Source organism: Cervus canadensis, chromosome 28, assembly GCF_019320065.1.
Source record: "Cervus canadensis isolate Bull #8, Minnesota chromosome 28, ASM1932006v1, whole genome shotgun sequence".
Taxonomy (NCBI): Eukaryota; Metazoa; Chordata; class Mammalia; order Artiodactyla; family Cervidae; genus Cervus; species Cervus canadensis.
This window is the reverse complement of record NC_057413.1, coordinates 9,880,760-10,024,938: the sequence shown is the minus strand read 5'-3', so window position 1 is coordinate 10,024,938 and position 144,179 is coordinate 9,880,760.

The following is a 144,179-nucleotide window of genomic DNA, read 5'->3' as shown; positions in this document are numbered from 1 at the left end:
CTCAAACTCTCCAGTGGCTTTTGGGGAAAAGGTTTGTAGGTAAAATTTGGAGTGAGGGCTGCAGGGTGTGTGACTCTGTTCTGATTGGTTGGTGGTGAGTAACAGGGCAGTGCTCCAGGAACCTTGCCCTCAGCCAGAAGTCACCATCCTTTACTTGGGTGGGGACCTCAGTTCCTTAAGAAGAACTCAAAGATATCATTATGTATATTTCTTAGGAGGAACCAGGACCCTGCCCCAAGGCTGCACTATTGTTTCTTGAGTGTTCCTCCCCTGCTTCTGCATCTCCTCCCTTCCCTGATTAGCAGTTGTTTGAATCTGCCCTTTGTCACTCTGGGAAGGTCAAGGAGGCTGAGAGAAGCCTGTTTCCTTACAAAGTTAGAAAGAGGGAACATAGAAAGAGTGTGTATTTGGGAGAGCCACACAAGGTCCTGCTCCCTTTCAACCTTACTTGGAAACCAGATTATTGCAGATTAATTAGGATGAAGTCATGCTAAAGTGGGGTGGGCTCCTAGTCCAATGTAACTAGTATCCCTATAAGAAAAGAAGAGACATAGACACACACAGAGGGAAGATGACTCGAAGACCCTCAGGGAAAATACCAGTGAAAAGAGAGGAAGGGATGGAATGATGCATTTCCAGTAAGGAAATGGCAGCTCACTCCAGTATTTTTGCCTGGACAGAGGAGCCTGGTGGGCTACAGTCCATGGGGTGGCAAAGAGTCAGACATGACTGAGCAACTAGATAACAACAACAGTTACAGCAGCAATCTACCAGCCAAGGGATGCTGAAGATCACTGGCCACACCGTAGAAGCTAGGAGAAAGACGTAGAACCCATTCTCCCCTCCAGCGTTCAGACAGACTAAGGCCCTGCCCACACAGTAACTTGAGACTTTTCCTCTTCAAGAACTTTGAGAGACTGAATTTCTGCTGCTTTGGGACTACCCTAGTGGTCCCGTGGTTAAGACTCCACACTCCTAACCCAGGGGGTCCAGGTTCAACCCCTGGTTAGGGCCCTTGAGCTGACATACTGCAACTAAAGATTCTGCATGCCACCACAAAGACCAAGGATCCTCCTGCTACAGCTAAGACCCAGTGCAGCCAAAATAAAAAATAGATAAGTACCAATTTCAAATTTCTGTTTTTAACCACCTGGTGTAGGGACTTTTTCACAGCAGCCCCAGGAAATTAATACTTTAGGGTCCAGGGGTGTTCAGATGCTCTTTCAAACTGACCACAAACACCTCGGTCGGCTTAGAAAGCCAGCCAAGCCCAGGAGGCCTCCGCTTTCTTTGTGTCTCTATTTTGGGAAGTCTGTACACATGAGTTCCTAAGTTCACTCATTGAGGACAGGCCTTCTGCTGCCAAGTTCTCACACAAAATGTTCCAAGACACAAAAGGGCTTAGAAACCCAGAGCCTGGAGCCAGTAGAAAAAAGCAAAGCTATCTTCCTGTTTAGCCAAAGGACAGACGTCTCTGAATACCAGAAATCACACATCATTATTTATCCTCATGAATCATCAGGTGACATTATATTAGCGGACACCCCACCCCATCATAGGTCAGTCCCATTAGCTACCAGGGGGAAATGGGCAGGTTTAGAATAGGTTAGTAAAACCCCAAGGCGTCTGATGATCTGGCACGTTCTGGCACTGAAACTTCTTTGCTGTGCCTGTCAGGTACCCTCTGGTCTCAAGGGGTGGACAGCAGACAGCTGCCAGGGTTCCCTTTCTCCCTCACGCCTCCGGCCCCACAGTTGTAGACCACAGGGCTTTTCAACAGCTGCCTAACCACCAGCGCCATGTTCCTGCTCCTGGGTGGGGATGGCACATGGGGTAAGCTGGGCCGCAGACACGTGGCACTATCTCGTGTTATATCACCTTTCAGAAGATGTGTAAACCTCCAGCAACCTCAAGACCAGAATTTACCTCTAGAATGCTCCTTGAGAACAGCACCCTGAGGTTTTGCCTTCGGGGAAATTGCCCCCTCACCCCCCCATACCCCCCTTACCCCACCCTACGCCCTACCCCACTCCTGCCCAATCCTTGCCTCCCTGGGAGGGGCTGATGCCATTTGTTGTTGTTCGGTCACTAACTCGTGTCCGACTCTTTGTGACCCCATGGGCTGCAGCACGCCAGGCCTCCCTGTCCTGCACCATCTCCCTGAGTTTGCTCATACTCATGTCCATCGAGTCAGTGATGCTCTCCAACCATCTCATCCTCTGTCACCCTCTTCTCCTCCTACCCTCAAACTTTCCCAGCATCAGGATCTTTTCCAATGAGTCGGCTCTTCGCAGCAGGTGGCCAAAGTATTGGAGCTTCAGCTTCACCATCAGTGCTTTCAATGAAAGCACTCAGGGTTGATTTCCTTTAGGATTGACTGGTTTGATCTCCTTACTGTCCAAGGGACTCTCAAGAGTCTTTTCCAGCACCACAATTCAAAAGCATCATTTCTTCAGCCTCCTTTATGGTCCAAGTCTCACATCCATACATGGCTACTGGAAAAAACATAGCTTTGACTAGACGGACCTTTGTTGGCAAAGTCATGTCTCTGCATTTTAATATTCTGTCTAGGTTTGTCCTAGCTTTTCTTCCAGGGAAGAAGTGTCTTTTAATTTCATGGCTGCAGTCACTATCCGAAGTGATTTGGAGCCCAAGAAATTACAGTCTGTCTCTGTTTCCGCCATTAACCCAAGAAATAAAGCCTTCTTTACTTGTGTCAGTTAAGCTGCCCAATTGACTCAAACCAAAGTTTTTCTGCCTCCAAATGTTGAAGAGCCAATATAATTTAGGTGGGAAGGAGATACAGAAACTTGTGTGGGAATGATTCATTTTTAAGTTTGGGTTGCTGAAGGCAGAATGGTCCCAGCTCATGGCTCCTGGTTATTAAAAAAATGTTCTCAAGGCCTGTGGGTGCTAGTATAAACCAGTCCCTATGTTAAAAACAAAACATAATTATTAATTAGTGCAGATAGGTTAGAATTTTATTTAGAACAGGCAGCCTGCATATGTTCTTGCATTTAGAGTGTTGATTAGAGGCACAAGTAGGGTGGAGAAATTTAAGGGTAGGCTAATTAATTGGGCAAAATAATGCATGTGGCCTGGAGGAGGGCATGGCAACCGTTCCCGGATTGTTGCCTGGAGCAGCTGAGCACGCACGGCAGCACCATGGGTGAGGCTTGTGTTAGGCACTGAGGGGGATGAATAAGAAACGGCTCTTAGGACACGGGAAAAATAATGACTTTCGTGGGTATGTCACTTAAGCACGACTTAAGCTGAAGCTCCAATGCTTTGGCGGCCTGATGCAAAGAGCTGACTTGCTGAAAAAGACCCTGATTCTGGGAAAGAGTGAAGGCAAAAGGAGAAGAGGGCGGCAGAGGACGAGATGGTTAGATAACATCATTGACTCAATGGACACGAGTGTGAGTAAACTCTGGAAGATAATGGAGGACAGAGCAGTCTGGCATGTCCATGGGGTCGCAAAGAGCAACCTAGCAACTGAACAACAAATGGAGTGATGAACTTGGCTCTAGGCTATCAGCCTGGGGACATTCTGGCTCCTCTTTCCTTGCATTATTATTTCAATTAATCCCTACAATAACTCTATCACTCGGGATCTATTTTGTATGGTTTGTAAGGTATGAGCTGGTCAACTTAGTGGGTAAGACTTCTAGGGAGACTTCCTGTCACCAGCATGACTGGGAAGCTGAAAATGCCACCCAGAGTTTCAGATGAGTTTTATTGGTAGAAATTAAGACACCTTAATCTGCCAGTGCAGATTGGGCTTCCCTCATAGCTCAGTTGGTAAATCATCTGCCTGCAATGCAGGAGACCCGGGTTCAATTCCTGGGTTGGAGAGATCCCCTAGAGAAGGAAATGGCAATCCACTTTTATTCCTGCTTGGAGAATCCCAGGGACAGAGGAGCCTGGTGGGCTACAGTCCATGGGGTCGCAAAGAGTTAGACATGACTGAGCACTCATGCAGTGTGGCATGATTTCCATCATAATCCTGTACTGTGACTGGTGACTGGGTTGACCTGCAGTTTCCCCAGAGACATATAAGAAACAGTGGAAAACAAGGGAAGGACTTCCCTGGTGGTTTCAGTGGTTGGGACTTTGTGCATTCACTGTCTAGAGTGTGGGTTCAATCCCTGGTCCAGGAACTAAGAGCCCATCATCCATGCGGGGTGGCTGGGGGAATAAAAAAAGAAACAATGGATGAGGCTGTGGAGGTGTCCTGAGTGGTCCTTTCCTAGAGCAGGTATGAGAAGAGAGAGTCGGGGAGATGGGGAGATGCCCAGCGCTAGGGTGTGTGGGGCGGGCGGGGAGGTAGGAACCCATCTCATCTGTCAAGGATCAGGGCTGAGAACAGGGAGAAAAGCTGACCCGCTTTCTGCCATCAGCTTCGTGACCAGGGCTGGCCTGTGTGGCTGTAACGTCAGTGAGCTAAGGGCACCCTTTAAGGGCTCAGCTGATGGAGGTGGCCGTGCCCCGGGAACAGCGCCTGTGTGCCCGAGGCTTCTCTGCAGGGGCAGCGGGATCAGCCTTCCTGCTCCGTGTCCTTGGGTAGCTCAGAACACTGCATGGGCTGCCTCTTTGCACAATTTTCCTGGACTAATGGAGCTCTTCAGGAGGGTGGGGGAGAGAATTCTGAAGTGGGAACCTTGGGAGGGCCCGTTACACCCAAGGGGGCCAGGTTGGGAATGCTCCCTGGGCTTTAGGCTGGGCATGTGAAGAAGGCGTAGCTCTCCATTCATCAATCACTCATCCTAATGCGAAGGGGTGGGGGCAGGGACTGCTGAATGCTTATTAAACAAACAAACCAGTTTCCTGGTTGCATAAAAAGAAACTTTGGCATGCTGTGTAAATACTTCAGTCTTTATAGGAATATGCAGTGTTGATATAACGACCCAGTTTATCTCCCCCCACCCCAGGATAACCACAAACTTATTTTGAAGTGGGAAGTGGGCACTTGGCATCTTGAGCTCCATAACTTGAAGTCACTTAGGAGGCTTCTTGTGAATGTAACAAAAATGGATGCCCGTGGCCTGGAATTGAATGTTACAATGCAGTGGAAAGGGCAGAAGAATATGTTGGTGCTTACTAGATTCTGCCACTAACAAGCTGTCTCAAAGGACCTTCCATTTAAGACCCAGCTAGGGGTTTAGCTGCTGGGAGGGATTGGGGGCAGGAGGAGGAGGGGAACGACAGAGGATGAGATGGCTGGATGGCATCACCGACTCAATGGGCATGAGTTTGAGTAAACTCTGGGAGTTGGTGATGGACAGGGAGGCCTGGTGTGCTGCAATTCATGGGGTCGCAAAGAGTCGGACACGACTGAGCGACTGAACTGAACTGAACTGAGGGATTTAGCTGAGTGGTAAAAAATCTTCTTGCCAATGCAGGAGACATAAGAGACTCAAGTTTGATCCCTAGGTCAGGAAGATCCCCTGCAGGAGGGCATGGCTACCCACTTCAGTATTCTTGCCTGGAGAAGCCCATGGACAGAAGAGCCTAGTGTGCTACAGCCCATGAGATCACACAGAATTGGACATGACTGAGCATGCATGCGTGTTATGCCTCACGAAGAGAATTGCTCCTAGAAATTCTTTTAGAGGAACTGTTGTGTAAACTCTGGGCAAATTCCCTTGTATTTTGTTGGCCTGATCTGTGTCATGTATAGTGAGTTGAGGAGGAGTGTAAAACCCTTGTGACTGGTTTAGATACATCAAGACCCACTTCCAAAGCTAGATAAGTAGTTATCTTTCCTCAAGTCACATTGGCTACATGATGAAGAACAAAATCAGGGCTCTACCAGCAAAGAGGAAGGGGGGACATGGATGTTGGGTGGGCCACCAACAGTGTCCACTAAAAGGAGGCTAACTAACTTGCTTGAGGTTGATTTTGGGCAAATTAGCCTTGTTCTTAACCACCGTACCTCTTAACCACCGTACCGTGTTCGCTTCATCTCAAACATTCCACACGTCTAAATCAATTAGAAACATTTCAGCCAGCATAAGAAGAGACTGGAAATAAATGCTGTTCTAATCCCCAGACACATTTAACTTCTTTAGATAGCCATTTTGCTAAGTACCAGTGAATGCTGAAGAATAGTTTGGCATAAGATATTTGATTGTCAGTTTATGAGTGGGATATTTCAGTTTCAAAGTTCCAGATCTCTTTCTGAGTCCAAAATATGCAAGTGTACAGGATTTCCTTCCAAACAAGTCATAAAATCAAATAGTTTATCCATAATAAAAGCTGGGGAAATGAGACATTTATCTTCCCCTGGGCTCTTATTTTTTAAGACAAACTCTCCGAGTTGACCTTGAATTGGGAAAGAGAATCAGAACCTATATATGAGTTTGGTAGTTACCACTTTCAACAACAGCACAAACTGACTAAAATAATAAATGGAATATGCTAACTTGCATCTACTGAAAAACCCAGAGCTAGGCCAGCTTCCTTTAGCTCAGTCATGTCACCAAAGATCCTGTTTATTTCTTCATCTCCTATCTATGTTCTGTGGCTATGCCCATCTCAAAGGGAGCTCATCTTGGGATCACAGGATGCCTGCCCAGAACTCGTGGATGACACGCTTCCCTCTTCCCATCCGGGGACAACTGGTACCACTGAAAGAACCTACGTCATTCTCACAAATTCCCAGCAATGTCTCCTTGAAGCTCGTTGACCTGAACCAATCTGTATGGCTAGGGGAAAGGAATGGGCTGATTCCTTTCCCCCACATCATCTACCTCACCTCTAGAGTTGATCCCAGTGGCCAACCCAGACCTGGGGCCTCTAGGAAAGGGAAGGAGAAATGGTGCTGGGAATGTCACCCACAAAGGTCAATGGCACTAGCTTACAGGAAAAAATGTTTGCCTCCATTGATCAGCTATTCCTCACGACTTCCCAGAAACTATGCACATGATGGCAAAAGGAGGAGGCAGTCAGAGATGGGGGAGAAAGAGAACAATCATCAAATTGTAGGCACAGTTTGTTGGAATTTAGCAGGAGTTCTCTGGCCAACCCAAAGTGTCCGTGGGTGAAAAGTTAAAAATTGTGTCCTGACAAGGCTTGCTGAGTCATCCCCACCCCCAAGCCTCCTCTCTCCTCCCCACTGGTTGGGCATTCTCTGTAGCCTGCCAGGCTGTTATGTCCATGGAATTTTCCAGGCCAGAATACTGGAGTGGGTAGCCGTTCCCTTCTCCAGGGGATCTTCCCAACCCAGGGATCGAACCCAGGTCTCCTGCATTGCAAGCGGATTCTTTACCAGCTGAGCCACCAGGGAAGCCCTCTGAGAGCCTCAGACTCAGTTTAATCTTTCCTGTGTTTATTTGAAGCTCTAGTCACTGGCTCATCCCTCCCCACACAGTGAGGGGTGGCTCTTCCCTAAAACACTGTCTTTGGCAGAGCCCCATCTTGAGGAGACTCGGTCCTCAGCAGTGAGGGGCCTGGCCTGCAGACAGACAGATGAATCCCTGAGGGTCCACTGCTGTTTTGTTCTTGAGTTCTTCATTCAGCTTCATCCATCCATTCATCTTGTTGCGGTTCCATCACTAAGTCATGTCCGACTCTTTGCGACCCCATGGACTGCAGCACGCTAGTGTTCCCGGTCCTTCACCATCTCCTGGGGTTTGCTCAAACTCGTGTCCATTGTCATGCTATCTAACCATCTTAGCCTCTATTGCTCTTTTCTTCTTTGGTCTTCAATCTTTCCCACCATCAGTGCCTTTTGCAATGAGTCGGCCACTCATCTTACAAGTACTTATTGAGTGCCTAACACGTACCAGGCATTGTTCTATGACTGGGTTTACAGAATTAAATAAAACTCTTAACGTCTCTTTCACATGAAGTTTTCCATGTGGAGCAGATTGGAATTAAAAAAAAATTGACAAAATTAGAAAATGATAAACATGATGTAGAAAAATAAAATAGGAGAAAGGTAAAGAATGTATGTATGGGGTTGTTACTTTGATCAGATGGTGAGAGAGGCTCTCTCTGAGGAAGGACCAACACACAGTACCTAGTGTGTTCAGGACCCTGGGAATCCTTTAATAGTTAATTAGTTAACTGGTTCGCTCAAACCAGAATTATGCATGTGCATGCTTAGTCACTTCTCCTCTGTCCATGGGATTCTCCAGGCAAGAATACAGGAGTGGATTGTCATGCCCTTCTCCAGGGGATCTTCCTGACCCAGGGATTGAACCTGCATCTCTTATGTCTTCTGCATTGGCAGGTGGGTTCTTTACCACGAGACCACCTGGGATCTTAATTCTTTCCCCAGAATTAGGACTGTTCAGTTCAATCCAGATTGAGCACAAACTCTGGTCTCCAGCAGAGGGATTAAACAAGCCATTCTACCTTAAAACTGAAAGGGCAAAACTGCAGAGGAGAAGGTATATAAATACTAATGTGCTTTGAAGTCTTTGTATATTTACAGTTGGCTTTATGACTGGGGAGGTGGTCCTTAGGGTTGACCTGACTGTTTGCCAATGAGCATTTCCCCCAAATGGGACCTTGTGGATTCTTGTCCCCTCCCGGTGGGCTAGTTAGCAGCGTCTGTGTGGATCCAGGGAATGAAAGCACCAGTTTGACCCAAGCATTCTTTGACCTACATGTTTATGTGGGGATTAAGTGTAGAATGAGTTGTCACTGAAAATATGCGCTTTGTGTATTTAGAAGATAAGTATTTTTTTATTGCTAATTAGTGTTGGACTCATACACATTTGTCATGTTGGGATGTCAGATTCATTTGTCCTTTCAAACCCACTGCCTTGATTAATCTTTTTCTAGCCAGTCTGCGTTGCAGCCTGGCTGTAACTCAGACTGCTAGGCTCTGTGGGAATGGGGCTTCTACTTAGAAACTGTTGAAATTTAAAGCAAAATCCAGAGCTTGAACCTTGTTGAAAAACACATCCTTTGGTAAATTCGAGCGCTAATCTCCCCATGATGAACCCACACGAGGAGGCTGTGGATGAGTATTGTACTGGTCAACCTTTTCTAAGTCTTGGCCTGGGTGTCATTTTTTCTGTGGTGCATTTCCTGAATCCACCCTCTCTCCCCAAGAACTGGACAACACTACTCCCTCCTTTGTGCCCAGGTAAGATTTTACACTCAGGTATCAGGGTGCCTCTGATTTTTAAAATTTTATTTTTGGCCGCGCCCTGCGGCTTGTGGGATTTTTTTAAATGCCTATTTTATTTATTTATTTTTGGCTGCACTGCGTCTTTCTTGCTGTGCCCAGGCTTTCTCTACGTGTGGTAAGCGGAGGCTGCACTCTAGTTGCGGGCCTTGGGCTTCTCATCCCCGTGTTTTCTCTTATTGCACAGCATGGGCTCCTGGGAGTGTGACCTTCAGGAGCTGTGGCATGTGGGATCTTCCTGGACCAGGGACCAAACCTGTGTCCTCTGCATGGGCAGGCAGATTCTTAACTACTGGACCACCAGGGAATTTCCTGATTTTATTTTGATTTTAATGCTAATGCTTATTCACCTATCGACCCTCATACCACCTTTCTCCCCCGGCTCAGATTCTTGAAAACAGGAATGGCACCCCATTCGTATGCGTGCCCTCGGCACTCACTGTCTTGCCTGGCAAGATGCTCTTTGTAAAATGGCACAGAAGACTAATTCTTTAAGCACAAGTTATTCTTTAAGCAGAATAATCTCATCTGACTTGTATAACTGTTAAGACAAGTAGAACTGGATCCCATTGTTTAGGAAAAACCTAATTGATGGTAAATTTAATTTTGAGAAAATTCTGTCATTAATTGAGATTTTTCTTTTCTTTTTTTCTTTCTAGAGAGTGAGAAAGACTGTCATTGTTCAATTTTAGTAGCAGAATGTCTTTTGGAACATTGATATTATCAGTGCCCCCTGATAATACATTTGAGAGGTATTGCCTTAACGAATAAGTATTCTAGTATAAATAATATTCTAACCTTAAAAATAATAATGAAAACAAAGATGACATTTGTATATCATTTCACTGGTTATAGGAGCTATCGTGTCTAGTCTGTTATTTGACCCTGAAGAGTCAGAGGCAATTATTATAATTGTCATTGTTTTTAGTTGTTCAGTCATGTCCAACTATTTTGTTGGACATGGACTGTACTTTGTTGGATATGGACTGTAGCCTGCCAGGCTCCTCTGTTCATGGGATTTCCCAGGCTAAGATACTGGAGTGGGTTGCCATTTCCTTCTCTAGGGGATCTTCCTGACCCAGGGACTGAACCTACGCCTCCTGCCTTGCGGGTGAATTCTTTACCATTGAGCCACTGGGGAAGCCCTGTTATAACCACTTAGATAATACAGCAGGTGGGAATGAGTTAAATTTTTCCAATTCACAAATCTGACTGGTAGAAGAATTGGGACATAGGCCCACATGCCTGTGCTAAAAAATCCTTCATGTGTGTGTGTGGATTCATGCGTGCACTTGTATGTGAAGGGTGGCCCCGATGGATGGAAAAGCTGACAGTCAAAGTCTGGAGGGTCTTCTCAAGTGGCTGACCTTCAGAGAGTTTCAGTCATCCTAATGAAGCCGTGAGCATATCTGCTGACCCAAGATATTCGGGGCTGTGACGTGAGACTGGGGCAGGAATTGGAGGTTCCAAGTCTTTCCACATCAAGCAGTGTAATTCAATCCACACTGGTCACAACCACTTGCTGAGCAGCCCATGGTGATAAGACAGACCTCTGAAGGAAGGGGTAGGGTTAGGCTATGTGGGGCTCTCCTCTGCAGCTGACTGGGCTTGTTTTACTTGCCCGAGGATGGCTATGTTCCCTGCCCCTGACAAAGATTTGTCAGTGACCCCAAGCAGGCCATCCCTCAAGTGAACTCTAGCTAAGAATAAGTACATCACCAGGGAACATAGTCATTAAAAACACCTGCAGCAGGATCGTAGCAACCACAGGCCCACAGTCTCACAACCAAAATCCTTGGGGCCAAATGAGATTCAGGACACAGAATATTACCTAACACCCCTGGTGGAGATCCGGCAGCATTGTGTAAGCCAGCATCTTATTAACTCTGCAGCCAAAGGCACGGACCGCACTGGGGAACAGACAGGCTATTAATAGGCTCCCATCAGTTCCCTGGACACCCAGGGAGTTAGCTAACTCGTGGTTTGGGGAGGACCTTGAATGTCAGAATTGTGGATACAGAATAACAGACCCTTCTCCTCTTTGTACCATCACCACCCCATTTTCTCTTTCATGTTCATCTCAAAGACAAAACATATTCTTTGGCTTGCTGGGGCTGACAATGGCCAACATTTGTTTCCTTAGAAAGATGCTGTGTCATCAACCCTCTGGAGGCATCTCCATACATGAAGGCCAATTTTTCTGAGCCTGAAGAATTGCCCTCAGATGTTAATAATGAAAGCTGCTTTGTATGCAAGTTTGGCCAACGGGCACGTTCTCCAAGAAGGGTTAGAATTTTGTAGAGTGGGAACTTGGGGGGGTGTCCCTCATGTGGTGATTCCAGCAGGAACCTAGGAGGGAACCTAGGAGCCTCTGGGCAGGACTGGTCACTCCACGTGAGGGAGACTGGAGACAGGAAGGCTGTGGCATGGACTTCATGCGGGGAAGAAGGGATTTGGGCTGGGTTATTGAGGGTCAGGATTCTAAAATGAAGGATTTGGATTGTATGTCTTAAATGATATAGAGTCAAGAACGGTGTGCAGCGGAGGCTGACGGATGAGAATGGGGCTTGATGATGAACAGCTCATTGTGTGTTGAATGTGTCAATCTCTTCCGGCGCCTGCCGCTCGCCTCCTGCAGTTTGCCTCCTGGTCAGTCCTTCGCCTGAAATGCCCTCCCTGGGCTCCTTCCCGCCTGGGCATACTCCCATTCATTTTTTTAGGACACGGCTCAGATGTCACCTGCTCTGTGGAAGCCTTGCCCTCACCCCGGGGATGCTAACTCCTCCCTTCGCTGTGACCCCACAAGCCTTTTTGTGCACCTGACACCACTTCTCTGGTTGTCCTGCAGTTGCCCTTGAGTCCTGTTCTCCCCCCAGGTTGAACCACAGGCTCCCCTAGGGAGGGTGCCGTGTCTCTCTTTCTTTTTTTGGACTGGCATCTGGCTCAGTGCTTGACCCGGAGTTTGAGACAGTTGTTAGTTGAATAAATGTTTTTATATCTTTTATCATTTCTAAATACTCTTCTCTTTTTTCCTGTTTCTCTTTTTTAAATTTGTCACATCAATGTAATTGGAGTGATAAGTCCTAAGTTTCGGGACGTAGGAGTTACCACCATCCTTCAATGAAGAACTGCAGGATTATGTGAAAATAAGACTCATGAAAAGGTGGAGGTGAAGGCTGTTGAATGTGTTGAGGTTGTCCCCCTAAAAGTATGTCCAAGGCCCAAACACTGCTACCTTGTTTGGCAAAAATCCCTCATGGTGGACTTCTGTGGGGGTCCAGTGATTAAGAATCTGCCTGCCAGTGCAGAGGACATAGGTTCAATCCCTGGTTCGGGAAGATCCCCCATGCCTCGGAGCAAGTAAGCCTGCGTGCTGCAACTGCTGAGCTCTGGTACCCCAGAGCCTGCGTTCCGTGACAAGAGGAGCCACGGCAATGAGAAGCCTGCACGCCACAGTTAGAGAGTAGCCTCTGCTCGCTGCAACTAGAGAAAGCCCGTGTGCAGCCGAAAATAAATAAATTTAATTAAAGGAATAAAAACCAAACTTGTTGTCTGTGATCTTGTACAGTACCAGTTCTTACCTTCACTTCCAGGTGGGTTCACTCTGTGTTCCTTCCTACACTGGCGTCTGAGGCAGGGGCTGTCATATTTGGAGCCATACACAGCTGTACATCACATGAATGAGAAATGAACTTGAAGACTGATGCTTTCTGTTATCCAGAGCCCTACAAGCAACTCATGAGGTTTCAAAGTGCCCCTCTCTCTGGCCCATCGCTACTCCGCTCACTTTTCTCTACACCATATTTTACATGATAATCTCTGGAGTGTTCAACACTATTTTTTTTTTTAAGCCTGAAGAAAAACACATTTCATTCTTCTCTTCACTGTGAGTTATCAAAGCACTGAAGCATTTGATTCAAAGGCAAAACAAAAAGCAAACACAGGAGGCCAAATTATGCCCTCTGTGGAAAGGAACTGTGTGAGTGTGGATTAAAGAAATGAGTTGAATCACAAGAAGAAAACGACATGGATTTTTTAGAACAGACAGAAGAGAAAAGTAGGTCAAATTTTTCAACCTCTCGACTGTGTCATTGTCCCTTTAAAGCTCTTACTGTCAGTGTTTGGTGAAGTCGGAGCAAAGCCATGGATACTGAAGTCACAATCTGGTAAAATAAGGAGCTTAGTGTTTGGGAAAGCGTGGGGAACCTTGGGTCTCCATGAAGATGCTGTAAGGGAGAGTCCACATTTCAAGACTACGGGTTCACCAAGTAACACCTGCCATTATGGTTTCCTTTATAATACGTGGTGGGCTTCTCAGGAGGTGCTAGTGGTAAAGAACCCACCTGCCAATGCAGGAGACATAAGAGATATGGGTTTGATCCCTGGGTCGGGAAGATCCCCTAGAGGAGGGCATGGCATCCCACTCCAGTGTTCTTACCTGGAGAATCCCATGGACAGAGGAGCCTGGTAGGTTACAGTAATGGGGTCACAAAAAGTTGGATACGACTGAGTGAGGAACACTTTCACTATAATACATGGTGGGAGGAAGAATTCAAATTTAATCAGAAGAAACGGGGGTTTAGAAAAGTATTCTAATGAGATTTTCTTTCTTTCTGAATCAAAGCTATTAGAACCCAGGACAAAGCCCTTTAAACAATTCCTTTTTTTCCTCCCACAAATGTGGACAAAATGTCTACTCTGTGTATCTTAGTTTCCTATGTGGGCTGTAACAAATCACCCAAAACTTATAAACAACAGAAATTTATTAATTTATTAAATAATAGAAATTTATTCTCTTGCCTTTCTGGAGGGCATGTGTGTGTGCTCAGTCACTTCAGTCATGGCCAAATATTTGTGACCCCATGGGCTCTAGCCCACCTGGCTCCTCTGTCCATGGGATTCTCCAGGCAAGAATACTGGAGTGGGTTGCCATGTCCTCCTCCAGGGGAATCTTCCCAACCCAGGGATCGAACCCGAGTCTCTTATGTTTCCTGCATTGGCAGGTGGGCTCTTTACCATTAGCACTACCTGGGAGGGCAGAAGTCCAAAATCAAAGTGTTAGTGGGTCTGTGCTTCCTCTGAAACCTCTAGGGGAACATCCTTGCTCGCCTCTTTGGGAGCTTCTCATGGCTCCAGGGGTCCCTTGGCTATAGCTGCCCGCGTCCAGTGTCCGTCTCCATCTATATGTGGCCTTTCCTCCTGCATCTGTGTTGTCTCCTCTCCTGTCTCTTATAAGGACATTTCTTATTGGATTTAGGGCCCACCCAGATAATCCAGGATGATCTTGTATCACTATCCTTAACTTAATTACATGTGCACAGACCCTTTTCCCAAGTAAGCTCACAGTCACAGATCCCGAGACGTGGACATATAACCTACTACCCCGTGTGCGACCCCGCGTCTGGTTCTGCAGAGGGGAAGGCAGAACCTTCCTTCTTTATTGGGTCTTTATTGGGTCTTTTCCGTCTCGCAGTGAGAGCAAGGAGACATGAGTGTGAGTGTATGCTTCCTGTGAAGACAGATATAAACACGTGCACACGCAGGAGAAGGGGGATGACGTTTCTGGATGGGCTACTGTCAGCAGAATTTATTGGAGGGATGTCACCTGATCAGGACGTTAGGCTGGATTTTTGTTTGTTTTTATTGCACTGTGTATTAGTCACTCAGTCGTGTCTGACTCTTTGTGGCCCCATGGGCTGTAGCTGCCAGGCTCCTCTGTCCATAGAATTCCCCAGTCAAGAATACAGGAGTGAGTAGCCTTGCTCTGCTCCAGGGGATCTTCCCCACCCAGGGATGGAACCTGGGTCTCCTGCATTTCAGGCAATTCTTTACTGTCTGAGCCTCCAGAGAAGCCCCATTTCATTAGAAATGTATCTTCAGTGAAGAAATTTAGATGTTACACGTAAGCAAAGAAGTACTATCAAGTTGTGTACATTCCTGCTCATAAAGATAAACTCTATAAAATCATTTCACATTTTTTTTTGTTTCTGTAAACATATTTAGAATATGTTTTCCAATCGATGAAATCAGAACATAACAGCCCATTTTGTGACTCAGTAATAATGCAAGAACATGCTTCTATGTTAAGATATTTGCGGTCCATCTTCTAATTTTCAGTCACCAGTGTTCCACTGAATGGCTATGTAATAAGTTACGTAACCAGTCTCTTATTATTAATGCATGTAAGTAGTTTTCAAACTTTTGCTGTTTCGAAGCATGCTGCAGTGAATATTCCATCATATTTTTGTGTGCTTGTCCCATATATTTTTCCACACCCAAAGTTACTAGAAGAGGAATTGCTGGCTGCAAAGTTATATTTTATGTGGCGTATGATAGTTCTTTTCTTTTTGGCCATGCCTCGCGGCTTATAAGATCTTAGTTTCCTGATCAGAGTTCGAACCTGGGCTCTTGGCAGTGAGCATGTTGAGTCCTAACCACTGGACCATCAGGGAATTTCCAGATAGTTATTTTCAGAAAAGTAATCTGAACAGTCATAACAGAGGTGAGCCAATCAAGGCGCTTTTTTTTTGAGAGGAGTGACATCGATAAGGTTTGTTTTAACTTTTAAAATTCTGGGATTCTGGGATTCTCAGATTTACGAAGTACTAAGGCAGTGCTGGAAGGAAAAACAGACTTTAAAGAGAAAATCATTGGATTTGGAAAACTCTAAGCCCTGAAGGCCTCGAAGGTCCACATGGACCTTGACATTGCCCTAGATAATTCTGGGAGCAGGGCCAGAGAAGAGAACTATGACCAAAGTGTGAAAGTCCCTAGTTAGAGACTCAGGAAGAATTAAAGAGGAGAGGTGGTTTCTGATGGCTTCTCCTGCCTCAGAGGTTCTGCTCCCCGCCTCGTCTCTGTGTTATCTTGTGTCTGTTTCTGTGGTGTCCACTGGTCCTCTCTCTATCTTGCATCCAATTCTCTAAATTGAAAAGGATCTTTGCACAAGTCAACCACAGGCTAGTATAGAGACCTCTGTTGTGCAGGTAGCTTCACTGGCTGCTCACTAGCCTACCAACAGTTGCCTTTGTATGAGATGCTCACCTGGTCCAATCAGTGGTGGTCCCCATGGGACCCATTATATTAACTTGCAAGAAGAAACTCCAGGAAGGGCTGGGATGTGGCAGACACTTGGAAACTTAGTGGGAGAATTCCTGGTGTATTCTATGAATTCCCTGCCCAGGACAGGAGACTAGTTAGGAAGAACTAACATAAACCAGCCAAGTGGTACCATGGACCTTAAATAGGGTGAGGAGGTGGGAATAGAGACAAGGGTGGTGGTAATAACGCTAGTGAACATTTATTGAGTGCTTTTGATGTGCCAGGGCCTGTTCTCAGCACTTGACATGTATAGTAAAACCAAGTGATAAATCAATATCCCATAAAAAGCAATTGGCTATTGGTAATTATCTCCTGTTCTCTGTCTGCCCCCAGTCTCCTATGAAAGCTGAATGAAATTTTATTCTTTCGGGGAGGGGAGCCCTTTACAGGCCACAGTCCTGACGTTAACCTTGACCTTAGTCCCTCCCTTTTCCTGGATCCTCGCTTTCTCCTATTTTTGTTGATTTTGAAATTCAAATTTCCTTTCCTCCTGTCCACTTTTGATGGCCACCACTGTGTCACTTCCTCCTCTTACCCTGTCCCGCTACCTAAGGCACCATTTCTGTTTAGTTATATACAGTACATATTTTATTAGCTTTACTTCTGTGCTTTTCGTGACCGCACAGACCCACTAAAAACACTGATTTTTGCTAACTTTGCCATAACAGGAACCTACATTTTGCACCACTGAATTTTGGAATCATGCTTGTCACTTGTGTGTAAAGGAGGGTTTATTAATTCATTTGATCCTTACAAAACCATATAAGGTGGGAACTACTATTTCCTTCCCATTTTATACACAAATCAACTCGAAGAGATTTTTTAATTTAATTCATTTATTTTTGGCCGCAGGTGACTTGTGGGATCTAAGTTCCCTGACCAGGATTGAACCTGGGCCCTTGGCAGTGAAAGCGCCGAGTCCTAATCTCTGGACAGCCAGAGCATTCCCACAAAAAGATCTTAATTGTTAGACCAAGGTCCCAGAGTGCATAGCGGCATAACCAGGATTCAACCCAAGCAGGCTGACTCTAGAGCTTGTAGGGTCATCTGTGGCACCATAGAGCGTAAAACCACCTCTGGTCACAACTCCCAGGGCTAAGCCCTAACCACACTCGTGCGCTTATGCCTTCTCTGTACTTTTTCTTTTCTTCCTAGCACATTTATTCTTTGACCAGGAGTGACTTCTATTTCTAGGCCCACTTACTTTTTCCCCAACCAGTTAGGGGAAACTGGTTCTTCTATTTCCTTTTCCTACACAGTCTAGATCTCTTGTTTCATCATTTTTACCATTTCTCAGGAATTAGTGTTCAAGCTAAAATTTTAAAGCCCACCATCATCTTTCCCCATATCCACATACCACCCACATTATTTGCCTGCTACTATCACCCCACCTTCCCCACCCCACTTTCCCCATCCCCCTACTTTTCCCATCCCTACCTTCCTCATCCCCTCACGTTCCCCTCATCACCCCACTTTCCTTCATAACCACATGCATATATATTAGCTGTGTGTATGTGTTTGCAAAATCGCTTCAGTGTGTCTGACTCTTCGCGATCCTATGAACTGTAGCCTGCCAGCCTCCTGTGTCCATGGGATTCTCCAGGCAAGAATACTGGAGTGGGTTGCCATGCTCTCCTCCAGGGGATCTTCCCTACCTAGGGATTGAACCAGCATCGCTTGTCTCCTGCATTGTCAGGAGGGTTCTTTACCACTAGCGCAGCCTGGAAATACAGGCATACCTATATATGCCTATATTATTATTTACTATTATTTGTCTATTTTTTTCTTTAAATCATCTCACATTTCTTTTTAATAATTTTTAAATTTTGGCTGGACTGGGTCTTTGTTGCTGAGCACCGCAGGGTTTAGGGACTGAGGGCTCAGTAGTTGTGGCTCATGGGCTTAGTTGCATGCAGCTTGTGGAATCTTTCTGGAGCAGGGATCGAACCTGTGTCATTGGCAGGCAAATTCTTAACCACTGGACTACCAGGGAAGCCCTTATTTCACATTTTAAAAGTGAACTTATTTAACAAAAAAGCAGTTCCTAATTGAAAATGGGCTAGACAACTTGGAGGGAATTATTAATTTTGTTTTGTGTGACAATGAGTATACTTTTATAGAAGAATATTTTCTGGAATTGCATGCTGAAGTATTTTAAGAGGAGAAGTGCCTCAAAGTCTGTAGTTTACTTTTACATTGTTAAATAAAAAGAACATTATAGATGAAGGAAATCTGGAAAATGTCAACAGTAGTAGAATCCTCATAGTGGGGATATGGGTGTTCATTGTGGTATTCTTTCTTTATATATATATATATTTGAAAGATTTCAAAGTAAAATATAGAAATTAAGAATACACTTTTCTCACTTATATAAATAGAAAAATTCTTTAAAAAAGAAACTATTTATTTGGCTGTACCAGGTCTGGGAGGCATGTGGGATCTAGTTCCCTGACCAGGGATCAAACTTGGGCCCTGTGCATTGGGAGCACGGAGTCTTAGCCACTGGACCACCAAGAAGTCCCCAAAACTTCTATTGCTTACCATACTCAGAAGATAGCTCTGGAAATAAACATATTGAAAATAAAACAGAGTCTTTCTATTCTAGCTAAGGACCGTCGCTTGATCAAAGGCTCTGTGCCTATTCTCTTTGCAAGTAAAGGGGATTAGTAGGTATTAGAGAGGTGTTAAAGAAATCAAGTCCCAACCTAAGAATTCTCCCTAAATGATTAAAAGAGATTTGAAAAGGGAATAACTCTTTCATTACATGTTTCAATGTTATTTAATGCCATGTCCTTGTACCTCTTAAATTACTGAAGCTATTCATGGCATAGTTTGGGAAATGCTAAATCACATCTCCCAACCCCCACTTCCCTTCCACTAAACTTGCCCTGCCAAGTACTAATCTGAGATCAGTCCAACTATTCGACCTCATGATCTTTGGCTGTTTTGGCCCTAAAAGAAGCACACATATTAATCAGGGTTTGTTGTAGGCAGTGGAAGACATTCTAGAGATTTCCAGCAGGAGTGGATTTAATGCAAGGAGTTGGGTACTCATAAAACTGTGTAGATGTGAAGGAGAGGAGATTGGGGCACCACTGAGCACCACCGGACTTTTGGATTCGCAATCATACTTGGGATTTGGTTGGAAGAAATTGCTACCTTGTTTGCCATGTGCATCACCACCTCACACTCAGCAAGCTGGTGGCCAGACAGTGGAGACACCCACATCTACCGAGTTTGCTTATCCCCTGTGCCCTCGGAGGATGGCCTCTGCCTCCCCCCACCTTCCCAGCTCCACACAGGGGCATCTCACTGGCAGAGCCTCAGCCACCTCTAGAGTCTTGATTACACGGGAGTCTGAGAAATAGGGCTGTTATTTTTCAGCCTCGTCTGGTGGGGGAGACGGAAGGAGGTGAGCATGGTGGCTGAGTGCAAACAACACATAACCCTGGGCCTCGACGCTCAGATGCGTGGGTCCTTGGTGCTGTTAGGCCATTTCCATCACGATTACACTCTACTCACTGTTCTCTCAAAGGTCCCACACTAGATTTTGTGTGCTGGGAGAATTTTTTGTTTTGTTTTAAATCCAGTCTTTTTTTTTTTTTTTAGCTATGATTTGTCATTTTTAGCATCTAATCCTACATCCAATTCAGCCATGAAAACTTGAGGATATTAAATAATAGATACAATCTAAGCCATCATTGCTTTATTCCCCAAAGCTAACATACAAGATGGATATGTAAAGATAGATTGCTGAAGAAAATTGGCAAATCCATTCAGTAAAATACCCATGGAGGACTCCTAGTTTTCCCAATGCATGGGAAATAACATCTTTTTCTTGTTGTTATTGAAGTATAGTTGATTTAAAATGTTGTGTTAGTTTATGGCATACCAAATCTGATATATAGCTGTGCTGGCATGTAGCAAAGTGATTCATTCACACACACACACACACACACACACACACACACACATATTCTTTTTCAAAATATTTTCCATTATGGTTACAGAATATTGAATACAGTTACCTGTGCTGTGCAGTAGGAACTTGTTCTTTACTCCATATATAGTAGTTTGTATTTGCTAATCCCAAAGTCCTAATTTATCCTTCTCCTATTCCCTTCCCCCTTTGGTAACCATAAGTTTATTTTCTATGTCTGTGAGTCTATTTCTATAAGATGCACAGATACAGACTTTGAGCTTATACAAATAAGTTCATTTGTATCACATTTAATATTCCATATAAAGTGATTACATATATTTGTCTTTTTCTGTCTGCCTTACTTCACTTTGTATGATGATCTTTAAGTCCATCTCTATTGCAGCTAATGGCATTATTTCATTCTTTTTTATGGATGAGTAATATTCCATTGTGTGTGTGTATATATATATGTGTGTGTGTGTGTATATATATATATATATATGTATATATATATACCACATCTCTATCAATTTATCTGTGGACGGACACTTAGGTTGCTTCCATATCTTGGCTATTGTAAATCGTGCTGCTGTGAATATTGGACTGCATGTATCTTTCTGAATTAGAGTTTTTTTCCTGGATCTATGCCCAGAAATGGGACTGCAGGATCACCTAGCAACTCCATCTTTCATTTTGTGAGGAACCTCTCTTCTGTTCTCCACAGGGGTTGTGCCAGTTTACATTCCCACCAGCAGTGTAGGAGGGCTCCCTTTCTCCACACCCTCTCTAGCATTTAACAAACCTTCTTTACATGTGAAGAACAGAATGGTGACTTCTATATAGTCAACTGCAAAAGGGCTTAAACTGGGGGCCAGTAGAGGCGCAGCAGAAATGAGACCACAGGGCTGAAAAGATGATTTTACAGAAGACCCTCCCCCAGGGATAATAGCTGTTTGCCCTACCAAGAGATTTAACATAGCGCTTCTTTTTAACTCATCCTTTTAAATAATCTCAACGTGCCCATTCCTTTGCTTTGTTCTTTTTTCTTTTTTCCTTTATGGTTTGCTATGTACTACAAGGGGGTGGATTTCCTGAGGAAGTGAGTTAAGTCCCATCTCCTTTCCTTCCTTCCATTCCTGAATCTTGCCATCTGGCAGTGAAGGGAAGTCAAATCGACAGTGTTTTAAGAGCCTTATCCACCCCTCATGTGCTCTATTTGAAGTTTCTTTTTTTTTGACTCATCAGGGGTAGGATATAAAATGTGGGTGAGTTATTACATTTTGTAAAAATAAATTCTTTTCCCTTGACATGTATTAACCCTTGATGACTGTATAGTAATATTACCTAGAATTCTCTCTTTGGTATCTCTTTATATAAGCTAACTAATCCTTGTAATTAAAATTAAGAACAATAAGAAGAAAAATTTCCCAGCAGTTCGATGACTCATTTCTTACTAAAGGTTTTGCTCTGCAAATGACAATTTTACACAGTCAAGTTCTGCCTGTAGTTCCTCTCATAGTAGTAGTTGTGTGTTAGGCCGTCAGTTGTATCTGACTCTTTGTGATGCCATGGACTGTAGCCCACCAGGCTCCTCTGTTTATGGAATTCTCCAGTCAAGAATACTGCAGTGGGTAGCCCTTCCCTTCTCCAGGGGATCTTCCCCACCCAGGGATTGAACCTGAATCTCCTGCATTGTAGGCAGATTCTTTATTATCCGAGCCACCAGTGAAGCCCCAGTTCCTCTCATGCTGAACTCCAAAAAAAGAAAACAAAATAATCGAGGTAAAGAACATCATCCTTACTTATTGTGGTTAATTGGCCGAACTAAGGTTAAGGTTAATAATTTAATAAGTTAAGCTAAAGAACCAACAGATTGTACACCTGGGAATCCAGGGGATGAAAATGTTAGCCCAGGGAAGAAAATGTTAGCTTCTGGAACGAGGCTTAGAGAATGGTTGGAAGTGGCTGTAACTCATCCTCCTCTATGATTTGGAGATAGCTTACTTATGAAATTAAAGTGCCAGGAAGCAACAACCCTAAAATGTAACTAATGTCAGATAAGATGTAATCTAGGAAATTGTAATATGCCCATCATGAGGTAATGTTGTAATGGCAGTCGCTTTTGGTGGCTGATAAGAAATATTGAAAAAGGTGCCACCGTGAGGGAACGACAGCGTCTGGTTTCTGCCGCGGTGACCCGAGGTGCCGACACCCTGACTGCTGACTTTGGTGGTGTTCTTTTCTGGTGGGTGTACGACTGCATCATGGAGAAAGCTCAGCCAGGATATGGCAGTCAGAAACGGCTCCCGAAGACCACCCCACTCTTCTTAAGCTGCACCTGGGCTCCTTCTGCAATCGAATCCTCTTAACCGGATTTCCCAGTTAGGTTAATTTTTCTACTAGGAAAGAAGGGGTGTGGGCACCCAGGAAGACAGAGGCAGGGCTGAGAAGAGTGTGGTCAGAATCGGGGGGCGGGGCGGCTCTGTCAGCACCCCCAACTCATTTCTTCTCCTGCAAAATGAAGGTGATATTCTTTTCAGTAATTTTGGGCTCTTGCGAAATGTCACCAGGTAATTGCATTCAGCAGCTCCTGCCTGCCCCAGCTCCGCACACCTGAGCGTTCCGGATGCGTGGGCACTGTTGCTTCTCTGTCGAAATGAAAGCTCCTCCTCTCTGCTTTCGGTCACTCATTCTTTTCCTCTTCCCTCAGGCGTTCATGACACAGATGTTTTGTTAAGTGAACCTGATGGGAGTTTCGGTGATGTGAATTGAACCCTCGGGGTCAACTCCTGGCAGGCAAACTCAACCCTGTTACAACATGAAGGCCTTTTGTCTCTCTGCTGGACGTCAGAAGGCACAAGGCTTCTTGGGTTGACTTTCTGCTGGAGGACTTTTCTGAGCATCTCGGCTCATCCTGTGTGGGTTCTGGGCCTGGGCTGCCTGCATTTGAATCCTTGACACTTCCCAGCAGCCACTTAGGCCTCTCTATAAAGCTGGGAAACTGACAGCACCTACCTCGTGAGGCTGCTATGAGGATGAAGCGAGTCTCTGTGTGAAAAGCTTGGAGCCTTGCCTTGGAGGTGCTATGTAAGAGTTAGCTAGATATTATGACATTAGGTTGAACCACATGAAATTTCTGGTTTTTTTTTCTTAATTTAATTTAAATATTTTTTAATATTCATTTTTATATAATTTGAAAGGTTATACTTCATTTATATTTATTAAAAATATTGCCTATATTCCCTGTGCTGTATAACATGTCCTTGTAGCCTATCGTACACCCAAGATTTTCCCGGCGAGAATACTGGAGTGGGTTGCCATTTCCTCCTCTAGAGTATCTTCCCGCTCCAGGGATCAAACCTGAGTCTCCTGCATCTCCTGCATTGCAGGCAGATGCTTTACCCCTGAGTGACCAGCGAAGCCCTTGTTTCCCATGACCTCTGGTGTAATTGCCTTCTCCCTTGGCCTGGGTCCTGGCAACGTCTGGGTACATGGCCCAGGGAACCAAAGGGTGGTTGGGTTTCACTTCATCCCAACTGATGTGTTGACATTCTCAGAGCATGCAGCGCTCAGAGAAGTGACTTCGGGTATTGTGTCTCCTCTCCTTAGGACATGGTGGCTGCTCCTGTTACAGGGGTCTCTTCTTCAACTTACAGAGAGGCAAGGAGAGCAAGAGAAGCTTCCCCCTCAACCGGCCTCCACCCCCTCAAGCCCTTCTCATGAATTTCCTCCTTGCAACCCCATGTCTACAAGCCAAAGAGCCATGCATACTTGCAACAAGCATTTGTGAAGCTCCTGGTATGTGCCAGACTCTTTAGGGAGCTGAAAAGAAATGCCTTCTGTTCTCGGCAGGCTCACAGCCTAGCATGAATGAACTTTGGATGTTGAGAAGTTAAAGGAGTCAGTGTAAAACAATGGGGGAGAAAAGCAAAGTCAAGCAATCATTATCACCGACAACCTACAGAGTAGCAACATGTGTATTAAATTCATTCCTTGTTGGTCACTCTCAACTTTAGTGTTTGTGACATGCATCTATAGATTTTAACTTCAGAAGACATTTAGATAAGCAATAGTTTTATTTGAGAACACTTGGGAGCATGTTAGGGGTTGAACTGTGTTCCCCTTCATCCTCCACCCACTCTCCACAAAATTTGTATGTTGAATGTCTAATGCTTGTGCTAAGTCGCTTCACTCATTTGGACAATTTTACACAATCAAGTTCTGCCTGTAATTCCTCTCATAGAAGTAGTAGTAGTGTGTTAGTCCCTCAGTTGTGTCTGACTCTTTGTGATCTCATGGAAGACTACCAGGCTCCTCTGTCCACGGTATTCTCCATGCAAGAATACTGGAGTGGGTAGTCATTCCCTTCTTCAGGGGATCTTCCTGACTGAGGGATCAAACTTGAGTCTCTTGCATCTCCTGCATTGGCAGGTGGATTCTTTACCACTGAGTCACCTGGGAAGCCCCTCTACTGCCCAGTCTGACTGTATTTGAAGGTAGGGCCAATGGGGAAGTAATTAAGGTCAAACAGGGTCATAAGGATGGGTCATTAATCCAATAGGACTGGTGACCTTATAACAAGAGGAGGAGAGACCAGAAATTTCTCTTTCTTCGTGGGCACATAGAACAAATACCATGTGAGGAAATAGTGTGAAGATGGCCATCTGCAAACCAGAAAGAGCATCTCACTGAAAATGAACTCAGCAGACACCTTGATTTTGGACTTCGGGGCTATTGGACTGTGAGAAAATAAATTTCTGTGACTTAAGCCACCCTGCTGTGGTCCTCTGTTCTGGCAGCTTGAGCAGGCTAGTACAGAGCAGTTTTTAATTTTTCCTTCAGTGTAGATTCAGAAAAAAATACATTCCCAGCATGTCATTTTCTCTGCCCAAGTCTTTGAGCTTAGCAAAGTATCTGCTAATATCTGAAAAGTCACTCACTCAACCTAAACGTTCACAGAACAGATGCACCTCAAGACCTTTTCTTCCTTCGTCAAAAATGCTAACCTTTCCTTCTGGTTCCCCCAGCCTCTCTAAGACACTTTCACAACAAATGTGTTTGGAAGTAAAGATGCGATTCCTGCATCTCATGAGTATTTTCTGTGGTGTGTGAGGCATGTTGATCTAATGCATGAGCACAGATAGTATCTAACCCCCGCACTGTGGGATCAGGGCGGGCACAGGGAGTGCTGGGTGAATAACCCCCCGGCAAGTGCTACAGGGACATCTGAACCCCAAAGTCAGAGGCACAGTCCCACGGCAGGAATTGAGGGGGGCTGTCGTCGGCACCCCGCCCTCACTCCCACGCTGCCTGATCCTGACCAGCTTCTCTTCATCTGGTTCTCGTATGTATTGATACATATTTATATAATACTATGTATATTCAATCAGTATTTGTTGAATTGAATTATGTAAATACACGCTCGCCCGTGGTATAAGACGCCACTGCCAGGGTAGCAGCTCTACAATCACGCGGTGGGTCTTATTTATGCACCTCATAAAGGATGCTAAGCTGAGAGGGATCTGTAGAATCACAGCTTTCATTTATTGCCGGGGGAAAATATTTACAAGCAGGGATGTGGAATTTCATTTGTTTTGACACATCGTGGGAGGTGTTCTCAGAAAGGTGTTTGGAGAACGCGCCCTGTCATCCACCGTTGATCTTGTTTGGGATCCACCAGCATGAGCTGGGAATGCCACGGGCTGTCTGGAAGGTCCCCTCTCCGCCTGGCCCCAGACTCTGTCCAGCCACACAGAACAGGCCCGGTTCTGGTCCCTCCTCTCTCATTTTCCCTCACATGCTTTCTTTTATTGCTTCTTCTCGTTCTCATTCTTCTTCTCCTCCATACCCTTTTCTACTTAAAAAAAAAAAAAACTATTTATTTTATTTATTTGACTGTGCTGGATCTTAGCTGGGGCATGTGAACACTTAGTTGCAGCATGTGGGATCCTTTCCCAACCAAGGATTGAACCTGGGCCCCCTGCACTGGGTGCTCAAAGTCTTAGCCAGTGGACCACAAGGGAAGTCCTTCCTTCTCTTCTTAAAATCTTTCTTTTTAAGGATTTTTTTTTTTTTAATGTGGACTATTGTTTTTTTAAAAGTCTTTATTGAATTTGTTACAACATTGTTTCGGTTTTATGTTTTGGTTTTTTGGCCTCAAGGGATGAGGGATCTTGGCTCCCTGACCAGGAATTGAACCTGCACTCCCTGCATTGGGAGGTGAAGTCTTAGCCACTATACCATCAGGGAAGCCCCTGAAAATCTTTATTTTCCTCTTGTAAAACAACGCCAACAGCAATTGTTGAGTTGTTGCTCAAGTTCAAGGGTGAATATACAGTCATGTCAGTGAGAGACAAGATGTGCTTAACGATAACTGGTTGGAAAACTGTTTAACCTAATACGTGGGACAGACAAACACAATTAAAGCAGGAACATACACAGCTCTGCAGGTGTGTTTCCTCTGAACTTTGAGGGAAGATTTTGTTTCTTTCTGCCAGCTTCACAGTCTGCATCTAGGTTGATAAGTAGAGGGAACCTTGACAGATTCATTGTAGAAAGAGCTACTCAAGGGGGAGAAAAAGAGTAGCTCAAAGGACAAACCCTGGGAAGGAGGGCAAAGAGGATTTAAATAGGTTTTGTTGTATTTCCCTTTAGTGTTTACCTTTTTAAAAAAGAAGCCTAACAACAAATTGCTTTTCAATTATTCAAATTGCTTTTCAATTATTTTGGGAGGTCAGATTGGTATTTGTCCTGCTGAGGATTCTGTTCAGACACTTGGCATGACTGAAGCTGTGAGAAGTGGGAAAGTTCTCTCCCCTCTCAGGCCGCCCAGCACCCCCTAGGTCAGCTGTTCCCCCCGAAAGGTCAGCTGTTGTGCCTTATGCTGGGCAACATGAGTGTAAATGGATGTGGCAGGCTGCCTCTCCATCCACAAAGCAGCACGAGGTTTCTTGAAACCTCGGTGACTGGAGGAGGAGGATGACGGTCATTGATGCTGCAATGGTCTATTTCTGGTGCAAGGAGCACAGGGGTCCCTGGTGGACTGATTCCCTTAATATTGGGCCTCTTGGTCCTGCCCAGGTAAAGCAAAGCGTACCTGGGCGTGGGGAGCTGGAGGCGTGCGTGCGACTCAACAGCTCTGCCCAGAAAGGAAGAGGACTGTCTTCTTGGTGGGCCTGGCTGCATCTCTGAGGCTAAGTGTTTGTTTGAAACGAAACAAGACAGACTTCGCTGGTGGTCCAATGGTTAAGAATCCGCCTGCCAATGCCGGGGATATGGGTTTGTTAGGTAGTTAGAATAGGGAAAAGGAGTCCAGAATGGCGTTGGCTAAAAGAACTGGAAGGGAAAAGCCCGCGAAAATAGAACAGAGGAAGGTCCGAGGACCGGAGTGAGGACTTCAGGTAGAACAGTGCTCCTGCCTAAGCCCAATTTGCATAGGACAGGCCTAGGGGGAAGAAAAAAACATATAAAAAGAAGAGCCAAAGCTCTCTTCTCTCTCTCTCTCCCTCGCGATGGGGCGCTCTTCTCTTTGCGTCTTTGGATCGATCAATGTGCCCTCACGCCTCGAAGACGGATTTTCCTGCTATTATCTAAATAAAATAGAGTTGTAACACTGATTTATTTAAGAGCTATAACACAGTCTGTCCAAGACCCGAGAGCTGTGACCCGCCAAGGGGGCTTTAATGTCCGTCACTTCAAATTTTTGTTGTGATGAGACAAAGAACCAAGGAGCATACACTCGCCTGACAGGTTCAACTCCCGGCCCGGGAAGATTCCACATGCCGTGGGGAAACTGAGCTTGAGCATCACAGCTACTGAGCCCGTACTGAGCCGAGCTCTGCAACAAGAGAAGACACGGCAAGGAGAAGCTGAGCACCGCATCTGGAGAGCAGCCCAGGCTTCCTGCAAGTAGAGAAAGCCTGCACACAGCAATGAAGACCCAGAGCAGCCAAACAAAAGAAACAAAACTGAAGAACCAGCCCTCCGCCCTTCTCCTGGGGCCTGGAGATGGCATGGTTTTTTTTAAAGTGGAACAGAAGCAGCCTTTGAAACTTAGTGGTAAGCTCAGATTCTAAGAGTTGGGCACAGGACCCTTTGGTTACCTCCGTGACTTCTGAAGTTCAAATCATAAATGTGAAGGCCCCAGAAGCACTGTGGTGAATGAGGGCAGGTCATGCCTCATTTTGGGAAGGAGGAGAAACAGCATGGTGGGTGTAAGAGGAGTCCTGTGAGAGCCTAAAGGAGCAACCCTTTGAGTCAATTGCTGTTTGGTGGCAAGTGACAGCCAAGGCAGATTCATTGAACCTCTCTGCATTCCCTGGTGTTCCCAGATGCCTGGAAATAATTGGACCTTGGGTGGCCAGGCAAGTTAAGCGGGCAGTAGACGGGAGTGTAGTCTCAACCCAATTGAAAATTATTACTGTGAGAATGATTGCAGAGTCATAATAATCCCATTTAATGAAGGCTTACTATGTCTCTGTTGCTATGTGTTGTCCGGATTAACTCATTTAATCCTCACAACGTCTTGGGAAATCTCCTGCCTGATTTATAGGTGAGGAAACTGAGGGTCAGGGTGGTTACATAACTTGCTCATGATCACACACACTGAAAATGTTGGCACCATAAATCCAGTTCCATTGGTTTGGTTCTGAAGCCCACATTCTTAGCCATAATGGCAACCGCTGGCTCTGCTGTGGCAGGACCGCCAGGAAATTAGTCATCACTGGGGCACAAATCATATCTCAGCTGCATTTTGCTTTTGATCCTTGCGCAGGTCCAAGCACATAGCAGGTGCTTAATAAACGGTTGTTGACTCAGTCCCTTTGTTCCAGGGGGTTGTATTTTTGTTGGAGGAAAAATACTATCATGCCTGAGAGAGAAAACAGTTTGGAACAAAATACCCAGTGCCAAAAATCCATGGGAGAGTCACAGGGGAAGAAAACACATAATCATTTAACAGATTGGATTCCATTAGCTCCTTCTCTTCTAGTAAGGAAACCATCAAAAATCAAATTAAGATCAGAAGATTGCTTGATGAATATAGAACCCAAGCAAGGGAAACTGGATTTCCTAGAGGGTGTATTTTCATCACATGGTGACTGCCCCAAGTGAAAAATTCGCCTTCAGCCAGGAGTATGTTTGCCCAGTGGACTGGATGTTTGTGTTGGCCAGCTGTAGTCTGTCCTGGTCAGTGTTGGAAAAACACCTCGTGTCTCACCCTCTAGTTCTTCCTAGACTCCGTGGTGACTGTTTGCACTAGTCATTACGACACCCCTTCCTCGCTTTCCACACTCTTCTCACATTGCAATTTCTCTGTCTACAGTTTATTTTACGTGGAGTATAGGTGCCTGCTCTTCAGGAGAGTGGGTGACTTGTCTCCTGGTCACATTTTAGGGGTGTCTTCTCCAGTAAATGGGTACTTTTTAACCTTAATCAAGAATCTGGCCTCTTCTGGGCTTGTATTGTTCATACTTTTTCCTAAAGCCCACATTTAAGCATATCTTTCTTTCAAACTATGGCTTTCTGAAAAGCTCAGGGTGAATTCCATATAGATATCCAGTTATTTAAATAGATGTAATATAATATAGTTTATAATTGTGAATAGTTCGTTATAATATAATAATATAATTCAAATATAGTTTTAAATGAATTTTCTATTTTGAGATCATTATGTTTTCATATGTAGTTGTAAGAAATAATACAGAGGAATTTCCTATACCTTTTACCTACTTTCCCCTGCATGGTAAGACCTCATACAACCAAGATGTGGACACTGAAAGTTAAGATAGAGTCCATTTCCATCACAAAAATCCCTCAGATTGTCCTTTTATAGCCAAACCTGTTTCTTTCCTGCCCTGAACCCTTCTTTAACCACTGGCAACCCCTCACCTTTTCTTCATTTCTATAATTTTTTCATTTCAAGAATGTTATATAAATGGAATCACATAGTTTGTAACCTTTGGGATTGGCTTTTGTCATTTAGCATAACTCACTGGTTATTCATCCAGATTGTTGACTGTATCAATAGTTTGTTGTTTTTATTGCTGAAACATAGCCATGGTATAGATGTATCCCAATTTGTTTAACCGTTTGCCCATTGAAGGACACTTGGGTTGTTTCCAGGTTTGGGCTATTGCAAATAAGGCTGTTTCACACATTTTTTTGGAGTGGTGGTGGCCAAGTCACTTCAGTTGTGTCCGACTCTGTGCGACCCCATAGATGGCAGCCCACCAGGCTCTGCCGTCCCTGGGATTCTCCAGGCAAGAACACTGGAGTGGATTGCCATTTCCTTCTCCTTTTTTTTGGAGTAGGAAGTGGCAAACCACTCCAGTATTCTTGCCTAGAAATTCCCATGGACAAAGGAGCCTGGCCATTGACAGTACACGGAGTTGAAAAGAGTTGGACAGGAATGAGTAATACACATTTGTATACTACATGCACATTTGTGTACAGGTTTTTTGTGACCATAAGTCTTCATTTCTTTGGGATGAGTGAGCAGGAGTGTAATGCTAGGTCAGAGGGTAAGTCTGTGTTTAGTTTTTTAAGGTACTGCCACACTGCCTTCTCGAGTGGCTGTACTAGTTTACATTCCCACCAACATCGTATGAGTGATAGAATTTCTCTGTATCCTGAGCAGAATTTACTCTTGTTACTATCTTTTATTTTAGCCATTTTGATGGGTGGGCTGTCTCATGGTGGTTTTAATCTGTATTTCCCTAATGGCAAAGGGTCAGACATGACTTAGCAACTAAACAAGTCCTCTGGGAGACACGTGCTTTGTGGCTAGTTTCTTACACTCTATAGCTAGTCTTTTCGTTTATTTAAGAGGGTCTTTCATAGAGCAGAAGTTTTCAAATCTGCCTGCAATGCAGGAGACCCTGGTTCGATTCCTTGGTGGGGAAGATTCCTTGGAGAAGGGATAGGCTACCCACTCCAGTATTCTCGGGATTCCCTGGTGGCTCAGATGGTAAAGAATCTGCCTGCAGTGTGGGAGACCTGGGCTTGATCCCTAGGTGGGGAAGATCCCCTGGAGGAGGGCTTTGGCAACCCACTCCACTATTCTTGCCTGGAGAATCCCATGTACAGAGGAGCCCGGCAGGCTACACTCCGTGGGGTCACAAGGAGTAGGATATGACTGACAGACTAAGCACAGCACAGAGTCTTTACTATATTGAGCCTTTCAATTCATGAATATGTCTTTCCATTGATTTAGATCTTTTTAGGTTTTATTTAAAAAATAGCATTGTTTAATCTTCAGCATACAAGTGCATGCAAAATAGATTTACACCTATTTTTTTGTGACTGTAAGTGGCATTATATTTAAAAATTTTGTTTTCACATGTTCATTGCTAATTTATAGGAATACAATTGAGTTTTGTATACTTATTTGATCACCTGCAGCCTTACTGAATTAATTTTTTTCTTTTTCTTTTAAATAGATTCCTTGGGATTTTCCCACACGGAAAATTATTATATGTCATCTGCAGATAGGTATAGTTTTTATTTGTAACTTTCTGATATGTATGCCTTTTATTTCCTTTTCTTGCCTTTTTGCACAGGCTAGAACTTCCAACACTGCATTAAGTAAGAGTGATGAGAGCAGATATCCTTGCCTTGTTTTTGATTGTAGGGAGAAAACATTCAGTCTTTTATCAATAAGCAAAATATTAATTGTAGGATTTTGTGTGTGTGTGTGTGGTTACGTTTAAAAATCAAGTTGAGGAAGTTTCCCTCTGTTCTTACTTTTCTGTTCTTCCTTATCACAAATGGATATTGAATTTTGCCAAATGCATGTTTTTGGATTGAAGGATCTAATCATTTTTAAATTAAATTTATTGACTTTCAAAATGAACGAGCTTTGTATCTCTGAAGCAGAGCCCACTTGGTCATAATAAATAATTCTTATATATTGCTGAATTCTATTTGCTAGTATTTTGCTAAGGACTTTTTACATTTGTATTCATGAGGGATATTTGTCTGTAGTTCTCCTTTTGTTGTGCTATCTTTGTCTAGTATTGGTATTAGAATTAATACTAGCTTCATAAAATGAACTGGGCAGTGTTCCCTCCTCTTCTATTTTTCTGGAAGAGATTGTGTAGAACTGATGCTAATTCTTCTTTAAACACTTGGTAGTTCTCCAGTGAAGCCATCTGGCCTGCCTCCCCTTCTCTCGCTATATTTAAAAATGCACATTTCAAAGTATTAAGAAAAATACATACATACACACACATATATTTAGTGTACTGATAACATGGTTCATTAATCTTAAAAGACCAAAAATCAAGCCTCTTGAATGAAACACACTTTTGAAGTTCTATTTACAAAACACAAAATTGCCATTCACAATTTTGGGATGAAATTTAGTGGCCAAAGCTTCATGTCTCCTTTAACACGTTCTCTGTTTGCTCAGCAGTGGGGTAGAAATGTAGGAAATATCTGTGTGTGGCAAGTCTAGGACCAAAGTGTGACTGTTAGCACCATTTCCTCCTGGCCTGACACTTCTCTGTCTCAAGTCATCCTGCGTCTATCACACTGTCTGTGTGACCCTGGCGGATTATTTACCCCTCCTGGCCTCAGTTTGGTTCCCTCATTCTTAGAAAGGGGATGATAACCGAACAGCTACTTGCCTTGTAGGGTTTTTGGGGTATGTGCTTGCATGTTCAACTGCTTCAGTCATGTCTGCCTCTGCGACCTGAACATCGCCTGCCAGGCTCCTCTGTCCATGGGATTCTCCAGGCAAGAATAGTGGAGTGGGTTGCCATTCTCTTTTTAAGGGATCTTCTCGACCTCAGGACTGAACCTGTGTCTCCTTTGTCTCCTGCATTGCAGGCAGATTCTGTACCGCTGAGCCACTGGGGTTAGGAGCAGAGTACATCCTCCCATCCAGGTTCTAACCAGGCCCCACCCCGATTAGCTTCAGGAGGTCAGGTACAGTCAAGGTCGTAAGGCTGTAGAGTAAATTATCAGTGATTTGTAGCTGTTATTATTCTGTCAACATAAACGGAATGATCTCCTTTAACTGATCCCACTTTAAACAGAGAAGAGTCACTCTGTTTCTCTTTTTAGGTGCTCCTCTGTCCATGGAGATGGGGGTTTGATCCCTGGGTCAGGAAGATCCCCTGGAGGAGGAAATGGCAACCTACTCCAGTATTCTTGCCTGGAGAATCCCATGGACAGAGGAGCCTGGCAGGCTACATACAGTCCATAGGGTTGCAAAGAGTCGGAGATGACTAAAGTGACTTAGCACGCACTGTCCATGGAATCTCTGGCCAAGAATATTGGAGTGGGTAGCCATTCTCTTCTCCAGGGGATCTTCCCAACCCAGAGATCGAATTTGTGTCTCCTGCTTTGCAAGCAGAATCTTTACTGTCTGAGCCACTGGAGAAGCCCATATGTCCCCTAGGGCTGCAAAATTGTCCCCAGTTGAGAACCCTTGTCTATATGTGACCTCTCCCTTAAAAAAGTTTTGAAATTAATACATGCTTGTCAGGAAAGTTTGGAAAAGACTTGCAGTAAAGGGGAAAATGTGACTTTCAGCCAAAGCGCAGTGGTGGCGGCTTATGCCCCTGAGACAGTGATAGAACTCCTCTCTGGAATAGGTGTCTTTTGGTTGGTAAAATACCTTGACCAGACACTTCAAGGGTGAAGTGCATGAGGGTTGGTCACTCGGGTAGCTGGAGGCAGGAAGGAGTTTACCCGCCTGGGCAGGAGAACAAGGAGGAGTTCCTGTGGGTTGGGGGTGGGAGAAGCGGAGCGGAGGGAGGGGTGTGAAGGGGGCGGGCGGGTTGAGCTCTGGTGTGATAGGGGTGGTGGCCGTGCAGATGCGGGGGGAGAGAAACTCACCAGGGTAGGGTGGCTGGAGGAAGTTTACGCGCTGTGATGAGCTGGGCACCCTTCTCGGTGTGTACACCGTCCCGCCCCCGTTCCCCACACCTCCAGTTAAGGCTGTTACACCCAAAGCAGTGCCGGGAAAAGGGGGGCCAGGATAAAAGCTGAGGGTGGTGAGATGTCCGTGGGACTAAGGGTGAAGGGGGACAGGAAACAGGAGCTGCAGATCTTAGCAGCTGAGCCCTCTGGAATTCAAGAGACCCGGGGGAGGATCCCAGACTTCCTTCTGGACCTGGGAGAGCGGGCTTGAGTGGGATTTATGTAAATCTCAGAGGATGCAATTATTTAGGATGCTGTCTATATAGGAAGAAAACCATTTGCTCCATTTCCTTCCAGTATTTTTTTCTTTGAGTTTTTAAAATGAAGTTAATCTTGTTGTATATAGTATAGGGGAGGAAAAGAATTTTCCCTTTACCCTTCTAGGTTCTTGGCTAGATCCCCCTCTAATAAGAGAGAGATTAATGGGACAAAAACAAACAAGTGTAATCACACGTACCCTTCCTGAAGACCTGGGAGAGACCCAGGAAAACTGAGTAACTGCCGGAAATGGCCCAAGTCACCACCCCAAATACCATCTCCAGCTAAAGACAAAAGAAGACGTTGGGTGGTGTGGGGAGACTGGTTCTGGGAGGTTCCCAGGAAAAGCAAAGTAAACAAGGGAAAGTTTGTTATGCAGATTTAAGTTGTTGTCTTCCCCATTGATAAGAGTTTCTAGACAGTTGGCCTCCTCCTCTTCCTGGTTCAGAGGGGAGACACCCTCACACATGGAGATTTTCCTTATAAATGTAAGCAATGTCTCTTAGGTGCCAAAGAGGCATGTTCGGAGTGGGGCATCCTGCCCTTCTTCTATGATCATTTTTCCTGATGGCTGCATCAGCCCCCAGAGGAGGTGGAAATCCGCCAAGGCCTCCACCTACTGCCACAAAGAGTTGGACTTGACTTAGCAAGTGAACAACAACAATGCCAGGCAGAGAGCGAGTGTTTTGGAAATTCAGCTGCCCAGTGCCTCTCAGGCTGTCCTGTTCCTGGAGGGTGGGGCTGTTCCGAATTATTCAAGTTACAGAGGAGGAAAAATAAATTTCCTTCTTCTCCTCTAGGTCTGTGGCTGAGACCCCCTTTAATAAAAGAAAGGTTAACAGAGACCTCCCTGGAAGTCTGGTGAGCGGCTAGGACTTTGTACTTCCATGGCAGGGGGCCTGGGTCAGATCCCTGGCTGTGAACTAAGGTTCTGAAAGCCAGGTGGCACAGCCAAAAAAAAAAAAAAAGAGAGAGAGAACAACGAACAGAGATTTAGAAGCAAGTATTACATTAGTAGAGACCCAGGAAAACTGCATAAAACTCCCCCAGATGGTATCACCTTAAATACCATCTTCAGCTAAAGACTAAAGATATTAGTGGTCAGGGGACCAGCTAGGGGAGTTGAACTCAGTAAACAGGAGTAGGTTGTTATGCAGAATTAAGTTGGGGCACTCCCCACTGATAAAAGTTTCTTGTGAATTAGAGCCACCTTTCTCTTCCTGGTAGAAGGAGGGAGACACTGACAACAAGAGGATTCCTTTGTAAATGTAAGTATCTCCCACACAAGGGTGAAGTCTGCTCTGCTTTCAGAGATGCTTAAAGAAGTGATAGTCAGTTGGCAAGACACCAGGTGAGTATGGTGGATGAGGAAAAACTTTGTAGCCCAGTTCCTTCAGCTTTTGAAGCGTTGGTTGTGAGACATGAGGTCGGGCGTTGTTGTGGGAGAAGAATTGGGCCCTTTCTGATGACCAATGCTGACTGCAGGTGTTGCGGTTTTTGGTGCATTTCATTCATCTGCTGAACATACTTCTCAGATGTAATGGTTTCGCTGGGGTTTGCTGTAGTGGATCAGACTGGCAGCAGACCACCAAAAAGTGACCATGACTTTTTTTGGGTGCAAATTTGGCTTTGGGAAGTGCTTTGGAGCTTCTTCTCAGTCTAATCACTGAGCTGGTCATCGTGGTTTGTTGTATAAAATCCACTTTTTGTTGCATGTCAAAATCCTATCAGAAATTCTCAGATTCAGAGATTCTCCTATGTCTGTAGTTTCTCAAGATCAGGTCAAAACCTTTATGCCAAAGAGGCATATTTTGGGGTGGCATACTCTACTCTCCTTCAAAGTCAGGATGAATCTTCCTCAACCTCCCCTACCACCCACTAACTCACACAGGTCAACACATGTGTCATACCCATTGTGAAAGTATTAGTTGCTCAGTCATGTCTAACTCTTTGTGACCCTAGGGACTCTGTAGCCCACTAGGGCTCCTCTGTCCATGGAATTTTCCAGCCGATAATACTGGAGTGGGTAGCCATTCTCTTTTCCAGGGGATCTTCCTGACCCAGGGATCAAACCCGAGTCTCCTGCATTGCAGGTGGATTCTTTACTATCTGAATCGCCAGGGAAGCCATACTCATTAGCCAGTAGAAAAGACAGTCCTTTTAAGACAAAAATGCAAAGCTAGTAAGGCTGAAGGTAGTGGAGACCCCAGGTATAACCCAGGGAGGAGGGCAGGCATATGCCATCTAGGTCAGAATTCATTACCTTACTCCCCTGTCACTCTCTCTTCATGGACACAGCTCTTGCCCTTGCTGGCTGTTTTTGTACTTAGGAGATATGCATGAGGGTTTTGATTTGCTGAGGAAGCCTGAAGACTGCTATGGACTGAATTGTGTCCTCCATGACCCACAACCCAGATTCATAAGTTGAAGCCTGTAGGGAAAATATTTTTCTCTACCCTCTTAAGTTCTGAAAACTGGAGGCCTATGAATTAAACTAACAAAAGACAGATTAACTGGGGAAAAAGATTATTCTTAGCACAGGGGAGTTAACAAAAGAGGTAGCTGGCTGGTTAAATGGTAAAAGCTAGAGGCTTATATACCTAACTTAGTAGGGGTAAGGGGTGGGGGAGAAAAGACTTTTATGGAAGAATGAATAGTTTCTTTAGGAAAGACAAATGGGTTTTTAGGAGAACAAAGGACAGATAAGAAAGTTTGTGATCATGTTTGTCTATATAGGTCTGAGTGATAGTTCTGTCTCCTTCACGGCAGTTAAACTCCCATGGAGGAGGGATTTAGGGTGGGTTTTATTTCCCTTCTGGGAGTAGATTCACCCTGGAGAGGGAATTATAGCAGCCTTATTTCCCAGAACTTGCTGCTTTTAGTCTGATAAGGGAAGGCTTCTTTCTGCATCTGTTGATTCCCGGTTACTTTCAGCTCAAAATAATCCTCATACCAAAGTGGTATATTTTGGAGTGGCATATTCTAAGCCCTTTTAGGCTCTAACCCCAATGGGGCTGTATTTGGAGATAGGGTCCTTAAAGAGAAAATTAAAGTTAAATGAGGTCACATGGGTGGGGCCCTAATCCAATAGTATTATTGTCCTTCTAAAAAGGAGGAAGAGATACCAGAGACCTCCCCCCACCGCATGGACTCAGTGAAGAGGTCCCCTGAACTGCAGCAAGATGGTGGCCACCTGCAATCCAAAGAGGGAGTTCTCATCAGACACCAGTCCTGCCAACACCTCTGAAACTGTGAAAAAATAGATTCTGTTGTTTAAACCACCAGGTCTGTGGTATTTTGTTATGGCAGCCCAAGCAGACCAGGACAAAGGCTAAAATATTGCCTTTAAGAGCCAAAGAGGTAGGATTTCCCTGGTGGTACACTGTATAGGACTTCGCTTGCCAGTGCAGGGGACACGGGTTCAAGCCCTGGTCTGGGAAGATCCCACATGCCTTGGAGCAACTAAGCCTGTGCACCACCACTACTGAGCTGGAGCTTTAGGGCCTGCGAGCCACAGTTGAGCCTGCAAACCTAGAGCCTTTGCTCTGCAACAAGAGAAGCCATCTCAGTGAGAAGCCTGTGCACCCCAACAAAGAGTAGCCTGCTCTCACGGTAACTAAAGAAAGCCTGAGTAGCAACCAAAAATAAAAAAAAACCAAGGGCTTCCCAGGTGGCTCAGAGGTAAAGAATCCACCTGCTGATGCAGGAGTTGTGAGTTCAATCCCTGGGTCCAGATGATCCCCTGGAGGAGGAAATGGCAACCCACTCCTGTATTCTTGCCTGGAAAATCCCATGGACAAAGGAGCCTGGCAGGCTATAGTTCATGGGTTCACAAAAGAGTTGGATGGGACTGAGTGACTAAAACAGCAAATAAGAGCCAAGGAGATAAAGTTAAAAAAATGGTAGAATTGTAGATTGAAACCGAGCAGGAGCCTCCCAGGTACAAATCATTTCTGTCCTCCCTCCCCTCCTCTTGTTTGTAGGAATCAATCTTAGGCCTCCTAGACTTTCCCTGAACTCCAGAGGGCAGATTCAAACAGTTGCTAATCAAGGACCTAAGGGAATGCATAAACAAAAGAGGAGCAATCAAGAAACTATAGTGAGGTGATTAAGACCGAGTCCTGGCTCCTCCTCAAAGGACATACATAACAGCATCTTTGGGTTCTTCTGCAGGAAGTAAAGCCCCACTCAGGTGGAGGAGGTTGATTTCAGGCTGATCACCAGACCCTTACTCCCACAGCCAGGGGCTTCCCTAGTGGCTCAGACAGTAAAGAATCTGCCTGCAATGCAGGAGGCCCGGGTTCGGACCCTGGGTTGGGAAATCCCCTGGAGAAGGGAATGGCAAACCACTCCAGTATTCTGGCCTGGAAAATCCCATGGATGAAGGAGCCTGGCGGGCTACAGTCCTTGGGGTCGCAGAGTTGAACGTGACTGAGCGGCTGTCCGTCACTCACTCACCAGACCCTTGAAGCACCACGCTGTTACCTCACCACCAACCAATGAGAAGAGAGTCACACACTTTGCAGCTCTCACACCGAAAGCCACTGGGGATTTCAGGGGGTTTTGAACACAAGCCGCTCGTTCTCCTTGCTTGGCCCTGCAATAAGCCTTTCTCTGCTCCATACTACAACATTCTGGTTGTTGGCTTCATACTGAACAGAGCCTGGACCACAAAATAAGATGATGGGGGAAAGGACGTACTTTGTGGACTTCTAGGGCCAATCCTGGTGAGGTATCTCGGTATTTATTGGGAGTTGAAATAACTTCCAACAAATCATATATGTGTTTCTAAAAAGCAGGAGTTGCATTCTTTGATGTCCTACCCTCTGTTGGACTTTCTGCCAGAAACCACGTCAACCTGGTTCAAGGTAGAGTGTAACCAGCTGATGAGTCCAAACCTTGGACTCCAGCCTCGGAACCTCCTGTTCATTCTTTTCACCGAGCCCTGATGGAGAAGTGAGCTGCCAGAGGACCCTAATCAGATGCATGCTCTCATCTGGAAGTGATTAAAGTCCTAAGGACAGATAGAAGCCATGTTGATAGCATTAATTGGTTCCTTATTTCTGAGTTGGGCCTGCTTCATTGTTTAAGATTCCACTCTAATTTGTTGGGATTTTCTCTTCGGCATTGTAAAAAGCAAACTTATTTTGCTGGATGAGAACAGACCCTTTTAAACCGGGCTTTGAAGTTTGCAGCTTTGTAACGTGTCAGCCTTCTGAAAGCTTCTGCTCTCTTGCCAGCTCGAACCGACCCACAGCCACAATTAGCATATCAAAGAGTCGAGGGGGGGTCCTGAAGGGGGCTGCGGAGGTGGGGGCGCCTGGGCCCATGTTTGGGATGTAAGGAGATATAGGGCCTCGCTAACACGTGCCCTACTGCCAGGGTGGTTACTCATTTCACCTTTAATTCCATTTCCTCTCCTCTTCTGGCTGTGCGCTTTTGACAATTACACACACACACTCCTCCCTGAAGGACAAAAGGAATCAGAAATGAAAAAAAAAAAAAAAAAGAAGAAAGATAGAAAGAAAGAAAAGCAAAGGGAGGCATTTAAAGGGAGATAAACCCTATTCTCATCCCTTTCTAAAATCCAACAACTCCCGCAGATAAACATGTTAAGTATTTGATAGTTATTTTAGTGCCTTTGTTTTGACTAATTGCTGGGTTTAAAAAATAAAAACCCTTCAGGAAGGAGGGGGAAGCACTTCAGACTACATTTTACCATTGCTCTGAGGTGTTAATCCAAAATCACTGCAACCCTTGCTGGTCAAGCTGAGCCGTGGATAGTCCCTACTCTTACCTCAGAAGGCATGCTAGAACTGCCTAGGAAATCGTCCCTGGGAGAGGACAGCCTCTGCAGTTTGAACAGAGAGGTTCCCAAACAGACATGCAGGTGTGGGTGATCTTGCAGACAGATGATGAGAGAAGAGAGAAAACTGATGGAAACTGAAGACTCCCAAGACAAGGGGTCATGGAAATAAAAGGCTATACAGAAATGACACAAGCCGATCAAAGCAAGATCCCTCTAGTGATCAAATTTCCTCCTCTAATGAACTGATTTTGAAAGAAAATGATTTGGATTCTTCTCATATTAAAAATATACACAAATGAGTGAAACGGGTGAAGAAGGTCATCAGGTAGAAACTTCCAGTTATAAGATAAATAAACCCTAGGGGGATAAGGTAGAGAGTGATGATTATAATGAATAAATCTGTACTGTATATTTATAAGTTGCTAAGAGAGGAGATCTTAAAAATTTCCATCACAAGAAAAAAATTTTGTAAGTATGTGTAGTGATGGATGTTAAAGTATTGTGGGGATCATTTTGCCACATATGCATATATATCATGCTGTGTATCTGAAACATACAATACTAGCTGTCCCTTACATCTCTGTAAGAAAAGGAAAAAAAAAAAAAAAAGAAACAGAGAGGGGGGAAATGGATATACAAGGTAAATTTGTTTTCTTGGAAACTAAATTACATGACTTAAAAGAAAATACCTAAGGAAGAGTATAGCAATATATTAATTGCTTCCCAAAGTTTCAACCTTGTTTCTTGAGTTTAAAAAAAGGAATCATCAGGAAAATTTATCAAAATATTAATAATAGATATGCTTGGAGATTATAGATTTTTATACTTAAAAAAAAAAAGTTTTCCACAGTAGGCTTGTATTAATTTTACACTAAAATGTTGTATTTTATTAGTAAATGACATGACTACATTTGGAAATTGGGAATGATTGTCTTTCCATTGCAATGTCTTTCCATTCCATGCAGCCATGAAATTAAAAGACACTTTCTCATTGGAAGAAAAGCTATGCCCAACCTAGACAACATATTAAAAAGCAGAGACTTGACTTTGCCAAAAAAAGTCTGTCTAGTCAAAGCTATGGTTTTTCCAGTAGTCATGTATGGATGTGAGAGTTGGACTATAAAGAAGGCTGAGTGCTGAAGAATTGATGCTTTTGAACTCTGGTGTTGAAGAAGACTCTTGAGAGTCCCTTGGACTGCAAGGAGATCCAGCCAGTCCATCCTCAAGGACATCAGTCCTGAATATTCATTGGAAGGACTGATGCTGAAGCTGAAACTCCAATACTTTGGCCACCTGATGGGAAGAACTGACTCATTTGCAAAGGACCCTGCTGCTGGGAAAGATTGAGGGCAGGAGGAGAAGGGGACGACAGAGCATGAGATGGTTGAATGGCATCACTGACTCAATGGACATGAGTTTGAGTAAACTCTGGGAGTTGGTGATGGACAGGGAGGCCTGGCATGCTGCAGCTCATGGGCTTGCAAAGAGTCAGACACGACTGAGTGATTGAACTGAACTGTCTTTCCATTAGTATACAAGTTATAGACACAACGGAATTTAAACTAGAAAATAGTTTTGGGGGGTCTTCCCTGGTGGCTCGGTGGTAAAGAACCTTCCTGCCAATGCAGGAGACACAGGTTCAGTCCCTGATCCTGGAGGAGGGCAACTAAGCCCATGCACCACAACTACTGAGCTTATGAGTCACAAGTAACTGAAGCCCGTGCTCCGAGAGCCTGTGCTTCACAATAAGAGATGCCACCGCAATGCGAAGCCCGTGCATGGCAGTTAGAGAGTAGCCCCCCCCGCCCCTGCAATTATAGAAAGCCTTCACAGCAACAAAGACCCAGCACAGCCAAAATAAATAAACAAATAAGAAGTCTGGGTGGCATTTGTTTCTCCCTCTCAATTTGAAAGTGAGGTTACTTAGAAGCAGGGAGGTTACATCCAAGGTCATGTAGCCAAGGTATCAGAGTCTAGAGTAAAGCTGTCCAGTCCCATAGCCACCAGACACGTGCTGGTGATGAGCACTGGATATCTGGTTAAACTGAGATGTGTTGTAAGTGTAAAACAGAGATTGGATTTTATTTACTTAATTGTGGTTGTGCTGGGTCTTTGCTGCTACACACAGGCTTCCTCTAGTTGTGGTGAGCAGGGGCTGCTCTTTGTTTTGGTTCATGGTCTTCTCACTGCAGGGGCTTCTCTTGTTATGGAGCACGAGCGCTAGGTGCTTGGGCTTCAGTCGTTGCTGCTCACCCGCTGTAGTGCACGAACTAAGTCGTTGGGGCACGGGCTTAGTTGCTCTGTGGCATGTGGAATCTTCTTGGACCAGGGATCAAACCCGTGTCTCCTGCACTGGCAGGCGCATTCTTATCTACTCTGCCACCAGCAAAGTCCCAGGTGTTGGATTTGAGAGAATCTTTTTCCAGGTGTGAAAAAATGTAAAAGATCTCAGTAATTATATTGGTGATATGTGGAAATGATGAATTTTAGATATATTGGGCTAAAGTTCGCTTAGTCTGCTTCTTCCTGTCTTTTAGTGTGGCTGTTGGAGAATTTAAAATGACGTCTATGGCTCCCTTAATGTTCCTGCTGGACAACACTTGATGTGGAATACAAGTCTTGAGCATTAGTGTACAGAGAGAACACAGGATTGAGAATCAAGCATTATTATCAATTTGATAATTCTGTGTTTTATTGAAGACATGTAGTTTGTGTCTTCCATAGCTAACTGAGCATTGGTTATTGCATAATCACACACAGATATTTATGTCTGCAGTGTTTCCTTGGAGTTCCTTTTTTACTGTTATGCATCATGACCACTATGGGTCATGCTGTCCTTCTTGCCTCCTCAAAAAGACCCACAACAACAGCAACACAAAGATTCCAGTTCTAAATTCAAACTTCAAGAATTGAGGGAAGTTGGTTGTAAATAATGCTTTACAACTCTCCATGCAGTTTTCAAATATTTCCTAAATCTTCTGACAATCCTGTTGTCTTGCTTAACGTTTCCTCTTCTCACTGCCAGGCCACCACCTCACTGGCTGTTTATGTGAGAAGGGAATTAAAGCATGCCTACCCCACAATATGGGGCCTCCCTTGTAGCTCAGTCAGTAAAGAATCTGTCTGCAATGCAGGAGACCTGGGTTTGATTTCTGGGTCAGGAAGATCCCGTGGAGAAGGAAATGGCAACCCTCTCCAGTATTCTTGCCTGGGAAATCCCATGGACAGAGGAGCCTGGCGGGCTATAGTCCATAGGGTCACAAGAGCCACCACCCCACAATATGCCACTTTGACATCAGGATTGTTTTGAGTTGAAGGCAATAAACAACTCTCTGCCCTCTCTCTTTCTGTCCAAAAGCAGGAGGTAAATTTCCTTTTGAAAAAGGTAACAGAAATTTCATTTATAAAGATGTTTCCTTTTTCCATACATGGAAGAGGATAAGAACACTTGATCAAGATGACTCTCATTAATGGAGAAGGTACTAAACTGAGTCTGCACAACAAACCTTCCTAAACAACCTTTATCTTTAATCATTTTCCTCTATATATTTATCTTCCTACAATTTACAACCCCTAGAAATCCCAGCCATCCCCCTTCCTTTGCCTAGCTATTTTCCCACAATTTATCACCCTATGTTAAAGTGGTATATAAGCCACTAAGTCTAACTATTTCTTGGGGATTTTCACTTCTTTTCTGTGAGACCTCTCAAACACATACAAAGTAAATATTTTCTCCTGTTAATCTGTCCTCCATCAGTTTAATTTTCAGGCCCTAGTAGTGGAACCTAAGAGGGTAGAGGAAAGTTTTTCTCCCCTGCACACAGTGCTAGGCATATGAAAGCTTTTTTTTTTTTTTTTTTTTCCTTTTTTAAATCAGTTTACAGTGTGACTGATTTAAGTGTAAAAAAATGTATTGGGTTTTTTTGGAAAATCAATTCAGATGTTCCTCTAAACATATATATTTAACCCTATCCTATAAATTATACTTCTGATAGTATGTATTTGAACATATTGAGTTAGATATAATTTAAGGCAGGCAGGGATTTATAGACACAGCTGCAGAAAACAGATTGCTGTGCCAAACTGGGATACCACATCACACCCAGAGATTCAGAAGTTAAGAACTGTGACACTCTCTTGGCAAACATTATGTGCTATATCTTCTTGGTGGTGGGGCAAGGGGACAAATGAAGATGACCTTGACTATCAGAGGGCCATACTCTAGTTAGGAAACAAGATCAAATCCCAGGCCATGTTGAGAGAGCAGTTTGACCCAGTACTGAATGATGTGGGGGTAGGATCTAAGTACAAAAGCTGTTGGGGAAAGAGGAATGCAGAGTCAAGATCAGATGAAGTTGAAGGATTGTAAGGAGGATCTTGGACTTGAGCTGGACTCTAAAAAAGACAAGTTACTTGCATGAATGGAAAAGAGGAGCAGGGAAGGAATTCCAGGCAGTATCAGCAGAGTCACAGGAGTGGAAATTGACAAATTGTTTGAGCCCCCCAAAGAAGCTGATAGAAAATTAGCACTGTGAAAGCAAAGAGTTTGTCTTGTTTAATCGCACACTCCAGTGCCTAGAACAGTGCTTGGCACGTTGGAGGTGTCTACTGTTAGCTGCATGAATGAAGAAATATTACTGCTACTTTTAAAAAATTATAAGCAGAACACAGAAGGAATTGCCCCAGGACCATGTTCTTTCATGCTGCTATGAATGTAAGCACAAATATCTCACTGAAACCCTGTTTTCATTATATGTTCAGAAGTGGAACAGCTGAATTAGATAGGCATTTTTATCCCCGATTTATGAATGAGGAAACTGAGGCCCAGAGAACTCCTGTAACTTGCCCGAAGTTGCAGGGGCAGGAGGCTGCCCAGCCTGTGTCCATTTCCACCTCATTCTGAGGATCTGCCTTATCTGCATCATTCCCAGCTTTAACTTGGAAAATTGGGGATTAATTTATGCACACTTAGCGCAGCAGCTGATCTTGTAGCTTACAGAACTGGAAATGGGGAAGACTTAGAGTTCTATTTCATCCCAGGCTCAAGTTACGCAAGTGCCAGCTGGCTGAATTCTTTTCTGGACACCAGATTCCAACATCATTCTGCCTTTTTTTGCAGTTTTGTGTTAATTAAATGCTAACAGAAGTCCAGGGTGGATTATTTTAGAATTAACTGACCGGGGAACCTATTTATAGTTCCTTAACCTTGGGCATGTCAATATTCAAAAACAATTTTAACCTGGGTTGTTTTAACTACGAAGTTGTAATTTATGCCAACCATCACATCGCCAAATAGTTGTAAATCAATATTAATATTTTAAATGGAATTTTCCTGAGTCTGGTTTCATAGTGGTTCTGAGTCTATGACGTGTGAAAAGAAAAGCAATGATCTCTTTGTTTACTCTGTAACCTTGTTGTCCCCTATTCTTCATCAGCTGACAGCGGAATTTGTGTGGGATGGGTTGGGGAGGGGACAGGTACCATGTCTGTGGAGAGGAAGAGAGGTAGGAAGAGGAAGTGGAGGAAGAAGGGCAGGGAAGTAGAGGAGATCTGTAGGACCATCATACGGCTAAATGGGATTTTAGGGACCATCTGAGCCCTTCATTTCATCAAGAAGTTCAAGAGGCAGGGAAGCTGGCGTCCAGTCCCACCGTGCAGTGTGTGAGTGCTGGCATGCTGCTGAAACGTCAAGATCCCTGCACTGGACCTCTCTGGACTTCCACATGCCTTTTGCACAGGCTCAAAAGTTAGTGACCCAACAACAACAACAGCAAAAGTTATTTTGGTGCCTATGCAGGGAAAGAAAAGTACGCTCCAACCTGGTTGTACGAGGAGAGTTTGTAAAGTAATTGCAGGGCGGGGGGAGGGATGTAGGGAACCCAAGGGAGAATGCAGTATACCAGGTAGCTAACCTGTAGGGGATCACTGTGACCCCTAGTGTGGAAGGAGCAAGGTTAGGAAGAGGTTATAGAAACCTGGCGGGAGAAGGCTCTAGGGAGAGGACTGTCTCATAGGAGACATGAACTTTGGCTGAGAGGCTCAACCAGCTCGCAGTGGCCTGCTAGGATGACCGGTATGTTCTGAATTGTGCTTCTTCCAAATTCTTATGTTCAAGCCCAATCCCCCAGTGTGACTGTATTTGGGATAGGGCCTATAAGGAGCTAATTAAGGTTAAATGAGGTCAGCAGAGAGGGCCCTGATCTGATGGGATTGATGTCCTTATAAGAAGATACAGCAGAGAGCTGGGTTTTTCTCTTTCTGCCAAGTGAGAACACAGCAAGGAAGGTACCCTTCTTCAAGCCAGGAAGATATGTCACCAGGAACTGAATTGGCTGGCACCTTGATCTTGGATTTCTAGCCTCGAGAACTATGAGAAATATGTTTCTATTGGTTAAGCCTCTGGGCCTGGTGTTTTGTTATGGCAGCCTGAGCTGACTGAGACCCTGGCTTCCTCCCTTCATCATCTGCTGGTGCTCCCCACTGGCCAAACCAACCAGAAGTCAGAGTTTGATGTTGTCCTTACAGGCCAGCCTTTTGGGTAGAAAAGGGTGGGTCCAGAGGGATAAAACATATACAAGAGTCCATCTGTTTTGGATGCTAGGAGTCTTTTTAATGTTTAAGGGTCCCCTTGTTACAGCCACTGTGACTGTACCCTCAGTAATACACTTGATGCGGTCAAACAGTCTTGTATTCTAAGCTGAAGTAGCCCATCTCCCTTTAAATTCCAAGTTACGATTCTCCAAGGTCAGTTTTGCTCTGGCTCAGGTTTTCAACTTAGATGTGAGACTTCCCTGGTGACCAACTGGCTAAGACTCTGTGCTCCCAATGCAGGGGACCTGGGTTCAATCCCGGGTCAGGGAACTAGATCCCACATGCTGGAACTAAGAGTTCGCATGCTCCAGTTGAAGGCTGAAGATTCCACGTGCCACAACTAAGACCCAGCACAGCCAAGTAACCACCCCCATCCCCAAACCGCAAAATACTTAGACGCTAGTTTTATATCAACTCAAGAACATTCTTGCTACCAGGGAAACTTATTCACTAGAAAGATCATTGACCTCAGGGGTTTGGCCCATGGTTCTAACATTAGCTTGTCAGGTTATTAGTTCTAACATTAGCCCTGACACTTTCAGAATGCCTCCATGGCTGTCTGCTTCCTTAGTTATAGAATGGAGATTACGCCGTTCATTTATCACCCAGGGTATTATGAGTAATACTTCATAAAAAATAGTTGTAAAGCATCTGGCAAATGCAGGCCTTCTGCCTCTAAGGCTAAGGTAATACAGTAGCTCTCTTGGCACCCTGAATCTCTAATGATTTGTAGATGGGCCTTTTTACTGAAGGGGGCTTGACTTTGGCTTGACCTGTCTGAGCTGATGCTCTCCCTCTATCTTGATCTCGAGAACTCAGTGCAGGTTTATCCCCTCCCTTCCGTCTGTGCTGAACATCCTCCTGATGAAGAAAACATCTGACCTGTGGGGTGGGGAAGGAACAGAGGGTCCCCCCATCCACCTCGACATTTCTATTCTTTTTCCAGAAGAGGTGCTTCTATCCATGCTCTGGTGGTCGCTGGAGCCTGGAAATGTTAACAAGGAGACTTGTTCTCGTGTGACCAACATCATGTTTGCAAAAAAAAACAAAAAAAACAAAAAAACAACAAAACACCAGCAAGCTGGAATCACGCACTGGTATTAAAAAAAAAAAAAAGCCTCATGACAGTTCCTGTGTTAAGTCCATGTCACACACATATATTAGTACTAGCTCATTGTGATGCCCAACATCCCGCCTGGGAGACCATTACTTAAGCACACGACTCTTGACCCTTTTATTTCAGCACTTTCAGAAGTTTGCCAGAAAGTGCTTGCCTGTGCCAGGCAGTCCTTAACATTTCCCTCTGGGCAGCCTCAGCTCTTCCGTTCAGTCTCTTTTGACCATTAATCCTTCTTTTAGCCTAAGCAACTTGATAAGGGAGAGATCTGGAACACTTTCAAGACCAGACCTCTTTTCCTAAGGAGCATAAATCTGTTAAGAGTGTAGTAATAGTATGAGAACACAGTTCAAGCACATTTTTTAAAGTTAAGTTAAAAAATGGGTGTCAGGACGATGAGAGAATCAGTGCTGTCACCTGAGTCGTTTTGCATGCAGCAAATTGGCTGATATCAAAACCCACTTACTATGCTGGCATTCAAATGGAATGTTTGAATAAAATTACAAGGCAGTTATCTCTTAATGTGGCCACCACTGCTTCACCAGCTTTAGACGTCCTTTGAGATGCTGGTGGAAAGAAGATAAAGAAGAAAAGGAGAAAGTAAGGGAAGTAATGATGTGAGATAGAAGACGGGAGGGAGAGGAAAGGGCTGGAATCCACACCTGCTCCATGCTATGCGTATTATATCATTTAACTCTCAAGAAGATGAGGTCATGGAATTCTCATGACAGCCCTGTGTGGTAGGTTTTATCCCAAGTGTACAGAGGAGGAAGTGGGTATGTGGAGAAGCTAAGTAACGAAGTTGTTGCTATTCAGCCGCTATGTCATGTTTGATTCTTTGTGACTCCATGGACTGCAGCATGCCAGGCTTCCCTACCCTTCACTGTCTCCTGGAGTTTGCTCAAACTTATATCCATTGTGTCGATGATGCCATCCAACGATCTCACCCTCTGTCGCCCCCTTCTCCTCCCGCTTTCAATCTTTTCCAGCATCAAGGTCTTTTCCAATGAGCTGGTTCTTCATATCAGGTGGCCAACGAATTGGAGCTTCAGCATCAGTCTTCCAATGAATATTCAAGGTTGATTTCCTTTAGGATTGACTGGTTCAATCTCCTTGCTGTCCACAGGACTCCCCAGTCTTCTCCAGCACCACAGTTTGAAAGCATCAATTCTTTGATGCTCAACCTTCTTTATGGTCTAGCTCTCATATCTGTACATGACTACTGGAGTAACAAAGTAACATTCAGTTAAAAAAATGTGCTTGGAGAGAAAATCTGAATCTGTATTGACTTGACTCCAGAGTCCACTCTTGCCACGAGACCATGCTACTTTTTCTGGTGAGTGGAAAACGTGCCAGGGGAAGGAAAAGAATCCAGAGAGAAAGCCTGTTATCTGAGCCAGTTTAAACAGATGCAGACAGAAGAACATCACTTGGAATACAGTCAATTTAGACCGAGAAGAGAGTGAGAAGGTACCTTGCAACCTCCCTGGAGTAAACCAGATGTAAGAATAAAGTAGCACAGCAAGAATGCTTGAGTTGGAGAAAGGAGTCAAGCGTGTAGAATATGTGATGTCAACTTGGAAAATGCAGGAGAGCCTTAGTGGAATACTTAGATCCACAAAGTAACAAGATTTATGCTTACTAAAAAAACAAACCTAATGCTTTAATGAGATGAGGCTGTTGGGAGAGGGTGAACCTATTTTGCGTTTGGGAAGGATGTGAATTACTGGGGCCAAAGAACAGAATTCTAAGTTGGCCTGCCAGCATTCTGGCCCTTGGTGTATATACATCATCTCCTAGTTATTCCATCAAACACAAATCTAGGTGCTCCAGAAGAGGGATTTTGCAGGTCTAATTAAGGTGCCCAATCAGTTGACCTTAAGATAGGTAGGTTTTCAGTCTTAACAGTACAGGTCCTTTCAAAAGGCAAGGTTTTCTCTGGTTGGTTGTGAATGAGGACGTCAGAGAGATGTGCTCTGGCTGGCTTGGAGGAAACAAACAAACATGTTGTGAAATGTCTATGAGGGCTGATGCTGGCTGATGGGGGCTACATGAAAAAAAAAAAAATTGTGGACAGTACCTGACAGAGGTCCTCGCCTGCCAGCTGGGATGAAAATAGGGACTTCAGTTCTCTATCCACAAGGAGATGGATTCTGCCAAAACCTGTAAGCTTGGAAGAAGATTGAACACCAAGTGAGAATTTAGCCCTGGTTGACATCTTGATTTCAGCCCAATGAGACCCTGAGCAGAGAATCTAGTTACTCTGTGCCCAGACTTCTGAATTACAGAGACTCTAACCTTAAAGTGATGGTTGTTTTAAGCCACTGAGTTGTGGTGACTTGTTACATAGCAACAGAAAATAATACATGTATATTTCATTTCTCTGGTTTTCTCTGCAATCCGTCTTCAGGTGTGGCAAGTATTTTTATTTCCTTTTGATATTGAGGTAATTGATGCACAAACACATTGAATAACTAGCTCCCGTTTATTTAACTCACTAATCAGAGCTGAGAGTAGATTGGTTCTTTTGATGCTTATAGCAATATACTTTTGGCCCTGCCATAACCTGCATATCCTAATTTGCTCATGCATGCTCTCCTTACCAGGACAATGCATTCCATCATGTTTGGTTCAATGCAGGAAGTGTGACTAAGGGGGAGAAGGTTACAGGGAAAGAAGTCAGGAGAGGGGCATGTGACAGGGGGCTCCCCCATCATTAGAGATGGTTCGTTTCTGCCTTGTATCCATTTCCCTTTCTTCTGTGGCATATTCATCGATAGCTGTCTTCATGGCTGCCCTGAACAACGACTATGTTTTCAGTTTCCTTTTGGCCAAGCCTGGTCACGTGACCAAGTTCTGGCCCATAGTGTCTGGAGAAGGGATGTGGGTAGCACTGTTAAAGAAGAAAGTTACATCCTCCCCTTTGCCCTTCCGCCTTCTCTCCAGCTGGACTTGAGATGTGAATGGACCAAATGGTCTGAATACAGCATCCTAAAGTTGGCGGGACCATGAATCAGAGGAACTGTTGCCATCGAGCTGGTAGCTGCCAGACAGTTTTGATTGCTCTCTAGCCTGGATTGTTCTGTGAGAAAGAACAAACTTCTACCTGCCTAAGCCGCTCTCATTTCAGATTTGTTACATCAGCCATACCTAAGTCTTGGCTAATGCATATGCTTACCGGAGCATCTGGGAACAGTCTGTGCATTGTCCAATTGTGACGATGTGTGTGGGAGCCGTGCACATGGAGCTTGACCTGTTATTGCTCGTGATTTGGGTGAAACTTGCAGCTTTGCTCCTTTTCAGGTTCTCTGACTTACCCTCTGCTCTCCCTTTTTAAGAACCCAGCTCAGCATTGTTCACTCCGGTCCCTCTGGGTACCTCAGTGTCCTCTTGTATGTGGTCTTCAGACCTCTCGTGTGTGTCTCCACAATGGAACAGCACCCTGGTTAGAGGCTTTTTTCCCATCATGGCCCTTACCACCTGGGATTGAAGTGGCCCCATTCCTGGGGTCCCTCCCTGCAGGGCTGTGAACTCCCTCCGGGCAGAGCTGTCTCCTGCTATACCAGAGAGCCTGTTCCATATTAAGTCCACAAAGCATATTTGTGAAGTGCTCATACATGTGAATGAAAGAAGGAATGGAGGAATGCATGAAAACATTGTAAAGTGGGGTGTTTATAATGATGGCCTCCCGTTATGGCTGAAAACTCACTTCTCTATGTGTTTGATGTTGGCCCATGTGGGACTTTGCAATATGGATGTCTGATGTAATAATGAGGTTTTATTTGGGAGGGACACGCTGCACATTTAAAGTTAAATGCCCTTTATTCTTTATACAATTGGAGCTTTCAAATCAAGTCCTAATCACATAACTTTCCATCCTACTTTTCTGTCATTCTCCTTGTCTGTTGCCTTCTACCCTCAGGAAATCCCCTGTATCTGTAGCCCTTTATTTTCAAGAAGTAATCATGTAGTAAATCCCATCCCACTGAGTCAAATTTAGGTCATCTTTTATTTGGTCAAAATACAGTCTTACTGGCAAGTGGTATCACTATTATTCAGGAACACACATATTGTTTTACTTACAGCTATGTAGTATTTTATGTTCTCATATAAATGTTATGCCTGGATTATAGCTGAGGCAAACTGGACTCCATTTATTTGAAAAAATAATGGGAAATCAGGTTCATTCTATTCACCTTCCTGACAGTTTTCTATTTCTCAAAGGGGCCCTTCTTTGGACTACAGGGGGGCTGCTTTGCAAACAGTCTCTCCACTGACTCTCTGGGACAGCTTACTTACTGGTCTGCAGGAAGCCCTCAGCTAGGGGAAGGGGAGAGGCCAAAAAATCTGCCACACGGAGGAAGAGCAGGAAAGTTGCTCAGCTCAGCTGGTTGGAGGAAGCATTAGTCGCTCAGTCGTGTCTGACTCTTTGTGACCCCACAGAATATAGCCCGCCAGGCTCCTCTGTCCATGGGATTCTCCAGGCAAGAATACTGGATTGGGTTGCCATTCCCTTCTCCAGGAGATCTTCCTGACCAAGGGATCGAACCTGGGTCTCCTGCATTACAGACAGATTCTTTACCCTCTGAGGTAAAGAAGAGGAAGAGTGGACAAAACTGTAAGGTTCGCTTGGGCTAGAGAAAGTAGGTGATTAGAAAAGGGAGGTAGTTAGAAAAATGACGACACTTCCTTTGGGCCAAGTGTTCTGAAAAGACGGAAGAATGCAATTCCAGCAGTGGACATGTGTATCATCGTTACCATGGTCCCGTGGTCAGAGAAAGACCGTTTAGGGTTTTGTGTGTCTGTATCGGCGAGTTATTACTTTGCCTACGCTCCCATCACTAGCAAATGGTGAAGCCAGAATAGAAGTCTGGCTAAACATGTGCTTGCCTATTCCATGGCTATATTTATGCTTGTTACCTTGTACTTATCCATGTATATACATATGTATGTATACACATCGCTATTTTTGTGGCGATGCCTTCAGGAACATAGTCCTGGAACTTCTTTTGCAGAATTACACCAACAGGAATGGCATTCTGGAACCTTGTTTTTAGCAGAACTCAGTTGTCTGTATAATGAAACACATGCTACATACAGATGCAGTTGAATGTTCAAATCTGAAAATATGCTCATTTATGCACACTCCCCTTCTCCTTCTGAAGGAGCAGGAGCCACGATTTTGTTAGAAGTCTTTCTTGAAGGAGTGTGCCTTCTCCAGAGTCTGAAATAAGGCCCGTACACCCCACCAGCAAGCCTGCAGGGGAGCTGCCAGCAGAGGAGGAGGAGCTTTGTCATTGGACAGCCACGCCCCTTTTCTGCCTCCCCAGCACCTGGCAACCGTCTTTCTGCTTCCTGTTCCTACGAGTATGAGGCTACTTTGGACACTTCACATAAATGAAATCCCAGAGTTTTTGTCCTTTTGTGGCTGGCACATTTCACTTAGCATCATGCCCTCAAGATTCATCCACATTGTAGCCTGTGACAGGAGTTCCTTTTTTTTTTTCTTTTTTTTATAAGGCTGAATAATATTCCATTATGTGCATATAAGAGGAGGCCATGGCAACCCATTCCAGTATTCTTCTAGTGGTGACATGTATTGGCTTCACCTGGACTTAAGTTCCCCCTTACTCCAGTATTCTTGCCTGGAGAATCCCAAGGATAGCAGCAGAATCCCACGGACAGAGGATGCCTCCTCCCAACCCACTCCCCTGGTGGGCTACAGTCCATGAGGTCACAAAGAGTCAGACATGGCTGAGCGACTAAACTCACACAGCACATATGCATGTAGCATGTTTTCTTTATCCTCTCATTTGTCTGTAGACTTTAGGGCTGCTTCTACCTTCTGGCTATTGTGAATAATATTGCAATGAATATAGGTGTGCAAATATCTTTTCGAGAACCTTCTTTCAATTTTCCTGGACATATCCAGAAGTGGGATTGTTGGACCATATGGTAATTCTGTTTTCAGATTTTCAAAGAACCTTCACATTGTTTGCCACAGTGGCTGCATTTTACATGTTTTACATTTCCACCAACAGTGCACAGGAATTCCAATTTCTCTGTATCTTTGCTTATTTTATTATAATTTCTATTCTTTGAAAGTGCCCTAACCAAAGGATGTGAGATAATATCTTATTGTGGTTTTGATTTATAATTTTCTAATGATTAGTAATGTTGACCATCTTTTATATTCTTGCTATTCATTAGTATATCTTCTTTGTAGAAAAGTCGGCTCAAGTCTTTTGCCCATCTTTACATGGAGTTGATTTTTTTGTTGTTGTTGTTATTGAGCTGTAAGAATTTTTATATATTTTGGTTATTAACCTGATATCAGATAATCAGATAAACGATCTGCACTTGTTTTTTCCCATTTTCTAGGTTACCTTTTCCCTTGTGGATTGTTTCTTCCACTGTGCAGAAATTTTAAAGTCTGATGCAGTCCTGTTTATTTTTGCTTTTGTTGCTTGTGCTTCTTGTGTCATATCCAAGAAATCATTTGCCAAATCCAATGTCATAAAGCTCTCTGCCTTGTTCTCGTACCAAAGTTTTATAGTTTTAGTTTAATGTGTAAAGTCTTTAATTCATTTTGAGTTAATTAAGCCCAACTTCATTCTTTTGCATGTGACTATCAGGTTTTCCCAACACCATTTGTTAAAGAAACTCTGCCTGTTATCACAGGGCTGTTTTCTCCCTGTGTGTTCCTTTCCACTTCTTATAAGGACACCAGTCATATTGGATTAAAGGCTCACCCTGCTCCAGTATGACCTCATCTTAACCTAACTAATTATATCTGCAGTGACCCGGTTTCCAAATAAGGTCACATTCTGAGGTTCTGGGGACTGGGACTTCAACATATGTGTTTTGGGAGCACACAGTTCAACCCATAATAGTCTGTGTCAGGCACTGAGCTAGAATTTCAGCATCTCATTACTCCTTACAGCAACCTTATGAGATTGATGATTATTAAATTCAAGGGACTTCTCTGCCATTCCAGTGGTTAAGAATCCACTCTCCCAATGAAGGAGCCATGGGTTTGATCCCTGGTTGAGCATCTAAGATTCTGCATGCCACACAGGGTGACCCCCCCCCCAAAAAAAAAAAAAAGTTACCATCTTCATTAGGTGGATAAGAATGCTGAGCTTTAGAAGGACTCAGCAACTTGCTCGGGTTTTCGAACCGGGGAGATGTCCTCCAACAGCTTGACTTTGCAAGTAACTTTGAGTTTGACAATTAGAGGGGAACTTTACTTCTGGTGGCTCAGACTGTTAGGAGTCTGCCTTGCAATTCAGGAGACCCAAATTCAATCCCTGGGTCGGGAAGATCCCCGGGAGAAGGCCATAGTAACCCATTCCAGTATTCTTGCCTAGAGAATTCCATGGACTGAGAAGCCTGGCAGGCTGCAGTTCATGGGATCACAAAGAGTTGGACAAGACTGAGTGACTAACACTTTCACTTTTACTTAAAGAAAAAAAATTCTTGGCATCTCTTGCACGTTAGTGTTTTAGTGATGGTTTTTGATTCAGAGATTTTTCAGACGGTCAGTTCACCCCGGTCAGAAAGAAAATTTCCCATAGGTTGGAACAGGCCTGTTTGGTCAGATTTTTTCCCAATCCTTGCAGATACGAGTACAGTGTTGACCATTCAAAGGGATTTGAGTTTGGACCCAGCAGAGCAGAAAGGTTGGGAATCTAGGACTTAGAGAAAACCCAGGGAAGATTCAGGGGCATATAAGTTGTGGTTTTCCTGTTGTACAGATAATGCATGGTAACATACACACAGAAGTATGTAAGACCCGAGATGACCACATGGCTATAGTCCTTCATGGAGGAGGGAGAAAGTGGCCAGAGAATCTGTGTGCTTCCAGCCCTGTCCTTTCCCAGTCCTTTCTGTCTCTAGCCTTCTAAAGACTGATCACATTGGGGAAATCGAGGCAATTCAGTGTTTCCCTCCACTTCTGCCTTAAAATTGTTTTCAGAAAAAAAAAATATATATATATATATATATATTTATAAGCCAATGAAGCCTGAGACTGCCTATCTGACTCTGTTCAAAAGTATTTAGATCTTAGCAGAAAGCAAAGACAACAGAACTGAGCTAGATTAGTTCTTCTCACTCCCTTTCTAAAAGTAACACATAAACATTTTTTTTAATTAAAGTTTATATGGGGGCTTCTCTGGTGGCTCACTGGTAAAGAATCTTCCTGCCAATGCAGGAGACAAGACCTTGGTCCCGGAAGATCCCATGTGCTGCAGAGCTACTAAGCCTGGGCACCACAGCTATTGATCCTGTGCGCTAGAGGCTGGGAGCTACAACTACTGAAGCCTGCATGCTCTAGAGCCTGTTTCTCAACAAGAGAAGCAACTGCAATGAGAAGTCCGTTTGCTGCAACTAGAGAGTAGCCCCCAGTTTGCTGCAACTAGGGGCTCCCCTGGTAGCTCAGCTGGTAAAGAGTTCGCTTGCAATGCAGGAGACCCCAGTTCAATTCCTGGGTCAGGAAGATCTGCTGGAGAAGGGATAGGCTATCCACTCCAGTATTCTTGGGCTTCCCTGGTGGCTCAGCTGGTAAAGAATCCACCTGTAATGCGGGAGACCTGGGTTCGGTCTCTGGGTTGGGAAGATCCCCTGGAGAAGGGAAAGGCTACTCACTCCAGTACTCTGGCCTGGAGAATTCCATGGACTGTATAGTCCATGGGGTCGCAAACAGTTGGACACAACTGAACAACTTTCACTTCACTTGCTGCAACTAGAGAAAAGCCTGAGCGGCAAAGAAGATTTAACACAGCCAAAGAAAAAGAAAAAAAAATTATACGGAAATCAACAAAGTCAAGAAGATTCAATGGGAGGCCTCCTGGCTGGAGCAGGGTCAGGAGCCTGGAGCTGTTTGGTGTGCTACTCCTTGGGGCATCCTGTGAGGACCCCTTACAGGATCCCAAGGGCCCTGGGGAGCCCAATGACAAACCACTGGCTAAGGTCACCTTTGAAATCCCTTGAGTGAAGAAAGATTTCTAAGACACATTAAGAGCAAAAAGTGAGACAGAAGAGCATGGGTGGTTAAGGTCCCCGATTCTTGCCATGTTTCTGCTGCTTCACCTGTATGTAAACATCCAGAGAAAGAATTAGAGGAATCCACATACCTGGGAGAACAGGCACTTTTGCAGAGGAATTAGAGAGAAGAAATCAGGAGGGTTTTCAACTTAAACTGTTTGAATTTTTTTTTTTTTTGCAGTGTTCATACATTTAGATGTTACTGAATAAATTGCAGTAAATAAATAAGCATAAAATATGTAGAAAATAAAGTAAAATAAATGGTAAAGAAGATGCTAGAGAAGACTCTTGAGAGTCCCCTGGACTGCAAGGGGATCAAATCAGTCAATCCTAGAGGAAATCAACCCTGAATATTCATCGGAAGGACTGATGCTGAAGCTGAAGCTCCAATACTTTAGCCACCTAATGGGAACAGCCGACTCACTGGAAAAGACCCTGATGCTGGGAAAGATTGAAGGCAGAAGGAGAAGGGGACAACAGAGAATGAGATAGTTGGATGGTATCACCAACTCAATGGACATGAGTCTGAGTAAGCTCCGGGAGATGGTGAAGGACAGGGAATCCTGGAGTGCTGCTGTCCTTGGGGGTCACAAAAAATTGGACACAACTAAGCGATTGAACTACAACAAAGAAGGAATTAAAAAAAAAAAACCCTCTGAAAACCTGTACTATGTCTATAATGAGAAAATTTCAGTTATCAGTTCAGAGCATGTTGGGAGAGTATATTTGTTTGGATCAAACAAGAAGTTATTTCTTTAATATAAACAACCACATAGTGTACTGTTAGTAGCTTTGAGATGATCCATACAGTTCTAATTTATCTGTATGTATTGACCTCATGTGATTCCTTCAAGGATGAGATGATATAAGATTGAAAGTACCTTTAACAAAAATGCCCTTCCTCCCTCCTTCCTCTTCCCTTAATCAGTAAGAAGCCACATTTGACCACAGGGAGACCCTGGCCCAGTGAGCTTTGAGACTATAGTGAAAAGCATTCATCTCTCTTCCTCACGCATCTAGCTGGACAGGTCCCAAGAATGGGGACCTGACCCTCAAGCCCAGAGGGAAACTGAGTGGACTATTTTTTAAAAGAAGAGTCTCTAGCCTGCTGTAGGTCTCACCACCTGCTGCCTAACACAAGGTTTCTATTTCAAAGAAGGCATGGAGGTGTGCAAGGCAAATACTCTCACTTCCTGTGGGTTCCCAGTCTCTTTGTCTATTTGCAGTTAAAACCCGCCATGGTTCAGGTTTGTTGCAATTCCAATAAGATCTTGCCTCTGCTGAGTCAAGACCAAGGTCTGGTCCCTTTCTCTGTGGCATCTTATTAAACTACAGCCAACTGGTAAAGGGAACTTATATCTGCAAACTGGCAGAGATGTGGCGCGGAGCCTGCCCTGAGGAGCCAGGAAAAGCATTCACTCGCTCATTCACACTGTCGTTCACCGAGTTCGTACTATGCACCAGCCGCAGTACAGTTACTAAGGATGAAAAGATGATTGTGACAGGATCCACAAGCTTAACCTGAAGGAGCCCACACTCTAAACACAGTGGTATTTCTGAAGAATCACAGACTACGAATTTAGAGTCAAAAAGAAATCTACAGATACCACTTGTCCACTTCTTAGAAAGCTGGTCTTGTTAGAGAGTAGACAGGTATAGGTCTAGATCTGTTAAAAATGAATGCACTAGCATGCATATCTTGAGAAATTATAAATAAGCCTTAAAAAATTCTTATTTCTTTTTCCTCAATTCTAGTGGGAGTGCATTTATTTTTCTCTTATCAAATGAATTAGTTGACGGGAGAACATTTATTTGAGTGTGTAGAAAACTGCAAAAAGTCAACAAACAAACAAACAAAAATACTCCAGCAGGAATGTCCTCTCATTTCAACAGCACTGGTCCAGCTAGAAAGGCCATTCTTGGGACCACTGGAGAAACTGGATATTATATAGTCATGTTGTGTTTGTGTTAACATTCCTGATGTGATTGCTACACTCTGGCTTTGTGGCAGGAGGGCCTTGTTCTTGGAAGTGCTGAAGTTTTTATGAGTGAAGTGTCCTGACATCAGCAAGAAACTCTTAAATGACTCCACTGAAAATAAATTTAAAGTAAATAGAAATAATTAAAATAATGTGATGCGAAGAGCCAATTCATTAGAAATAAAACCCTGATGCTGGGAAAGATTGAAGGCAGGAGGAGAAGGGGACAACAGAGGATGAGATTGTTGGATGGCATCACCGACTCAATGGACTGGAGTCTGAGTAAACTCCAGGAGATGGTGAAGGACAGGGAAGCCTGGTGTGTTGCAGTCCATGGGGTCGCAAAGAGTCAGACATGACTGAGTAGCTGAACAACAAAACAATGTGTGTGTTATATATATATATATAGAGAGAGAGGTGTGTGCGTATGTGTATATATATATATATATAGAGAGAGAGAAGGAAGTAAATATGCAAACTGGTAACAATTGGTGAATCTGAATGAGGAACACGTGGGTGTTTGTTATACTCTTTGGAACTGTAGGTTCAAAGTTTTTACATTTAGACTCAAGAGTGAGTAGAATAAAACCTGAGGTCTCTGGCATGGTGATATCTCCCATCACTGGAACTTTCTCCAAGTTTCTGTCACCACATAGACCTTTCATTATTGGGTGTACTATGTGTCACCTCTAGAAAAAACTGGGGGGATTTCATAGATTCTGGATCCAGCACCTTTTTTTTCATTCTGATGTGCTCTGCTGATCCTGTTCATTAGAACAGTTAATGCCTAGGTCACAGTGGGAACTCTGGGGGTACCAGTTGGTTGTGGTTTATTGTGAATCATTATACTTGTCATGCCTAAGCACCATGGATTCTGGAATCACTTTTTAAAAAATTTTAAAAAATGCAACTACAAAAGAAAAGAGTCTATCAATTATAAAATGCCATCAACTCTTAAGATTCATGGTAATACCAGAGATGCAAACATTTGAAAAAATTCCACTTTTTAGTTTGCTGCAGCTTCATGTATCACCCGAATTACAGGGAGAAGCAGGGCACAAAGTGTGGGTGAAGAGAGGCAGATCCCTGAGCATCGTTGGAGTAGCCCTCAGGGAGCCGGGACGCCCAGGGACAGGGCCTGGGAATACCCACCGTTAATACCTAAGCACACAGAATGAGTTCCTAAGGAGAGCTACAGCTCATGAAGCTTAATTTGACCACTCCTGTTCCTGTTAGGGTACTAAAAGCCAGGCACTTTGCATACACGGTCTCATTTTATCTTCACAGCAAACTTGTGGGGGATTTATTATTAGCCCCTCTTTGCAGACAGAGAAACCCCAGGGTTAGAGAGATGGAACGCCCAGTGCCCAGTGTCACACAGGAAGGAGGAGGTGGAGCTGTACCTCACAAGCAAGCAGACAACTGGTGTGAAAATCCACAGTCTCACCACCGGTCTGCACACGCTTGGCTCCAGATGCTAAAAAGAAAAGCACCAAAGAAAAGGGCTGTCATTATATAAAATTAAAAAAATAAGAACATGCATAGAATAAAGTCTGGAAATCTGGGTCATCTCGAAGCCTTCCCAGATCCTCCTCCATTAAAAATCCACCCCCTTCCTACCCCCACTCTCCCAACTTTGCTTTGCTTAAGCTTTCTCTATAGCACTTGCCACCATCCACACTGGTGTATATTTCTTTGCTTAGTGTCTGTTGCTCCCACTAGGGTATAAACCCCAGAAGAGCTCTGTCTTTCTTTTGGTCATGGCTGGGCTTTTAGCACCTACATCGGTGTCTAACACATAGCAGAGAATCCATTGTTATTTGCTATATGAAAAAGTGAATGGGTTCTAGTCCTGCCTTTGTCATGTAGTAGACGGTCAGTCTGATTTCAGAGCTCTTGGCCTTACCCCTTCCTCTAAATTGCTTGAGACCCTCTTGTTGGTAGCAGCCCTTCTCCGCCTGAGTCTCTCTCGTAGCTCTTTGCAGTGGAAGACTGTGGATCTTTGCCATGTCAGTCCTTCTCTCTGTTCTTATCATGTCAAAACTAAAGCTAGGGTTTCTTTGTTGTTGGCGCTAGCAGTTCCCTTCCCGGCCCTCCTTTTTGGAAGTGTTGTCCAGATGGATAACTCCCAGGGGTTCCTTGGCTCAAGGGTGGATGAAGCAAAGGAAGAGAGGGGAGGCTCGGAGCCAAACCCCTGGGGGGACCACCAGGCTGTCTCTGCAATGGACCCTCAATGCCAAGCAGGACTCCCTTCCCAGGCTTTCTCCCAAGTTACTTATCCTTCATTGTCCAAAGATGCCCTGTCTCCTACTTCCCAGAGCAAGTAAGGGTCCCCCAAACCTAGCCACCCAATTGAAGCCCTCCTCCCTGTGTGCCCCTCCCTGCCCCTCACTGTCCTGCCCGGCAGAGCAGAGGCCCCAGCCCCTTCCCGGCCAGGATCTCCGCTGCCCTTCTGCCCCTCCCCTGAGGCTTTGGTCTGGCAGTTGTCCCCTCTTGTCCGCAGCGCCTATGTGTGCCTTTCTAGCGTGTTCTTCCCATCAGAATTTAAACTTTGGCTTAGGTTTCTCCTAATTGAAAGGATAAAAAGGAGAAAGCCTCAATATCACCTTCCAGTAGCCTGCTGGGCTCCTCTGCCCATGAAATTCTCTAGGCAAGTGTACTGCAGTGGGTTGCCATGCCCTCCTCGAGGGGATCTTCCCCACCCAGGCATCAAACCTGTGCCTCTTGCTTCTCCTGCATTAGCCGTTGGGTTCTTTACCACCAGCACCACTTGGGAAGCCCTACATGCATATGTATGTGAAAGTGAAAGTCCCTCAGTCATGTCCGACTCTTTGCGACCCTGTGGACTATACAGTCCATGGAATTCTCCCGGCCAGAATACCGGAGTGGGTAGCCTTTCCCTTCTCCAGGTGATCTTCCCAACCCAGGGATTGAACCCAGGTCTCTTGCATTGCAGGCGGATTCTTTATCATTTGAGCCTCAAGGGAAGCCCACGTATGTATAACACACACACACACACACATACACATTATATGTGTGTGTACATACACACACACACACACACATACACATTATATGTGTGTGTACATACACACACACACACATATATATAATTTTCCACCAGTACACATATATTATCACATCATCACACAGGGCCTGAACATTCCATTTTGTAAAGGGACTGCTCTCTGAGCTAGTAATAAATGGAGGCCCCTAAATTTGTTCCTTATGTCATGTTTCTGGACCTTGAATTTCTGAGATGGGGCTTTGAGGTTTATCACCTTCAGGGAAGGAAGAGCTGGCCCTTTGCTTCTTTAGCAAGACAGTTGGTTTGGCGGAGAAGACCAACCTCACTGGTTTCCTGAGGCCTCCTCCCAACCGACTCTCATGCTGCTGACACAGGGAGCTTTCTAAAGAGCCAATGTGCTCACCTTGCTTAAAACTCTTCCGTGAATCATCGCTGTCCTCAGGAGAAATCCTGAGTATCCTGATGTCACTTATAAGGCTCATCTTCACTGGCTCCTCCCCTGCCTTCTACTCTCAGGGCCGACCGTGGTATTGTTAACCGTCAACTGTCCCTTCCTGCGGGGGTGGGGAGAGGATTCCACCTCCTCTGCCACTTTACTGTCAAGCTTGGCCACACGACTCGATTTGGCCAATGAAATGTGAGCAGCAATGGCCCTTCCAAGCAGAAGTTTAATGTACAGCTAGCTTTCCCTCCCTCAGGAGACCAGTGATGTTCCACGTAGAGGTTATTTCTACCATCTACCAGCTCCTGGAGTGAATACGAAATAAGCTGGCCACCCGCTAGTTCTCACTGGACAAGTCACGTTAGGGAGAACTGGACCCTTGTTCTAAGCCCCTGAGATTTGGGGGTCACTGCGAGGTCACTTGTCCTCTGTTCTGGCTGATGTACCTTTGCAGCCTTATTTCTCACATATATTCTCCAGCGTATACTCTAATCCAGGAACTTGCAAGCGGTTTTTTAATCCACCCACAGTAAGCAATGTATTTTACATCATAACTTGTTACTCACCTCATAGATATACATAGATACTCAGATAAATTAAACAGAAGCTCTACAAAAAGATCCTCTTGGCATGCAATTCACGCTGATACATGCTGTTCTAGTCCATTTAAGAGAAAATGCTGGTCAGGACCCCCTAAGTTGATTCTGTGACTCACTTATGAGTCATGGCTATGTTTGGAAGACATGGCACCACCTGCTTGGAAACCTTACTTGCCTTCACAGGCTCTTAGGGCACAGTTAGGAAGACACCTCTTCCAGGAAAACTTTTACTACGTGGTCCAATAGTACCCAGTAGCTTACTATTTTGTACTTGGCTCTCTCTGTTGTTCAAAAATGCAGCTATACTTTATTTAGGGCTTCCCTGATGGCTCAGATAGTAAAGAATCTGCCTGCAATGCAGAACACCCAGGTTGGGAAGATCCCCTGGAGAAGGGAATGTCAACTGACTGCAGTTTTCTTGCCTGGGAAATCCCATGGACAGAGGAGCCTGGTGGGCTACAGTCCATGGGGTGGCAAAGAGTCAGACATGGCTAACTAACACTAACTATGCTTTATTTATTCTGAGATGTACTGGGTCTTTGCAGCTGTGCGCAGGCTTTCTCTAGTGGCTGCGCTTGGGCTTCTCATTGCGGTGGCTTCTCTTGTTTCCGATGGAGCACAGGCTCTAGGATTTGATGGCTCAGTGGTTGTGGCCCACAGGTCCAGCTGCCCCGAGGCATATGGAATCTTCCCATACCAGGGCTTGAACCTGAGTCCCTCATACTCTCAACCACTAGACCAGAAGGACAGCTCTGTTCTTGGGTCTTTTTTTTCTTTTTTTTCCTGTTTCTTTCTTTCTTTTTTTTTTTTTTAAATTTAGTACAAAACACATAATACAAAATTTACGATCTTAACCATTTTCAAATGTACAGTTCAGTGGTAAGCATATTCACATTGTTGTGAAGTAGAGCTCCTGAACTTTCTTCTTGCAAATCTGAAATTCTAGACCCACGGAATGAAATCTCCCCTTTCCTTCCTCCCCCCAGCCCCTGGCAACCACCATTCACTTACTGTTTCTATGAATTTGACTACCTGAGATGCTCATACAAAATCTTTTCCTGACTCGCTTATTTCATTCAGCATAGTGTCCTCAAGGTTCATCCATGTTGTAGCATTTAACAGAATTCCCTTCTTTTTAAAGGCTGAGTAATATTTTGTTGTAAATAATATTGTTTGGCTATTGATTCATTGATGAACATTTGGGCTGCTTCTATCTCTTCATTATCTTGAGTAGTGCTGTGATGAAAATGAATACGTGTGCAAGGATCTTTGACATCCTGCTTTCATTTCTTTTGGATATACATCCAGAAGTGGGATGGCTAAATCATAGGATAATGCTTTAATTTTTTGAGGAAGCTCCATACTGCTTTCCATAGCAATTATACTGTTTTATATTCCCACCAGCAGTGCACAGGGTTCTGATTTTTCTCACATCCTTGCCAGCACTTGTTATTTCTAGATTTTTTTTTTTTTTTTATAGCAGCATCCTATTCAGTATGAAGGGTTTAACGCTTATATGTATTCTTCAAGTGCCCTACGAAGTCCCTGAGGACAGGAATAATTCTTATCATTGGTGGCAAATCCAGCATTAATATGGTATTTACTATACAGTGTGTGCACAGTAAATACATGTAGTTTGAAGGAAGGTGCTTGGGCTGATGCTAAAATATGTCCACAAATTCTTTGTCACTGTTCCCTTCAAATCATGGTGCCTGATTTCCCTCCTTTTCAGGGTGGCTCAGGCTTACTACTCTCTCCTGGCAGATGGATGTGGTGGAAGTTTTGCAATATGATTTCTGAGGCTGGGCCATAAAGCGACTCTGGCTTCTGTGTGGCTCTCTGTCTTGAATCACCCACTCTGGGAGAAGCCAGTGGCCATATGAGGACACTCAACAGGCTGATGAAGCAGCCACGTGTAGAGGAGCTGAGGCCCCCTGTGAACAGCCCAGGTGAGGCCTCTGAGATGTGGGTCCTTAATCCTCCAGCTCCATTCAGGCCTCCAGATCACTGAAAAGTGAGAGTGTTAGTCGCTCAGTTGTGACCCCGTGGACTGTAGCCCGCCAGGCTCCTCTGTTCGTGGAATTCTCCAGGCTGGAATACTGGAGTCGGCAGCCATTTCCTTCTCCAGGGGATCTTCCTGATCCAGGGATCAAACCCAAGTCTCTTGCATTGCAAGCAGCTTCTTTTACCATGTATGCCACCAGCCCCACGAAGCTTCTTGAGCCAGAACTGCTCAGCTCTCCAGTTTCTGACCCAGAGCGAGGCTGAGAGATAACAAATATCTAGTGTTGTTCCAAGCTGCTCAGTTTGGGGTGATTTGTTACACAGCGATGGCTAACTAATACACTCTCAGACAGTCAAGTTGATGCTTGTAGAAATGAGGTAAATTGCTCTGGATTACACGGCTAGTGAGTGGAAGAACTGAGTCTGAAACACACAGTTCTAAACTCCTAGACTGCATGACTTTAGCGAAACACAGGGTTCGGGGGGACTGTGTTCTGGCCCATCACTGTAAGGGTCCCTCTGGATTGGTACCAGGCCGCAGTCCCACAGCATCGCTACTCTGGGATTCACATCTTGGGCTGCATCTTGGGCGCTCTCCTCATTATTAACCTCCAAACAGTACTTTGGAAAAAAGAGCAATTGGTCCATTTTATCTAATTAAAAAAAAAAAAGTTTCCTTGTTTTTGGCCTGATCTCCTTGACCCTTATTTTGTTTTCTTGCTTCTTTGGAGTTTTCTATACCCTAGTCAATCATCTGATAACAAAGCTCTCTTGCTCCTGGCTAGAACATGTCAATGGTTCTGTAAGAACAATTACGCTTCATTTCAGGGTGAGCTGATTTCATGACAGCTTTCTGCATCACTCGTGTGGAATCAGAGGGCTTAGGCTGCTCAGCTGAGGCCTGGAAGCCTCCCCGACGAGCACTCCCTTTGTCTCCAGGCCCTGCATTAGCTCTCCTTGCCCTCTCTGTCTCACTGAGGTTGGGTCACAGCGTTTACACCCCTTCTCTCTCCCTTCAAATTGCTTCCCTCCTTGCTCCTGGGCTTCTCTGACAGGTTCCTATTTTAGGCTACACTGTGTTCCTGGGAAGTCAGCCTTTTCTCCTCCAAAGATGGATTTACTTATCCATCTAATGGGTATAAGGGTACCTATCCAGCAAGGCTGTTCTGAAAGCTAAATGATAGAGCATAGTAACAGCCCCAGTATGGTGTCAATATTCATAAATGAGAGCACTTTAAAAAAAAAGTCTTTAATTTGTTACAATATTGCTTCTTCTTCTTCTTCTTTTTTTTATGTTTTGGTTTTTTGGCTGCAAGACATGTGGGATCTTAACTCCGGCATGAGGAGTCAAACCTGCAGCTTCTAGCATTGGAAGGTGAAGTCTTAAACACTGGACTGCCAGGGAAGTCCCTAAGTGAGAACCTTAATCAGGACAGTGTTGTTTCCCCTTTCACTAGGAACTCTGTTGATAATGGGATAGTTCTCTTAGCCCATTATAGAGATCCTGCTCTATTTGTCATTTGGTCTCTGAAACTGCTTCTTCTTCCTTATTTTCCTTTGGCACTGTAGCAGCTGTTGCCTTTTTCCATCTGCCATTTGGGATTCATCTTCCTCTTCTGCTCCTTTCCCCAGCCACTCAGCACCAAGCTATTCCTTCCCACCTTTTGGTTTTGTCTGTCCTCTTGTCTAGGTTTTCATTGCCCTCCCCAAGGGCCACAGACCCCTCTGCCATCTGTCCTTACCTGGCCCAGCTGTTTCCAGGTCACCTAATCCTTTTACATTATTCCCTTCCCAGGTAGCCAACAAATGGCCATATTTTCCAAGGAACACTCACAGATGCCTCCTTCGTCTCTTAAAAATACTTGACATTGATGATTTAAAACGACTCTGCCTCCTTCAGATGCCTCCTCCAAACCCTTCACCCCTAGTTCCCATGGAGGGAAAGGGCCTCTCACCAGGTCACCAAGGAGAACACTCTCCTGAAGGCATGCTGACCACAGTCCTGTGTAATGACAGAATTCTCCAAGTTCTAATCTATCCAGGCTTTGCATTATAGTGGCCAGAGGTGTCTGAAGTCCTCATGGGTAATCTGAAGGACCCATCTGACCCCTTCTGAAGTTTATCAGTTTTTGCTAATTACCTGGGAACATGGTATTTTCTAGCCAATTAATAGGAGGAGCTCATTGGAGGTTAGATAACCTGCTAACATTTCAGACTGACTTCAGGAATATATGGGGCTTCCCTGGTAGCTTAGTCAGTAAAGAATCCACCTGCAATGCAAGAGACTGCCTGCGATGCAGAAGACCTCGGTTTGATCCTTCGGTTGGGAAGATCCCCTGTAGGACGGCATGGCAACCCACTCCAGTATTCTTACCTGGAGAATCCCATGGACAGAGGAGCCTGCTGGGCCACAGTCCATAGGGTCACAAGAGTCAGATATGACTTTTTCCTTTTTCAATACATTCTCCACAGGGTTAGAAGTTAAGGATCATATCACAGAGCACAAAATATATATCTACTCCCCCGACTCCCCTTCCCTAAATTCTAGTCCAGAGACTTTCAAGCAAACCAGGAGGTTCCATAAGGGGCTGTGGAAATAAAAGAAATTGATGCTCTCTTTTGTTTTGTCAGGAGTTTGCTCCAAGTGCTGCAGTAACCCAACGATCATAGGCCGCACTAGTGTTTTCAGGGGACCAGAGTGGATTAGAGGGGATAGGATGGGAGGCAGAGACACAAGGTTGTCATTGTCACAGAAAGGCAGGCCACAAGGCAGACCTCCTTCATCTCCTGCCTCTGCACTTAATGCGTTGTGTGATATTAGGCAAGTTATTTAACTGGACTAAGCGTTCAAGTCCGCCTCTGAAAGGGTAATGTTGATGCCTCCTTCACTGGGCTGTTTACGTGGAGTGATGTCACACACAGCAGCACCCGGGACCGCGTGGGTGACCATGTGGGAGACCACGTGGGATGAGGGACCCTGGTGGGAGTGAGGGTAGGTTAGCGCTGAGGGGCAGGCAGAGTTCTCCTCTTGAGTTGCCTGGGCTTTTCTGGTCGTGGATGAACTGTGTCTGATCACTCTCGAACTGGGATTAACAGTGAATTTCAGGCAAGGTTATACGATTCTGTGGGGCAAAGCTGAACAAAGCCCACTTTACTGCCTACTTTATAGCCTGTGACTTTTAATGGCTCCTGCAGTTGACAGTACTTCTCCCTGAAGCCAAAGTGAACTTGTTATCCTGCAGTTTATTTTGCATTTAAATAGCACTTTGGTTTCCAAGGTGCTTAACAATCATTAATTCATTCCTTCTCCGGCTAGGTTCGACTCTTTTCTTTCTTTATTTACTTATTTTTGCAGAGTGGGGAGCTGGCTAAAACCCAGAGATTTGCCCAAGGTCACACAGACCTGGTGGGGGAACTGCAATCCTGTTCTTTTTCACATCCTGGTACTGTGTTAAATTCGCAGTACCCTGTTACTTCTCACTGCTCAGGGGGCATCAGGCAAGATCAAAAGATGTTTGGGAGGGCTTCCCTGGTGGTTCAGTGGTGAAGACTCCGCCTGTCAATGCAGGAGATGTGAGTTCGATCCCTGATTCGAGAAGATTCCACATGCCGTGGAGCAATGAAGCCCATGTGCTACAGCTATGTAGCTTGTGCTCTAGAGTCGGGGAACTGCAACTACTGAGCCCGTGCCCTAGAGCCCGTGCTCCACAACGAGAAGCCACCACACTAAATCAACACACCACAACGAGAGAGTAGCCCTTGCTTGCCGCAAATACAGAAAAGCCTGTGCAGCAACAAAGACCCAGGACAGCCAACAACAAACAAACAAATAAAAGATGTTTGGGAAAGGATTCCCAAAGTAAGTGTCTACTAGAATGGCTCTTCCTCATTTGGGGAAATTATGGGAGAAATTTTCATATACCTACCCTAAAATCTTAGGATTTTGAACGTCCATATTGATCCTAAGGAAAGTTATCCCAAGGAGTTAAGGTCCTTCGTTTGAGGTCACTTGGAGTCGGTTTGGCCATGGCTCAGATGTTGACCCAGTTATTTGGGCAAAATAACTAGATCAGATTTTCCCCTTCTTTCATAGAATTGATTCATTTTATAAGAAAATCACTATGTCTCTCTGAAGTCAGAAACGATCCACCCATTACTCCCCAAATGCCGGTCCATTCTAGCACCCACCCCTCCTCCTCCCTTCCTCCAGGTCTGCAGCCCTGCCAGCTCCCATCTCTTGGAAGCTTGCACAAGTCTGCACGTAGACTTCCCACCCTTTTTCTCTGCCCCCTCCCACCTACCTGGTGTCAAGGTATTGGTTTTTTCTACTTAAAAAAATTGTTAATGTTCATATCACTCTCAAATTATTTGCTGGTAAGAGTTCAGAGGCTAACGTGTAGATTTATCCACATGCCATTAATAGATATTTTTAAATCTCTCTCTGTAGTTTCTGCTATTCAGTTCTGTTGAGTAGTGAAGTTTTTCCTTTGTTGCCATTTGCTCTTCTTACTCATTTTTCCTTTTTCTCTCGCCCTAAAAAGCTTAGTTTAGAGACTTGCTACTTTCCTTTGAATGGTGAGTGTCCAGTGAGTACCATATCTTAGTTTCTATGGCCGTCTGGTGCTGGGGGAGTGTGCGTGCGTGCGTGCCAAGTCATTTCAGTCGTGTCTGACTCTGTGCGACCCCATGGTCTGTAGCCCGCCAGGCTCCTCTGTCCACAGGATTCTCCAGGCAAGAGTACTGGAGTGAGGTACCGTGCCCTCCTCCAGGGGATCTTCCTGACCCAGGGATCAAAGCCGCATCTCCTATGTCTACTTGGATTGGCAGGTGAATTCTTTACCATTAGCGCCCCCTGGGAGGGGGACAGAAAGAATATAAGCCAGTCCTTGTGCTCCAGGCAAACCTAAGAGCCTGTAGACCTAAAACACCCGAATGAAGGACTCTGGACCCTCCTTGACGTAACCTTTCCCCTGTCACTGCCATATTCCCATGGCGCCTTGCAGTATCTATCTTTCCATTGACGTTTCCATTTTCTGGAGATTATCCAGCTTCGGTTAGGGGAGTTGATCAATATCTTTCACCAAGAATGTCTGGGTCTTTTGGATTGTTTTGGTCTTATTTATTTTTCCCTCTGAAGAGTGATTTCCTTTAAGCTACTCAAGAGCAAACTCCAAGGACAAAGGTGAACATTCAGAGAATGACAGGTGACTGGTTTGTAGCAAGATGGGTAGGAGAGATAAATGCAATTTTTGCTTTTTGCGAGAGCACAGGGACACAGTTCTGTCGTGCCTGAACTGGGGATTAAATGCGAGGTTATTACCTCTAGAATACCCAGTATTGCTGTGAGATTTTAAAAGAATTTGGCCTTACAAACTTGAAAATTCCCTGAGCTCTGTTTAAAAATAACTTCCAAGCAGACAAAATGAACATCAGGAAAGCGGTGGGGGGAAACAGTCAAATGAATGACTCATTATAATGATAAACATTTATCAAGAAGTTACTATGAATCCAGCACTGGGAACACGGAGATGAATAAAACAGAACTTCTGCCCTCAAGTTCTCAAGTAAGTGGATTATAGAACCTGATGAAAATTATGATAGAAATATGAATAAAGCACAGAGTAACTTGAGCCAGAGACGGTGGACTATGTAATTAAAGTTCCTGGGGGGATAATAATTCTGAACTAAGTCTCAAAGAATAAATAGGAGGTCACCAGTTGGGCAAAGCTGGACATTATTGGTACGGAGTTTCATGTGATCCTTAGTGGACTCCAAGAGTGGACTGCCCCTTGGGAGACAACAGTAGAACTGCACTAAGAATCTTGGACTTGATTCCTTTAGGTGAAGGAGAATTAAGGAAGGGTTTTAAGGGATTTGAACAAAACTGCCTTGCTTTAGTTTAGATAGCAGCTCTATACTAAAAAGAAATAGAACTTATTCACAGTTCTTTTTTTTTTAGTAACTCCTCATTCTGCTTTGTATGATGATGGTTCCATTGTTATTAGTATAATTGAGTTTTTCTGTGTGCACACACACATATGGTTGTTGCTGCTTAGTCACTAAGTCATATCTGACTCTTTTGTGATCCCATGGGCTGTAGCCTGCCAGGCTCCTATCTCCCGTGGGATTTCTCAGGCAAGAACACCGGAATGGGTTGTCATTTCCTTTTCCAGGGGATCTTCCCGACCTGGGGATCAAACCCGGGTCTCCTCCACTGGCAGGCAGATTCTTTATCACAGAGCCATCAGGGAAGTAAATGTCCATAATACCTTTGTTATTGATTGAAGGCAGGAGAAGGAGATGACAGAGGATGAGAAAGTTGGATGGCATCACCGATTCAATGGACATGGGTTTGAGCAAACTCCGGGAGAGAGTGAAGGACAGGGAAGACTGGGGTGTGCAGTTCATGGGATTGCAAAGAGCTGGACATGACTTAGTGACTGAACAACAACAACCTTTATTATTCACGGACTGATAATAAAGACTTTGGGAATTGCCTCAAGGTTGCTGAGACATTTGGCTAATTCCTAGAATCAGATAAAAGTGAAGTAAATTATAGAATTTCATAGGAGTTTAAGCTATACATTAGGTAATAAAGGAAGGGAGAAAGGAAATAATATTTATTTATAATACTACTAACAAGTGCGTTCCATGGTAACTCTGAGTATGTTATACAACCAAGATGGGGGCTTATTCACTATTTTGGATCTCTGAAATTAAAATTTTCACCACTGCACCCTCTTCAAGGTCTTCCCAATAGTGTTCACAAGAAGGAGGGTGCTGCTGAGAAAATACTTTCTTTTTTAAAAAAAATTCATTTCAGTTTATTACAGAACTCATAATCTGAAGAATTAAACCTTACTTTGAGCATGTTACAAAGGCAAAAAATGAGAGGAATAATGTCACCTGGCCATCAACTGAGGAATACATAAAGACTAAAGTTACGAAGCAAATTCTTAACCTGGGGTTACTTAATGCTGGGTTGAATAGCATCCCTCCAAAATCCGTATCTACTCAAACCTCAGAATGTGACAGTATTTGGAAATAGGATCTTTCCAGATGTAATTTGTTCAGTTAAAATGAGGTCGTACTCTATATTAATAGTAATAATGACTGGAAAATAATATGTTGACCAGGATGTGGAGAAATCAAAACCTTTGTGTATTGCTGGTAGGAAAGTAAAATGGTGCAGCTGCTGTGAAAAAACGGTACAGTGGCTCCTCAGAAAGATAAACATAGAATTACCATTTGTCCCAGCAATTTCACTCTTATACCCTAAAGAACTGAAAAAAAGAAGCAGAAACATGTACTCCAGTGTTCATAATAGAATTATTCACAACAGCCGAAAGGTAGAAACGAACCCAGTATACATCAACAGATGGAGGCACAACATGTCCTTATCCAAGGAATGTGAAACCACAGAACACTATTCTACAACAAAAAGGAATGTGTTTCTGATACACGTGGCAATATGGATGAATCTTGAAAGCATTTTGCTAAGTGATATAAGCTAGACACAAAGGGGATGAGTATTGCATGATTCCTGTTACATGAGGGACCTAGGATAGGCAAAGTTGTTGAGACTGAAGGCAGAATAGAGCTTGCCAGGGGCTAGGAGGAGAAGGACATGAATTATTGCTTCATGAATACAGAGTTTCTGTTTTGGGGTGATGAAAGGGTAGTGATGCTCAGTGTAATTAATGCTGTTGAATTGTACACTTAAAAATGACTAAAATGGCAAGTTTTCTTACATATATATATTTTACCACAATTAAAAAAAATAAAGTTACATTGCATGAGGGTGGCCTTAAGTCTAATCAGAGGTGTCAGAGAGACACATGGAGAGATCGCCAAGTGAAGGCAGAGAATGAAACTGGGGTGACACGTCCACCTGCTAAGGGACACGACATCCCAGCCATCCCCAGAAGCCAGGAGAGAGGCACGGGGTTCATCCTCCTCAGGCCTCCACAAGGGAACAACTATGCCAACGTCTTTTTTAAAAAAATGTTTTATTTTATATCAACAATGTTGGGATAGTTTCAGGTGGACAGCAGAGGTATGCAGCCATACATCTGCAAGTACCCATTCTTCCCCAGACTCCACCTCCCATCCAGGCTGCACATAACTTTGAGCAGAGTTCCCTGTGCCTCGTTGGTCCATTTTACATATAGCAGTGTGTCCCTGTCCATCCCAGACTCCCTACTATCCCTTCCCCTCATCCTTCCCCTCTCTGTGTCAACGTCTTGATTTCAGATTTCTTGCTTCCAGCACTGCGAGAGATTAAACATTTGTTTTTCTTTTTATTTATTTATTTTTAAACATTTGTTTTTAAAGCCGCCTAGTTTGTAATAATTTGTTGTGGTAGCCACTGGAAACGAGTACAATGACCTAAGTTTAAATCCTAGCTCTGCCACATCTTGTTTATGTGAACTTGGGTAACTAACAGCTTATCTGAGCCCGTTTCCTAATTGTAAGACGGAGATTAGGATGTACCTTATTGAGTCCTTAGGAAGATCAAAATGAGATGCAAACATAAACTCTTAACATAGTGCCTGGTGTGTAATAATCACTCAATAAATGTGAGTTATTAATGCCAATTAGGATAATAATTAGCAACACAGAAAAATGAGAATCAACTCCCAGGAGAGGCTGGCTTGGCAAGCCCCAATGCCAACAGGATTGTTGGAATATCAGAAGGATTTACTTCAAAAGAAGCTTGACTTTGCCATTCTCATTATAGAAAAACATAGGGGAAATGGGTGTTATTCGGGCTGGCGTCATTGAAATGGATCTGGAAGTTGAATGATTTGTGTCTTAGGCTCTGAGAGGCTTAGAGAAATTGACAAGTGTGTCGTCTTCCTTCTAACAGCCCCTCTCCTCCTCGGTACACCTCACTTGACACCCGCGCACATTGTCGCATTCAGAGGAGAGCTGTGTTCTAACATCACACGTGTGCTCTCTCTGCTGGGCGGCACCTGATGCTTGATGGCACAGGTGTGAGCTGGCCGTCCAGGGGCTCCACGCAAATTGGACCCTCCTGCCAAGTGCAGCAAAGCCAGGATTGCTTGCTGTCAAACTAAAAAGGGAGGGATGTTTGATTTCCTTTGGTGATAAATGAGAAAAAAAAATCAATTTTTCAAAGAGCAGTCTAACACCCTTGATGTGTGTACTATAAAACAGCCAAATGCATAGGCGAGTGGGAGGCTTCGGGAAGAGATGGGTGGGCAGGATGAGAATAGCCATTGTCTATGGCCTCCAGGTAGATTGTCTGTGACCTCCACCAGCACGTGATCTCTGCCAGCGCCTTCACTGTTAACCTCCATCAGTGTTGACACGCCCACCTCTTACAGGCGCTGGGTTGGTCTGGTTGAGTGCACACGCTTCCTGTCACTTGCAACAACTGATAGAGTTGAATCCACAGGTCTGGCCAGGTCAAGGTTATATTCTTAGCTCTTGTTGTTTATATTCTTGTTGTTGTTTAGTCGCTAAGTCGTGTCCAATTCTTTTGCGACTGCATGGACTATAGCCTGCCAGGTTCCTCTGTCCATAGGATTTCCCAGGCACAAACACTGGAGCGGGTTGCCGTTTCCTTCTGCAGAGAATTCTCCTGACCCAGGGATTGAACCCACGTCTCCTGTATCTCCTGTATTGGTGGGTAGATTCTTTACCGCTGAGCCACCGGGGAAGACCATTCAACCCACTGCAAAGTGTAAAAACCATTCTTAGCTCTTGACTGTACGAAAGTAGATGGCAGAATTTGTTGACCCCTGATCTAGCTCGCTATCTTTTTTTTTTTTTTTTATGTTTTTAGCCACACCTTGGGGCATGTGAGACCTTAATTCCCTGATCAGGGATTGAACCCATGCCCTGTGCAATGGAAGGCAGAATTAACTACTGGATTGCCAGGCAAGTCCATAGCTCACTGTTTTGAACATAGAAAGTTCTCTAAATCCTTGATGAAGGCATGAAGATACCTCAAACAGCGTCAGTGACATAGTGGGGCCTTATCAAAGACATCTAAAACCTTAGACAGACTCCATCCATACAAAATTACTTGAGCATTATACATAACTCCATAACCCTTTGCAACATTATCTGATCTGTTCCTGATGTCCATTCTATGAGATGGGTATTCCTATTCCCACTTGTAAGCTGAAATTTAACAAGTTTACATGATTTCCATGAGATCGGTGAATAAGGGAGGACTTGAGCCAAAGCTGCAAGGACCATAGTGTGTTTGGGGAGGATGAAGCTGTCATCAAGCAAGTTAGATGAGTCTTGATGGTGGGGAGGGGAAAGAGAGGGTCGGGACTGGAGACTTCACCTTATAACTCATCAAGTTAAGAAAAACTCTCTGTGGTTATTAGACATGCAACAGATCACAAGACAGGGAAGGCGCTGGCTGAACTGGGGGAGGCTGTTGAAGGCTCAGGTGCATTGTGGGAGAAAGTCAAGGCTTGGAGCAGGGTGACTGGACAGATTGAAACTGTCTGGGAGTGAAAGAGGGAGGTTCAGTCACCCTCACCACCTGGGTAATGGCTTGAGGGTTTTGAATTTGAGTTATACGGTACAGAGAAGATTTTAATGACTGAAGGGGATTAGAATATGTCACCCCTTTCAAATACGTCACCGGGGCAGGAGGATTATTTTGAGCTGAAGGCAATTGAGAAACAACAGACACAGGAAAAGCTCTTTGCCCTCCCCCATCTTCCTAAAAGCAAGACATAAATTTCCTGTAAGAAAGGTGCCCTTCTTGTACCAGAAGGAGGAGAGCAACCTAGCACTGGAGAAGGAGTGTCAAGGCTGAGGTGAAACTACATAAACAGACCTTACTAAAATAACCCTTATCTTCCATTAGTTCCCCCCATATTTTTCCTAGTCACCTTCCCACAATTTATCACCACTAGAAGCTGAAACCCCCTTTCCTATTTTTAGTCTGTTCTCCACAATTTATCATCCTTCGTTAAAATGGGGTTTGTCACTTCTTTTCTGTGAAGCGCCTGTGTGCATAAAAGTATCAATATCAATAAAAATGGCATGCCTTTTCTTCTGTTAATCTGTCAGTTGTCAATTTAATTCACAGGCCCTAGACACTGAACTTAAGAAGGTAGAGGAAACGTTTTTCTCCTCCTTTGCATGACTTTTTCTTAATTTAAAAGGTCCCAATTAATTGCCTTAAACCCTTTCATCATCATCATTCTATGGAGAACTCCGTGTGTGAAATTTTTCTTAAAGGAGGATTGGTTATTTGATGAACTCTTGTGACTAAAATGGAGCCTTTATTGTTTTTGAACATTCCAGTACTGACCAAGATCTTGCCCTTCCAAAGCTTGGGCTGATAACAGCAACCAAGGGCACCATGCCAGAAGTTTGAGGCTCTGCCGGGGGTCGGGGGTGGTTTCCTCAATCAGCTCTGGAGGCCAACTTGCTGGGCCTCCAACCCTGTCGGGAGAGGACTGTCTCTTGCTCATGGGAGCATCCCCAGGTCTTTGTTTTGTGCTTGTAGACAGCCGGCTTGTGTTGATTGTATCTGTATTGTTGCAACCGGGCAAGTGTGAATTTGACTCTCCTGCCCAGCAGTCCACTCACACCTGTTGGTCTTTCTTCTGTGGAAGCAAAAGACCCTCTGCTCCTCTGTTTTTCTCCGAGGTCCTCGGGGCAGATCCCATTCAGGCCCCCTTACAATGATTTCCTCCCCTTTCATTGACTCAGTAGGTAAAGAATCTGCTTGCAATGCAGGAGACACAGGAGATACGGGTTCAATACCTGGGTCAGGAAGATCCCCCAGAGAAGGAAATGGCAACCCACTCCTGGTTCTTGCCTGAAAAATTCCATGGGCTAAAGAGCTTGGTGGGCTACAGTCCAAAGGGCCGCAAAGAGCCGGACAGGACTAAGCACATATACAGACATCTCTGATTAAAACTTCCTCTCTCTGGGTGGGCCTGAGTTCAGCCTGGCAATCTGATTAAAATAAGTCACAACGAAAAGCTGCTGGGGGCATGTTTGCATTTTAAAAGGGAGTCTGATGGTCTCAAATACTCTGTGTGGTAGGTTGTGGGTAAGGGGGGCTGTGAGTTTGAGGGACCTTCTGGAGCATTTGTTCCAATCCAGGCTCCTGGGATTATAGAGAAATCTTCCAGCTGTACTCAAACCACTGGTGCTGGCAGCAGCTCCTGAGAGTGTATTAACATTACAGAATCTCCATCCCACCTCAGGCCACAGGAGCAGAACCAGCTAGATCAGAACCTGAATTTCCATTCCAGTTTGAGAGGCAGTCTGCCTCCTTCCCATGGGTATCGGAGGCTGGACTCGCACAGGTGAAAACAATAAAAGTCTTGATTCCCTCTTGTGAGATCTCTGTGACACCATAGAGTGAGATACTTTTCATATCAATAGTTTTCCATTTTTATTATGTACTAGACTCCTCTGAGGGTACCAATTAAAAATGCAGAGGTAGGCTTCCCTGGAGGCTCAGTGGTAAAGAATCTGCCTACCAAGCCAGAGACTCGAATTTGATCTCTGAGTCGGGAAGATCCCCTGGAGAAGGAAATGGCAACGCACTCCAGTATTCTTGCCTGGGAAATCCCATGGACAGAGGAGCCTGGTGGGCTACAGTCCCTGGGGTCGCAAAGAATCAGACATGACTTAGCAACTGAACAATAACAACAACAACAACAAAACTGAGAATTTGAGGGGTGGTTCAGGAATCTGCATTTTTTACAAGCTGCTCAGGTGATTTCAAAAGAGGTGGTCCTAGCTTCACATTTTGCGAACACTAGTCCTTATTGCATTCTAGCCTGGACCCATGTTTTATGGGAAGGGCTGCAGAGCATTCAGGATCAGAGCCTGCTTGTTCCATGACAAACAGGAAATGCTAGGGGGGACTTTCTTGGTGGTCCAGTGGTTAAGACTCAGTGCTCCCAATGCGGAGCCCAGGTTCAATCCCTGGTCAGGGAGCTGGATCCCACATGCCACAACTAAGGGCTGACATGCTGCAACTACCAAATAAATAAACCACCAAATAAATAAATTTCTTAAAAAAAGAGAGAGAGAGAGAGAGAGAGGAAATGCTGGGCTCAAGGTAGAAATTCACATGAAAATCTCAAATTTGAAAGCATAAAGTCCCTGTTACTGATAGACTGGATCTTCTGCCTATTTGTCTGTTGAGGGCTGGTTTAAGGCAAGTAATTGGAAGTTATGTTTACCACCTGGGCACCTGTTTCACTCTTTGCAAGAGAAACAGGATTTTTTACTTCCTTCACCACCCTAGTTCCCTCCCTCCATTGCTTTCCTTCCTGCCCTTGGGACCTACCTGAGGGCGTCTCAGTTTCTGGAGCCTGGGGAGTGCAGCAGCTGAAAGATTTGCCCGTGGTTGATACAGAAGGTGGTGGGATTGCATCACTTCCTTGGTCTCTTCAGGATTATTACAGAAAGTGAAGTCGTTGGCCGTAGGGAATTAATTGAATATGATAAGCCCAGGGCAGTTAAGAAAATACCTGTCCTGAGACTTTGTGGAAAAGAACACTATGCATTGTTTTTCCAGCTGGCTGTTCTTTCTCTAGAGTTTTCGGTCTGTGGGCTGCTGAGACAGCACGTGGAAATGTGGACACGCACCAGACTTACACCTGCATCCATAGGCACGCAGGGTACAGAGAGGTAAAGAGATTCCTACAACCTGTCAGCTCAGTGAATTTCACCAAAGAATCAACATGTCAGGATTGTTCCCACTGCAACTCTGATAGTGATAGTGTTAGTGCTCAGTCGTGTCCAACTCTTTGCGACCCCATGGACTGTAGCCCTCCAGGCTCCTCCGTCCATGGGATTCTCCAGGCAAGAGCACTGGGATGGGCTGCCATTCCCTTCTCCGGGGGATCTTCCCGACCAGAGATCGAACCTGGGTCTCCTACATTGCAGACTATATTCCAGAAGGTGTGTTTTATTAGGAACAGGGTGATGGCAACGATGTGGGATGTGGTGACTCTTTTACCTGATGAGAAGATCTCAGAGGACAAAGACCTGGGGAAGGACATATGCATCTGTAGCTCAGACTAATTAAACAAATTCCAAGCCTTCTATCAGGGCCCTGCACTGGGCTCAAATGCAGTCATTCTGTGTTTTCTGATGTACACCCAGGATGTCTTTTCCCCAGTGAGACAGGCAGTTACTCTCTTGTGAAAATGCCTGAAACATTCACCTTTTGAGATGGTCTCATACAGCAGAAGTTCTGTCTCCCAATCTCATTTGTTTGGACCTCTCTGCCTGGATTTTCCCCATGAGACCCAAATGGTTGCTTGGCCTTCCCCTCGATGGATTCATTGTTCGATTTAAGCCCACTGTGGCTGAAAATCTGATGTCATTTGCAGCTGCTACACTTAGATTCAAAGAAGCAGTCATTAACCCTTGCAGAGATCCATATGAAGGCGCCGGGGCCTTTCCCATCCTCTGTGCCACTAACAGTGGTGTGAGTCAGGTTTCCGAATTGTATTTGACATTTGTTGGGCAAAGGAGTTTTTTGGTCTTTCATACATTCAATAAATGCACATTTGCTATTGTTGTTGACTCGTTAAGTTGTGTCCGACTCTTTTGGAACCCCACAGACTGTAGCCCGTCAGACTCCTCTGTCCCCGGATTCTCTAGGCAAGAATACCGGAGTGGGTTGCCGTTTCTTCCTCTAGGACATCTTCCCGACCTAGAGATCGAACTCAAGTCTCTTGTGTCTCCTGCATTCTTTACCATTGAGCCACCTGGGAAGCCCCTCAAAAATACAAATCGATTAGATCCTTTCCAGGCGAAGGGCATTAGGATATACCACCTCAAACATGCCACTTTGGCATAAGGATTATTTTGAGCTGCCTGCAACTGAGAATCAGGAGAAGCAGGAAGAGTTCTCTTCCCTCCCCCTTTCTGCCTAAATGCAGCATAAATTTTCCTTTGTGAAGGTGTCCCCCTCTCTCACGCCAGGAAGAGGAGAGTGACTTATCACTGGAGATGGAGAGTTGGCGCTGAGATGAAGTCTGTATACACAGACCTTACTAAAATAATCCTTATCTCCAACTGGTTCCCCGTTATACTTCCTAGTCACCTTCTCACAGTTTATCATCCCTTGAAGCCCAAATCCCTTTTCCTTTGTTAAAATGGTATGTAAGCCCCCAAGTCTCCTCACTGCTTTGAGTTTCACTTCTATTTTCTGAACTTCTGTGCACATAAAATATTAATAAAATGTGTATTCCTTCCCTCCTGTGAACCTGTCTTTCGTAAGTTAATTTGCAGGCCTCCAGGTTATGAACTTAAGAGGCAGAGAAAAAGTTTTTCCTTCCTGACACAGGCAGGTACATAAGCCTGCTTATCTCCTTTCTCTCTTTAATCACTAGGTGCCTTAAGGATCCCCCAGCCTTTAGGAAAACTTTTTTTTCTTAATTCATGAGCACTGGAGAAGGAGTGCTCCTTCCAGGAGGGTGTTGGGAACTTGCAATGTTGCTGCTCAAGCCTCTGAGAGCTTTTTTGCATGAAGACTTGTTCTCAGATGCATTGTCGAGACAGCCCTCAGAGGGTGGAAGAGGGAGGATTTTGGGGTGAATATTGATGCCAGGAGGTGGTCCCTATGGAAACAGAAGAGTCTCATGCTGTTGGAATAGTACCTGGTGAATCCTTAAGATCCATCTCGGATGTCAGGAGCAGGGTCCCAAATATTGATCTTCCACATATAAGTTTTGGGATATCTTCAGGGGCTATTTATTTTTTGTATGAAAGATAATTCCACAGTTTATCTCAGTTTTATGGATTAACATTTAATTTACTAAAGTTACAAATTCAGAAACCTAGATCCTTCTTAAGTTTTTAAGAGTCTTATTATTCTAGTTATCCTAGAATGTCTTAACAGTCGTTTTTAAATGGCCTTTGAATTATGTTTTTCTATGTCATAAGCTCAATTAATTGAACTCATTTATGTATTTTAAACTGCATATATAAATTTAACATTACATTTCTTTATTAAGTACTTTAATTATCTGACTGAAAAAAAATTTTCAAACATTTAAGTAATTTTTGTTAGTCTAATAAATGTATATAGTGGAACTTGAATACCCTTAAATGTTCCAATATTATATAAACAGTAAGATTTCAACTTAAAATCATAAACTCAAGTCAGTTATTCAACTACACATCCTTAAATGCAGTTACAAAGCCGCACTGTCACCCTAATTGGCCATGTTATCTTAAGCTTACAAAATTTTAAAAGATTGCTAAAGTGTTTTATGAGCTTCCCTGGTGCCTCAGACGGTAAAGAATCCTCCTGCAATGCAGGATTGTGGTTCAATCCCTGAGTGGGGAAGATCCCCTGGAGAAGGGAATGGCTACCCACTCCAGTATTCTTGCTTGGAGAATTCCATGGACAGAGGAGCCTGGTGGGCTACAGTCTACGGGATCACCAAGAGTCGGACAAGACTTAGCAATTAACACACTTTCAAGATGTTTTATGTGAACGTTTGTGTCCCCCAAAATCTACAAGCTGAAGCCCAACACCAATATGATAGGATTAGGAGGTGGGGCTTGGAGAGGTGATTGGGTCATGAGGGTGAAGCCCTCACCAGTGGGATTAGTGTCCTTATAAAAGAGACCCACAGAGCTTTCTTGCATCTTCTACCTGTGGAGACACAGCTGTAAGACAGCTGCATGTGAACCTTAAGAAGCAGGTTCTCACCAGACACCAAATCTGCCCGCGCCTTGATCTGGGACATCCCGGCTCTCAGAACTGAGGAGGAAGTTTCTGTTGCTGATATGCCACTCTGTCTGTGGTAATCTTTTATAGTAAGCTGAATAGAGTAAGACAAACACCAAAAATGCCTATAACTTAATCCCTAACAGAAAAACATTAGCAGTTTCTATACTAAATTCTAACTATTTCTGAGACAACTTAAAAGATGCTAACCCGTTAAAGAAACAATTATACACCTTCAAGCCATTTTGGGGAAACACTCTCAGACCTTTGACTCACGGAGTTCAGCTGGAACATGGAGTACTTTCTTGTTTGTGACCCTGATGGAACACATGGAGGCCAATTTACAGTCCATGGACCCCGCCATGGTGTTCAATAGATCAGATTTTGTATATCTTTAGCTCTTAGACTAACAGAAATGTCTTGTCCATCCAATTTCAAAGGACCTTTGAACTGAAAATAAACCTATGTTCTTTTTCACAAAATGTTTATCTCTGAGGAACATGTAATTCTTTCAAGTATTAAAATAATATGACTTCTTTCTGCATATCTCTTGGCCTTGCCTCATTATTTGATAATTGCCTGATATTTGGCCACAGCTTCCATTCTGCTGACATTTTAATTCTATGATTCAAAATGGAATATTTTCAAGCACATAAGAGCATGTTCCCGATCTAGTACCTGGCACCCAGTACATGCTCAGCCAATCGTAATTATTATTTATTTGAAATTTACAGCCAGGATCTCCAAACTATTAAGAGGACTCAACGGTTGCACTAAGTCTTCAACAAACACTGAAAACTAGACGAGATATAAAAAAAAGAAGAGATAGCTCCTAAATGGTAGGTGTAAGAGCTGGGTATGAGGAAGGGAATGAATAAGAGGGAGAAAATAGGCAGAAAATAACCTACAACCATATAGCGATATTTATATTTAGTGAAATATTTTCAGCTTCAGCTTACACAAAAAAACCAGTGAAGCATCCAGTTGATACACGAATGTGTCACTGCAGGGAGATGGCGATTCACAGAGATTTTCTTCATAAAGAAATAGAGCCTAGCCTATTCAAAAGCACTTCCATTTAATGCAACACTGCATCGAACAGGGCTCTTTTCAAGGGGCTACTATTAAAGGCAAGATTATTATCTTCAGCATTTAGATGGCATGCTGACTGGGGCCATAACACCAGGGCACTTATACGCTCCCATTATCAATGTACGGTATGGTCTTTGGAAGTTTAAAAATAGCTTTCTCAACCTTTTATGGCTTCTCTTGCATGGACTGTGGCTGTGTGCTCTGGAGAAGGCTTGGCACCCTGCTGGGGAGGCTGCTGAGTTGGATCCTTGCTAGCATGTTGACCTTAAGGGGTTCACCCCCCTGGGTGGGTGACCCGCTTGTAACAATGTCCTTTGAGACCACAGGTAAAGCTAGAGCTTAGAGGAAAGCAATGTTTCAGGGACACAATTCTTGTTCTAACCATGACATTTGGGACATTTATTCTCTCTAGGTTAGATACCTGGTGAGGGACATTTTGTGAGTCAGAATTCTCTCTATTTTCAAAAAGAATTCTCTCTTATTTTCTCAGGTTTAATGAATATATCATGAGCACTTACTATGTTCAAGATTTTACTCTAGGTGTTGGGAAGGTAAAGAGGTAAAAGGTTTCCTCTGTCCTCAGGTGGGTCAGGGATGGGAGAAATCCTTTCAATGTGATTCCTCAATTCTTCCTCTCCGGCAGAGGTCTCAAATGCAAATGCTTCTGGGGACCAGGCCCATCTTGTGAATGAGTGGGCAGGCCTGTGGGGGACCATGACACATGGAGACCAAGTGCTCTGTGGTTCCTGGGGGCAGTGACTCAGTTCCAGAGGCTGCTGAGCAGGAAGAGCAGCCACAGGGAGAATCTAGTTTCAGAGTTACAGTTCTCTGTGGTCATGCCCTGGCCTCTGATAAAGTCTCAAATGTTATGGTCCATTATTAAGTGACATTGGGGGGGATTAAGAGAAGGGTTTCTAACCAGGTTTGGGGTGAAGTTAAGGCAACAGTAGCTGCTTGGAGAGTAAGTTTTGGGGCAGCAAGAAGGGTAGAGAGGTTGCCTGGGGCACTAATAGAGCCAGATGGTGGTTGGGTGGCAAGTGACAAGTAGGACAGATTTGTGGCACAAATGGGCAGTCCCTGGGGATTTCCAGAGAGATATGGGGAAGGGAACTTGGTGGAAGCTTTGCTTTCCTGCAGGGAAGCACAGTGAGGCTCCTGCTGGGATGGTTTGGGTAGAAGAAGGAAGTATAGTCATTTTTCCGTATCTTTGGCATATTGGTGGATAACAAAAGCCCTGGATACTCAAGTCTCTTTATGAAATGGGGTAGTATTTGCATGTACTCTATGGACATCATCAAATCATCTTCAAGTCATCTCTAGGTTACTTATAGTACCCAATACAGCATCAATGTATTGTAAAGAGATGCTGGTGTGTGGCAAATTCAAGTTTTGCTTTTTGGAACTTTCTGAAATATTTTTCTCTGTAAATAGTTTTGATCTGCGGTTGGTTGAATCCACAGATGTGGAACATGCAGCTACTCAGGGCTGACTTTGTGGTCACAGCTGCTTAGGTTCGAGTCACGGGTTCCATGTCTCTCCTGTGGTCACCGCTTGGTCACTCGAATGGTCATACCACACTCTGTGGCACTCTTCCCGATTGCTCTTCCTCTCTGTGAGACCTCTTTGTGGCTTGGGCACCCTAGTGATTCATCAGAGACAGCTCCCAACGGTGGGAGTGGCAGTCACTCGCTGGCTCTGAAACTTACCCACTGGTTGTGTGCAGACACACATTCTGTGAGGTCTCTCAAGAGAAAGAGCAGGGAGGGATAGGCAAGTCTATAAAGAAACAGAGAAGTTAAAAAAGGAGAGGTTATAAAGAGGTTTCAGGGTTTCATTCATTTTTTTGTTGGTATTAAAAATGCTTTGTTGCTGTTGTTCAGTTGCTAAGTCGTGTCTGACTCTGTGACCGCATGGACTGCAGCACACCAGGCTTCCCTGTCCTTCACTATCTCCTGGAGTTTGCTCGAACTCATAACCATTGAGTCAGTGATGTTATCTAATCATCTCATCCTCTGCTGCCTTCCCCCTTCTCCTTTTTAAGGAAGGTTAAATTCATTTCCACATCTTCATTTTTGGTCTGAGCGTGGGCTCTCTCACCTTCAAAAGAGAGGGTTAAAGCACATCAGCTATTTTCAGTCTGTCCTCCTCTAGGTGTGGGGTTATGAAGAGCTCCCTGGGGGCCTCGAATGAGGAAGATGAGCAAGTTTTTAACCAAAGGAACTTCACTCTCCTGACTTTTATGAAAGGTTTCATTTTAACCAAGGGCTCTCCAGCTAAGAAAGTTGCTCAGTTGTGTCCGACTCTTTGCGACCCCATGGACTGCACCATGCCAGGCTTCCCTGTCCATTACCAACTCCCGGAGCTTGCTCAAACTTATATTGGTGATGGTATCCAACCATATCATCCTCTGTCATCCCCTTCTCCTCCTGCCTTCAATCTTTCCCAGCATCAGGGTCTTTTCCAAGGAGTCAGTTCTTCACATCAGGTGGGCCAAAGTATTGGAGTTTCAACTTCAGCATCAGTCCTTCCAATGAATATTCAGGACTGATTTCCTTTAGGATGGACTGGTTGGCTCTCCTTGCAGTCCAAGGGACTCTCAAGAGTCTTCTCCAACACCACAGTTCAAAAGCATCAATTCTTCGGCGCCCAGCTTTCTTTATAGTCCAACTCTTACATCCATACTTGACTACTGGAAAAACCACAGCTTTGACTAGATGGACCTTTGTTGGCAAGGTAATGTTTCTGCTTAGGAGCAAGCGTCTTTTAATTTCATGGCTGCAGTCATCATCTGCAGTGATTTTGGAGCCCCCCAAAATAAAGTATCTCACTATTTCCATTGTTTCCCCAACTATTTGCCATGAAGTGATGGGACTGGATGCCATGATCTTACTTTTCTGAATGTTGTGTTTTAAGCCAACTTTTTCACTCTCCTCTTTCACTTTCATCAAGAGGTTCTTTAGTTCTTCTTCGCTTTCATAATGGTGGTGTCATATGCGTATGTGTGTGTTTTATACATATACACATATTTATATATGTGATATGTTTATATGTGTTCACATATTTATATATGTGAATGCATGTGTATGTTTTATAAATGTTATAATTACCACATGAATAACAAAATTATTTTGTGTTTATGATCTGTGAATTGATTTGCAAAGTGATATTTAAAAAACATCAAAAACATTCAAAGATATAACCCACAAGGTGTCTTCTCTTTTTTAGTATTACTTTTCTTCTTCTTTTCCATGCTGGGGGTACCCACAGCCACTCCAGGTTCAGTGATTCCCTGGGAGAACTCACAGGACTCTGCATATAATCTGATGGTATTCAGGAATGTGATTTATTACAGTGAGAGGACGCAAGGCAAACTCAGCAAAAGGGAAATGCATGGAGTGAAGTCAGGTGGACACTAGGCACCAGCTTCTCAGAGTCCCGTCCCAGTGAAGTCATAAAGGACATGCTAATTCCTCCAGTCAAAAGCCAGGACAACAAATGTGAGATGGTGTCCATCAGGAAAGCTTGTTAGAGACCCAGTGTCCAGAGTTTTCTCTTGCTCGTCATGTAGGCACCTTTGACTGATAGGTGCCCAAATTCCAGACCCCCAGAAGGAAAGCATAAGCCACGTTATCTGTATAACTCATGCAGGTATAATGAGCCACCCTTCTCAGGGAATGGGGGGAACTCTCCAGAAATCCAAGTCCCTAGATGCCAGCCAGGAACCAACCCTGTAAGTGGGCTTTTTCTAAAGACAGCAGTAGCTTGCTTTGTTAACTCTTTTCTGTACATTCTCTCCCTTTTCTTTCTTATCTCCTCCTTCTTGATCTTCTGCCTCTTTTAAAAGGTATATTGGAAGCTGCAAAGGATGAAAAGCACCCAGGCTTCTCTCCATCCATGGGCGGCCCTGTTACTGGGTGCATACAGCCCTACTCCTCCTGCAGAGGGATGGCTGCGAACAGGGACGTGGCAGGAAGACTGTGTCAGAAGGTGATGCTGGGGCCCAGGGGGGAGGCAGTGGGCACACACCATGGGGATGGTGAGGGAGTAGATAGCGGACAGTTTGGAGAGCCACCAGCAAAGAAGGATGGATGGATGTATCTCAGAGGATGGTTCGGGGCTGACTTTTCCCCAAATCCAGCGTGCTTCTGGGCTGTCTTCTTTGGCCTTAGTAATCAGTGTTCATAAAAGGTCAGTTCTTCCCTCTTTCCCACATAATAGCACATACAAATAAATATTACTTTTCCATTATATTTTATTATCTATGTCACAGTTTAATCTCTTCTTATAGATACTTTAATCATGGTTATGAATTTGTGTGTACTTAGGAATTAGGAACTAGTGTCTTATTGGATGCAGAAGAGCTTGTTTCATTTATGAGAAAAAATTTAATTTTAATACAACCTTTATATTCAAGAGCTGACATAAAGGGACAGTAGAGAAAAGGTACTGCTTTCTTTCTATTCTTCATACATTTTTTTGATCAGTTGAATTTTTCCTGACTAGAAATTACATATATATATGTAATTATACACATTGGAAGAGGGCATGGCAACCCACTTCAGTATTCTTGCCTGGAGAGTCCCCATGGACAGAGGAGCCTGGCAGATTACAGTCCATAGGGTTGTAAGAGTCAGACACGACTGAAGTGACTTAGCACGCACATGTAATTGTACATATATTTTGGAGCTCAAACTGGAGCCAACTCAAGGTACATTAAGCAGAGAAGCCTCAGTTATAGACTGGATGAGCTCCTTATTTTGAATTGGGTAACTATACTGAGGTCTTAGGTTTGATTGGGGTGGGGTGGGGTGGGGTGATAAGATGTTGGAGAAGCCCAAGTGTGTGCCTGTTAGTGGTCTTACTGGTTAGATAACAGTCTTCAATGTGAGGATCCTCAGACAAGGTGGGAGCTAGGTGGGAGAGCTGGCAACACCTGGTTTCGTTTGCTAAATCTTGTCTTGGTGGCTGCTTGGAGGAGGTGCTTTCCACAAAAGGCACAGCAAGGAGGAGGAAAGGGGAAATGAGAGGGGGAAACAGCATTCAATGCCTAAATCAAGGGATCCAGATTAATGAATTATTCAGAAATTAGAAGCCTAAAAACGAAAATTTCTTTTACATTTACCTCATCTTGATCCTTTAAGCTACTTGGTTAGTACAATCACTCCTACTTATTTGGGGGGCTTTTATTTGCATTCAGTAAAGTAAAATTACTTTGAGAATTTGAGACACTGATCAATGCTCCTTTAGATCATGGTTCTTAACCTTTTTAAAAAAATTTCATGGACCCTTTGTTAGGTGATTGAAATGTGTGCACCCCTTCTCAGAATATATCTTTAAGTGCATAAAATAAAAATACCAAATTACAAAGGAAACCAATTATATTAAAGTACATTTATAAAATTATTTTTAAAAACCAAATTTGCCACACAGAAATATATATGCTCCGCTATTAGTGCATCAAACAAGACCTAGTGGCATATCTAATAACCACCATGATTCCAAAATAGTAATGTGTAAACAATATTTTGCAATGCCTACAAAAACTGTGTGTGATATGCGATTCTTATTGGTGAAAAGTCATACTTACTGCTCATACTACTGTGGGTTATTGCTTACATTCAGAATAGAGGAAAATGCTAAATTGCAGTTAGAAGCAAGTGAACATAATGAAAAATACACCCCCACCCCACCATTTTTAAATGCCCTGAATTCTGTCTATGGGCTCCTTGAGGGTTCAAGGACTGCAGGTTAAGATCCCTTACTTTAAAAATTGTAGATTTTAGGGACTTCCCTGGTGGTCCAGTGGCTAAGACTCCAAGCTCCTAATGTAGGGGCCCCAGGGTTTGATCCCTGGTCAGGGAATTAGATCCCACATGCCACAACTAGGATCCAATGCAGCCAAATAAATTAATTAAATAAATAAACATTTAAAAAAATGTAGATGTAAAATCCGTGTTTTGATTAAAATATCTGCTTCTTCTCTTGGTATTTCTCTCATTGAGATTCTAAGCAGAGTCTTAAATAAACATTGTTCAGTTGAGTTCAGTTCAATTGTTCAGTCGTGTCCAACTCTATGCGACCCCATGGACAACAGCAACTATTACCAACTCCCAGAGTTTACCCAAACTCATGTCCATTGAGTCAGTGATGCCATCCAACCAACTCATCCTCTGTCATCCCCTTCTCCTCCCACCTTCAATCTTTCGCAGCATCAGGGTCTTTCCAAATGAGTCAGTTCTTTGCATCAGGTGGCGGAAGTATTGGAGTTTCAGCTTCAACATCAGTCCTTCCAATGAACACTCAGAACTGATCTCCTTTAGGATGGACTGGTTGGATCTCCCTGCAGTCCAAGCGACTCTCAAAAATCTTCTCCAACACCACAGTTCAAAAGCATAAATTCTTTGGCGCTCAGTTTTCTTGATAGTCCAACTCTCACTGTACTTAATATTTATTTATTTTACTTTTACTAGTTAAAAACAAGACATCTTTTATTATGTGTCAGGTACTGTTTCAAATACCTTATGTCTAACAATTAATTGTTTACACCTATTTACTGGTAAAACTGAATTAATATCTACAAAGAATCACTCAGCATGTTACTCAGTTGGTTGTGACACCCTTTTCTTGGGGGCTCTTCCTCCTTGGCTCTTTTTCATCTTTTGGAGTTAGCAAACAATCCCTACACTTTCTGGCTTTTTCACCAGTCTGTCTGTGTAATTAGGATATGACAAAACTTTATATCTACTTGTATAAACTTTTCACTATTTTCTTTGTATTTATTCTGCTTGGGATTCATAATTTTTTTTAAAGATTGTTTTTAATTAAATGGTTCTTTAAATTCTATAATACTTCATAATTTTCAAAAGTTTCACACCATGATTGCTTATAATTCTGTAATAACCCTTTTCTCCCTCTCCCCTCCCCCTTCCCTTCCCCTTCCATCTCTCCTTTCCTCTTCCCTCTTCCTTTCTTCCCCCTCCCCTCCTCCCTCTCCCCTCCACCCTCCTCTCTTCTTCGCTTCTTCCCACCTTCCCTCCTCCCCTTATCCCCAATTCCCTCCCTCCTCTCTCTCTTCCCTCCTCCCTTTTCTCCCCTTTTCCTTCTCCCTTTCCCCCTTCCCTGTCCCCATTGGTAACCACTAATTTTTTCTTTATGAGTCTGCTCTTTGTTTTATCACTAGTTTGTTATAATTTTTAGATTCTACATAAAAGTGCTATCATACAGCATTTCTTTTTCTCAGTCTTACTTCACTCTGCATAATGTTCTTCAAGTCCATTCATGTTGCTGGAAATGGCAAAATTTCATTTTCTTTTTTTTTAATGGCTGAGCAGTAGTCCATTGTATATATATATACCACAGCCTCTTTATCCCTTGATCCTTTGATGGACACTTAGGTTGTTTGCATACATTGGCATTTGTAAGTAATGCTGCTCTGAATATTGGGGTGCATGTATCTTTTCAAATTAATGTTTTTGGTTTTTTTAGGATATATACCCAGGAGTGGAATTGCTAAGTCATATGGTAGATCTATTTTCAGTTTTTTTTTTTTTCTTGAGAAGGCTTCATACTGTTTTCCACAGTGGCTGCACCAATTTATATTCCAACCAACAGTGTACATGGGTTCCCCTTTCTCCACATCCTTGTCAGGATTTGTAGAGTTTTTATTTTTTGGATTCTGTGATTTAATGTTTATTGGTAGTTTTGGACAATTATTTGCCATTATCTCTTTCACTATTGTTTCTACCCCATTATCCTCCTTTTCAGGACTCCAATTACACTGACCTTAACCACCTCACACTGGTGGTTAAATCTTTATAGAGGACATATCACCATATATACTTGGGCATTTCCAACATCTTATCAATCCTCCCCATTCCAACCCTCACCCCAACCAAACCTAAGTTGTTGTTGTTATAGGCGCTCAGTTGTGCCTGACTCTGTGGCAACTCTATGGACTATAACCCACCAGGCTCCTCTGTCCATGGGGTTTCCCAGGCAATAATACTGGAGTGGGTTGCCATCCCCTTCTTCAGTGGATCTTCCAAACCCAGGGATCCAAACCAACTGTCCTGCTTGGCAGGTGGATTCTGGCTCAGTGGTAAACAATCCACCTACAATGCAGGAGACACAGGTTCGATCCCTGTTTCGGGAAGACCCCCTGGAGAAGCCCATGGACAGAGGAGCCTGGCAGGCTACAGTCCTTGGGGGTCACAAAGAGTCAGACATGACTGAGTCACTAAACAACAACGTCTCATATACTCATTTTCTGAGTTTCCATCCATTCTGCCCCCTAAACTTGAGGTTAGATGTTTTCTACTGACATATTCCTGTTCACTAGTCCTCTCTACAGTTACGTATAATTTGCTGTTAAACTTATCTGTTAAGTTCCCAGTTTCTGTCGTAGGAAACTTCCTTTTTACAGTTCTTTGACAAAATTCTGTTTAAAAAATTATTAACGTACAGTTGATTTACATTTGTCTTTTCTTGACTATATTACCACAGCTCGTTAAAAGTTTGTGTCCGGTCCACACATAGATTATCAGGGTCATAAACGAACCTCCTGTGGGACTGCTTCTATTGTGTGTTTTTTTCTTTTGGTCCGAATTTTTGTCATGACTATGTGACTCAACCAGGATGTTTATGAACCAGGCTCTTTTTGCCCCATGCGCAAGCAGCAAGCCAAAATGCTGAGGCCCCAAGGTTTGCAGCAAAGAATGGGTTTATTCACAGGGTAGCCAAGCAAGAAGATGACAGAAGTCTCAGATACGCCTCCGGCAAGGAAAGCAATTCCTAGCATTTTGGGATAAAGAATAAAGAAACAGTTGGGTCTGAGGTAGGGCAACCGCTAGAAGCGTGAGGAGAGATGATTGGAGAAAGGTGTGCGCTCCACGTTCTGCGCAGGCGCAATAAAGCTACCGCTGCCTCACCGTCCAATATGGAGGTGGTTAGCCGGATCAGAGGGCGGAGTCTTAGGCCTCTGACGTCAGAAGGTCACCAGGCGGACAGTCGCGCATGCCCAGTTGGAGGGGCAGCGGTAACTGATCTGTTTCAAGCAGCTCAGCTGGAACCCGACACAGCAGATTCCAGGCTCTGGGAAAACATCTCAGGCAAACATCTCACTTGTTTAGGCCATGTGCTACCCGGGACATGTGCAAGCCTTAAAACGACCTTGTTTAGTAAAGGCAGGTGAAATGGATATGAGTGATAATTTACCCACAGTTTCACCTGGTCATCTTTGATTGCCAGGCATTATGTTTAAAATATTGTAGAGATTCTGATTGATATCCCCTTCTTCCAAAGAAGATTCATGCATACTTCTCTGAGGCAGCTAGAAGTGAGTCACGTTATTTCCATCATTCAGTATACGAAACGATCTCGGGCAGGGTGGGTTCTTTGCAAGCTGCCTCCTGCCTCTGGGACCTCCCAGCACCCACAGATCCTGCTGACAGCCTGGGGTTTTGTCACTGTCTCTGTCTTGGTGGATCCCAAATGCGAATTTTTGTTTTCCAGCACCCTGGAGACTTGAAAGTGCCACTGAACTTTCCAGCTGCTTTTCCCTGGGTCTCTGAGCTTTTTGCCTTCATAGTTTAAGAATTATCAAAGGACTGGAGGGCAAGACCAGGAAAGAGCCTGGGGCTGACTACTCTGTGCCTCTCCTCTCTCTGGCATTTTGGCTCCAACTCCACTATGTGTTTCCCTAGTCCTGAGGGATTGCCGAAAGCTCTGCATTGATTCTCAGCCTCTAGCTCAAAACTGCTTCGAAACCAACAAATGAGCTGTTGGTTCACTTCTACAGGCTTCTCTTCTCTCTGGATCCTGGCACTTCTGGAGAATTCAGCAACCTTCCGGTGTCTGCAGACAGATCATTATTTTTCGGATTTTTTAATCATTCACAGCCAGAGCTGAGAAATTTGCAATTTAGAATTGCTTTCTCAGAAGTTCCCATTTTTTAATCTTCTTGAAAAACCCATGTGGGGGAAAGGCCACAGGTCACTATTTCTGTTCCACAGGGTGTTGACAAGCTGAGGAGGGTCTGGAGAGTCTAGGGGAAGAACCTAAAGGCAGGGCTGACCCCAGAGTCCACATTTCTCAGTTCCTAATATAATATATGCTTTCATGCCATCCTGTCTCTTGTGTGTTTTGCTAGGGCTGCCATGCAAACTGGGAGGGAGGGAGCTTCAACAACAGATATGTGTCCCCCCTACAGTTTTGGAGACTAGAAGTCCAAGACCATAATCTTGGCAGGGTTAGTTTCTTCTGAAGCTTCTCTCCTTGACTTGTAGATGCTGCTTATTTGCTGGTTCGTCACATGTTCTTGTGTGTGTCTGGATCCTAATTCTCTCTTCTTGTGGTGGTGGTTGTTTAGTCTCTGAGTAGTATCGGATGCTTTTGCGACCCCCATGGCCTGTGGCCCTCCAGGCTCCTCTGTCCATGGGATTTTCCAGGCAAGAATACTGGAGTCAGCTGTCATTTCCTTCTCCAGGGGATCCTCCCGACTCAGGGATCAAACCTGCATCTCCTGCGTTGCAGGTGGATACGTTACTGCTGAGCCACCAGGGAAGCCCCATATCAGATTGGAGCCCACCTAATGGCTCCATTTTAACTTAATTTCTTCTATATAGGATCTATCTCCAAATAGAGACTCATTCTGAGGTGCTGGGGGTTAGGACTTCAGCACATGTAATTTTTTTGGGTGGGGTGTAGGTGGGGGACATATTTCAGTTCCTAGCACTGTATAAAAGACTGATGAATGTAACACCCAGTTCTCTTTAAGTTTCTATAAATGACATATGTAGGGGCCTTCTTTATCTTAGCACAGAGTTCTCAAACTGTGGCACCAGCTCCCCAGCTGGTTAGAAATGCTCCCAGTAAATTCTTGCTCCCAGTAAACCCTCCAGGTCAGGAGTCCCCAACCTCTGGGATCTAATGCCTCATAATCAGAGGTGGAACTGATATAATAATAGAAATAAAGTGCACAATAAGAGTAATGCGCTTGAATCATCCCCAAACCAACCTCAGTCAGTGGGAAAATTGTTTTTGGTGAAACTGGTCCCTGGTGCCGAAAAGGTTGGGGACCGCTGCTTGCTCCTGGCAATTTGGATGCAGGCTCTGGTTTGAGACCCAGGATCTTAGCAGCTGCGGAAAGGATGGCTGTGATGCAGAGGTGGTTCAGCTACAAATTCTGGTCATGTTATCCCCAAGTCCTGAAAGGATGACTCTCCTGAGATGTCAGGTTATGATTGATGGCCTGATCTGTCAGATAGCATCGTTTAAATCAATGCTCGTCTGCCTTGCAGTATCATTCGGCATTCAAATATCACCTACTCATTTGACGATTTATAAAGGAGGCAATTTTCAGGAGAAAGTGTTCTTATTTGAGGAATGAGAGTTTTTACTAATCTGGGCCTCAGTTGTATTATTTCTGAAATGAGAACTCTCACAGTCTGTGTTTCTCTGTGATTGACTCAGGGCAACTAGGACCCCAGTCGAGGCGAGTGACATGCTTTTCTGGGATTCCCTGAGTGGTCAGACTGAACACCTCAAACTGCAGCAGGCAGAGTGCTTCATATTAGAATGTCTAGAGATTTTCCAGCTGAGGTCCTGCAAATGAGGCTGGCCAAAGACAGATTAACAAGAGAAAAACAAACCGAGGTTTATTAGCGTGCAGTGCGCGTGTACACATGGGAGCATCTGGTGATGAATAACTCGAAGGGGAGGTTAGAACTTGGGTTTCTATGCTAGAATAGAGAAAAAGTGGTTTTGAGCTTCTGGGTGGGAGAGACAAATTATGAGAAAGTGCCCAGGAGAAGTAAGGTAAATAAGGTTGTGTAGTGAGTTTTGGGGTGCCTTCTTCTGCAGTTGGTTTTCTCCATCACAAGAGCTGTTCAGAGTCCTCTTTCTGGTATGGGAGAGAAAGACATCTTTACAAAAGGAAATTTCCTTTATAAATGTAAATTTCCTTTACCAAAGGAAGACTGTGCCCAGATTTTAATGCTTTTCCTGAGTCTGTTAGTTCTCAGAGGTCTTTAGCTGAAAATAACCCATATGCCAAAGAGACATATTCAGGCATATTTTGGGGTGGCGTATTCTGGGACCTCTCTGTTTGCATACAGTCCTTGCTGTGTTCCCCCAGTCCTGGGTGAGGGCAGGCAGTGAATGCTTGAGAAACGTGGGAGGATTTAGGTCAGAATCACCATATTGCCTCCCAAACGCCAACTTTCTCAAACCCAGGAAGCAGCCTCACCCTCGGTGTGCCCTCACTAAAACTCTGGGCTCTGGTGCTATGTCACCAGCAGCTGTTCTACTGTGTTTCATATTCGCAGTGAGCAGCCCCATTTCTGTCTCATATGTTAGCTCTTTTGATCCTGTCATCAAAACTTCACAAAGTAGGCAAGGAAGGTCTTATTAGACTCGTTCTACTGCCTTGCAGGATCCTCGTGCTTAGTAACTCAGTTGTGTCTGACTCGTGATCCTTTGGACTTTAGCCCACCAGGCTCCTCTGTCCATGTGATTTTTCAGGCAAGAATATTGGAGTGGGTTGCCATTTCCTTTGCCAGGGAATTTTCCTGGCCCCGGGAACCAACCTCCATTTCCTGTTTGTCTCCTTCATTGCAGGTGGATTCTTTACCCACTCAGCCACCGGGGAAGCCTGCAGAATCCTCAGGAAAGTCAAATCTTTGCCCCAATTCACAAACTGGCCAGTGAAGGAATTAGGAAGCAAGTCCAGTTGGCTAGTGCCAAGCTTACTCCCTGCTACCCCCAGTTTTCGTTTTGGGACTGGGAATAAAGAGAAATAATACATACAAGAACCAGACTCCTGAAAAATGAGGCAGTGCCTTGGAGTTTCTGCTTTGAGTGACCATGGAACCCTGGGCAGTTTCTCTTTCCTGATATGATGGGGTTTATTTATTTATTTTGTTTTTTATTTTATTTTTATTGAAAGATAATTGCTTTACAGAATTTTGTTGTTTTCTGTCAAACCTGTAAATAAGTTCTTCAGCACCATTTTTCTAGATTCTGTATATGTATGTTAGAATAAGATATTTATCTTTCTTTTTCTGACTCACTTCACTCTGTATGATAGGTTCTAGGTTCATCCACCTCATAACTGACTCGAATGCGTTCCTTTTTATGGCTGATATTATTCCATTGTGTATATGTACCACGACTTTATCCATTCATCTGTCGATGGACATCTAGTTTGCTTCTATGTTCTCACTATTGTAAATAGTGCTGCAATGAACAATGGGATATATGTGTCTTTTTCAATTTTGGTTTCCTCAGCTTATATGCCTAGGAGTGGGATTGCTGGGTCATATAGTGGTTTTATTCCTAGTTTTTTAAGGAATCTGCATACCGTCTTCCATAGTGGCTGTATCAATTTACATTCCCACCAGCAGTGCAAGAGCATTCACTTTTTTCCACACCCTCACCAGCATTTATTGTTTATAGACCTTTTTTTCCCCTTTTTAGTTCTACCAGTTTATTGCTATCAACCCATCTCCCTTCACCCTCATGCATGCATGCTCAGTCATGTAACCCCATGGACTGCAGCCTGCCAGTCTCCTCTGTCCATGGACTTTTCCAGGCAGGAATACTCGAGTGGGTTGCCATTTCCTTCTCCATGTTTGTTGACTTATTGATGATGGCCATTCTAACTGGTGTGAGGTGATATCTCATTGTGGTTTTGATTTGCATTTCTCTAATAATGATCAGTGTTGAGCATCTTTTCATGTGTTTGTTAGTCATCTGTATGTCTTCTGTGGAGAAATATCTGTTTAGGTCTTTTTCCCACTTTTTGTTTGGGTTGTTTGGTTTTCTGGCATTGAGTTGTATGAGCTACTTGTATATTTTGGAAATTAATCTTTTGTCAGTTGTTTCATTTGCTATTATTTTCTCCCATTCTGAGGATTGTTTTTTCACCTTGCTTATAGTTTCCTTTGCTGTGCAAAAGCTTTTAAGTTTAATCAGGTCCCACTTGTTTACTTTTATTTTTATTTCTGTTACTCTAGGAGGTGGGTCATAGAGAATCTTGCTTTGGTTTATGTCATCGAGTGTTCTGCCTATATTTTCCTCTAAGAATAGTTTTATAGTTTCTGGTCTTACATTTAGGTCTTTAATCCACTTTGAGTTTATCTTTGTATATGGTGTTAGGAAGTATTCTAATTTCATTCTTTTCCATGTAGCTGTCCAGTTTTCCCAGCACCATTTATTGAAGAGGCTGTCTTTGCCCCATTGTATATTCTTGCCTCCTTTGTTGAAAATAAGGTACCTGTAGGTGCATGGGTTTATTTCTGGGCTTTCTATCTTGTTCCATTGGTCTATATTTCTGTTTTTGTGCCAGTACCATACTGCCTTGATGGCTACAGCTTTGTAGTATAATCTGAAGTCAGGAAGGTTGATTCCTCCAGCTCTATTCTTCTTTCTCAAGACTGCTTTGGCTATTTGGGGTCTTTTGTGTTTCCATATGAATTGTGAATTTTTTTTTGTTCTAGTTCTGTTAAAATTGCCACTGGTAATTTGATAGGAATCTCATTGACTCTGTAGATTGCATTTGGTGGTATAGTCATTTTCAAAATATTGATTTTTTCCTACCCAGGAACATGGACTGTCTCTCCATCTGTTTATGTCATCTTTGATTTCTTTCATTAGTGTCTTATAATTTTCTGTGTACAGTTCTTTTATTTTTTTAGGTAAGTTTATTCCTAGTATTTAATTCTTTTTGTTGCAATGGTGAATGGGATTGATTCCTTAATTTCTTTTTCTGCTTTTTCATTGTTAGTATATAGAAATGCAAGTGATTTCTGTGTATTGATTTTGTATCCTGCAACTTTGCTAAATTCACTGATTAGCTCTAGTAATTTTCTGATACTATCTTTAGGGTTTCCTATATGCAGTACCATGTCATCTGCTAACAGTGAGAGCTTTACTTCTTTTCTGATCTAGATTCCTTTTATTTCTTTTTCTTCTCTGAATGCTGTAGCTAGGACTTCCAGAGCTATGTTTAATAATAGTGGTGAGAGTGGACACCCTTGTATTGTTCCTGATCTTAGGGGGAATGCTTTCAGTTTTTCACCATTGAGAATAATGTTTGCTGTAGGCTTTTCATGTATGGCCTTTACTATGTTGAGGTAGGTTCCTTCTATGCCCATTTTTTTGAAGAGTTTTAATTACAAATGGATGCTGAATTTTGTCAAAGGCTTTTTCTGCATCTATTGAGATGATCATATGATTTTTATTTTTCAATTTGTTAATATGGTGTATCACATTGATTTGCATATATTGAAGAATCCTTGCATTCCTGGAATAAACCCAACTTGATCATGGTGTATGAGCTTTTTGGTGTGTTGCTGAATTCTGTTTGCTAAAATTTTGTTGAGAATTTTTGCATTTATGTTCATCAGTGATATTGGCCTGTAGTTGTCTTTTTTTGTGTTGCCTTTGTCTGGTTTTGGTATCAGGGTGACGGTGGCCTTGTAAAATGAGTTTGGAAGTGTTCCCTCCTCTGCAATTTTTTGAAAGAGTTTTAGCAGGAAGGTTTATTTTTAAACAGGTTGAGTTGATTAAAGTGTCAGGTCGGGATGAAGTGGGTGAGAAGGCAGAATGAGACCTGTTTGGCTCCTATATTAATTTCTTCCTTGTAGCTGTGCAAAATCTAACTGGTCATGTTTCTGGGGAAATTTAGAAGGCTACTGGTTATTGTTATCAAGGGGAGTGGGGGCTTGGTCTGTGTGGAAGGAAATCAATAGGGGGCTGAGAAATGCTGTGGGCAAAGCTGACTCCGAATGGGAGATTCATCTAAGAAAGTCTTCAGCATCGTTATGTGCCTGCTTACAGGACAGTAATGTATTTGCATACTGTAATGATGTATCGCCTATGCATTACTGCTAATTATTTTAAAATGACCATAACTACTATTAACATGTGACAGTGCCTCATTAGAATGTGTAATTGTGTCTGTCAGTAATGATATTATTATGTGTCTTTTAACAGAATGTGGGACATTAATTCTCATCCCTTAGACTCCTCAGTACCAATTCTCCAGGTAGAGTTCAAAGCCCCAAGCAGTCAATTCATCTGTTCTCTAACGTCTGAGTGGGGCTGAACTTAAACTGTTTTAGGAAGATGATTATCTTATTAAAGATATATACGGATACACACACACCCTCATAACGCCAAAAAAATCGATGGCCTTTCTTTGGCAATTTGCTATAGTATTTTAAACTGACTCCCAAGAAGGTTTCTGCCCAGGTCACACCTGAATTTTTTTGATGGGCGTAAATCTGTTCCCTTTCTTTCTCCCAGAGCACGGCTATTCTCAAACTAGAGAGTCGCCCCGTGGCATCTGGTTCTAGCTTCCCCCAGGGCTGGTACCTCCCACAGGAGGGCCTTTAGAAACACAGTGGCAGGTGACTGTGATTTGTTGCTGTTGTCATGATGTCTGGGCACTGTGGGTACTTCTTGGGCTATGGCCGGTGCTGCCAACACTGTGTGGTCCTATCATAGCCCACGACTGCCCTGCAGGCCAGGAACACTTCCCTGTGCTGCTCTGTCTCTGGGCTGTGGGACCTTAGAGTCTTTTCGGTTCCCCAGAGCCGTTGGGTCTCTTACCCAGAAGTGCTCTCAGCTTTGTGGGCACCCTTAGGAGACCAGCTAAGCATGAAAAATTGATGCTTTTGAACTGTGGTGCTGGAGAAGACTCTTGAGAGTCCCTTGGACTGCAAGGAGATCCAACCAGTCCATCCTAAAGGAGATCAGTCCTGGGTGTTCATTGGAAGGACTGATGCTGAAGCTGAAACTCCAATACTTTGGCCACCTCATGTGAAGAGTTGACTCATTGGAAAAGACCCTGATGCTAGGAGGGATTGGGGGCAGGAGGAGAAGAGGACAACAGAGGATGAGATGGCTGGATGGCATCACCAACCCGATGGACATGGGTTTGGGTGGACTCCAGGAGCTGGTGATGGACAGGGAGGCCTGGCGTGCTGCGGTTCATGGGGTCGCAAAGAGTCAGACACGACTGAGCGACTGAACTGAACTAGGAGACCAGGGTGGGGGTTCTCACTCTTGCAGAAATTGTTCCCGATTTTTGCCAGGCATGTGCAGGGCTATGGTCTCAGGTTTATATCCCAGACCTTGAAATTACAAAGGATCACTTTCATAAATCTAAGCCAACTCTCTGTCCTGTGGTCCTGTTGTCTTGTTATGGGGTTTGTAACTAGTGACAAGATGGCATCACACAGGTTATATAAATATGAACATGGCCAAGTAAAGAAAAACCAAGGCACTTGCTCAGTGTAATCTCTTTGCTCCTGTCATGTCTGTGTCTTTTATTATTATTATTAATTAAGTTTTGGCTGTGCTGGGTCTTCGTTGCTGTGCAGGTTTTTCTCTAGTTGCAGAGAGTGGGGACTACTCTCCAGGTACTTGGGCTTCTTATTGAGGAAGCTTTTCTTATTGCGGAGCCCTGGGCTCTAGAGCATGGGCTTAATAGTCGTGGCCCTCGGGCTTAGTTGCCCCTTAGCATGTGGGATCTTCCCAGACCAGGGATCAAACCCATGTCCCCTGCATTGGCCGGTGGATTCTTAACCACTGGACCACCAGGGAAGTCCTCCTGTCTTCTTCTGAGGATGCCTTCACTACCACTTGACTGGAAAAGGCCACAGCAGATTGGATCCAGGGAGGACCCCTGGCTGGGGCCTCCCCCTGTGACTTGTATGGCTTGATTCAAACAAGTGAACTAAGCCATCGTCATCTCCTGGAAATTTGTACTGAGGTGTTCCCATTGGCTATGGGGCCTAGGACTGAATTCTAGACTGAATTCTGCCTGAACACAGGCCAGGCATTGACTTTCTGGATTAGGATTCAGATGAGCAAGCAGAAGAAACTTGTTGGAAGAGATCAGAGCATAAATGCAGAGAGAGAAACAGAAAGAGACAGAGACCAGCTGAGGGACTGGAAGTATAACTCTGTTCTCCAGTTCCAGTTTGGGCCCCTCTGAGGTCTGCCTGGACCTTAGTTAAATCATATGAGGGGCTGTGATTCACTAGTGAATTCTCACTACACCCTTTCCTCCTTTCTTTGAAGAATCTCAGTTTGCAGCCTCAAACAGGTCAATTGGAGACATTGCTCCAAAAAGAGAAGGGGCTTTTTATTTAATTCTGAGGTCTGTCTTCTGGAAAATGTTGCCTGTGTTCCCGAGGACGTTTTTTTGGGCTCTTTTTTTTTTTGGTGGAAGAGAGCAGCCTGAGAGGATATAATCAGGGGAAGATTATTTTTAGTGCTTTCTAAGTTTCTAGTTTTATGTTTGCCTGGGGTTACCTCTGAGCATTCATATCTCCCACAATTTAAGACTTCCAGTTGCCTCCCTGAAGCAACATCTCCTGTCATCAGTATTTTCTTTCCTTTAAAACAAATAAACAAAGAACCCACCCCCACCCCCCCACCCAAAAAAAAAAAGCACCAGTGTTACTCTCAAGGCTGGGGGAACTATTTCTAAAAAGGATCTTGGTTTCTCGTCTCCTTGATGCCATCACAATATAAATGCAGAACAGACACCTACTTGGAGAAGAAAGAAAAAAAAGAAATATGCTTGCGATGTGTTTAAACCCAGATGCACTTCAGATGTTGTTGTTGTTATTATTTTTCTCCATTGATGGTCTTGCCAGCCATTATGGTAGGAAGTTAAAACACCTGGTTTGCATTATCCTGACTTGCCTTTAAGGCTAGTGTGCAGGCAGTTGGGCAGGGGGGTTGTGAGCATGCTCAGGAAAGCACTATCTGATCCTTCCTGGGGATTTTGTGATTTATGTTTCCCCTTTTTTCTTTCCTGTTGTAGTTCCTTGAAGTCGGCTTCTCTCTTCACAGCTGCTGTTGCTGCTGGCCCGGGCTGGCGTGGTCCTCCCTTGCCAAAGGGACTCTCAAAGCCTGCGGCTTAGATCCTCCTAGGTATCCAGTGTCTGCTGTCTTCTCTCGGCCTTTCCTCCCTCCCCCGTGCCATTTCATTTACTCTCTCAAAAGTAATTAGTAATTTAGACGGGACAGGATGTGCGTGTGTGCAGGTGGGGAGATTCCGGCTCTGATCTCTGTCCCTGCCTTCTGTGCTTTGATGTTCTTGTCTACGTGCAGACCTAGAAAAGCAGACTCCTGGATTCTGCAGTGACTTCTGGGGACGGAGCGACTACTTTGGGGAACGAGTACATTCCTTTCGCTGCTGGTGATGCCAGTGCGGGAAGGGGCTTGAATGCTAAATTGAAATGATCGATTTAGCATCCGTTAGATAACTGCTGTAGGTGACTTGCTCTGAAGGAGATGGGGAAGTTTAATGAGAACAAGAGTGGAGGGGAGGGATGTAAAAGTTTTGAACGGGGTGTTATGGAGGCCAGTTCCTGTCTTCTACCAGCCTTGTGGGTCAGCATGCCAAGGTCACAGTTGAAGAGTGTGAGTGAGTGTGGCATCTGTTGACAAGCCTTTAGATGCCTGGAGTCTTTCGGGGGATGATGAAGAAGACTGTGCTGAGGATGGGAATGCCATTGGGTTTTTCTGCCAGTTCCCCAGCTGGATGAGTTTGGAAACTGTGTTTCATGACTTCACCGGTGGTGATCATCCTCTGAGAGGCTGATGCAGTCTAACCTCACTCCCACCGGGGTGGCGTAATGCCAGAGAGAGCTGAGCTGCCACTTTACCATGGGGCTGCATTTATGACAATGACCCAGGATCTCCCTGCCCCAGCCTGTCTCCTGTGGAAATAGATGTCTTCGCTTCCCTTCTGTTCTAGATTAAACGGCTCTACATGCAGTCTCTGCATGCAGGGTTTAGAACCTCTTCAGGTTTCTTCAAAAGAGCGACAAAGACTTTAGTGAATTCTCTATAAGGGAGATGGAGGAGACTTAAACCATATGCTCAACAGCAAACCACTTAAAATTCCCATTAAATATTCTGTTCTTGCCAAAGTCCCTTGAATCCACCCACTACGTAAGCTCTTTGGCAGGTCTCCCCACCTCTCACCCAGGTATTTCTGTAATTTTCAAAGTCTTCACATTCTTTTTCCCTCTATTTTTTGGCAGCACCTGGCGGCATATGGGATCTTAGTTCCCTGATCAGGGATCGAACCTGTTCCCTGCCACAGTGGGAGTGTGGCATCTTAACCACTGACCTGCCAGGGAAGTCCCAAATTCTTCACATTTTTATCAAGCAGAGAAATTCTTTTGTAATCAAACTCATAGTCAAGTTTATACACTCAAAACCATTGGCATGCTCACAAAATAAAGGACTTTATGGTATTAAGATCCAACTTCTTCAGAAGGCAGATCAACACTATTATTACTGCTTGGGACATCATTCCTCAACCCGTGTGCTTAATCAATGGGTTTCTTCCTGATAAATATAGGACTGTCCCCAACAGGAAGCCTTATTATAAATATAGGACTGTCCCTAAGAGGAAGACTTATTCCAGCTACTAAAGAAGGAAGAGTTCCTCCATCTCATTACACCAGAAGCTGGAAAGCAAAACCCGTCATTAGAACATTGCTCAACCAGCATTCAGAGGATCAGAATGAAGTCAGTGGACGGCTCCGGGGGAGATTTCAGTCTTAAGTGGAGGGCAGGCCTGGCACTTTCTCTGCTATGCGGGAGAGTGTCATTCTAATGATGGTGTGACTCTGTCCAGATTCACGGATGGGTAAACCCTAACCATCTCTTCCTTCCCAGCTCTCCTTCTGGGTTCCACTCAGACCTTGCCCTCTCTTGGATCAGTCACCACAACACTCTTTGTTACTTCAATACTTTCCTGATAGAGTCCTTTTTTTCATCATGTGTGGTAGTTGGTTGCCTTAAAATTTTTTTTTTCTTTTGAACTTTTTATTTTATATTGGAGTATAGCCTATTAACAACGTTATGATAGTTTCAGGTAGACAGCAAAGGGACTCAGCCGTATATATATATACAGATATCCATTCTCCCCCAAGCCCCGCTCCCATCCAGGCTGCCATATGGAGCAGAGTTCCATGTGCTACACAGTGAGTCCTTGTTAGTCGCCCATTTTAAATATAGCATTGTGTACTTGACCATCCCTAACTCCCTAACTATCCCTTCCGCCCAGCAAGTCTGGTTGCTTCTTGATGCCAAAGAGAGAGGCACCTTCATCTCAGACTAGGGTTTGCTATACCTCTCAAAGGATGAACTCCTTCAGAAAACATTCTTGGGGATTGCCGATCTGCTCATAGACTCACTATAGCTATTAGAACCAGGGACCTTTATACTATCCTCTTCCTTTGATGGAGGATGAAACTGAAGCTCAGAAGAATAAAATGACATGTCTAGGTTCACACGGTTGAGGTTGTAACCAGGGCTACATTTTAATCTTCTGAAGTCTCCATGGTTCAGCTGTATCTCATTGTCTACCTGTCAGTCATTTGTGGTGGTTCTTTTTTCTAGAGTTTCTGCAAATCATACCAGAAGCTCCTTGAAAACAGGAACTGTATCTTCTCTAGGCTGTGGTTAGTTTCCCAGGGGCCACTCAGGATATGTTGTTCATGCATGTTTTCAACATATTTGAATATGTTTTCAACAGACATTTTTAGAGCATTCATTATATTTGAGTGTTACATTTTATATATATATATATGTGAATATGTGATATATATACATTTAAATATATATATATATACATTTATATACATATACATATTAATGCTGTGGATATAGAAGATGAAAAAGACACAATTTTTTTTCTTAAGAAGTCCACCCATTTCCTAGGCAAGCTGATAAGAAGTCTAGGGGGTCCCCAAGGAGAGAGAGGTCTGGGATATTCAAGGAGGAAAAAAGGACAAACTTTTTTACTTTTTTCCCTCTACATTCCTTAGGATTATATAACAATAATGTATCCTGCCTGAGGACAGTCTAAACCCTCTGGCTAATTCTGTTATCTTAAAACATAAATTATGGGGGTAGGTCTGGTCTTTACAAGGATGTATCCTGCCCGAGGACAATCTTTGGATTAAACCTTCTGGCCAACTCTGTTATTTTAAAATGTAAATTATGGGAGTGGGTCTGGTGAGGTCTTTACAACCTCCAGATATATACTCTCCAATATAACTCCATTGCTAACACTAGCAAAGGGGGTACTCTTTTGCCCCCTTCTGATGCCTATGTCAGAAGCTTTCTCTATCTCCTTATACTTTAATAAAACTTTATTACACACACACACACAAAAAAAGAAGTCCACCATCCTTGAGAACTGCTGTAATAGAACTACTGAGAAAAGTATATATAAATGGAAGGGAAAGAGAGAGAAATTCATCCAGGGGCTCTGGAAGCTTTGTGGACAAGATAGGATTGGGGCTGGGCCTTAAATAAGAATTTCACTTGGGAGGTGGGAGGGGGGATCGGGATGGGGAATACGTGTAAATCTATGGCTGATTCATATCAATGTATGACAAAACCCACTGAAATGTTGTGAAGTAATTAGCCTCCAACTAATAAAAAATTAAAAAAAAAAAAAAAAAAGAATTTCACTAGTAGGTGAGGGAGAGGCGTGTTAGCTGCAGCCTGAAGAGCACAAGGATATGATGAAGAATGGCTCACAGGCCGCTGCAGCTGAAATGTGGAAGCTGCAGGTGGCGGCTGAGGGTTGGAAAGGAAGATAGAGAACTTTGATCACGTTGATGCATTTCTGTATCATCCAAGAGAGAACCTGGCTGTGAACAGGCACTCTGCAAAACAGGCATGCTTGTAAAATAAACCTGTGACTGCTATGGGTCTACTGACTACAGAAATAGTGGTGTCCAGAGGCAGTATATTGTTAAAGATTTGGTGTAAGTCCTAGCTTTGCCACATACACACTGTATGAACTGGGAAGGTTTTTAACTTCTCTGGACCTCAATTTTTTTTTTTTTTTTAAATTGGAGTATAGTTGCTTATAGTGCTGTCAGTTTCTGCTATATAATAAAGTGGACCAGCTTTCTGTATACATATATTCCTTCTTTTCAAGATTTCCTTCCCATTTAGGTCACCACAGAGCAGTGAGTAGAGTTCCCTGTGCATACAGTAGGTTCTCATTAATTGTCTGTTTTATACACAGTAGTGTATACATGTCAGTCCCAATCTCCCAGTTCATTGAACCTCAATGTTCTTATCTGTGAAATGTAGATGACAATAGTACCTATCTCATAGATTTGTTATGATGATTAAATTAAGTTAGCATGTGCAAGACATGAATAATTTAGAGTAGTGCCTGTTTTGTAGTCAGTACTATATTTCTTATTTGTATTATTATAATAATTTTACTGTCCTTGTATCCCCTCAAAATAGGGAGAAGCCTGTCTTTCTGAAAATGTCTCATTACATGCCCTACTATCTGAAATTCTTCCATAAAGCTTTCTTTAACAATTCAAAGTCCTTTACTAAAAAACATGTGTAATTAGAAGCCGACTGTAGGATATCAGTCATTAATACTTTAGCAAGAATTCAGTTCTCTAATAGGGCCTGAGGAAATGGGTTATTTCCCGCCAAATAAGGAGAATTACTGTGGGCTTCCCTTGTGGCTCAGTAGAAAAGCATCTGCCTGCCAATGCAGGTTTGATCCCTGGATAGGAAAGATGCTCTGGAGAAGAAAACGGCAACCCACTCCAATGTTTTTTGTGTGGGCAGCACCAGGCAGCCCAAAGGAGGATGCCCTGCGGACCCATCACCCAGCTTTCATCAGCCTCTCCGTTCAGCTTTGTTCTCTGCTGGTCTTGTCTGCACTCTTAACTCTTTTGAATTGTGACAGGAACTCAATTTCTTTATGAAAAATGGCCCTGGAGCTCCTCCAAGCAATGGCTGGTCCTAGGGCTGGAACAGAAAATATACAAGGCGAAGCAGGAGCATCTGGTAGTGCCTGTTAAGTAAGGAAATGCTAGACAAAGCAAATCAAAACTCATAGGAAAACCCCAAACCCCACACAGTAATGGGGATGAGTTTAAGGAACAAGGGAGCCAATTGGGAAAGAGCTCCCAGTGGCCAAAGCTGGAACAGTTTGAGCCACAAAATGCATAAAGTAGTATTGGATTCTAATCTAAAGCATAACATAATTATCTGAGTCCATACGGATGTGAATAAATGATTGAATCAATAAATGGGGGGCAGGGGACAAATCTCCTGTGCAGAAAAATGCCCAATAATTCATGTGAGTTCTGTGCCTTCAGGGAAGAGGGTCTTAACTCCTCACTCTGTAAGTGCGTGCTGGATGTGCTTTCCTCCTTCCAAAGAGTATCCTTTGTCTGGAAAAGGGGAAGAAACGATTAACTTGACAATAGAGAAATCTGACAAACACCACCTCAGACAGGTGATCAAGGTCAACATCGACAGTACCAAGTGATGCTGATCACATGTGTGTACTATGACATGACGTGATGAAAATGGCACGTCACCTCTGTGATCTTCCACAAAACTCGTAACTCTAGTCATCTTGAGAAAAAAATTACCAACAAATTCCAACAAAAGGATGTCTTACAAAATACTTGACTGGCACTCTTCAAAACTATCAGGGTCACCACAAACAAGGTAAATGTGGGAAACTGTCACAGCTAAGAGAAACCTAGGGAAACATGACAACTAAATGTGATGCAGTTTCTTGGATGAAATCCTAGCATAGAAAAAGGACACTTGGTAAAAACTAAGGAAATTTGAGTCAACTATGGACTTTAAGGTATCAGTCTTGGTTCACCAATTATAGCAAGTGTACCATACTAGTGCAAGATGTTAATAAAAGGGGAAATGGTGTGAGTGTGCCTCGTGTTAAGTCTCTTCAGTTGTGTCCAACTCTTTATGACCTTACTGACTGCAGCCCGCCAGGCTCCTCTGTCCGTGGGATTCTCCAAGCGAGAATACTGGAGTGGGTTGCCATGCCCTCCTCCAGGGAATCTTCCCAATCCAGGGATCGAACCCAAATCTCTTGCATTTCCTGCATTGGCAGGCGGGTTCTTTACCATTAGCACCACCTGGGAAGCCCAGTTGTGTGCGGGTGAGGGACAAATGGAATCCTTTGTATCATTTGCTCAGTTTTTCTATAAATCTAAACTGTTCTTTAAAAAAAAAGTGTATTAGTTAAAAGAAAAGCCTCTGGAAATAATGCAATTGCTAGAGCCACCAACGAGGTGAAGAGGTCTAAGGAATATGGTTCTTAAGCAGACAGTAAAAGTTTCATGGGAGAAATTATATCTGGGTCATGAAGGTCTGGGAATATATATCCCATTTGAATGTCAAACGTTTTCTGTTTTCAGTAACAGTTCAGTAACTTTGACTTCAGTGAGTTGATATGTACTAGTATCTTAACCAATTTTCATCATAGATAGTGATTTTTTCTGCATATATCCTTTCTCTGATTTGTCATGTCAGGAAAAACATTTCCTCTACCCTCTTATGTTCAGTACTTGGAGGTCTGCAAATTAAATTGACAAAAGACAGACTAGGAAGAGAAAAGACAGATTATTATTCACATAAGAGGGCCTTTACAGAAAAATGTGACTCAAAATGGCAGTTATAATTTGGGACTTACATACCATCTTAATAGGACTTCCCTGATAGCTCGGTTGGTAAAGAATCCACCTGCAATGCAGGAGACCCCGGTTTGATCCCTGGGTTGGGAAGATCTCCTGGAGAAGGGAAAGGCTACCCACTCCAGTATTCTGGCCTGGAAATTCCATGGACTGTATAGTCCATGGGGTTGCAAAGAGTAGGACATGACTGAGTGACTCTTGCTTTACCATCTTAATAGGAGAAGGGGAGGGAGAAAGGCTTTTGTGAGAAAACAAGTGAATTTTAGGAAAGAGAAATGGGTCCTTAGGAGAACAGATGGGAGATGTGATAGTTTTGTGATGATGTCTTTTTAGGTAATTTCTTTTCCCAGCACTGGGCTTCTTGTCTCCGGTGATAGGAGTCAGTTTTCACTGGTTTTGAAACTCTCAGCAAGGGCTTTAAAGACAGTTGAATTCTTTGGGGAGGCTCTGCTTTTTAGGGAGATAAGGGGTAATAAGAGTGGGTGGGGTGGGACAGCACAAACCCCAAACCCTCTTCTCAGTGCTAGATTCTGGATTCCTTTGGTTGAACGCAGGCTTCCTAAAGGTCACCAACACATCCTGTGTTTCCCGTGATGAGGGAAACACCTTTTAGAGTTTTGGCAGTGCCTCCAGAGGGAATGGCAATGTTGAAATGGAGACAGGATTGGACATTTAGTTTTAAGCAAGTCTCTGAGGGCAGAGGCTTGGCTAGGTTTGGGTAAAGATTATAATCCTACAGTCCAGGACTGGTGGAAACAGCAAAGGGAGAATTCTGAGGTGAGAGGTGCAAAACTTTAGGGCTCGTAGTGTCTGTTTTCCAGTGAAGAGTTAATGAGTTTTTCAGGAAGTTCCTGACTAGAGTCTGCAGGGATACTGACACTATGCTAAAGGAGACGATGGAAAGCAAGTTTAATGAAGAGTGTTTGGTGGGAATTAGTGGGTGTGTGTCCTCAATGTCCAAAGCCTGTGTGCAGTGGGAAATGGTCCTGGGTCTCAAAAATGCAATGCAAGATTAAAACAAATATGATTGAGTGGTAAAGACCCACCTGCCAATGCAGGAGACATAAGAAATGCGGGTTCAATCCCTGGTTAGGGAAGATCCCCTGGAGGAGGGCATGGCAACCCACTTCAGTATTGTTGCCTGGAGAATTCCATGGGCCAGGGAACCTGGTGGGCTGCAGTCCATGGGGTCAGACATGGCTTAAGTGACTTAGCACGATGTGCTCACCATACATTTGCTGCTTTCTTTTTAACTTATTTATCTGTCATGTCTGCTCTTCCAAGCTCTATATTCAGATCTATGTCATTCCTTTTTTTGGTCATGTTTTTAAAAATTTTTATTTTTAATTGGAGGATAATTACTTTACAATATTGTGATGGTTTCTGCCATACATCAACATGAATCAGCCATAGGTATACAAATGTCCCTTCCCACTTAAACTACCCTCTCACCTCCATCCCCATTCCACCCCTCTAGGTTGTCACAGAGGTCCAGCTTTGGGTTCCCTGCATTCCGTTATTTCTCTTAATGGCCGAATTATTGCAAGACTTTGAGGCCCAGCTGGCCCTGTGGCTTGTGACTGTCTTCTGATCACTTGCTTAAGGCAATGGGACAGATCCTTCTGTCATAATCTCCACTTGTTGTTCATTCAGTCATTAAGTCTTGTCCTACTCTTTGCTACCTGATGAACTGCAGCATGCCAGTGGTGCCATCCAACCATCTCCTCCTCTGTTTCCCCCTTCTCCTCCTTCCTTCAGCCTTTCCCAGCATCAGGGTCTTTTCCAATGAGTCAGCTTTTCACATCAGGTAGCCAAAATATTGGAGCTTCAGCTTCAGCATCAGTCCTTCCAATGAATATTGAGTGTTGATTTCCTTGCTGTCCAAGAGACTCTCAATTTCTTCTCTAGCACCACAGTACAAAAGCATCAATTCTTAGGCACTCAGCCTTCTTTATGGTCCAATTCTCACATCCATACATGACCACTGGAAAAACCATAGCTTAGACTATATGGACCTTTGTCGGCAAAGTGATGTCTCTGTGTTTAAATGTGCTGTCTAGGTTTGTCATAGCTTTTCTTCCAAGGAGCAATTGTCTTTTAATTTCATGGTTGCAGTCACTATCTGCAGTGATTTTGAAGCCCAAGAAAATAAAATCTGTCACCATTCCCACATTTCCCCCCATCTATTTGCCATGAAGTGATGGGACCGGATGCCCTGATCTTAGCTTTTTGAATGTTGAGTTTTAAGCCAACGTTTTAATTTTCCTCTTTCACCCTCATCAAGAGATTCTTTAGTTCCTCTTCACTTTCTGCCATTAGATATCATCTGCATATCTGAGGTTGTTATTTCTCCCGGTAATCATGATTCTAGCTTATGAATCATCCAGCCCAGCATTTTGTATGATATATTCTGCATATAAGTTAAATAAACAGGGTTACAATATACAGCCTTGATGAACTCCTTTCCCAATGTTGAACCAGTCTGTTTTTCCAAGTCCAGTTTTAACTGTTGCTTCTTGACTTGCATGTAGGTTTCTCAGGAGATGGGTAAGCTGGTCTGGTATTCCCATCTCTTTAAGAATTTTCCACAGTTTGTTGTGATCTACACAGTCAAAGGCTTTAGCGTAGTCATTGAAGCAGAAGTAAATGTTTTTCTGGTATTTCCTTGCTTTTTCTATGATTCAAGGGATGTTGGCTGTTTGATCTGTATTTCCTCTGCTTTTTCTAAATCTAGTTTGTACATCTGGTAGTTCTCAGTTCATGTACTATTGAAGCCTCGCTTGGAGAATTTTGAGAATTACTTTACTAACGTGTGAAACGAATGCAGTTGTACAGAAGTTTGAACATTTTTTGGCATTGCTTTTCTTTGGGATTGGAATGAAAACTGACCTTTTCCAGTCCTGTGGCCACTGCCGAGTTTTCCAAATTTGTTGACATAATAAGTGCAATACTTTCACAACATCGTCTTTTAGGGTTTGAAATAGCACAGCTGGAATTCCATCACCTCCACTAGCTTTGTTTGTAGGGATGTTTCCTAAGGCCCACTCTATTTTTAAGTAAAACAAATAATCCTCCCAGATGATAATGATGGATTTCCCATAGGAAGAAATTTCAGTTTATCCAGATCTTTCAGATCTTAGGTAGATCAAGGCTTGGCTTGAGGGAGAGCTGCCCCCTGTTTCTGGGGGAAAGCCCTGGAAGCTGACTGGAGCCCTTGTATAGCCTTGGGAGCACAGGATGAGAAAGCTACAGGACGTGGATGCTGGAGGTCTCTTGGCCAGTACCATGCAGGCAACTCTCAAATTTATAAGTAAATTGCTTGCCTGAAGAGTTGGTTGAGGAGTATAGCTTTGAAGACATATTCCCTCCGAAGGGGTGACTAAGTCAGCTATCTGCTGTACCAGGCAGTTTCTGAGCAATATTTTAAATTTAATTTTATTTAATATATGTTCCCTTTTCCAGGGGAATCTTCTGAACCCAGGGATCAAACCCAGATCTCCTGCATTGCAGGCAGATTCCTTACCATCTGAGCCACAAGGGCCCTTACTAATGTCTGTAAGATATTATGATATTCTTTGTATATAATCTATATGCATTGCTCTCTGGTCACCCTGATAATTTACTTTAACCAACCTGGGTGTCATTTTTTTCTCTCCATCCTGCCGAGGGGGCTTGGGATCTGCTGCCCGAATTTTCCAGGAAGTTCAGGACAGACTTACATTCAGCCTCAGTCCCCATTGCCTTTCCTAAATTGCCTGGGAACACCAAGCCCTCCCCCATCCCCAACATTCCTCTCCCCCTCTCTTAGCTCTTGGCAATCTTTCTCCTGCCCCTGTTTTTTTTTTTTTTTTTTTTAAAGAGGGACACAATATCTGCCTCCTAAGCAGGCTTTGCATGGCCTGTAGGAGCAGCTGACAAAGGGAACAAGTAATTTCTTAGCCTTTCAGCTCCACACTGCCTCTGGTTTTTGTGAGTGGCCGGTGCACCTGTTGTGATAAGCAATGCTCGCTTCACAAGCAATTTGAAAAGAGGGCAAGCTCGGCACCCCACTCCCGCCCCCTTTCTTTTAAGTGGATGTTAATAATTTTCAGAAGGAGTGGTGGGGGGGGTGGCAAAAAGAGACAAGTTCTCGGGATTTATTCTTCTTCTGATGCTCGCCGTGAGGATGGGGAGCTGGTCGAGGCGGGGGCCGTCCTTGCGGCTTCATTAGGGACTGAGCTGGGCTGGGAGGATGAGCCGGGGGATGCTGGCTTCATTTGGGATGAGGGGCTTTCCTGTTCCTTGTTCTCTATGGGCTGTTTTGGTTTATTTGTTCTGTAGTTCTCTAAGCTTCTTTGTTTGACCCTGGCTGGTGAAGAGCCTGGAGGTTTGGTGAAAAGAAGTTTCTCCCAGCAAAACACATTTTGGCCTAAGGGAAATAAAGGACTCCCACTTTTCCTAGGCCAGGTGGGAGGGCACGCATGTGGCCCCTTCCATTTTTCTTTTCTTTTTTAAAGTCTATTAAACTCATGTTGGCAAAAAGTATTGCCCCGACAGACTGGAGAGCAGAAGTTCTCCGTTTATAGCCCTGGACCTGTGGCCCACTGGGCTGGCTGGTTGTGTGTGCCTCAGGAGGGTAGGCTCCTCCGATGTGCTGTCTGTCGAGTTCAAGTGGAGCCCTTTTCTTCCTTCCCCGCCTGTGTTTAGCTGAGGCTGTGGGTCCTGGAGGCCCCCGTGCTGCTGCTGCTGCTGCTGCTAAGTCGCTTCAGTCGTGTCTGACTCTGTGAGACCCCATAGACGGCAGCCCACCAGGCTCCCCCGTCCCTGGGATTCTCCAGGCAAGAACACTGGAGTGGGTTGCCATTTCCTTCTCCAATGCATGAAAGTGAAAAGTGAAAGTGAAGTCGCTCAGTCGTGTCTGACTCCTAGTGACCCCATGGACTGCAGCCTACCAGGCTCCTCCATCCATGGGATTTTCCAGGCAAGAGTACTGAAGTGGGGCGCCATTGCCTTCTCCGGAGGCCCCCATGAGCCTGCAGTTTCTCTCCGGTGCTGTGACCTGCAGGGTTCTCCTGCATGCAATACCCGGGGAGGTGTTTGTGAGAAGGCTGAGGGTGGCTAGTTTCTAGCCTTTCCTGTACAAACTGCCCTGTGTCGCTATTGCTTATGTTGAGGAGGAAAACCTTTTCTTCTACCCTATCGTATTTGGGGTCGGGGATCTGCAAATTAAACTGACAAAAAGACAGATTAGCAAGAGGGGAAATAAAACATTTAATTTCATAATATATATGATGATGTGTTAGTCGCTCAGCCATGTCCAACTCTTTGCCACCCCGTGGACTGTAGCCCACCAGGATCCTCTGTCCATGGAATTCTCCAGTCAAGGATCCTGGAGTGGGTTCCCATTCCCTTCTCTAGGGATCTTCCTGACCCAGGGATCAAACCCCGGTCTTCTGCATTGCAGGCAGGTTCTTTACCATCCGAGCCACAAGGGGCCCTTATGAGAGCTCACGAAGAAATGAGACTCAATGAGGAGGTTGGAATGGGGACTTACATGCCGTCTTGATAGAGGATGGCGAGGGACAGAGGAGGACTTCTGGAGGATTTCTCAGAAGGGAGAGGGGAGAAAGCTCACTATGGGAAAGCAAACGGCTTTCTGGAAAGGTAAACAAGCCCTCAGCAGAGTAAGTGGGGCGGTATTGTAGTTTGTGACAACGTCTGTCTAGGTGTGATACAGAATTCTCTGGAGGACAGAAGATTAGGTGTGCTCTGGGGAGGGGATTTATGACAACTGAATTCTTTGGGAGGCTCTGCTTTTAGGTAGATAAGGGATTTCAGGAACTCAAATGCCTTCAGCTCAAAGTAATTTTTTTTTAATGCCACAGTGGCTTATTCTAGACCCCTCACCTTACCAAGACCTCTCTGTAGTTTGGAAAGTCTTTGAGGAATCAGGCAGCACCAGACATAGCCCCTAGCTCCCATTAGGCCTGCCAGAAAGTTCTGGTAAATGAAAACGGAGTATGTTACTCTGAGTAACAGCATTTAAATAGATACAAAGGGTCCTAACCAATTTGTGTCTTAGTCACACACTGCTTCAGCTGAGCGCTGCAGAGGGTGCTGGTGGGGTTTTGAGAAGGGTGAGGCGCAGTTTGGAGGAAGAGGGTGGATCGCTGTGCAGGTCCTGAGTTATGGGTTGGAGATGGGGTGTCGGGTCAGGTTTGTCCCTCTTCAGTATGTTGGCAGCTTATCTGAGGCATACCTCACTTCATAATTCTAGGTGTGTTTCCTCTAACCTCGCGTTTCTTGGCCCAGCACTCTGGGCTGACCAGAGGGCAGACCACCTTTTCCTTCTCTGTTCTGGGCACAAATGAATTGTAAGATTTCAAAGTCAAGGGCTAAGTTTCCAGTGTTTGGGCATCCAGTTACCTCTGGGAGGCTGTGATTTGAGTCTTACCTCTGATCTGCTATTGGCTCTGCCACTGGCCATGCCCAGAAGGTAGGATTTTGTCCTCATTCTGCCAACTCTTCCCCAGGGGTTTGTCCTGCTTAACTAACTGCCTGCCAGTGTCAACTTCTTGAGAATGCCTTCTTTCAGGTATTTTGAAAAATAAGACTTTCATGGGGGATTCTCCTCTCCTGCCTCAACTGATACATAATCAAATTTTTATATTAATACTATCAAAGAGTTTATAGCTACAAGGGAGATTTCCAGCGTTAAGAGTTGACTTTGTACTTATTTTAAAGAATAAATGTCATACCTAAATAAGGCTTCCCTGGTGGTTGAGACAGTAAAGAATCTGCCTGCATGCAGGAGACCAGCATTTGATCCCTGGGTTTGGAAGATCCCCTGAAGAAGAAAATGGCAACCCACTCCAGTATTCTTGCCTGGAGAATCCCATGGACAGAGGAGCCTGGTGGGCTACAGTCCACGAAGTTGCAAAAAGTTGGACATGACTGAGCAAGTGACTAAGTGACTAACACTCAAATAGGCCTTACATTTCATAAGAAAACAAAGTTGGATAGTGGTTATTGTGGGTAATGATGCATCTTCTTTTTTCGAGTGGTGGGGTTGGATTGTCTTTCCTCTGAGGACAGTTCTAGATCATTTTGCCTGACAGCACTGGGGGCACAAGAGTAGGAGATGGCTGTAGGTGGTACCCACACTTGGTATTAGATAATGTATTGAATTGCACAGTGAGAAAACATTGTCTTTTCGTATCTGTTTAATGTCCAGGGCTTCCCCCATGGCTCAGTGGTAAAGAATCTGCCTGCCAATGTAGGAGACACAGGAGATGTGGGTTCGATCCCTGGGTCAGGAAGATCCTCTGGAGCAGGACATGGCAACCTACTCCAGTATTCTTGTGTAGAAAATCCCATGAACTAAGGAGCCTGGCGGACTATAGTCCATGGGGTCGCAAAAGAGTTGGGTACGACTGAAGTGGCTTAGCATGATGAAGGAAAAGAGTTTCAGCTTGGTCCTAAAAGGTCTGGAAGACTCTCTACCTCCAATTCTCCTCCTTCTGGGTTTTATTCCTCTTCCTCATTATTTCTGTCAAACAAAGAGGGAGCAAGCCCCAGGCTCCCAGCCTTCTGTATCTTCAGCCGGAATTCATAACATTGCATTCATTGTGTTTATTTTCATGATTCTCTTCTATTCATGGCAAGTGATATTAGTTTTCAATTCACGGTTGGTGTCAAAATTTTATTTAACATGAAAGTACTTGAAGATAAAATGCAGTCTGGTTTTAAAGAAAGATACTACACAGCAGGCCATACTTGGATGTGACATAAATTCTGGAAGTGGTGTGCGAGGGACCGTAGGTGGGAAACAGTTTCTCTTCTTTCCTGGTGGTCTCTGAGCCCCTCCTGTTCACCAGCAGATATTATCTGCTGCTCTCACCTTCTCCGCCACCGCCAGTCTCTGCTGCCAGGAGGTTTTCCTTCTTCAGAGGATGAATCCTGACTTCATGAGAAAGTCGCTCTTGCTTCCTTTTGCAGGCTGTCTCTGTTCTACCCGGAGGTTGCTGTGGGGTGCTGGACGGGCACTGGGGCCGGGAATGTTGGTGGGGGCAGAGGCGTCCTCTCCTGTGTCTGAGCATTTTTAGCATTTATTTGCCCCTCCCTCGGGCACTGGTCACCTGTGAGCCAGGCCATGCAGATTCAGGCCTGTCCTACTCCTCTCTGCCTCTTGGACAGAGTCTGGGCCATGGTTAGCACCCAGGAGGTCCCCTCACAGTAGAGGCAAGCTGGTTGGTGTTCAGCCACTGTCACATTCACTTGGGATATTGGCAGCCTCTGGAATTACGGACAAGAAAGTCCCTGATGCTGGGAAAGATTGAGGGCAGAAGGAGAAGCAGGCATCAGAGGATGAGGTGGCTGGATGGCATCACCGATGCAATGGGCATGAGCTTGGGGGAACTTCGGGAGATGGTGAGGGGCACGGAGGCCTGGTGTGCTGGTCCATGGGGTCAGGAAGAATTGGACACGACTGGGTGAGTCAACAACAACAACAAGGGGTTGGACAATCCTAAAGGAAGTCAACCCTGAATATTCAGTGGGAGGACTGATGCTGAAGCCGGAGCTCCAGTCCTTCAGCTACCTGATGCGAAGGGCTGACTCATTAGAAAAGACCCTGATGCTGGGAAAGACTGAAGGCAGGAGGAGAAGGGGATGACAGAGGATGAGATGGTTGGATGGCATCACCGACTCACTGGACATGAGTTTGAGCAAGTTCCAGGAGATGGTGAAGGACAGGGAAGCCTGGTGTGCTGCAGTATGCTGTCATAAAGAGTCGGACATGATTTAGTGATTGAACAATAACAGCAAGGGTTTAGACGTCTTGGCTCCCACGACCTCATTGCCAGCTTGAAAGCCAAGTGAAGTATGAGACTGGACGCTTGATAGCAAGTTCCCGTGGGTGGGTGAAGTGGTTCCCTCTGTCCTCAGGCACATGGACAAGCACCACACATCACAGACTCACTCTGAAGTCACACAGTTGTCCTGACTTGGGGTCAAGTGACAGTATTCCCAGTGAACAGATGAACAGAGGCCAAAGCAGAGTTGAAGACTCACTGTGCTCCTTCTAAAATATTAAAGTTAGGCCATACAGGGCTTTTAGTCATACTGGATGGTATCATCTGAGCAGTTTTTCTTTCAGCCAATGTTTTTGTTGTTTAGTTACTAAGTCGTGTCCGACTCTTTGTGACCCCATGGACTGGAGCCTACTAGGCTCCTCTGTCCATGGTATTCTCCAGGCAAGAATACTGGAGCTGGTTGCCTATCCCCTTCTCCAGGGGATCTTCCTGACCTAGGGATCAAACCCTCGTCTCCAGCGTTGGCAGGCAGGTTCTTTACCGCTAGCGCCACCCGGGGAACCCTTTGGCCAGTATATTGCATGGTAAATGTTTCACCAAAAGAAAGACAAACGTTATTCCTTGGTGCTAACCCTGAACCCTCTGGTGTACATTTTCATTAGATTTTTTGATGCACACTTGTAGCAGCTTTGGTGAATTGCTGATCATTCTGCTGCTCACCTATGATGAAAGTGCATATGCAAATATCACACTGTTGACTCTGAAGTGTTTTAGAGTAAATCACCACACAGGCAGTGTAATGTTTTTGGAATTGAAGAACATCACCAGTGGCAGATGTCTGAGTTTCAGCTGCTGCTCCACGTCCCTGGCACCCAGAGGGAGACCCTCTGAGCAGCACCTTCCTGGTGGCTGGGTGTCCTCACAGTATTGCTGTGATGACGTGTGCTGGCCTGTCACACATGGGCTGTTCTCATTCCGGGGGTTGTCTCCTTATCTGTAAAATGGGGCTAATGAACTCACTTAAATTGTGGGTTTTCTTCTCCTCTTGAGGAGCCCATGAAAGCACGTGCGTTAAATTGCCGTGTAAGCTGTTAAAAAGCTATCCAAGTGCCAGCCGCTTTTGTTGTTATTACCATGGAACCCAGACAGAAGCAGCGGCTGTTGGGAACTGGCTCTTCCCTGGGATGGATGACTGAATCTTGGGGACCTGCTACAGTCACGGAGCATATTTAGTCTTGTGTTTCCCTCAGCGGCATTGAGCAAGGGCTAAGAAAACAGTCAGAAATAGAATGTTTTCTGGTTCGCGTGAAGATGTCTGTTCTGCTCTGAGTTTTCCGTGTAGTTCCAAGGTTTCATGGCCAGAATTAGAAAGCACAGAGAAGATTATTTATTCACGCTGGCATCGAAGATATGGTGGTTGGTTTGTCAAAAGGAAGGTTATAACTTCGTAATCTGTCTTAGTCTGAAATTCATACTGATCCTGTTTGGCTTCCCTGGTTCCAATGTGCTGACCTCTTTCTGTCTACAAATATTTCTGCCCACAACGCTGGGCTTAAGAAACCCTGCATTTGTCTGTCATGCATGAACTAGGGACTCTCCTAATGAATGAATTTCTTATAGGAAGCAGAAAAGGGAGTGGAGGGAAGAGAGATGGAACACGTTATATTTCTTTTCGGCAAATGCTTATTTTCTCGGCCGATGAATGCTCCCCCCACCCCCTCACCTTTTGACATGATCCTAATGGTCCTGTTACAATACATTCTGCCATCTCTCTTAGCCCCATCTGCCAGCACCCCGTGTCATTTGGTGAATGGCAGGCAGGTTTTAAGTTCCGAAAAGCAGAGAACAGGCAAAGTACTGGAACAGGATCATATGTCTCCCATTTTTATTTTCAAAAATATACTGCGCCCGCCCCCCCTCCCCCCCACCCCGCATTTTATTGCTGAGTGTTGAGTTGCAGCTGGACCCTGAGGCTGGGACAGCAGAAAGAGAGCCTTCCCTTTGAGTGTCACGTGATGCCAGGGTGGGTTTCCCAAAAGATGAAGGAATCTCTTTTTTCAGGAATCTTCTGGAGCCAAATATTCCAACCTGTTATTTTTGGAAGTTCCAATTTAGCCTTGTGTAGATGACTCTCCACATTCCTTCTGCTTCGTTGAGGGGGTGATTTTTGTGGCTGTACCTCGGGTTCAAGTTCATAAATAAATGTGAGTGTGCTCCGGCCTCATATTTGCAAGCAGAAAGATCTGCAGAGAGCAGGGTGGTTGCACATTAGCAGCAGGTACAGCTCTCAAACAGGGAAAAGGAGCTGGATTCCCTCAGTCCCTTTGGGTTGCAATGCTTTGCCTACCGGTGGGCCACGGCAGCTGGGGTAGTGAGCGATACTGCGCCGGTCACCGAGAGTGACACACGATCTCTTCCAGGAAGCAACGTGAGCCCACCACGGCTGGCCCCCGGAGCTTTCTCTTCTGGTCTGGAGGGTTGGGCTGTGGTTTCAGCAGCCTGGGCTGCATCAGCCTGTGGTACGTTCTGCATGCTGCCGGGCAAAGCTGGTGGGAGGAAAGGGTCCATGGCCTGTCCTTTGCAGGGAAATTTTGAGGGCTTGGGAATCGAGTCCAGTTTGTCACTTGCGGGTTTGGTCTGCGGATTGGGAATCATCAGAAAATGCTCATTTTAGGATACCAAGCAGAAATGGAGGAGGGACTTTCTGAGAGGTGGTTGGTCCTGGCCAGGGGGTAGGAGGGTCCCTCTAGATCAGAGGCCGGCTGTGGCGACCAGAGGCTGCAGATCTGACCACCTGGGACACAGGGTGCTGACCTCTGCGCTTTATGGCATATAGAGCTGTACGCTCAATGCGCTTGCTTATCTGCACAGCTGAGGCTCTGGGCCTCCAGTGATCCTGTGTGTGTGCAAGCTCAGTCGCTCAGTCATGTCTGACTCTTTGCAAACCCACGGGCTGTAGCCCGCCAGGCTCCTCTGTCCATGGGATTTCCCAGGCAAGAACACTGGAGTGGGTTGCCATTCCCTTCTCTAGGGGATCTTCCTGACCCACTCCTGCGTTGGTAGATGGATGCTTTACCACTGAGCCACCTGGGAAGCCTCCAGTGACACTTGGTATCATAGTTTCTCAACCTTGGTAAGTGCTGTTGACAACTGGGCAGGATCTCTCTTTTTGGGGTGGGGGTGGGGGACTTCTTAAGGCTTGAGAGGCTGCATAGCAGCTTCCCAGGCCTCTGCCTCTCAGAAGCCAGTAACGCTCCCCCACTGCCATCGTTACAACCAAAACTGTCTCCATGCCTTGCCAAACATCCCCTGGTTAGGCAACATCACCCCATCGAGAAGCACTGCCTTTTGCAGAGAACAATAAACACTGCCCCTCCCTCACCCACCTCCAAATTTGTGTGTACAGTTCAGAAAGAGAGCAGGTGGGAAGTCAGACGATACATGTTTAATATTTGAATACCAGTCTGCTTTATTAGATTGAAGTTCATGGAATTATCATTCTCTTTGGATATCAACATGGTTGAATAATGTCAGTTTCATATGGTTCAACCTAATATTAGCCCCTGAAATCAGATTTGTGTGAAGCTCGGTCACCAGGGGCCCCAGGACAGGGTCATGGATCCATATTGTTTATTAAACACCCTGAAGTGTCCCCAGCAAGGAGCTGCATTGTTGGAGGTGGGTGAAACACTACAGAGGAAGCTCACTAAGGCTCACCAGGCCCTGGACCTTGGCTGGTCGGTATCACAGGAGACTGCCTGTCTGGTTCGGTCGAAGTTATCATTCCATGAGTACTTCCTCTTACCCCTGGCACTGGCCTCTGCAAAGGGCGTTGGCTCCTTTGCCTTTTTTTTTTTTCCACACAATAGCCATCATGGCGCCAACAGGACACGTTCCTCAAAAGAGGAGAAAGAAGAGGACACTTTGTCTTTTTTTTTCTCACCTGTTCCCTCGTCCCTGCATCTCTATCAATGTCTCCATAAACCCTTTTGCAGGTTGATGCTCTGTTTTCCCATTTCCATACAAACTTATTTGTTTGCAGTTAGATCAGAAGTCTTGTTTAGGGCAGGAGAGGGGATAGGGCAGTGGGAGCCTGGGAAGCTGGGACAACTGAGGTACAGGCCTCAGCGACCATATGAGGAATATGATGGTTCAAATAAATAGAGCAAATGCCAAGATGGAAATCCTGGGGATACACAGGATGAGAGGGGACCTCAGGCAAGCTCACTTCTGCCGCTTCATATGTGAAGCAGGGGAGGCCCAGAGCACACGGTTCTGACTTACTCACATCACACAGTTCTAACACCAGGCCCTTAAGTCTTCTGTGACCGCTGCCCATTCAGCTATGCTAAATTAGCCCAGCATGACACAGCGTGACCAGGTGTCACCGGGTTCCCTGATCCCTGGGCCAAGAGTTTTAGCTCCCACGTGCAGGAAAGGGCTAACTAGTATTTCCACTTTTACTGTGCTTTCATAGCTCCTGGCGGGGTGCGGTGCATGCAGGAAGGCCTGATATGTGCTTGTCCAAGGCCTACCTGGGCTGGTGACTCAGCGTAGGCCTGCCTGCTCTAGCCAGGAACTCCTCAGGAGGCTGGGTTCATCAGCCAACCTGTCAAGGTGGACCCGCCGCAGTTTCTCCTAGGAGGGCCATTGCTGGCTCGGACTCAGCACATCTCTGCATCCATCTGTGTGGCTTTTAAGTGGGAGGGAGGAAGGAAAATAAAGAAGAAAGATAAGCAGAGGGCGGTTCTTCCTGACTCCTGCGAGTGGTTCCCTCATACCCACTTGGGATTTGGCCCCTTCTCAGGACGCTGAAACTCGGGAGAAGAGTGTTTACGTACTTATGTCTACCCAGCTGCAGATTTAACCAGAAAGCTAAGGAGCCTGGTGAGCTGCAGTCCATGGGTCGCAGAGAGTCAGATACGACTTAGCGACTGAACAAAACTTACGCCTTGGAGCCCATCACTTGCATAAGCCTCTTTCAAGGCCCCTCACCTAATATGTATCTATAATTTTTTATACAGTTTGCATTTTAAAAATTGTACCAGCTTCGGGAACTTCCCTGGTGGTCCAGTGGCTAAGACTCTAAGCTCCCAATGCAGGGGGTCCAGGTTTGATCCCTGATCAGGGAACTAGATCACATATGCTGCAACAAAGACTGGAAGTCTGTGTGCTGCAACTAAGACCCACTGCAGTCAAATACATAAATATTTAAAAAAATAAAAATTGTACCAGCTTCAGGTCTTGCAAAATGTGGACCCGCCTCCATTCACCTCTGCAGCAGAAAACCACAGCCCTTGGTAGAACAGTATCTCTTAGGTTTCAATTAAACTTGGTGGGGAAAAGGCACAAGGCTCTGGGGGCACCTCAAGCTTTGTGGCTGGATGAAGAGGGAGCAGAAAATATGCACCAATAGGAGAAGTTCTACCTGGAACTTTCCTGTTGCCCACCACACTTGAACAAACATCAACAGTATCAGAGAGGGCAACGAGAATACGCTGAAATTGAATGTCCTTTTTTCTTTCTTTCATTCTTTTTTTTTCTTTTTTGGTATGTGTGTGTTTTATGTTTATTTTAATTTATTTATTTTTTGTTGAGGCATAGTTGATGGACAATATTATATGTTTCAGGTGTACAATATAGTGATTCACAGTTTTTAAAGATTATATTCCATTTATAGTTATTAAAATGTTGGCTATATTCCCTTTGTTATATAATACATCCCTATTTATTTTATGCATAATAGTTTATATACCTCTTAATCCCCTACCCCTGTCTTCCTCTCCCCTCTTTCCTCTTCCCAGTAGCAATCACTAGTTTGTTCTCTATATCTGTGAGTCTGTTTCTTTTTTCATTCACTAGCTTGTTATATTTTTTGTATTCCACATGTAGGTGACATCATACAGTATTTGTCCTTCTTTGTCTGACTTATATCACTTAGCATAATGCCCTCCATGTCCATCTGTGTTATTGTGAATGGAAAATTTTCTTTCTATTTGATGGCTGAGTAATATTCCACTTGATAGATCTATGTATATCTCGGTCTAACTAACCTATCTATATCTTTATCCATGTCTATATCACATCTTTATCCTTTCATCTGTTGGGGGACACTTGGGTTGCTTCTGTATCTTGGCAACGGTAAATAAGGCTGCTATGAAGATTGGGGTGCAAGTATCTTTTCAAATTAGTGTTCTTGCTTCCTTTTTTCCTTCTTTCAAGGATGACATCTGGGAAGGAGGGGGAGAAATCAGTGAGTGGGACATAGTGGGGGGATGTGGAGAAGGCCCAGGAAGAGTCTCCAGGCTGTGGAGGCCTCTGTGGACTATGAAGATACCTAACAGGATAGTTCCCCAATAGCGGGACAAGTGAAGGAGCCATGAGGAAGAGCCAGAGAGTAGCTGGGACAGGGATGTTGTTACATGTGTCACGGGTGGAGGTTCAGTGTTCCCCATCTGGGGCAGCTCATGGGGCCGCGGGCTCCCGTGTCTTCTCGGGGAATGAGAGCCCAGCTAGGATGTCTCCAGAGCAATTTTGAGCCCTTCCCCCTCCCCTCCCAGCTCTCCCCCTCCCCTGTTTGCGTGTGTGTGTAATTAGAGCGCCCGGCTGCTGGCCACTTACAAGGGGAGGAAGTCCCTCCTCCCAGTGCCTTTGTGGTCATGTTAAGTGGATACTCTATTCTTCTGCACTTCCTGCCTTGCAAGTCCTGACCAGGGTCACTTGCAGGGCTGTTAAACAGCTGCTGCGCCTCACCCGGGCAGCAAACAAGGCCATTCCAGGCCCATCCATCAGCTATGCCAGACAAGTGTTTTGGGACCTGCCTGGATGAAAGATGGGAAGTGAGCGGAGGCGTGGCCTGCACTCGTCCAACCTGCAGACCTAATTTGTCCTAGGCCCCCAGGCCTGGGTGCTAGAGCCACAGAAACTGAGTGAGGAGGCTTGGACAGCTGTGCTGTCCTTTAGGTCTGGTGGCCAGAGCTACTCTTTTCTTCTTTGTGCAGTCATGAAATATTAATTGATTGCCTGCTTGGGACGGGACCAGAGACTGCATCACCAACCTTGTTGTCTTTGTTTCAATGGCCAAGATTTGTGTTGACAGATGTCAGAAAGAACACTTCTTCTGGAGAAAAGGGACCTTTTTTGTCTTTACCTTTGGGGTAGCAAGCATCCAGCTTCAGGCTTTGACTTTTTCAATTTTGTTGTTGTTCAGTTGCTCAGTTGTGTCCAACTCTTTGCGACCCCATGGACTGCAACACGCTAGGCTTCCATCCTTCACTGTCTCCTGAAGTTTGTTCAAACTCACATTCATTGAATTGATGATGCCATTCAACCATCTCAGCCTCTGTTGCCCCCTTCTCCTGCCCTCAATCTTTCCCAGCATCAGGGTCTTTTCCAATCAGTCAGTGTTTGCATCAGGTGGCCAAAGTATTGGAGCTTCAGCATCAGTTCTTCCAATGAATATTCAGGGTTGATTTCCTTTAGCATTGACTGATTTGATCTCTTTGCTCTCCAAGGGACTCTCAAGAGTCCTCTCCACAGTTCTAAAGCATTTTCAGTAGATGATGCCATCTATTCTTAGTTTTATAAATCTTGGATTTTGCTCTCTTCTTGAGAAACCAATGTTGAAAATTCAACGCTTTTGTCTACTAGGCCTTTTAGCCATTGCTCCCTTCATGGGTGCTAGGAAACCCTGGGTATTTGGGACTGACCGCCTCAGCTGTGGTATCTCTAGTGTCTGCTATATTTCTGGTCTCTGCTGTTAAGAAGAGGAGAGGAGATGAGTTATGGGTAAAATAATATTCTCCTCCCTTAAATCTCTGCCCTGAGAACTAGTTCACTGGGAATTTGTGAGCTCTGGCCCTAGAACAACCTGTGAGGTTAATCCTTGAAGAGGGTACAAGGGAACAGAGGGGTGGCATTGGCAGGGTGGAAACTGGGGGTGGTGAATGAATAATGTCTTTTACATAAGTTTTGCAAATGTCTGTAGAGGCTATTGTGCTATTATACATATTTATAGAGTTACATAACCTATAATAGCCTTTTGTCATTGAATTTTCTCCATCAAAGGAAATTAAGATGCAATTACTAGCACGTGGTCGTCCAGGACGTTATTTGGCCTAAAAGGCGTTCTTGTGGTTGACAAGTTCACTCATCTTTAGGAAATAAAATATGAACATGCATTCTGTTTAAAAAAAATTTTTTTTAATTAAAAAAATTTTTTGGGAGGTAAAACAGAAACCACGGAAGCTGGCTGTGCTATAAGAACTGCCTAATCTGTCTTTCACGTTCAGATCATTTGCCTTTCAACAGTGTACACAAGCTCTGAGCTCTGCACAGACCCTGTATTATCAGCACAACAGCCTTCAGAAGATCCCTGTGAGCGAGGCAGGACTCCGAAGGAGGAAAGACAGCAAGGGAAAGTTAATCCCCCAACAGCTACTGGAGTGGAGAAAGCCCCTCGGATCCCTCAGCACATCTCAGCTGTTTGCCTTCTGGTCCAGTTGCCCTGGTCTGGCTGTTGGTTAAATATTTTCCTTGCTTTCCCTTTGGCATGATGGATTGTGGACGTCTAAACACGGGCCTTTCCCACCTGGGCCGGCCCTGCCATTTTCCTGGGGACATAAGGGGCTTGTTTGAAGGGCCTGACCTGGCATGGATGCTGGGCAAACAGAAGCAGGGGCAAAAGCATGTCTATGTGCAGGGCGCTTGGGTTAAGTAGGTCTTTCATTGCAGTAGTCAACACCTTTTGTTGCTGCCAGACCTTTCAGGATGGATCCAGTGTTAGCCGTACTTTGAGGTGGGCTGGACAGGGGTAAATACTCTCAGAGCAGCTTCCAAAAGGGACATGCGAACCACTGCTTCCTTTGGTTCCTTCCTTCAGGAAGTCTGCTAAGAAAAACAGAAGCTTGTTAGTCTCAATTTTGGCGATAAGTAGAATATATAGCCAGAGACAGTAAAAACCCTTTAGGAAGTTCCCACTTAACACATTTGCGTCTATGATTGTTCACATTTTTACATCCTGCCCTCGATTTTCTATTTCCTTTCTATGAAATTTTCATGAGTTGGTTCCTTTTGAAAAAAGAAATCTTAAATCACATGTAATTATATTTACTCAGACTCCACTTAATGTACAAACTCGCTGGAATGGAGAGTGGACTTCTCTACTTGGAAATCCCAGATTCAATCTGATGTTCCAAATGGGGTATGTCAGAAGCAGAAGTCCACTCACTGAGCCCAGGGTGTGGTTTCCCGGTTGTGAGGTTGTGCTTGTGAGCTGTTTGGGGGATGACTGGACTAAGAAAAGCACATCTGGTTACTGTTGCAGGAGATGAAGCTGAGATATGGTAACCCAAACTATAAGGGAGAATTCTTAGCCTATTTTTTCTCTCCTTAAACTCTCTTCCTAACACTACTAATACACTACCAACAGACTAAATCCAAATGAAATATGACAAACTCCAAGTACTTTTTCCTCCAAAACTCTATCTTGATTCCATGCCTCTCGCTATTATTCACTTTATGGGAGTTTTGTTTTTCAGAATAGAGGATGGAAGGGGTACAAGGAAGAATTTTGCATAAATAAATTCTCAACCCCTTTTTAAAAACTGAGATATAATTGACATACAGTGTTATATGTTTCAGATGTGCAATGTTTTAATATTTGAATATACTATGAAATGATCATGACAAGGTCTAGTTCACATCCGGCAAACCCTCCAACTGATGAACTTCCATTCAAACTCTAAAGATGTAAAGTGCTTTCGTTATTATATCCACTTTGCCATTGAATTTACAATGAGAACCAATGAATTCCCTATGTTGGATCTGGTACCATCTCCTGTGTGGAAGCTTGGAAAGATATGCATGGCGTCATCCTTAAGAAATTTACCCTCTAGTGGTCCAGGCAAGATTTATGAATGAGTCAACTGGAGAGCAGTAGTTGGTAGACCTAATCTCTAGTGCTCTGCATGTGAAAAGAACTCGATTGCTGTCAGAGGAATAAAGTGCTAAACCATGCAGTTCAGATGATAGTATGGTTGGACCTCAGGAAAAGGGGAGAGAGATGTGGGTTGCCAACAGTAGGTGTAGTCTTTGTGCAGGAGGTGGGAGCATGAGCCTGAATCTGTAGATTTCCTTTGAGTAGTATTGACACCTTAACAATATGAAGTCTTCAAATTCATGAACGCAGGATGTCTTCCTTTTTGTGTCTTCTTTAATTTCTTTCAGCCACGTTTTGTGGTTTTCACTATACAAGTCATTCACCTCCTTGGTTGATTGTTTTCCTAGATATTTTATTCTTTTTGATGCAGTTGTATATAGAATTGTGGTTTGTTTTTTTTTTTCTTTTTAAAAAATATTTCTTTGGCTGCATCAGGTCTTGGTTATGGTGCTTGGGCTTAGTTGTCCTGCGGCTCTTAGTTCCCCACTGGGGATCGAACCTGCGTCCCCTGCAGCGGAAGGCGGGTTCGTAACCGCTGGAACCACCAAGAAAGTCCCCAAAATTGTTTTCTTAATCAGAGCAGAGTTTTTGCCATCCACAACGTTTCCTATGCCTCCACTAGCTTTCCCCAAAGGCCGGCTGATACCAATTAGGATGAGAGTGCAGGCCACCCAGAGGGTCACCTTTGCCCTAAGAAGTGGCTACAATTCTGAATTTGCAGAAGGAGGAAGTCAAGGCTGATTTACTATAGGCTGAGGTGGTTCAAGGTCTGAGCCTTACAGACATATAATCTAATATGCTTTCTTCAGAGCTCAAGTATGAATAACTCTCTTCCAAATGCTACTTCCAGCAAAGGGAAGAGAGATGCAGCAGCTATTGGGAGGCTAATCAATTTTTAAAGTTTGACTCCAGCAAAAGTTGCACGAGGTAAACAGTATGTCCTTAGCTCTGCCACTTTTTCCCACTAACTTGGCTTTGATCTTTCTCTTCTTTTATCCTGTTTCTGTTACCCATTTATCTCCCTGTCTCACTCTCTCTCTCTCTTTTTTTTTCCCCCTCAAAGTTTCCTTTCCTCAGCCTCCTTAACATAATGTACCTGGTCCTGCCGAGATTCCCTCAGATCTTTCCTGGGCATCGGCAAGCTCTTCCTGAAAAGTTAACTCTTGCAAAAAAAGAACAGTTGATGTCCAACAGGGGTTTCCCTGGTGGCTCAAATGGTAAAGAATCTGCCTGTGATGCGGGAGACCTGGGTTCAATCCCTGGGTCAGGAAGGTCCCCTGGAGAAGGGCATGGCAACCCACTCCAGTATTCTTGCCTGGAGAATCCCATGGACAGAGGAGCTTGGCAGGCTACATTCTCTGGGATCACAAAGAGTCAGACACGACTGAGCGACTAACACTTTCACTTTAATCTGAGCAAGGTGACTCGAGTTCCTGCTTGCTAAGTCGCTTCAGTCCAACTGTTTGTGACCCAGTGGACTGTAGCCTGCCAGGCAAGATGATAAGAACTAGTCTAATCCTTGGTAACTACAGGAGCTCAAGACCTGAGGAAGGGGGAGGACAGGGGAGAGGGATGTTTGGGTTTGTGTTTGGACCTGGACCCGACCTGACAGAGGACGGAGGAGCCTGGGTCAGACGGCTCGGAGGCAAGCTGACGTGCCAGCCTTTGCGGCTGAGCAGCTGTTCTCCTAGAGGTGCCTGAGGTCGACCTCAGCCCTGCCTGTGAGCGGGCTGTCACAAGGGCTCGGGGGGCTGGGAGCCGTAATTGCTCTTGGTCTCTCCATGACCCATTTCTGACCTTAGTACTCGCTTCAAGCTTGAGGTTGGGAGGGCCTTAACCTTGAACTATGTGCTTGCGAGACCCTCAGGGTGCTCCAGCAGGAGTCTGTTAGCTGGACCCAGAAATGGGGAAGATGTGTAAACAAGTCACTGCCGACTGGAAACAGGAGGGTCCCCGACCTGCTTCAAGTGACCAGTTCCCATAGGGTGGGCTGGTGGAGAGCCCGGGGCCCGGCCGGCAGCCCCTCAGGCTGCAGCAGTGGACCTCCGTCAGGGTCACCGGTGTAACCACTGTGGGTGATAACAGCCCCCCGCCCATCCCCAGTCTGGCCTCTCCCTCTTTCTCTGTAGACCCCTGGAGGCACAATTCCTCGCCTTCACAGTGGAAGGCCAGCCTTGGCAGCAAGCAGGACTCAGGATGCTGCTTTGTGTCCGGCCGTCTGTGACGTGAATTCGATACGAAGTCCGCAAACATTTCACTGCAAAAGGCACATTTTATCTCCCTTTCCAGAACCTCTGAGAGAGCCAAGCTTGGTGACTGGCCAAGTAGGCTCTCCTCCTTACATCTGATGTAGTGTAAGTGCTGGGGGTTGCCACACACCTATTGAACTCCACGTCCAGAGCTCTGGATGCCAAAGGAAGGTGAGTGTGTGTGTGTGTGTGTGTGTGTGTGTGTGTGTGTGTGTCACGGTAGGGGAAGCCAGAGGAGGTGGATGAGGTGCCAACAGTTCCTCGGGCAATGGGTGCTGGGCTGAGCTTGCAAACAGATGTAGGTAAGCCAGAAGGAAACAAAACACAGAAATCAAAAACAAAGGCAAACTCTTCTTCCCTACTTCCTTCTTCTAATGCACCAAGTCTGTGTTGCTGGAGGCTGAAGATTGATTACTGTTTTGGGGCCTCTGATTATAAACCCATATGTGTAGCGAGTCAGCTCGAAGATTAGGACCTTCTTTGTGGAACCAATGGAATCTCAGGTTATTAAACCTTCTCCCTTAAATTTGCCACCTGTTTGTCTCCTTCCCGGGCCCTAAGACCCTGAGACCCCTGCTCCTTTTATCTCTGTTGCTTGTTAATTCCTGTTTCATCAGGTGGAAGAGACTTGTTCTGGAAATAAATGAAAGTTTTGAAGGCAGGGTTCCTCAGCTTCCTCTCTTTGGGTAGAGCAGGACGTCCTGAAGATTTCCATGATCACTCTTTCCTCTTGCTTTCCTGCACTTTATCCCCAGCACGCATCTGACGTCTCTAATGTGTAGCCTTGAGCTGTAAGGGATCTTTGGCAGTGTGCGTATTTTGTCTCCAACCAGATCATCAGATTGGATGAAATGAGCTCTACGGCTACTAGAATCCTCCGAGTCCGTGTATTTGAAGCACGCTGGCAGAATCTTGGTGACTTCATCTTAATGCGCACCCAAGCCCCTAATGGCATAGTCAGCATTCACTACATATTTACAAGGACCACCCTCGGGGGGGCTTTCAGAGACTGCCTTAGAAGTGTTCTGGTCAAGCATGGGGGTGGGCAGTGACAGTCCTCTCCAGATGAACGTTGAGAGACAGACACCGCAGAAACCAAGGCCTCCCCCACACGGCCTGGTAATTGGAGATCCCAACTGCTACTTCTTAACAACTGTGAAGCCATGATAATAGGCCCTAATAAATTTTCCTTGCAGTTTCAAGAGGATGTGGTATCTTTCACTTCCTGTCCCAAACTGCCCTGCATTGTTGCGCCATGGACAGCTGCTTCACATCAAGGCGTGGCCACGGTCCAGCCGGGGGAGGGGGGAGTCTGGCGTGCCACCCTGCTGCAGGGGCAGCTATCGTGGGTGGGGTAGACGCCGGGTCTCCAACTCTCAAGCCGTCTGGATGCTGATATCTAAAGCAGGACGTTAGAATGTTTGGTTGGGAAGAGATCAGAACCATCGTTCAAGTTTCACAGATGAAACACAGATGCCCCGTGGGGCAAAAAGACTTCCTCACTGTGTGTTAACCAACTGTCATATATCACGCTCGCATCCTTGTCGTGTTGCTTCTTTCATAAATAGAGGACAGGGAGGAACAGGTGAAGGTCTGTAAAGGAGAAGGGGAGGAAATATCAAAAGTCATCATGCTTCTGGGGTACTGGGTATGCACCTGCTTTATCATACTTGCTTGCATGGTGGGGATCTTAACCATGGAGAAGTTGAACAGACTTCCCCGTGAAATGATGGGCTGTTAATGAAGTGGCTGAGGGGCTTGACGATGGTCCTTGAAATGTTGGTGCTCACCTTCCCCTGAATGCACTTTTCCCCTTCCTTCCATTTTTCTTTTTAGCAGTGCCCAAAAGAGGTGCCTAGTTTGCGTCATGTCTATTCACATCCGTGAATCGGTTCTGTTGATGGATTTTCTAAGCTTTTGAGTTTTGAAGTGATTTTAGATTTTAGAGAAGTTGTAGGAATGGTAGGCAGAATTCCTTTATACCCTCTATTTAGATTTCCTGAATACTGAAATTTCACCCCATTTGCTTGATGGCTTTTTCACGGTGGTGTCCCAGGGCCAGTTGGTTCTGTCTTAAAAGACTCTGTTGATAAAATTTCTGGACCTTTGTGAGCTAATTGTTTAACATGGGTGGGTGCATGATGTGTGCTAAGTTGCTTCAGTTGTGTCTGGCTCTGGGCAACCCTATGGAACATAGCCCGCCAGGCTCCTCTGTCCGTGGGGTTCTCCAGGCATGAATACTGGAGTGGGTTGCCATGCCTTCCTCCAGGGGGTCTTCCCCCCCAAGGATGGAACCCACATCTCCTGAGTGTCTTGCATTGGCAGTGGGTTCTTTACAACTAGCACCACCTGGGAAGCCCTGGTTGTTTAACATGGTCACTGTTAACCATTAAATTATTTCAGCTTACAATTCAATATTAAAAGTGAAAGTGAAAAGGCAGATGTTGCAGTGACCAAGGCCTCCTGCAAATTCCAAACAAATAAATACACAATAAATCAATACTCAAATTATCAATGCTCCTAATTACTTTACTAGCCTCTATACTTTGGAGGTGATATTCTTCTATTTATGGTGGAAATATGATATCATGGGGCTTCCCTGGTAGCTCAGACGGTAAAGCGTCTGTCTACAATGCGGGAGACCCGGGTTCGATCCCTGGGTCGGAAAGATCCCCTGGAGAAGGAAATGGCAGCCCACTCCAATATTCTTGCCTGGAAAATCCCATGGACTGAGGATCCTGGTAGGCTACAGTCCATGGTGTCACAAAGAGTCAGACACGACTGAGCAACTTCACTTCACTTCACTTCACTTCATGTTATCATGGAGTTACTGTTCATCTCTTCCCAACTCCGTATCTAGTGAGCACTCACAGAGACAAATCAGGACTTGAGTTACTTGTTTTTTTTGTTTATCTATTTTTTTTTTTGCCACATGGCACATGAAACCTTAGTTCCCTGACCAGGCATCAAACTTGAGTCCCCTGAATTGAAAGCCAGAGTCTTAATTACTGGATCACCAAGGGAGTCCCTTGTTTATCTAAATTTAAGAAAGTAATGAGACACTGATGATAATGCAGATTAGTGTGTGTTGTGTCTATAGCTGATTGTGAACAGCAACCTCGAGTTGTCTATAGGTATAAAAGATTGGCAAAAATCATCAAAAGCATTTTGTGAGAATCAATTGGCTATACAGACTTTACAACAGAGTATAGTGTATATTTAATTTTTTTTTGGTAAATTGTACTTTACACTTTTTTATCAGTAAAACTTATACTGAACTTTTGTGTATACATATATATGCATGTATTTTGGAAGCCTGGTTATTAAATACCAACATACTACTGCATACACGTTTTTATTATTTTCTGAGAATAAAGTGCAAATATATTGCCCCAGTATCACTTAATACTTCAGAACGAATTTAATAAAATAAAATATGCAACTGCAGTAAGTCATTAAAACTGGAAAATTAATATTAATAATACTGCTATGTAACCTACTGATCTTATTCAAGATTTACTAATTGTCCCAATAATGTTCTTTTTTGCTCAGGAAGTAATCCAGAATCATTCATTCCATTAAGTTCTCATGTCATTTTATATCCTTTAATCTGGAATAGTTTTCTTTTAGAAAAATTTCTTTCTTTTTTTTAATATTCTGACATCTTCAAAGAACACAGGCCAATTATTTCATAGAATGTTCTTAATTTTTATTTGATGTTTTCTAGTACTTCCATTTGGATTTTGCATATCTGGTAGGAAAACCACAGGAGTGAGATTATGTCCTTTTTAGTATTTTACATTGGCACTATATTAGAGAAGGAAATGGCAACCCACTAAAGTATTCTTGCCTGGAGAATTCCGTGGACAGAAGAGCCTGGTGAGGCTACAGTCCATGGGGTCACAAAGAGCTGGACATGACTGAGTGAACTAACTTGGCAGTATATGATGATATATAAATAAATGAGCATGGCTGTGTTCCAATAAAACTTTATTTACCAAAACAGAGGGATGAATGTGGTTCATGGACTTTCATTTCCCCCCTTGGCTTAGGCTTCAGTGTATAGCATTTGATAGGGTGGACTGAAACTGAATGACTTCTGTGAGATGCAAGATTAAGGATACAGAGTAAAAGCTCATTAACTATAACTATCTGGGGACTACGCCCAGGCCACTTCATTTAGGTTAGAATTGCAGAATATATAGAGAGAATTTCTACAAGTGTATCAGGTTCAAGTTTCCTAAGTTATTTTTAGTGTCTGGGAGTCAGTATTTCCAAGGATGCCCTTTCATATGAAAAAGGCCACCAGAGGACCGTGTTCTTTCTTGTTAGTTATCCCTATACTTGGGTGTGCATCACTCACTGTGAAGTTTCCCTGTGTGTCTTCCTGGGCTCTTCTGCTTCAGCAGAATCTCAGCGGTGGATTGAGTTCTAGTTTTAAAGCATTTTCCAGGTGTTCCAGATGAAGGACTAGCATAAAGTGAAGAACTGAGATTCTTAGGGACTTATCTTAATGAAAAGATGAGAATAATCTCTAATTACTGCATTGATTTTATGTAAACAGATTCTTGTAAAGGGTTTGCAATATTTTAAAAGTTAATAAGTAGTTAAAATACTCTTTCCTAAGCCTGCTCTCTAAACTTGATTGCCACTGCTGAGCTTCTTATCGAACTATTTTTTCATGCATAGTGAAAAACAAAGTTCAGAACAGCCTCTGCTCAAGTTTCAAAAAAAAAAATTTAGCAATTATTGGACTCTAAAGAATCTAAAAACTGTAGTGGAAATTCAAGCCCATTACCATTTATTCATGAGGACAAGTGACTCAATCAAAACAGTATCTTTGATGGATTAAATGTGTTTAAACAAATAGTTAACTGTAATACTAGAGGATTAGTATTTTTGGAGGGCTTTAGTTTTGATAGAGCTTTAGCTGATATTCTTTTGATAATCCCTGTTTTTCCCTGGCAGTTGATGCCTCTGTTTGCTCTGGCAATAGTTTTTTAATATGCTGCATTTTGACATTATTCCTGCAATACAGAATATGAAATTCTGTTTGCTATGCAAAAGCATATCAGGTAAGCTTGGGAAATAACAAAATAGTTGTTTGCAAATTGCTTTAGACCTTAGATAGAGACTCTGAAGATATCAATCTAATTGTGATTTGTTGACGTGAAACTCTAAGCTATGTTTATGTTAAAAATTATATCAGTTACTAAGAAAAATTACCTAAAACTTTCAATGTCATCCTGGGACATTGTCCAACAAGCCCATCTAAGTGTTATTTAATTCACTAGAGAATGTACTTTTGCTTGAATTATTATTTACTCTTGCTTAAGACTCAAGATACTGTGAAGTTACATGTTAACCTAGAGACTTTTGTTCATTAGAGTACAAAAGGCTTCTGAACAGTAGAGAAAATAACCCTGACACTTACAGTTTTATTGTCCTGTAGGTCATTAACCAGTTTGGCCTCTAACTCAGAAAAGTAATTTTGGCAGACTTTATGAAACTGACCATATAAACCTCTGTTCCTTGAATTCTCTGAATTAGTTCTCCTATCCTTGTGATCCCTCATCGGTGGATTACATAAGTTTTTGATACATGTTTTACATGTGTCAACGTTTGATCTCTTTCACTTTTTGAAAATTATCTTTTTTTTTTCTTTAATGACCCTAAGTTAGCCATGTTGTTTTTGTATATCTATGACTTTTGGTCCTAAGTATTGTTGTTTTCTAATTGCAGTTGTCAATATGAATTAAATATTCTGCCTTTAACCTGTGAAGATAGTTTTTCAAAGTGATGATTGGGAAGACATTTAGTTTAGCTAGAAAATAATTGTTGGGATTTCCCTGGTGGTCCAGTGGTTAACAATCTGCCTTGCAATGCAGGCGACATGGGTTTTGATCCCTGCTTGGGAAACTAAGATCCCACTTGCCTAGTAGCAACTAAGCCCTCAGGCCACAGCTAGAGAGTCTGTGCACTGCAACAAAAGATCTCAAATGATGCAATGAAGATCTCATGTGCTGCAACTAAGGCTCAACGCAGCCAAATGAATATAAATGAATTTTTTTTTTTTTTTTAAGGAAATAATTGTGTTCATAGTACACGTGCCAAGGATAGGGCACACAGGCAAGTGACTCATGCCACAGCCTTCTTCTGGAGCCCCCACAGTTTGATGGGAGGGACAGATAAGCAAGGCCATGTGCTGAGTGCTAGGACAGAGATCTATTCCAGGTGGACAGTCCAGGCCGGTGGAGCCCAGCCTGGCTTGAAGTTCTTTCTTCACTGGAACAGAGAGCACAGAATTACTCACAAGCTTTATTTAGTTCCTCTTGAGACCAGTAGACATGAACCCGGCCGCAGCAGAATAAAGCACATGAGTGTGGGCTCTGAAGCCAGACACACTTGGCACGTAACCCTGGCTCCTCTATTTACTAGTGGGTGACCTTGCCATTTGGTTCAACTGTCTAAGCCTCAGTTTTCTCATCTGTCAAGCGAGGATAATAGCACTGATATATAGGATTACCGTGAAAATGAAGTGATGCTTGTAGTAAAGGGTTGACTCAGCAGGTTTGGAGTGTTCAAACCTTGTTCCAGAGAAACTGGCCCTTGACCGGCTCCTGGGAGACGACCCCTAAACACTTTGAATATCCTATCAATTGAGAGTGTCTGTTTATTTGGGGCCTCAGGCCACGCCAGATATTTCAGGCTAACAATGTGATTTATGATGGAGGCCTTGGGTCACACTGTTCCAGTCTGAATGCTAGCGGGGATGAAGACTGATAAGTTAGGTTGAGGCATGCTGGCTCTTCACGCCTGTGCGATCAACCACCGGTAAAACCCTGGACACCAAGGCTTGGTGACGTCCCTGGTTGATGCCACTCTGTACGAGTCATACATTGTTGCTAGGATAATTAAACGTTGTCAGTGCCGCATGGGGGAAGACAATTAAGGCTCAAGCCTGGTCTGTCCTGCACTCTGCCCTACATGCGTTTACTGTTGCTGATTTTAATTTGTATCTGTTTTCTAGAATAAATGGTAGCTGAGGACAAAACAGCTTTTCCAAATTGTATGAGTCCTTCTGGCAAATCAGTGCATCTTAGGAGATTCAGTGATTTGTGGGGACCCCCAAAGCAGGGATAAGGACTGTGTAGTGCTTTGCTCAGGGCCTGGCACAGAGTAACTTTGGTTCCATCTTTACCCTACTTCTGATTCTTGGCTTGTCTGTCCTTTCCAGCCCTGTTATGACCCTTGGACCCACTGACTGCAGTTGCTTTGTCTGCTTGATCTAAAGAGTGTTCTCTGGGGACTTTGCTCTGGAGAAGAAAATATCCAACCTCAGATGGTTGACTGATAACAGAATTCCTAAGCGTTCCTGTTTCTTTGGGCCTAATAATCTATGGCCTGTACTGATATTTAACTTCTTTTACTTATTTTTGGCTCTGTGCTAGGTCTTTGTTGCTGCGGTGGCTTTTCTCTAGTTGCAGCAAGAGGGGCTACTCTCTAGTTGTGGTGCTTGGGCTTCTCATTGCAGTGGCTTCTCTTGTTGTGGAGGCCGGGCTCTAGGGCGCAGGCTCAATAGTTACGGCTCACGGGCTTAGTAGTTCCCTGGTATGTGGGGTCTTTCCGGACCAGGGATTGAACCCACGTCCCTGGTATTGGCAAGAGTATTCTTGACCACTAAGCCGCCAGGGTAGCCCCGATGTTAACTTCTGATGTGGGTCTATATCTTACTTCCCCTGCTAGATTATTTCATGTGAGGTCAATAGTGCTTCTTATTTGCTTGCTATGCATACATAGTATCAGCCTGGTGTCTGAGGTGACAGCATGGCCTAATTGGAAGGTGGGTTTTAAATTTTTACATTTTTATTTATATTATTTTGACCAAGCCCCACACCAGGGATTGAACTGGAGCCCTCTGCCTTGGAAGCACGGAGTCTTAACCACTGGACCACCAGGGAAGTCCCAGGAAGGCTGGGTTTTAGAGTCAAAAAAAGCTGGGCTTGAATGCAGCTCAGCTCTTTACCTGCCATTGGTAGGCTCAGGTAAATTGCTTAACCTCTCTGAGCTCCATACATTTGCACAATAGGATCGCATTACCTATCTCAGAGAGTTCCTGGGAGTTTGATGGTGTCCTGGCGGGCTCAGACCTAAGACACAGCAATGCCAGCATGTAAAGTTAGGTGGCCCACTCAGGAAGGTTGTTTGCGTACTTTGTGTAGATAAAACATCTCTAACTGGCATGGAATGTCAGGGGACACTTAGATAGAGGTTCAGCTCTACCCTCGGGTTGCATAGGTCCCTGAAGTTTCTTTTTTTTAAAAAAATAGTTATATATATATATATATATATATATATATATATATAAAATTATTTTTATATATAATCAATCCAACCATTTTGACAGAGGGCGAGATGGTTGGATGGCATCACCGAGTCGATGGACATGATTTTGAGCGAGCTCCAGGAGATGGTGAAGGACAGGGAAGCCTGGCGTGCTGAGTCCATGGGTTACAAAGAGTCAGACAGGACTGAGTGATTGAACAACAAAATTACTTTTGGTTGTGCTGGGTCTGCATTGCTTTCTCTGGTTGTAGTGATCAGGGGCTACTCATCGCTGTGGTGCATGGGCTTCTCATTGTGGTGGCTTCTCTTGTTGCAGAGCATGGGCTCTGGGCACGTGGCCTTCAGTTAGTTGTAGCATGTGAGTTGCAGCTCATGAGCTTGGGGTCAGTAGTTGCCACACACAGGCTTAGTTGCTCCATGACATGTGGAATCTTCCCACACCTGGGATTGAACCCATGTCCCCTGCATTGGCAGGTGGATTCTTCTCCACTGTGCCACCAGGGAAGTCCCCTGGGAGTTTTTTATGGAAGAACATGAATGTCACCTGTAATCAGGGTTCAAAAGTAAACAGACACTGCTGATGTAATACGGGGCAGAAGGAGCAATAAAAGCCAGGTTGCAGGTAGGGATAAACGGTAACTTATTGCTAAGATTGAAGTCCTCTTACTATATGCCAGATTCCATTCTAGGCAACTAACATGTAAGGGCTCTTTTAATTAATCTTCCTAAACCTGATGAAGGAGGCCAGTTTTTGAATTTGGAGACTGAGGCATAGAGAATTTAAGTAACTTGTCCAAGGCGACCCAGCTGGTAAGTGGCCAAGCTAGTCTTGAGGACAAAGCTTTACACCCTGTGGCTCTCATTGAATTGGCTCCTTGCCACAGTGCCAGCACACCGGGGGTGGGAGAAATGGTGGTGGAAACAGGGCTCTTTATTACTGGAAACACAATCAACTCTCCTGGGGAAAGCTTTCTTAGAGAACTGGATGATCAAACAAAAGTCATTGTGGCGTGAGAGGTGTCCTGCCCGTGAATCACAAGAGTTAGGCATCAGAGAGGAAGTTGCTGCTTACCAGATGGAGAAGGAGATAAATTCTGGAGACTGGCAGGCAGGGAGTGGAAGGCACTGCTTTCAGAGAGCAGCGACTGGAGAGGGACCAGGCATAGGAACCAGGACCTCTGTGGTCTGGGGTAGGCCAGATGACCCAAATGCAGTGTTGGCTCCTTATTAAAGCTAAGTAGCAAATGGTGAGGAAACAGGATGCTGGAAGCCCAGATTTATAGTCAGACACCAGAACAACTTATTCCCTTTTCTTCATTTTAAAATACTCACTTTTTATTGGAGTATATCAAAGGTACAGGAAATATACATGCCATGTGTCTAGTTCAATGAACATTTATAGACTTACCTGGTCATAGGACCAGGATCAAGAATCAAAATGTAACCAGCACCCAGAAGTACCACTTTTGTCCCCTGTCATCCCTCCTCAGGGATGCCACATCCTGACTTTTTAAAGCCTTGGTTTCATTTTGCCTGATTTTTATCCTCCACCACCTCCATTATTCTAACTGCTTTATTGAGTTAAAAATTTTGTAAACCAATGAAATATATGTGAGAAAAGAGAGAGATGTAGTTTTTTTTAAGTTAAATTTAAACCAAATGCTTTGGTAAGGGCTATACAAAGGCAGTTGCAAAAAAAAAAAAAAATTGCTGTTAAAGTTAGTGTGGGCAAAAGTAAAAGGTGAAAGTGAAAGTTGTTTGGTCGTGTCCGACTCTTTGCGACCCTGTGAACTATATGGAATTCTCCATGGACTTCTCCAGGCTAGAATAATGGGGTAGGTAGCCATTCCCTTCTCCAGGGGATCTTCCCAACCCAGGGTTCAAACCCAGGTCTCCCACATTGCAGGTGGATTCTTTACCAGCTGAGCCTCAGGGGATGAGACAAGCATAAAAGATTGGGGAAAAGAATAAAAATCTCAGGGGATACCATGGTGAGATTGCTTTGCAAGTAGCCTTAAACTTGTTTGGCTTTCAAGAAGTCAAATCTGGAAATTATAGCTAGTGTGTTATGCTTACGTTTGAAGCAAAAAAAAAAAAAAAAAAATCCAACTGAAAACACCAATGAGTGGATCTACACTTAAAAAAAATAAAATAAGGCCTTAGTTCAGTTCAGTTCAGTCACTCAGTCATGTCCGACTCTTTGCGACCCCATGGACTGCAGCATGCCAGGCTTCCCTGTCCATCACCAACTCCCGGAGCTTGCTCAAATTCATGTCCATCGAGTCGGGGATACCATCCAACCATCTCATCCTCTGTTGTCCCCTTCTCCTGCCTTCAATCTTTCCCAGCATTAGGATCTTTTCCAGTGAGTCAGTTCTTAGTATCAGGTGGCCAAAGTATTGCAGTTTCAGCATCAGCATCAGTCTGTCTAATGAATATTCAAGACTGATTTCCCTTAGGATTGACTGGTTGGATCTCCTTGCAGTCCAAGGACTCTTCTTCAACAACAGAGTTCAAAAACATCAATTCTTCAGTGCTCAGCTTTCTTTATAGTCTAACTCTCACATCCATACATGACTACTGGAAAAACCATAGTTTTGACTAGATGGACCTTTGTTGGCAAAGTAATGTCTCTGCTTTTTAATATGCTGTCTAGATTGGTCATAGCTTTTCTTCCAAGGAGCAAGCGTCTTTTAATTTCATGGCTGCAGTCACCATCAGCAGTGATTTTGGAGCCCCCCAAAATAAAGTCTCTCACTGTTTCCACTCCTTACCCATCTATTTGCCATGAAGTGATGGGACCAGATGCCATGATCTTAGTTTTTTTAATGTTGCATTTTAAGTCATCTTTTTCACTCTCCTCTTTCACCCTCATCAAGAGACTCTTCAATTCCTCTTCACTTTCTGCCATAAGGGTGGTGTCATCTGTGTATCTGAGTTTATTGATATTTCTCCCAGCAATCTTGATTCCAACTTGTGTTTCATCCAGCCCAGCATTTCCGTGATGTACTCTGTATATAAGTTAAATAAGCAGGGTGGCAATATACAGCCTTGATATACTTCTTTCCCAATCTGGAACCAGTCTGTTGTTCCATGTCCAGTTCTAACTGTCGCCTCTTGACCTGCATACAGACTTCTCAGGAGGCAAGTAAGCTGGTCTGGTATTTCCATCCCTTGAAGAATTTTCCACAGTTTCTTATGATCTACACAACCAAACGCTTTGGCATAATCAATAAAGCAGAAGTAGATGTTTTTCTGGAACTCTCTTGCTTTTTCTATGATCCAGCAGATGTTGGCAATTTGATCTCTAGTTCCTCTGCCTTTTTTAAATCCAGCTTGAACATCTGGAAGTTCACAGTTCATGTATTATTGAAGCTTGGCGTGGAGAATTTTGAGCGTTACTTTGCTAGCGTTGGAGATGAGTGTAATTGTGCGGTAGTTTGAACTTTATTTGACATCGGCCTTCTTTGGGATTGGAAGGAAAACTGACTTTTACTAGTCCCGTGGTCACTGCTGAGTTTTCCAAATTTGCTGGCATATTGAGTACAACACTTTCACAGCATCATCTTTTAGAATTTGAAAAAGCTCAACTGGAATTCCATCACTTCCACTAGCTTTGTTCATAGTGATGCTTCCTAAAGCCCACTTGACTTCGCATTCCTAAAGCCCACTTGACCGGCACCATGCAGCTGTGGCTGCTGCCCCTCGTGGTGGTCCCCAGCTTGCTGCAGCTGGCATTGTCCACCAAAAACAGATACCCCATGTCCAAGGACAAAGGAGAAGCCCCAGTAAGATGGTAGGAGGGGCAAAATCGTGTTTAGAATCAAACCCCATACCCACCAGAGATGCTCGGAGGGCTCAAACAAAACCTTGTGTGTGCCAGGACTCAGAGACCCCCACAGAGACTGAGCCAGACCTGTGTTTGAGTCTCCTGTGGAGGGAAGAGTCAGCAGTGGCCTGCCGCAGGGGCAGGGGTCTGGGTGCAGCTACCTGGTCACACAGCTTGTGGCAGAAGCCCTCTTGGAGGAGGTTGCCATTAACCCCACCATAGAGCTGCTGAGCAGATGACCCACAAACTGCAGAACAATTATACCAAAGAAATTCTCACACTGTTAAGAAAGTTCTGGGACCCACAACAGATTCCCCAACCTGGGGATCTGGCAAAGGAACTGAGAACTCCCAGAGAATTTGACTTTGGAGGCCAGTGGGATTTGATTATAGAACTTACACAGGACTGGGAAAACAGACTCTTGGAAGGCACAAACAAAACCTTGTGTGCACCAGGACCCAGGAGAAAGGAGCAGTGACCCCACAAGAGACTGACCCAGACTTACCTGTGAGTGACCAGGAGTCTCTGGCAGAGGCATGGGCTGGAGGTGGCCTGCCTCAGGGTCGGGGCACTGAGTGCGGCAGCATATGCATGGGACCTTTTGAAGGAGGTCGCCGTTATCTTCATTACCTCCACCATAGTTTGGTCTCAGGTCAAACAACAGAGAGGGAACACAGCCCTGTCCATCACCAGAAAGTTGGATTAAAGATTTACTGAGCATGGCCCCGCCCATCAGAATAAAATAAGCCCTTAGCCCAACATCAAAATACTGGTGTATGTATGTATGTACATTTTAAAATTTTAATGTAAAATAATGTGTATATAATTTTTAATATTCTCCACTTCAATGGACTTTTTTTACCCCTCTCAAGCTTTGAGATATTATGTAAATTTAAGGTGTACAAAGGGCTTCCTAGGTGGCTCAGTGGTAAAGAATCCCCGTGCCAACGCAGGAGATGCAGGAGATGGGTGTTCTATCCCTGGGTTGGGAAGATACCCTGGAGAAGGAAATGGCAAGCCACTCCAATAGTCTTTTTTTTTTTTTAATTTTAACAGCTAAACTTTATTTCTCATGACTCTGGAGGTTGGGAGTCCAAGATCAAGGTCCCACAACAATATTCTTGCCTGAACAACCTCATGGACAGAGGAACCTGTCCATCTTCAATCTGGCCATCTTCATCTTCCCTGGAGGCCACAGTGGCCTACAGCAACCAGGAGGGCTTCAGGCAGAGAATGCAGCCAGGGGAACTCTAGAAAGTTCCATCCAACCCTTTCATTTAGCACTCAGAAGGCCTAGAGAGTTCTATGAATTGTCCCTGGGAGCCTCTGAGTGAACTGCTTCAGTGGTCAGAACCAGGAGTCCTGGTCAAAGGCGAGAAGACGCACCCCTCACCCAAAGATGCTCGGATGAAGGTGGGGGAATTCACTGGTCTACAAAGTCTATTTGTTGAAGGTTAGGTGGTGGATGGCCTCAGTATCATTTGGAAACAGTGTCTAGAATGTTCCAAGACTCTCCACTCATCTCTTAGTTGAGTTTTTCCTCTCAGAAGACTTTCCTCCCAAAGCTGGAACTACGCATCTCAGCGTCACTACCAGAGAGGGGCCATCTCTCTCGGTTCTGATTGGTCTGAGTGGGGCTTACACTTCCTCTTGTAGCTGGGGGAGGAGTGCTGGGGTATGCCTGAATCGTCAAACTCCTTTAGAAATATGTGGCTTTCTGGGGAGGAACAGCTCCCCCAGAGAAAGAGAGTGGTATTTCCAGAAGAAGCAAGGGGTTCAGGCAGTAAAAACACTAGGTATCCATGGTTTCAGGTAAGATGCTTTGGGTTGCAAGTAATAAATCCTAACAGTAAGGGCAATTTGTTGTTCACATGACTTAAAAAGATAGATCCTAGCTTCAGGAACATTTTGATTAGATTCAAGGTCCTTTTCTCTGTTATTTCATTTTGTTGTCTATTTCCTGTGGTGAGTGTTAGTTGCATCCTCCGGCTAGCTTCCAGGACAAAAAATATTCATGTTACCTACTGAAATCCTGAGATTCATTCTGACTGGACTGGGTTAGGTCATCACCAGTCTAGCCCTGACTCATATCATTGATGGAACACACTATGGTTTTTCCTAGGTCCTTGGTCCATCTCTGGAGCTATGTTAGAACTGTCTTCCCTAGCAGGGAGAAGCGTGGATGGTAGGGTAGCGGAGCAAGGAACAGGGGCCCAGTTTATTACTAAAAAAAGTGAAGATAGGTTAAAGAAATTACCCCAGATCACACATCTAGTAAATGTTAGTTATAAGATTTGAGCTGAAGTCCATGTAATCCCCTGAGACCGTATGTGTTTGATTGGGATTCCTCTCACAGGATGCTGTTTCTGTTGTCTGTTGCCTCATTACACACTGCCTCAACTAGTAGCTTAAAATAGTGACAAGGTAGGATTTCTCATTCTATTCTGCAGTCTGAGCTGAGCTCATCTGGGTGTTGATTTTGTTCCAGGAGGTGTGATCATCCAGGTCTGGTGCCTCCTCTGGGTTGGCTGGAAGAGCTGGGTTCTGTTAGACATTTCTCTCTCCATCGGGGCCTCAACAGTAGGCTAAACAGATTCCTTCACGTGGTAGCCCAGGCCTCCAAGAATAAGCATTTCTTCCCCAAAGCATAAGCCTCTGCTTATACCGTCCTTGCCAGTTTTCACAGGACAAAACAAGTCACCTGGCCCAA